Genomic DNA, 144,179 nt, shown 5'->3' with positions numbered 1-144,179 from the left:
GGTGGATTGCACCCAGATTTGAACTGTGGAAGAGGAAAACCACAGTTCTATTTATCTGGCCTTCACCAGAATCTTTTAAGCAGACATACTTGTGTCAGAACAGTAAGCGAGACAGTCAAACTGTTTTTTTTTATGTAAAAAAGGCAAAAAGGTGGATTACACCCAGATTTGAACCATGGAAGAGGAAAGCCACAGTTCTATTTCTCTGACCTACACCAGAATCTTTTAAACAGATATATTTGTGTCTGAACAGTCAGCGAGACAGTCAAACTGTTTTTTTTATGTAAAAAAGGCAAAAAGGTGGATTACACCCAGATTTGAACTGTGGAAGAGGAAAACCACAGTTCTATTTCTCTGACCTACACCTGAATCTTTTAAACAGATAAAGTATATTTGTGTCTGAAAATTCAGCAAAACACTCAAACTGTTTTTTTTTTTATATAAAAAAGCCAACAGGTGGATTACATCCAGATTTGAACCGTGGAAGAGGAAAACCACAGTTCTATTTCTCTGGCCAACACCAGAATCTTTTAAACAGATATAATTGTGTCCAAACAGTCAGCGAGACACTAAAACTGTTATTTTTATGGAAAAAAGGCAAATAAGTGGATAATACAGAGATTTGAACCGTGGAAAAGTAAATCCACAGTTCTATTTCTCTGGCTTTCACCAGACTCTTTTAAACACATATATTTGTGTCTGAACAGTCAGCGAGACGCTCAAACTGTTTTTATTATGTAAAAAAGGCAAAAAGTTTGATTACACCCAAATTTGAACAGTGGAAGAGGAAAACCACAGTTGTATTTATCTGGCCTACACCAGAATCTTTTAAACAGACATATTTGTGTCAGAACAGTCAGCGAGAAACTCAAACTGTTTTTTTTTATGTAAAAAAGGCAAAAAGGTGGATTACACCCACATTTGAACCCTGGAAAAAGAAAACCACAATTCTATTTCTCTGGCCTACACCAGAATCTTTTAAACAGATATATTTGTGTCTGAACAGTCAGCGAGACAGTAAAACTGTTTTTTTTATGTAAAAAAGGCTAAAAGGTGGATTACACCCAGTTTTGAACTGTGGAAGAGGAAAACCACAGTTCTATTTAACTGGCCTACACCAGAATCTTTTAAACAGACATATTTGTGTCTGAAAAGTCAGTGAGACACTCAGACTGTTTTTTTATGTAAAAAAGGCAAAAAGGTGGATTACACCCAGATTTGAACTGTGGAAGAGGAAAACCACAGTTCTATTTATCTGGCCTACACCAGAATCTTTTAAACAGATATATTTGTGTCTGAACAGTCAGCAAGACACTCAAGCTGTTTTTTTTATGTAAAAAAGGCAAAAAGGTGGATTTCACCCAAATTTGAACCCTGGTAAAGGAAAACCACAATTCTATTTCTCTGGCCTACACCAGAATTTTTAAACATATATATTTGTGTCTGAACAGTCAGCGAGACAGTCAAACTGTTTTTTTTTTATGTAAAAAATTCAAAAAGGTGGATTACACCCTGATTTGAACCCTGGAAAAGAAAAACCACAATTCTATGTCTCTGGTCTACACCAGAATCTTTTAAACAGATATATTTGTGTCTGAACAGTTAGCGAGACACTCAAACTGTTTTTTTTATGTAAAAAAGGCAAAAAGGTGGATTACACCCAGATTTGAACTGTGGAAGAGGAAAACCACAGTTCTATTTCTCTGACCTACACCAGAATCTTTAAAACAGATATATTTGTGTCTGAACAGTCAGCGAGACAGTCAAACTGTTTTTTTTTTATGTAAAAAAGGCAAAGAGGTGGATTACACCAAGATTTGAACCGTGGACGAGGAAAACCACAGTTCTATTTCTCTGACCTACTCCAGAATATTATAAACAGATATATTTGTGTCTGAACAGTCAACGAGGCACTCAAGCTGTTTTTTTTATGTAAAAAAGGCAAAAAGGTGGATTACACCCAGATTTGAACTGTGGACGAGGAAAACCACAGTTCTATTTATCTGACCTAAACCAGAATCTTTTAATCAGATATATTTGTGTCTGAACAGTCAGTGAGACACTCAAACTGTTTTTTTTGTGTAAAAAAGGCAAAAAGGTGGATTACACCCAGATTTGAACCCTGGAAAAGGAAAATCACAATTCTATTTCTCTGGCCTACACCAGAATCTTTTAAACAGATATATTTGTGTCTGAACAGTCAGCGAGACAGTCAAACTGTTTTTTTTTTATGTAAAAAAGGAAAAAAGGTGGATTACATCCAGATTTGAACCGTGGACGAGGAAAACCACAGTTCTATTTCTCTGATCTACACCAGAATCTTTTACACAGATATATTTGTGTCTGAACTGTCAGCGAGACAGTCAAACTGTTTTTTTTTTATGTAAAAAAGGCAAAGAGGTGGATTACACCCAGATTAGAACCGTGGACGAGGAAAAGCACAGTTCTATTTCTCTGACCTACACCAGAATATTTTAAATAGATATATTTGTGTCTGAACAGTCAGCGAGACACTCAAACTGTTTTTTTATGTAAAAAAGGCAAAAATTTGGATTACACCCAGATTTGAACTGTGGAAGAGGAAAACCACAGTTCTATTTATCTGGCCTTCACCAGAATCTTTTAAGCAGACATACTTGTGTCTGAACAGTCAGCGAGACAGTCAAACTGTTTTTTTTTTTATGTAAAAAAGGCAAAAAGGTGGATTACACCCAGATTTGAACTGTGGAAGAGGAAAACCACAGTTCTATTTCTCTGACCTACACCTGAATCTTTTAAACAGATAAAGTATATTTGTGTCTGAAAAGTCAGCAAAACACTCAAACTGTTTTTTTTTTATATAAAAAAGCCAACAGGTGGATTACATCCAGATTTGAACCGTGGAAGAGGAAAACCACAGTTCTATTTCTCTGGCCAACACCAGAATCTTTTAAACAGATATATTTGTGTCCAAACAGTCAGCGAGACACTAAAACTGTTATTTTTATGGAAAAAAGGCAAATAAGTGGATAATACAGAGATTTGAACCGTGGAAAAGTAAATCCACAGTTCTATTTCTCTGGCTTTCACCAGACTCTTTTAAACACATATATTTGTGCCTGAACAGTCAGCGAGACGCTCAAACTGTTTTTATTATGTAAAAAAGGCAAAAAGGTTGATTACACCCAGATTTGAACAGTGGAAGAGGAAAACCACAGTTGTATTTATCTGGCCTACACCAGAATCTTTTAAACAGACATATTTGTGTCTGAACAGTCAGCGAGAAACTCAAACTGTTTTTTTTATGTAAAAAAGGCAAAAAGGTGGATTTCACCCAAATTTGAACCCTGGTAAAGGAAAACCACAATTCTATTTCTCTGGCCTACACCAGAATTTTTAAACATATATATTTGTGTCTGAACAGTCAGCGAGACAGTCAAACTGTTTTTTTTTTATGTAAAAAATTCAAAAAGGTGGATTACACCCTGATTTGAACCCTGGAAAAGAAAAACCACAATTCTATGTCTCTGGCCTACACCAGAATCTTTTAAACAGATATATTTGTGTCTGAACAGTTAGCGAGACACTCAAACTGTTTTTTTTATGTAAAAAAGGCAAAAAGGTGGATTACACCCAGATTTGAACTGTGGAAGAGGAAAACCACAGTTCTATTTCTCTGACCTACACCAGAATCTTTTAAACAGATATATTTGTGTCTGAACAATCAGCGAGACAGTCAAACTGTTTTTTTTTTATGTAAAAAAGGCAAAGAGGTGGATTACACCAAGATTTGAACCGTGGACGAGGAAAACCACAGTTCTATTTCTCTGACCTACTCCAGAATATTATAAACAGATATATTTGTGTCTGAACAGTTAGCGAGACACTCAAACTGTTTTTTTATGTAAAAAAGGCAAAAAGGTGGATTACACCCAGATTTGAACTGTGGAAGAGGAAAACCACAGTTCTATTTCTCTGACCTACACCAGAATCTTTTAAACAGATATATTTGTGTCTGAACAGTCATCGAGACAGTCAAACTGTTTTTTTTTATGTAAAAAAGGCAAAAAGGTGGATTACACCCAGATTTAAACTGTGGAAGAGGAAAACCACAGTTCTCTTTCTCTGACCTACACCAGAATCTTTTACACAGATATATTTGTGTCTGAACTGTCAGCGAGACAGTCAAACTGTTTTTTTTTTATGTAAAAAAGGCAAAGAGGTGGATTACACCCAGATTAGAACCGTGGACACGGAAAAGCACAGTTCTATTTATCTGGCCTTCACCAGAATCTTTTAAGCAGACATACTTGTGTCTGAACAGTCAGCGAGACAGTCAAACTGTTTTTTTTTATGTAAAAAAGGCAAAAAGGTGGATCACACCAAGATTTGAACCATGGAAGAGGAAAGCGACAGTTCGATTTCTCTGACCTACACCAGAATCTTTTAAACAGATATATTTGTGTCTGAACAGTCAGCGAGACAGTCAAACTGTTTATTTTATGTAAAAAAGGCAAAAAGGTGGATCACACCAAGATTTGAACCATGGAAGAGGAAAACCACAGTTCTATTTCTCTGACCTACACCTGAATGTTTTAAACAGATAAAGTATATTTGTGTCTGAAAAGTCAGCAAAACACTCAAACTGTTTTTTTTTATATAAAAAAGCCAACAGGTGGATTACATCCAGATTTGAACCGTGGAAGAGGAAAACCACAGTTCTATTTCTCTGGCCAACACCAGAATCTTTTAAACAGATATATTTGTGTCCAAACAGTCAGAAAGACACTCAAACTGTTATTTTTATGGAAAAAAGGCAAATAAGTGGATAATACAGAGATTTGAACCGTGGAAAAGGAAATCCACAGTTCTATTTCTCTGGCTTTCACCAGACTCTTTTAAACACATATATTTGTGTCTGAACAGTCAGCGAGACGCTCAAACTGTTTTTATTATGTAAAAAAGGCAAAAAGGTAGATTACACCCAGATTTGAACAGTGGAAGAGGAAAACCACAGTTCTATTTATCTGGCCTTCATCAGAATCTTTTAAAGAGACATACTTTTGTCTGAACAGTCAGCGAGACAGTCAAACTGTTTTTTTTTATGTGCAAAAGGCAAAAAGGTGGATTACACCCAGATTTGAACTGTGGAAGAGGAAAACCACTGTTGTATTTATCTGGCCTACACCAGAATCGTTTAAACAGATATATTTGTGTCTGAACAGTCATCGAGACACTCAAGCTGTTTTTTTTTATGTAAAAAAGGCAAAAAGGTGGATTACACCCAGATTTGAACCGTAGAAGAGGAAAACCACAGTTCTAGTTCTCTGGCCTACACCAGAATCTTTTAAACAGATATATTTGGTGTGAACAGTCAGCGAAAGAGTAAAACTGTTTTTTTTTTTATGGAAAAAAGGCAAAAAGATGGATTACACCCAGATTTGAACCCTGGTAAAGGAAAACCACAATTCTATTTCTCTGGCCTACACCAGAATCTTTTAAACAGAAATATTTGTGTCTGAACAGTCAGCGAGACAGTCAAACTGTTTTTTTTTTATGTAAAAAGGCAAAAGGGTGGATTACACCCAGATTTGAACTGTGGAAGAGGAAAACCAGAGTTCTATTTCTCTTACCTACACCAGAATATTTTAATCAGATATATTTGTGTCTGAACAGTCAGCGAGACACTCAAACTGTTTTTTTTTAATGTAAAAAAGGCAAAAAGGTTGATTACACCCAGATTTGAACTGTGGACGAGGAAAACCACAGTTCTATTTATCTGGCCTACACCATAATCTTTTAAACAGATATATTTGTGTCTGAACAGTCAGTGAGACACTCAAACTGTTTTTTTTAAGTAAAAAAGGCAAAAAGGTGGATTACACCCAGATTTGAACCCTGGAAAAGGAAAATCACAATTCTATTTCTCTGGCCTCCACCAGAATCTTTTAAACAGATATATTTGTGTCTGAACAGTCAGTGAGACACTCAAACTGTTTTTTATTTATGTAAAAAAGGCAAAAAGGTGGATTACACCCAGATTTGAACCCTGGAAAAGGAAAATCACAATTCTATTTCTCTGGCCTACACCAGAATCTTTTAAACAGATATATTTGTGTCTGAACAGTCAGCAAGACAGTCAAACTGTTTTTTTTTATGTAAAAAAGGCAAAAAGGTTTATTACACCCAGATTTGAACCGTGGACGAGGAAAACCACAGTTCTATATCTCTGACCTACACCAGAATCTTTTAAACAGATATATTTGTGTCTGAACAGTCAGCGAGACACTCAAACTGTTTTTTTTTATGTAAAAAAGGCAAAGAGGTGTATTACACCAAGATTTGAACCGTGGACAAGGAAAACCACAGTTCTATTTCTCTGACCTACTCCAGAATATTATAAACAGATATATTTGTGTCTGAACAGTTAGCGAGACACTCAAACAGTTTTTTTTATGTAAAAAAGGCAAAAAGGTGGATTACACCCAGATTTGAACTGTGGAAGTGGAAAACCACAGTTCTATTTCTCTGAACTACACCAGAAGCCTTTAAACAGATATATTTGTGTCTGAACAGTCAGCGAGACAGTCAAACTGTTTTTTTTTTATGTAAAAAAGGCAAAGAGGTGGATTACACCCAGATTTGAACCGTGGACGAGGAAAACCACAGTTCTATTTCTCTGATCTACACCAGAATATTTTAAACAGATATATTTGTGTCTGAACAGTCAGCGAGACACTCAAACAGTTTTTTTTATGTAAAAAGGCAAAAAAGTGGATTATACCCAGATTTGAACTGTGGAAGAGGAAAACCACAGTTCTATTTATCTGGCCTTCACCAGAATCTTTTAAGCAGACATACTTGTGTCTGAACAGTCAGCGAGACAGTCAAACTGTTTTTTTTTTTATGTAAAAAAGGCAAAAAGGTGGATTACACTCAGGTTTGAACCGTGGAAGAGGAAAACCACAGTTCTATTTCTCTGACCTACACCAGAATCTTTTAAACAGATATATTTGTGTCTGAACAGTCAGCGAGACAGTGAAACTGTTTTTTTTTATGTAAAAAAGGCAAAAAGTTGGATTACACCCAGATTTGAACTGTGGAAGAGGAAAACTACAGTTCTATTTCTCTGACCTACACCAGAATCTTTTAAACAGATAAAGTATATTTGTGTCTGAAAAGTCAGCGAGACACTCAAACTGTTTTTTTATATATAAAAAGGCCAACAGGTGGATTACATCCAGATTTGAATCATGGAAGAGGAAAACCACAGTTCAATTTCTCTGGCCTACACCAGAATCTTTTAAACAGATATATTTGTGTCCAAACAGTCAGCGAGACACTCAAACTGTTATTTTTATGGAAAAAAGGCAAATAAGTGGATAATACAGAGATTTGAACCATGGAAAAGCAAATCCACAGTTCTATTTCTCAGGCTTTCACCAGACTCTTTTAAACAGATATATTTGTGTCTGAACAGTCAGCGAGACACTCAAGCTGTTTTTTTTAATGTAAAAAAGGCAAAAAGGTGGATTACACCCAGATTTGAACCGTAGAAGAGGAAAACCACAGTTCTAGTTCTCTGGCCTACACCAGAATCTTTTAAACAGATATATTTGTGTCTGAACAGTCAGCGAGACAGTCAAACTGTTTTTTTTATGTAAAAAAGGCAAAAAGGTGGATTACACCCAGATTTGAACCCTGGAAAAGGAAAATCACAATTCTATTTCTCTGGCCTACACCAGAATCTTTTAAACAGATATATTTGTGTCTGAACAGTCAGCGAGACAGTCAAACTGTTTTTTTTTTATGTAAAAAAGGAAAAAAGGTGGATTACATCCAGATTTCAACCTTGGACGAGGAAAACCACAGTTCTATTTCTCTGACCTACACCAGAATCTTTTAAACAGATATATTTGTGTCTGAACAGTCAGCGAGACAGTCAAACTGTTTTTTTTTTATGTAAAAAAGGAAAAAAGGTGGATTACATCCAGATTTGAACCGTGGACGAGGAAAACCACAGTTCTATTTCTCTGATCTACACCAGAATCTTTTACACAGATATATTTGTGTCTGAACTGTCAGCGAGACAGTCAAACTGTTTTTTTTTTATGTAAAAAAGGCAAAGAGATGGATTACACACAGATTTGAACCGTGGACGAGGAAAACCACAGTTCAATTTCTCTGGCCTACACCAGAATCTTTTAAACAGATATATTTGTGTCCAAACAGTCAGCGAGACACTCAAACTGTTTTTTTATGTAAAAAAGGCAAAAAGGTGGATTACACCCAGATTTGAACTGTGGAAGAGGAAAACCACAGTTCTATTTATCTGGCCTTCACCAGAATCTTTTAAGCAGACATACTTGTGTCTGAACAGTAAGCGAGAAAGTCAAACTGTTTTTTTTTATGTAAAAAAGGCAAAAAGGTGGACTACACCCAGATTTGAACCATGGAAGAGGAAAGCCACAGTTCTATTTCTCTGACCTACACCAGAATCTTTTAAACAGATATATTTGTGTCTGAACAGTCAGCGAGACAGTCAAACTGTTTTTTTTATGTAAAAAAGGCAAAAAGGTGGATTACACCCAGATTTGAACTGTGGAAGAGGAAAACCACAGTTCTATTTCTCTGACCTACACCTGAATCTTTTAAACAGATAAAGTATATTTGTGTCTGAAAAGTCAGCAAAACACTCAAACTGTTTTTTTTTTATATAAAAAAGCCAACAGGTGGATTACATCCAGATTTGAACCGTGGAAGAGGAAAACCACAGTTCTATTTCTCTGGCCAACACCAGAATCTTTTAAACAGATATATTTGTGTCCAAACAGTCAGCGAGACACTAAAACTGTTATTTTTATGGAAAAAAGGCAAATAAGTGGATAATACAGAGATTTGACCCGTGGAAAAGTAAATCCACAGTTCTATTTCTCTGGCTTTCACCAGACTCTTTTAAACACATATATTTGTGTCTGAACAGTCAGCGAGACGCTCAAACTGTTTTTATTATGTAAAAAAGGCAAAAAGGTTGATTACACCCAGATTTGAACAGTGGAAGAGGAAAACCACAGTTGTATTTATCTGGCCTACACCAGAATCTTTTAAACAGACATATTTGTGTCTGAACACTCAGCGAGAAACTCAAACTGTTTTTTTTATGTAAAAAGGCAAAAAGGTGGATTACACCCACATTTGAACCCTGGAAAAAGAAAACCACAATTCTATTTCTCTGGCCTACACCAGAATCTTTTAAACAGATATATTTGTGTCTGAACAGTCAGCGAGACAGTAAAACTGTTTTTTTTTATGCAAAAAAGGCTAAAAGGTGGATTACACCCAGTTTTGAACTGTGGAAGAGGAAAACCACAGTTCTATTTAACTGGCCTACACCAGAATCTTTTAAACAGACATATTTGTGTCTGAAAAGTCAGTGAGACACTCAGACTGTTTTTTTTATGTAAAAAAGGCAAAAAGGTGGATTACACCCAGATTTGAACTGTGGAAGAGGAAAACCACAGTTCTATTTATCTGGCCTACACCAGAATCTTTTAAACAGATATATTTGTGTCTGAACAGTCAGCGAGACACTCAAGCTGTTTTTTTTATGTAAAAAAGGCAAAAAGGTGGATTTCACCCAAACTTGAACCCTGGTAAAGGAAAACCACAATTCTATTTCACTGGCCTACACCAGAATTTTTAAACATATATATTTGTGTCTGAACAGTCAGTGAGACAGTCAAACTGTTTTTTTTTAATGTAAAAAATTCAAAAAGGTGGATTACACCCTGATTTGAACCCTGGAAAAGAAAAACCACAATTCTATGTCTCTGGCCTACACCAGAATCTTTTAAACAGATATATTTGTGTCTGAACAGTTAGCGAGACACTCAAACTGTTTTTTTTATGTAAAAAAGGCAAAAAGGTGGATTACACCCAGATTTGAACTGTGGAAGAGGAAAACCACAGTTCTATTTCTCTGACCTACACCAGAATCTTTTAAACAGATATATTTGTGTCTGAACAGTCAGCGAGACAGTCAAACTGTTTTTTTTTTATGTAAAAAAGGCAAAGAGGTGGATTACACCAAGATTTGAACCGTGGACGAGGAAAACCACAGTTCTATTTCTCTGACCTACTCCAGAATATTATAAACAGATATATTTGTGTCTGAACAGTTAGCGAGACACTCAAACTGTTTTTTTTATGTAAAAAAGGCAAAAAGGTGGATTACACCCAGATTTGAACTGTGGAAGAGGAAAACCACAGTTCTATTTATCTGGCATTCACCAGAATCTTTTAAACAGACATACTTGTTTCTGAACAGTCAGCGAGACAGTCAAACTGTTTTTTTTTTATGTAAAAAAGGCAAAGAGTTGGATTACACCCAGATTTGAACCGTGGACGAGGAAAACCACAGTTCTATTTCTCTGATCTACACCAGAATATTTTAAACAGATATATTTGTGTCTGAACAGTCAGCGAGACACTCAAACAGGTTTTTTTATGTAAAAAAGGCAAAAAAGTGGATTATACCCAGATTTGAACTGTGGAAGAGGAAAACCACAGTTCTATTTATCTGGCCTTCACCAGAATCTTTTAAGCAGACATACTTGTGTCTGAACAGTCAGCGAGACAGTCAAACTGTTTTTTTTTTTATGCAAAAAAAGGCAAAAAGGTGGATTACACTCAGGTTTGAACCGTGGAAGAGGAAAACCACAGTTCTATTTCTCTGACCTACACCAGAATCTTTTAAACAGATATATTTGTGTCTGAACAGTCAGCGAGACAGTCAAACTGTTTTTTTTTATGTAAAAAAGGCAAAAAGTTGGATTACACCCAGATTTGAACTGTGGAAGAGGAAAACTACAGTTCTATTTCTCTGACCTACACCAGAATCTTTTAAACAGATAAAGTATATTTGTGTCTGAAAAGTCAGCGAGACACTCAAACTGTTTTTTTATATATAAAAAGGCCAACAGGTGGATTACATCCAGATTTGAATCATGGAAGAGGAAAACCACAGTTAAATTTCTCTGGCCTACACCAGAATCTTTTAAACAGATATATTTGTGTCCAAACAGTCAGCGAGACACTCAAACTGTTATTTTTATGGAAAAAAGGCAAATAAGTGGATAATACAGAGATTTGAACCATGGAAAAGCAAATACACAGTTCTATTTCTCAGGCTTTCACCAGACTCTTTTAAACAGATATATTTGTGTCTGAACAGTCAGCGAGACACTCAAGCTGTTTTTTTTCATGTAAAAAAGGCAAAAAGGTGGATTACACCCAGATTTGAACCGTAGAAGAGGAAAACCACAGTTCTAGTTCTCTGGCCTACACCAGAATCTTTTAAACAGATATATTTGTGTCTGAACAGTCAGCGAGACAGTCAAACTGTTTTTTTTCATGTAAAAAAGGCAAAAAGGTGGATTACACCCAGATTTGAACCATGGAAGAGGAAAACCACAGTTCTATTGCTCTGACCTACACCAGAATCTTTCAAACAGATATATTTGTATCTGAACAGTCAGCGAGACAGTCAAACTTTTTTTTTTTTTTTATGTAAAAAAAAAAAAGGTGGATTACATCCAGATTTCAACCGTGGACGATGAAAACCACAGTTCTATTTCTCTGACCTACACCAGAATCTTTTACACAGATATATTTGTGTCTGAACTGTCAGCGACACAGTCAAACTGTTTTTTTTTATGTAAAAAAGGCAAAGAGATGGATTACACCCAGATATGAACCGTGGACGAGGAAAACCACAGTTCAATTTCTCTGGCCTACACCAGAATCTTTTAAACAGATATATTTGTGTCCAAACAGTCAGCGAGACACTCAAGCTGTTTTTTTTTATGTAAAAAAGGCAAAAAGGTGGATTACACCCAGATTTGAACCGTAGAAGAGGAAAACCACAGTTCTAGTTCTCTGGCCTACACCAGAATCTTTTAAACAGATATATTTGTATCTGAACAGTCAGCGAGACAGTCAAACTGTTTTTTTTTTATGTAAAAAAGGCAAAAAGGTGGATTACACCCAGATTTGAACCATGGAAGAGGAAAGCCACAGTTCTATTTCTCTGACCTACACCAGAATCTTTTAAACAGATATATTTGTGTCTGAACAGTCAGCGAGACAGTCAAACTGTTTTTTTTATGTAAAAAAGGCAAAAAGGTGGATTACACCCAGATTTGAACTGTGGAAGAGGAAATCCACAGTTCTATTTCTCTGACCTACACCTGAATCTTTTAAACAGATAAAGTATATTTGTGTCTGAAAAGTCAGCAAAACACTCAAACTGTTTTTTTTTTTATATAAAAAAGCCAACAGGTGGATTACATCCAGATTTGAACTGTGGAAGAGGAAAACCACAGTTCTATTTCTCTGGCCAACACCAGAATCTTTTAAACAGATATATTTGTGTCCAAACAGTCAGCGAGACACTAAAACTGTTATTTTTATGGAAAAAAGGCAAATAAATGGATAATACAGAGATTTGAACCGTGGAAAAGTAAATCCACAGTTCTATTTCTCTGGCTTTCACCAGACTCTTTTAAACACATATATTTGTGTCTGAACAGTCAGCGAGACGCTCAAACTGTTTTTATTATGTAAAAAAGGCAAAAAGTTTGATTACACCCAAATTTGAACAGTGGAAGAGGAAAACCACAGTTGTATTTATCTGGCCTACACCAGAATCTTTTAAACAGACATATTTGTGTCTGAACAGTCAGCGAGAAACTCAAACTGTTTTTTTTTATGTAAAAAAGGCAAAAAGGTGGATTACACCCACATTTGAACCCTGGAAAAAGAAAACCACAATTCTATTTCTCTGGCCTACACCAGAATCTTTTAAACAGATATATTTGTGTCTGAACAGTCAGCGAGACAGTAAAACTGTTTTTTTTATGTAAAAAAGGCTAAAAGGTGGATTACACCCAGTTTTGAACTGTGGAAGAGGAAAACCACAGTTCTATTTAACTGGCCTACACCAGAATCTTTTAAACAGACATATTTGTGTCTGAAAAGTCAGTGAGACACTCAGACTGTTTTTTTATGTAAAAAAGGCAAAAAGGTGGATTACACCCAGATTTGAACTGTGGAAGAGGAAAACCACAGTTCTATTTATCTGGCCTACACCAGAATCTTTTAAACAGATATATTTGTGTCTGAACAGTCAGCAAGACACTCAAGCTGTTTTTTTTATGTAAAAAAGGCAAAAAGGTGGATTTCACCCAAATTTGAACCCTGGTAAAGGAAAACCACAATTCTATTTCTCTGGCCTACACCAGAATTTTTAAACATATATATTTGTGTCTGAACAGTCAGCGAGACAGTCAAACTGTTTTTTTTTAATGTAAAAAATTCAAAAAGGTGGATTACACCCTGATTTGAACCCTGGAAAAGAAAAACCACAATTCTATGTCTCTGGCCTACACCAGAATCTTTTAAACAGATATATTTGTGTCTGAACAGTTAGCGAGACACTCAAACTGTTTTTTTTATGTAAAAAAGGCAAAAAGGTGGATTACACCCAGATTTGAACTGTGGAAGAGGAAAACCACAGTTCTATTTCTCTGACCTACACCAGAATCTTTAAAACAGATATATTTGTGTCTGAACAGTCAGCGAGACAGTCAAACTGTTTTTTTTTTATGTAAAAAAGGCAAAGAGGTGGATTACACCAAGATTTGAACCGTGGACGAGGAAAACCACAGTTCTATTTCTCTGACCTACTCCAGAATATTATAAACAGATATATTTGTGTCTGAACAGTTAGCGAGACACTCAAACTGTTTTTTTTATGTAAAAAAGGCAAAAAGGTGGATTACACCCAGATTTGAACTGTGGAAGTTGAAAACCACAGTTCTATTTATCTGGCCTAAACCAGAATCTTTTAATCAGATATATTTGTGTCTGAACAGTCAGTGAGACACTCAAACTGTTTTTTTTGTGTAAAAAAGGCAAAAAGGTGGATTACACCCAGATTTGAACCCTGGAAAAGGAAAATCACAATTCTATTTCTCTGGCCTACACCAGAATCTTTTAAACAGATATATTTGTGTCTGAACAGTCAGCGAGACAGTCAAACTGTTTTTTTTTTATGTAAAAAAGGAAAAAAGGTGGATTACATCCAGATTTGAACCGTGGACGAGGAAAACCACAGTTCTATTTCTCTGATCTACACCAGAATCTTTTACACAGATATATTTGTGTCTGAACTGTCAGCGAGACAGTCAAACTGTTTTTTTTTTATGTAAAAAAGGCAAAGAGGTGGATTACACCCAGATTAGAACCGTGGACGAGGAAAAGCACAGTTCTATTTCTCTGACCCACACCAGAATATTTTAAATAGATATATTTGTGTCTGAACAGTCAGCGAGACACTCAAACTGTTTTTTTATGTAAAAAAGGCAAAAATTTGGATTACACCCAGATTTGAACTGTGGAAGAGGAAAACCACAGTTCTATTTATCTGGCCTTCACCAGAATCTTTTAAGCAGACATACTTGTGTCTGAACAGTCAGCGAGACAGTCAAACTGTTTTTTTTTATGTAAAAAAGGCAAAAAGGTGGATTACACCAAGATTTGAACCATGGAAGAGGAAAGCCACAGTTCTATTTCTCTGACCTACACCAGAATCTTTTAAACAGATATATTTGTGTCTGAACAGTCAGCGAGACAGTCAAACTGTTTTTTTTATGTAAAAAAGGCAAAAAGGTGGATTACACCCAGATTTGAACTGTGGAAGAGGAAAACCACAGTTCTATTTATCTGGCCTACACCAGAATCTTTTAAACAGATATATTTGTGTCTGAACAGTCAGCGAGACACTCAAGCTGTTTTTTTTATGTAAAAAAGGCAAAAAGGTGGATTTCACCCAAATTTGAACCCTGGTAAAGGAAAACCACAATTCTATTTCTCTGGCCTACACCAGAATTTTTAAACATATATATTTGTGTCTGAACAGTTAGCGAGACACTCAAATTGTTTTTTTTATGTAAAAAAGGCAAAAAGGTGGATTACACCCAGGTTTGAACTGTGGAAGAGGAAAACCACAGTTCTATTTATCTGGCATTCACCAGAATCTTTTAAACAGACATACTTGTGTCGGAACAGTCAGCGAGACAGTCAAACTGTTTTTTTTTTATGTAAAAAAGGCAAAAAGGTGGATTACACCCAGATTTGAACTGTGGAAGAGGAAAACCACAGTTCTATTTCTCTGACCTACACCAGAATCTTTTAAACAGATATATTTGTGTCTGAACAGTCATCGAGACAGTCAAACTGTTTTTTTTTATGTAAAAAAGGCAAAAAGGTGGATTACACCCAGATTTAAACTGTGGAAGAGGAAAACCACAGTTCTCTTTCTCTGACCTATACCAGAATATTTTAAACAGATATATTTGTGTCTGAACAGTCAGCGAGGCACTCAAGCTGTTTTTTTTATGTAAAAAAGGCAAAAAGGTGGATTACACCCAGATTTGAACTGTGGACGAGGAAAACCACAGTTCTATTTATCTGGCCTAAACCAGAATCTTTTAATCAGATATATTTGTGTCTGAACAGTCAGTGAGACACTCAAACTGTTTTTTTTGTGTAAAAAAGGCAAAAAGGTGGATTACACCCAGATTTGAACCCTGGAAAAGGAAAATCACAATTCTATTTCTCTGGCCTACACCAGAATCTTTTAAACAGATATATTTGTGTCTGAACAGTCAGCGAGACAGTCAAACTGTTTTTTTTTTATGTAAAAAAGGTGGATTACATCCAGATTTGAACCGTGGACGAGGAAAACCACAGTTCTATTTCTCTGACCTACACCAGAATCTTTTACACAGATATATTTGTGTCTGAACTGTCAGCGAGACAGTCAAACTGTTTTTTTTTTTATGTAAAAAAGGCAAAGAGGTGGATTACACCCAGATTAGAACCGTGGACGAGGAAAAGCACAGTTCTATTTCTCTGACCTACACCAGAATATTTTAAATAGATATATTTGTGTCTGAACAGTCAGCGAGACACTCAAACTGTTTTTTTTTATGTAAAAAAGGCAAAAAGGTGGATTACACCCAGATTTGAACCATGGAAGAGAAAAGCCACAGTTCTATTTCTCTGACCTACACCAGAATCTTTTAAACAGATATATTTGTGTCTGAACAGTCAGCGAGACAGTCAAACTGTTTTTTTTATGTAAAAAAGGCAAAAAGGTGGATTACACCCAGATTTGAACTGTGGAAGAGGAAAACCACAGTTCTATTTCTCTGGCCAACACCAGAATCTTTTAAACAGATATATTTGTGTCCAAACAGTCAGCGAGACACTAAAACTGTTATTTTTATGGAAAAAAGGCAAATAAGTGGATAATACAGAGATTTGAACCGTGGAAAAGTAAATCCACAGTTCTATTTCTCTGGCTTTCACCAGACTCTTTTAAACACATATATTTGTGCCTGAACAGTCAGCGAGACGCTCAAACTGTTTTTATTATGTAAAAAAGGCAAAAAGGTTGATTACACCAAGATTTGAACCGTGGACGAGGAAAACCACAGTTCTATTTCTCTGACCTACTCCAGAATATTATAAACAGATATATTTGTGTCTGAACAGTTAGCGAGACACTCAAACTGTTTTTTTTATGTAAAAAAGGCAAAAAGGTGGATTACACCCAGATTTGAACTGTGGAAGAGGAAAACCACAGTTCTATTTATCTGGCATTCACCAGAATCTTTTAAACAGACATACTTGTGTCTGAACAGTCAGCGAGACAGTCAAACTGTTTTTTTTTTATGTAAAAAAGGCAAAAAGGTGGATTTCACCCAGATTTGAACTGTGGAAGAGGAAAACCACAGTTCTATTTCTCTGACCTACACCAGAATCTTTTAAACAGATATATTTGTGTCTGAACAGTCATCGAGACAGTCAAACTGTTTTTTTTATGTAAAAAAGGCAAAAAGGTGGATTACACCCAGATTTAAACTGTGGAAGAGGAAAACCACAGTTCTCTTTCTCTGACCTATACCAGAATATTTTAAACAGATATATTTGTGTCTGAACAGTCAGCGAGGTACTCAAGCTGTTTTTTTTATGTAAAAAAGGCAAAAAGGTGGATTACACCCAGATTTGAACTGTGGACGAGGAAAACCACAGTTCTATTTATCTGGCCTAAACCAGAATCTTTTAATCAGATATATTTGTGTCTGAACAGTCAGTGAGACACTCAAACTGTTTTTTTTGTGTAAAAAAGGCAAAAAGGTGGATTACACCCAGATTTGAACCCTGGAAAAGGAAAATCACAATTTTATTTCTCTGGCCTACACCAGAATCTTTTAAACAGATATATTTGTGTCTGAACAGTCAGCGAGACAGTCAAACTGTTTTTTTTTTATGTAAAAAAGGAAAAAAGGTGGATTACATCCAGATTTGAACCGTGGACGAGGAAAACCACAGTTCTATTTCTCTGACCTACACCAGAATCTTTTACACAGATATATTTGTGTCTGAACTGTCAGCGAGACAGTCAAACTGTTTTTTTTTATGTAAAAAAGGCAAAGAGGTGGATTACACCCAGATTAGAACCGTGGACGAGGAAAAGCACAGTTCTATTTCTCTGACCTACAGCAGAATATTTTAAATAGATATATTTGTGTCTGAACAGTCAGCGAGACACTCAAACTGTTTTTTTATGTAAAAAAGGCAAAAAGGTGGATTACACCCAGATTTGAACTGTGGAAGAGGAAAACCACAGTTCTATTTATCTGGCCTTCACCAGAATCTTTTAAGCAGACATACTTGTGTCTGAACAGTCAGCGAGACAGTCAAAGTGTTTTTTTTTATGTAAAAAAGGCAAAAAGGTGGATTACACCCAGATTTGAACCATGGAAGAGGAAAGCCACAGTTCGATTTCTCTGACCTACACCAGAATCTTTTAAACAGATATATTTGTGTCTGAACAGTCAGCGAGACAGTCAAACTGTTTTTTTTATGTAAAAAAGGCAAAAAGGTGGATTACACCCAGATTTGAACCATGGAAGAGGAAAACCACAGTTCTATTTCTCTGACCTACAGCTGAATCTTTTAAACAGATAAAGTATATTTGTGTCTGAAAAGTCAGCAAAACACTCAAACTGTTTTTTTTTATATAAAAAAGCCAACAGGTGGATTACATCCAGATTTGAACCGTGGAAGAGGAAAACCACAGTTCTATTTCTCTGGCCAACACCAGAATCTTTTAAACAGATATATTTGTGTCCAAACAGTCAGCGAGACACTCAAACTGTTATTTTTATGGAAAAAAGGCAAATAAGTGGATAATACAGAGATTTGAACCGTGGAAAAGGAAATCCACAGTTCTATTTCTCTGGCTTTCACCAGACTCTTTTAAACACATATATTTGTGTCTGAACAGTCAGCGAGACGCTCAAACTGTTTTTATTATGTAAAAAAGGCAAAAAGGTAGATTACACCCAGATTTGAACAGTGGAAGAGGAAAACCACAGTTCTATTTATCTGGCCTTCATCAGAATCTTTTAAACAGACATACTTTTGTCTGAACAGTCAGCGAGACAGTCAAACTGTTTTTTTTTATGTGCAAAAGGCAAAAAGGTGGATTACACCCAGATTTGAACTGTGGAAGAGGAAAACCACAGTTCTATTTCCCTGACCTACACCACAATATTTTAAACAGATGTATATGTGTCTGAGGAGTCAGCGAGACACTCAAGCTGTTTTTTTTATGTAAAAAAGGCAAAAAGGTGGATTACACCCAGATTTGAACTGTGGAAGAGGAAAACCACTGTTGTATTTATCTGGCCTACACCAGAATCGTTTAAACAGATATATTTGTGTCTGAACAGTCAGCGAGACACTCAAGCTGTTTTTTTTTATGTAAAAAAGGCAAAAAGGTGGATTACACCCAGATTTGAACCGTAGAAGAGGAAAACCACAGTTCTAGTTCTCTGGCCTACACCAGAATCTTTTAAACAGATATATTTGGTGTGAACAGTTAGCGAGACAGTAAAACTGTTTTTTTTTTTATGCAAAAAAGGCAAAAAGATGGATTACACCCAGATGTGAACCCTGGTAAAGGAAAACCACAATTCTATTTCTCTGGCCTACACCAGAATCTTTTAAACAGAAATATTTGTGTCTGAACAGTCAGCGAGACAGTCAAACTGTTTTTTTTTTATGTAAAAAGGCAAAAGGGTGGATTACACCCAGATTTGAACTGTGGAAGAGGAAAACCAGAGTTCTATTTCTCTGACCTACACCAGAATATTTTAATCAGATATATTTGTGTCTGAACAGTCAGCGAGACACTCAACCTGTTTTTTTTTATGTAAAAAAGGCAAAAAGGTTGATTACACCCAGATTTGAACTGTGGACGAGGAAAACCACAGTTCTATTTATCTGGCCTACACCAGAATCTTTTAAACAGATATATTTGTGTCTGAACAGTCAGTGAGACACTCAAACTGTTTTTTTTAAGTAAAAAAGGCAAAAAGGTGGATTACACCCAGATTTGAACCCTGGAAAAGGAAAATCACAGTTCTATTTCTCTGGCCTCCACCAGAATCTTTTAAACAGATATATTTGTGTCTGAACAGTCAGTGAGACACTCAAACTGTTTTTTTTTTTATGTAAAAAAGGCAAAAAGGTGGATTACACCCAGATTTGAACCCTGGAAAAGGAAAATCACAATTCTATTTCTCTGGCCTACACCAGAATCTTTTAAACAGATATATTTGTGTCTGAACAGTCAGCAAGACAGTCAAACTGTTTTTTTTTATGTAAAAAAGGCAAAGAGGTGTATTACACCCAGATTTGAACCGTGGACAAGGAAAACCACAGTTCTATTTCTCTGACCTACTCCAGAATATTATAAACAGATATATTTGTGTCTGAACAGTTAGCGAGACACTCAAAATGTTTTTTTTATGTAAAAAAGGCAAAAAGGTGGATTACACCCAGATTTGAACTGTGGAAGAGGAAAACCAAAGTTCTATTTCTCTGACCTACACCAGAATCTTTTAAACAGATATATTTGTGTCTGAACAGTCAGCGAGACAGTCAAACTGTTTTTTTTTATGTAAAAAAGGCAAAGAGGTGGATTACACCCAGATTTGAACCGTGGACGAGGAAAACCACAGTTCTATTTCTCTGACCTACTCCAGAATATTATAAACAGATATATTTGTGTCTGAACAGTTAGCGAGACACTCAAACAGTTTTTTTTTATGTAAAAAAGGCAAAAAGGTGGATTACACCCAGATTTGAACTGTGGAAGTGGAAAACCACAGTTCTATTTCTCTGAACTACACCAGAATCCTTTAAACAGATATATTTGTGTCTGAACAGTCAGCGAGACAGTCAAACTGTTTTTTTTTTGTAAAAAAGGCAAAAAGGTGGATTACACCCAGATTTGAACTGTGGAAGCAGAAAACCACAGTTCTATTTCTCTGACCTACACCAGAATCTTTTAAACAGATAAAGTATATTTGTGTCTGAAAAGTCAGCGAGACACTCAAACTGTTTTTTTTATGTAAAAAAAGGCAAAGAGGTGGATTACACCCAGATTTGAACCGTGGACGAGGAAAACCACAGTTCTATTTCTCTGACCTACACCAGAATATTTTAAACAGATATATTTGTGTCTGAACAGTCAGCGAGAAACTCACACTGTTTTTTTTTATGTAAAAAAGGCAAAAAGGTGGATTACACCCAGATTTGAACTGTGGAAGAGGAAAACCACAGTTCTATTTATCTGGCCTTCACCAGAATCTTTTAAACAGACAAACTTTTGTCTGAACAGTCAGCAAGACAGTCAAACTGTTATTTTTTTATGTAAAAAAGGAAAACAGGTGGATTACACCCAGATTTGAACCGTGGAAGAGGAAAACCACAGTTCTATTTCTCTGACCTACACCAGAATCTTTTAAACAGATATATTTGTCTCTGAACAGTCAGCGAGACACTCAAACTGTTTTTTTTATTGTAAAAAAGGCAAAAGGGTGGATTACACCCAGATTTGAACCGTAGATGAGGAAAACCACAGTTCTAGTTCTCTGGCCTACACCAGAATCTTTTAAACAGATTTATTTGTGTGTGAACAGTCAGCGAGACAGTCAAACTGTTTTTTTTTATGTGCAAAAGGCAAAAAGGTGGATTACACCCAGATTTGAACTGTGGAAGAGGAAAACCACAGTTCTATTTCTCTGACCTACACCAGAATATTTTAAACAGATATATTTGTATCTGAACAGTCAGCGAGACACTCAAACTGTTTTTTTTATGTAAAAAAGGCAAAAAGGTGGATTACACCCAGACTTGAACTGTGGACGAGGAAAACCACAGTTCTATTTAACTGGACTACACCAGAATCTTTTAAACAGATATATTTGTGTCTGAACAGTCAGTGAGACACTCAAACTGTTTTTTTTTATGTAAAAAAGGCAAAAAGGTTTATTACACCCAGATTTGAACCGTGGACGAGGAAAACCACAGTTCTATTTCTCTGACCTACACCAGAATCTTTGAAACAGATATATTTGTGTCTGAACAGTCAGCGAGACAGTCAAACTGTTTTTTTTTATGTAAAAAAGGCAAACAGGTGTAATACACCCAGATTTGGACCGTGGACGAGGAAAACCACAGTTCTATTTCTCTGACCTACTCCAGAATATTATAAACAGATATATTTGTGTCTGAACAGTTAACGAGACACTCAAACTGTTTTTTTTATGTAAAAAAGGCAAAAAGGTGGATTACACCCAGACTTGAACTGTGGAAGAGGAAAACCACAGTTCTATTTATCTGGCCTTCACCAGAATCTTTTAAACAGACATACTTGTGTCTGAACAGTCAGTGAGACAGTCAAACTGTTTTTTTTTTATGTAAAAAAGGCAAAAAGGTGGATTACACCCAGATTTGAACTGTGGAAGAGGAAAACCACAGTTCTATTTCTCTGACCTACACCAGAATATTTTAAACAGATATATTTGTGTCTGAACCGTCAGCGAGACAGTCAAACTGTTTTTTTTTTATGTGCAAAAGGCAAAAAGGTGGATGACACCCAGATTTGAACTGTGGAAGAGAAAAACCACAGTTCTATTTCCCTGACCTACACCACAATATTTTAAACAGATGTATTTGTGTCTGAGCAGTCAGCGAGACACTCAAGCTGTTTATTTTGATGTAAAAAAGGCAAAAAGGTGGATTACACCCAGATTTGAACTTGGAAGAGGAAAACCACTGTTGTATTTATCTGGCCTACACCAGAATTGTTTAAACAGATATATTTGTGTCTGAACAGTCAGCGAGACACTCAAGCTGTTTTTTTTTATGTAAAAAAGGCAAAGAGGTGGATTACACCAAGATTTGAACTGTGGACGAGGAAAACCACAGTTCTATTTCTCTGACCTACTCCAGAATATTATAAACAGATATATTTGTGTCTGAACAGTTAGCGAGACACTCAAACTGTTTTTGTTATGTAAAAAAGGCAAAAAGGTGGATTACACCCAGATTTGAACTGTGGAAGAGGAAAACCACAGTTCTATTTATGTGGCCTTCACCAGAATCTTTTAAACAGACATACTTGTGTCTGAACAGTCAGCGAGACAGTCAAACTGTTTTTTTTTATGTAAAAAAGGCAAAAAGGTGGATTACACCCAGATTTGAACTGTGGAAGAGGAAAACCACAGTTCTATTTCTCTGACCTACACCAGAATCTTTTAAACAGATATATTTGTGTCTGAACAGTCAGCGAGACAGTCAAACTGTTTTTTTTTTATGTAAAAAAGGCAAAGAGGTGGATTACACCCAGATTTGAAACGTGGACGAGGAAAACCACAGTTCTATTTCCCTGACCTACTCCAGAATATTATAAACAGATATATTTGTGTTTGAACAGTTGGCGAGACACTCAAACAGTTTTTTTTATGTAAAAAAGGCGGATTACACCCAGATTTGAACTGTGGAAGAGGAAAACCACAGTTCTATTTCTCTGACCTACACCAGAATATTTTAAACAGATATATTTGTGTCTGAACAGTCAGCGAGACAGTCAAACTGTTTTTTTTTTTGTAAAAAAGGCAAAAAGGTGGATTACACCCAGATTTGAACTGTGGAAGAGGAAAACCACAGTTCTATTTCTCTGACCTACACCAGAATCTTTTAAACAGATAAAGTATATTTGTGTCTGAAAAGTCAGCGAGACGCTCAAACTGTTTTTTTTTATGTAAAAAAGTCAAAGAGGTGGATTACACCCAGATTTGAACCGTGGACGAGGAAAACCACAGTTCTATTTCTCTGACCTACACCAGAATATTTTAAACAGATATATTTGTGTCTGAACAGTCAGCGAGAAACTCACACTGTTTTTTTTATGTAAAAAAGGCAAAAAGGTGGATTACACCCAGATTTGAACTGTGGAAGAGGAAAACCACAGTTCTATTTATCTGGAATTCACCAGAATCTTTTAAACAGACAAACTTTTGTCTGAACAGTCAGCGAGACAGTTAAACTGTTATTTTTTTTATGTAAAAAAGGCAAACAGGTGGATTACACCCAGATTTGTACCGTGGAAGAGGAAAACCACAGTTCTATTTCTCTGACCTACACCAGAATCTTTTAAACAGATATATTTGTCTCTGAACAGTCAGCGAGACACTCAAACTGTTTTTTTTATTGCAAAAAAGGCAAAAGGGTGGATTACACCCAGATTTGAACCGTAGAAGAGGAAAACCACAGTTCTAGTTCTCTGGCCTACACCAGAATCTTTTAAACAGATTTATTTGTGTGTGAACAGTCAGCTAGACACTCAAACTGTTTTTTTTATGTAAAAAAGGCAAAAAGGTGGATTACACCCAGATTTGAACCCTGGAAAAGAAAAACCACAATCCTATGTCTCTGGCCTACACCAGAATCTTTTAAACAGATATATTTGTTTCTGAACAGTCAGCGAGACAGTCAAACGGTTTTTTTCATGTGCAAAAGACAAAAAGGTGGATTACACCCAGATTTGAACCGTGGACGAGGAAAACCACAGTTCTATTTCTCTGATCTACACCAGAATCTTTTAAACAGATATATTTGTGTCTGAACAGTCAGCGAGACAGTCAAACTGTTTTTTTTTATGTAAAAAAGGCAAAGAGGTGGATTACACCCAGATTTGAACCGTGGATGAGGAAAACCACAGTTCTATTTCTCAGACCTACTCCAGAATATTATAAACAGATATATTTGTGCCTGAACAGTTAGCGAGACACTCAAACTGTTTTTTTTATGTAAAAAAGGCAAAAAGGTGGATTACACCCAGATTTGAACTGTGGAAGAGGAAAACCACAGTTCTATTTATCTGGCCTTCACCAGAATCTATTAAACAGACATACTTGTGTCTGAACAGTCAGCGAGACAGTCAAACTGTTTTTATTTTATGTAAAAAAGGCAAAAAGGTGGATTACACCCAGATTTGAACTGTGGAAGAGGAAAACCACAGTTCTATTTCTCTCACCTACACCAGAATCTTTTAAACAGATATATTTGTGTCTGAACAGTCAGCCAGACAGTCAAACTGTTTTTTTTTATGTAAAAAAGGCAAAAAAGTGGATTACACCAAGATTTGAACTGTGGAAGAGGAAAACCACAGTTCTATTTCTCTGACCTACACCAGAATCTTTTAAACAGATAAAGTATATTTGTGTCTGAAAAGTCAGCGAGACACTCAAACTGTTTTTTTTTATGTAAAAAAGGCAAAGAGGTGGATTACACCCAGATTTGAACCGTGGACGAGGAAAATCACAGTTCTATTTCTCTGACCTACACCAGAATATTTTAAACAGATATATTTGTGTCTGAACAGTCAGCGAGAAACTCACACTGTTTTTTTTATGTAAAAAAGGCAAAAAGGTGGATTACACCCAGATTTGAACTGTGGAAGAGGAAAACCACAGTTCTATTTATCTGGCCTTCACCAGAATCTTTTAAACAGACATACTTTTGTCTGAACAGTCAGCGAGACAGTCAAACTGTTTTTTTTTATGTGAAAAAGGCAAAAAAGTGGATTACACCCAGATTTGAACTGTGGAAGAGGAAAACCACAGTTATATTTCCCTGACCTACACTACAATATTTTAAACAGATGTATTTGTGTCTGAGCAGTCAGCGAGACACTCAAGCTGTTTTTTTTTATGTAAAAAAGGCAAAAAGGTGGATTACACCCAGATTTGAACCGTAGAAGAGGAAAACCACAGTTCTAGTTCTCTGGCCTACACCAGAATCTTTTAAACAGATATATTTGGTGTGAACAGTCAGCGAGACAGTAAAACTGTTTTTTTTTTTATGGAAAAAAGGCAAAAAGATGGATTACACCCAGATTTGAGCCCTGGTAAAGGAAAACCACAATTCTATTTCTCTGGCCTACACCAGAATCTCTTAAACAGATATATTTGTGTCTGAACAGTCAGCGAGACAGTCAAACTGTTTTTTTTTTATGTAAAAAGGCAAAAGGGTGGATTACACCCAGATTTGAACTGTGGAAGAGGAAAACCACAGTTCTATTTCTCTTACCTACACCAGAATATTTTAAACAGATATATTTGTGTCTGAACAGTCAGCGAGACACTCAAACTGTTTTTTTCAATGTAAAAAAGGCAAAAAGGTTGATTACACCCAGATTTGAACTGTGGACGAGGAAAACCACAGTTCTATTTATCTGGCCTACACCAGAATCTTTTAAACAGATATATTTGTGTCTGAACAGTCAGTGAGACACTCAAACTGTTTTTTTTTAGTAAAAAAGGCAAAAAGGTGGATTACACCCAGATTTGAACCCTGGAAAAGGAAAATCACAATTCTATTTCTCTGGCCTCCACCAGAATCTTTTAAACAGATATATTTGTGTCTGAACAGTCAGTGAGACACTCAAACTGTTTTTTTTTTATGTAAAAAAGGCAAAAAGGTGGATTACACCCAGATTTGAACCCTGGAAAAGGAAAATCACAATTCTATTTCTCTGGCCTACACCAGAATCTTTTAAACAGGTATGTTTGTGTCTGAACAGTCAGCAAGACAGTCAAACTGTTTTTTTTTTATGTAAAAAAGGCAAAAAGGTTTATTACACCCAGATTTGAACCGTGGATGAGGAAAACCACAGTTCTATTTCTCTGACCTACACCAGAATCTTTTAAACAGATATATTTGAGTCTGAACAGTCAGCGAGACACTCAAACTGTTTTTTTTTATGTAAAAAAGGCAAAGAGGTGTATTACACCCAGATTTGAACCGTGGACGAGGAAAACCACAGTTCTATTTGTCTGACCTACTCCAGAATATTATAAACAGATATATTTGTGTCTGAACAGTTAGCGAAACACTCAAACAGTTTTTTTTATGTAAAAAAGGCAAAAAGGTGGATTACACCCTGATTTGAACTGTGGAAGTGGAAAACCACAGTTCTATTTCTCTGAACTACACCAGAATCCTTTAAACAGATATATTTGTGTCTGAACAGTCAGCGAGACAGTCAAACTGTTTTTTTTTTGTAAAAAAGGCAAAAAGGTGGATTACACCCAGATTTGAACTGTGGAAGAGGAAAACCACAGTTCTATTTCTCTGACCTACACCAGAATCTTTTAAACAGATAAAGTATATTTGTGTCTGAAAAGTCAGCGAGACACTCAAACAGGTTTTTTTTTATGTAAAAAAAGGCAAAGAGGTGGATTACACCCAGATTTGAACCGTGGACGAGGAAAACCACAGTTCTATTTCTCTGACCTACACCAGAATATTTTAAACAGATATATTTGTGTCTGAACAGTCAGCGAGAAACTCACACTGTTTTTTTTTATGTAAAAAAGGCAAAAAGGTGGATTACACCCAGATTTGAACTGTGGAAGAGGAAAACCACAGTTCTATTTATCTGGCCTTCACCAGAATCTTTTAAACAGACAAACTTTTGTCTGAACAGTCAGCGAGACAGTCAAACTGTTATTTTTTTATGTAAAAAAGGAAAACAGGTGGATTACACCCAGATTTGAACCGTGGAAGAGGAAAACCACAGTTCTATTTCTCTGACCTACACCAGAATCTTTTAAACAGATATATTTGTCTCTGAACAGTCAGCGAGACACTCAAACTGTTTTTTATATTGTAAAAAAGGCAAAAGGGTGGATTACACCCAGATTTGAACCGTAGAAGAGGAAAACCACAGTTCTAGTTCTCTGGCCTACACCAGAATCTTTTAAACAGATTTATTTGTGTGTGAACAGTCAGCGAGACAGTCAAACTGTTTTTTTTTATGTGCAAAAGGCAAAAAGGTGGATTACACCCAGATTTGAACTGTGGAAGAGGAAAACCACAGTTCTATTTCTCTGACCTACACCAGAATATTTTAAACAGATATATTTGTATCTGAACAGTCAGCGAGACACTCAAACTGTTTTTTTTATGTAAAAAAGGCAAAAAGGTGGATTACACCCAGATTTGAACTGTGGACGAGGAAAACCACAGTTCTATTTAACTGGACAACACCGGAATCTTTTAAACAGATATATTTGTGTCTGAACAGTCAGTCAGACACTCAAACTGTTTTTTTTTATGTAAAAAAGGCAAAAAGGTGGATTACACCCAGATTTGAACTGTGGAAGAGGAAAACCACAGTTCTATTTCTCTGACCTACACCAGAATCTTTTAAACAGATATATTTGTGTCTGAACAGTCAGTCAGACACTCAAACTGTTTTATTTATGTAAAAAAGGCAAAAAGGTTTATTACACCCAGATTTGAACCGTGGACGAGGAAAACCACAGTTCTATTTCTCTGACCTACACCAGAATCTTTTAAACAGATATATTTGTGTCTGAACAGTCAGCGAGACAGTCAAACTGTTTTTTTTTATGTAAAAAAGGCAAAGAGGTGGAATACACCCAGATTTGAACCGTGGACGAGGAAAACCACAGTTCTATTTCTCTGACCTACTCCAGAATATTATAAACAGATATATTTGTGTCTGAACAGTTAACGAGACACTCAAACTGTTTTTTTTATGTAAAAAAGGCAAAAAGGTGGATTACACCCAGATTTGAACTGTGGAAGAGGAAAACCACAGTTCTATTTATCTGGCCTTCACCAGAATCTTTTAAACAGACATACTTGTGTCTGAACAGTCAGCGAGACAGTCAAACTGTTTTTTTTTATGTAAAAAAGGCAAAAAGGTGGATTACACCCAGATTTGAACTGTGGAAGACGAAAACCACAGTTCTATTTCTCTGACCTACACCAGAATCTTTTAAACAGATATATTTGTGTCTGAACAGTCAGCGAGACAGTCAAACTGTTTTTTTTTATGTAAAAAAGGCAAAAAGGTGGATTACACCCAGATTTTAACTGTGGAAGAGGAAAACCACAGTTCTATTTCTCTGACCTACACCAGAATCTTTTAAACAGATAAAGTATATTTGTGTCTGAAAAGTCAGCGAGACGCTCAAACTGTTTTTTTTTATGTAAAAAAGGCAAAGAGGTGGATTACACCCAGATTTGAACCGTGGACGAGGAAAACCACAGTTCTATTTCTCTGACCTACACCAGAATATTTTAAACAGATATATTTGTGTCTGAACAGTCAACGAGAAACTCTCACTGTTCTTTTTATGTAAAAAAGGCAAAAAGGTGGATTACACCCAGATTTGAACTGTGGAAGAGGAAAACCACAGTTCTATTTATCTGGCCTTCACCAGAATCTTTTAAACAGACATACTTTTGTCTGAACCGTCAGTGAGACAGTCAAACTGTTTTTTTTTTATGTGCAAAAGGCAAAAAGGTGGATTACACCCAGATTTGTACTGTGGAAGAGGAAAACCACAGTTCTATTTCCCTGACCTACACCACAATATTTTAAACAGATGTATTTGTGTCTGAGCAGTCAGCGAGACACTCAAGCTGTTTATTTTGATGTAAAAAAGGCAAAAAAGTGGATTACACCCAGATTTGAACTTGGAAGTGGAAAACCACTGTTGTATTTATCTGGCCTACACCAGAATCGTTTAAACAGATATATTTGTGTCTGAACAGTCAGCGAGACACTCAAGCTGTTTTTTTTATGTGAAAAAGGCAAAGAGGTGGATTACACCAAGATTTGAACCGTGGACGAGGAAAACCACAGTTCTATTTCTCTGACCTACTCCAGAATATTGTAAACAGATATATTTGTGTCTGAACAGTTAGCGAGACACTCAAACTGTTTTTTTTATGTAAAAAAGGCAAAAAGGTGGATTACACCCAGATTTGAACTGTGGAAGAGGAAAACCACAGTTCTATTTCTCTGACCTACACCAGAATCTTTTAAACAGATATATTTGTGTCTGAACAGTCAGCGAGACAGTCAAACTGTTTTTTTTTTGTAAAAAAGGCAAAAAGGTGGATTACACCCAGATTTGAACTGTGGAAGAGGAAAACCACAGTTCTATTTCTCTGACCTACACCAGAATCTTTTAAACAGATAAAGTATATTTGTGTCTGAAAAGTCAGCGAGACACTCAAACTGTTTTTTTTTATGTAAAAAAGGCAAAGAGGTGGATTACACCCAGATTTGAACCGTGGACGAGGAAAACCACAGTTCTATTTCTCTGACCTACACCAGAATATTTTAAACAGATATATTTGTGTCTGAACAGTCAGCGAGAAACTCACACTGTTTTTTTTATGTAAAAAAGGCAAAAAGGTGGATTACACCCAGATTTGAACTGTGGAAGAGGAAAACCACAGTTCTATTTATCTGGCCTTCACCAGAATCTTTTAAACAGACAAACTTTTGTCTGAACAGTCAGCTAGACAGTCAAACTGTTATTTTTTTTATGTAAAAAAGGCAAACAGGTGGATTACACCCAGATTTGTACCGTGGAAGAGGAAAACCACAGTTCTAGTTCACTGGCCTACACCAGAATCTTTTAAACAGATTTATTTGTGTGTGAACAGTCAGCTAGACACTCAAACTGTTTTTTTTATGTAAAAAAGGCAAAAAGGTGGATTACACCCAGATTTGAACCCTGGAAAAGAAAAACCACAATTCTATGTCTCTGGCCTACACCAGAATCTTTTAAACAGATATATTTGTTTCTGAACAGTCAGCGAGACAGTCAAACAGTTTTTTTCATGTGCAAAAGGCAAAAAGGTGGATTACACCCAGATTTGAACCGTGGACGAGGAAAACCACAGTTCTATTTCTGTGACCTACACCAGAATCTTTTAAACAGATATATTTGTGTCTGAACAGTCAGCGAGACAGTCAAACTGTTTTTATTTTATGTAAAAAAGGCAAAAAGGTGGATTACACCCAGATTTGAACTGTGGAAGAGGAAAACCACAGTTCTATTTCTCTCACCTACACCAGAATCTTTTAAACAGATATATTTGTGTCTGAACAGTCAGCGAGACACTCAAACTGTTTTTTTTTATGTAAAAAAGGCAAAGAGGTGTATTACACCCAGATTTGAACCGTGGACGAGGAAAACCACAGTTCTATTTGTCTGACCTACTCCAGAATATTATAAACAGATATATTTGTGTCTGAACAGTTAGCGAAACACTCAAACAGTTTTTTTTATGTAAAAAAGGCAAAAAGGTGGATTACACCCTGATTTGAACTGTGGAAGTGGAAAACCACAGTTCTATTTCTCTGAACTACACCAGAATCCTTTAAACAGATATATTTGTGTCTGAACAGTCAGCGAGACAGTCAAACTGTTTTTTTTTTGTAAAAAAGGCAAAAAGGTGGATTACACCCAGATTTGAACTGTGGAAGAGGAAAACCACAGTTCTATTTCTCTGACCTACACCAGAATCTTTTAAACAGATAAAGTATATTTGTGTCTGAAAAGTCAGCGAGACACTCAAACAGGTTTTTTTTTATGTAAAAAAAGGCAAAGAGGTGGATTACACCCAGATTTGAACCGTGGACGAGGAAAACCACAGTTCTATTTCTCTGACCTACACCAGAATATTTTAAACAGATATATTTGTGTCTGAACAGTCAGCGAGAAACTCACACTGTTTTTTTTATGTAAAAAAGGCAAAAAGGTGGATTACACCCAGATTTGAACTGTGGAAGAGGAAAACCACAGTTCTATTTATCTGGCCTTCACCAGAATCTTTTAAACAGACAAACTTTTGTCTGAACAGTCAGCGAGACAGTCAAACTGTTATTTTTTTATGTAAAAAAGGAAAACAGGTGGATTACACCCAGATTTGAACCGTGGAAGAGGAAAACCACAGTTCTATTTCTCTGACCTACACCAGAATCTTTTAAACAGATATATTTGTCTCTGAACAGTCAGCGAGACACTCAAACTGTTTTTTATATTGTAAAAAAGGCAAAAGGGTGGATTACACCCAGATTTGAACCGTAGAAGAGGAAAACCACAGTTCTAGTTCTCTGGCCTTCACCAGAATCTTTTAAACAGACATACTTTTGTCTGAACAGTCAGCGAGACAGTCAAACTGTTTTTTTTTATGTGAAAAAGGCAAAAAAGTGGATTACACCCAGATTTGAACTGTGGAAGAGGAAAACCACAGTTATATTTCCCTGACCTACACTACAATATTTTAAACAGATGTATTTGTGTCTGAGCAGTCAGCGAGACACTCAAGCTGTTTTTTTTTATGTAAAAAAGGCAAAAAGGTGGATTACACCCAGATTTGAACCGTAGAAGAGGAAAACCACAGTTCTAGTTCTCTGGCCTACACCAGAATCTTTTAAACAGATATATTTGGTGTGAACAGTCAGCGAGACAGTAAAACTGTTTTTTTTTTTATGGAAAAAAGGCAAAAAGATGGATTACACCCAGATTTGAGCCCTGGTAAAGGAAAACCACAATTCTATTTCTCTGGCCTACACCAGAATCTCTTAAACAGATATATTTGTGTCTGAACAGTCAGCGAGACAGTCAAACTGTTTTTTTTTTATGTAAAAAGGCAAAAGGGTGGATTACACCCAGATTTGAACTGTGGAAGAGGAAAACCACAGTTCTATTTCTCTTACCTACACCAGAATATTTTAAACAGATATATTTGTGTCTGAACAGTCAGCGAGACACTCAAACTGTTTTTTTCAATGTAAAAAAGGCAAAAAGGTTGATTACACCCAGATTTGAACTGTGGACGAGGAAAACCACAGTTCTATTTATCTGGCCTACACCAGAATCTTTTAAACAGATATATTTGTGTCTGAACAGTCAGTGAGACACTCAAACTGTTTTTTTTTAGTAAAAAAGGCAAAAAGGTGGATTACACCCAGATTTGAACCCTGGAAAAGGAAAATCACAATTCTATTTCTCTGGCCTCCACCAGAATCTTTTAAACAGATATATTTGTGTCTGAACAGTCAGTGAGACACTCAAACTGTTTTTTTTTTATGTAAAAAAGGCAAAAAGGTGGATTACACCCAGATTTGAACCCTGGAAAAGGAAAATCACAATTCTATTTCTCTGGCCTACACCAGAATCTTTTAAACAGGTATGTTTGTGTCTGAACAGTCAGCAAGACAGTCAAACTGTTTTTTTTTTATGTAAAAAAGGCAAAAAGGTTTATTACACCCAGATTTGAACCGTGGATGAGGAAAACCACAGTTCTATTTCTCTGACCTACACCAGAATCTTTTAAACAGATATATTTGTGTCTGAACAGTCAGCGAGACACTCAAACTGTTTTTTTTTATGTAAAAAAGGCAAAGAGGTGTATTACACCCAGATTTGAACCGTGGACGAGGAAAACCACAGTTCTATTTGTCTGACCTACTCCAGAATATTATAAACAGATATATTTGTGTCTGAACAGTTAGCGAAACACTCAAACAGTTTTTTTTATGTAAAAAAGGCAAAAAGGTGGATTACACCCTGATTTGAACTGTGGAAGTGGAAAACCACAGTTCTATTTCTCTGAACTACACCAGAATCCTTTAAACAGATATATTTGTGTCTGAACAGTCAGCGAGACAGTCAAACTGTTTTTTTTTTGTAAAAAAGGCAAAAAGGTGGATTACACCCAGATTTGAACTGTGGAAGAGGAAAACCACAGTTCTATTTCTCTGACCTACACCAGAATCTTTTAAACAGATAAAGTATATTTGTGTCTGAAAAGTCAGCGAGACACTCAAACAGGTTTTTTTTTATGTAAAAAAAGGCAAAGAGGTGGATTACACCCAGATTTGAACCGTGGACGAGGAAAACCACAGTTCTATTTCTCTGACCTACACCAGAATATTTTAAACAGATATATTTGTGTCTGAACAGTCAGCGAGAAACTCACACTGTTTTTTTTTATGTAAAAAAGGCAAAAAGGTGGATTACACCCAGATTTGAACTGTGGAAGAGGAAAACCACAGTTCTATTTATCTGGCCTTCACCAGAATCTTTTAAACAGACAAACTTTTGTCTGAACAGTCAGCGAGACAGTCAAACTGTTATTTTTTTATGTAAAAAAGGAAAACAGGTGGATTACACCCAGATTTGAACCGTGGAAGAGGAAAACCACAGTTCTATTTCTCTGACCTACACCAGAATCTTTTAAACAGATATATTTGTCTCTGAACAGTCAGCGAGACACTCAAACTGTTTTTTATATTGTAAAAAAGGCAAAAGGGTGGATTACACCCAGATTTGAACCGTAGAAGAGGAAAACCACAGTTCTAGTTCTCTGGCCTACACCAGAATCTTTTAAACAGATTTATTTGTGTGTGAACAGTCAGCGAGACAGTCAAACTGTTTTTTTTTATGTGCAAAAGGCAAAAAGGTGGATTACACCCAGATTTGAACTGTGGAAGAGGAAAACCACAGTTCTATTTCTCTGACCTACACCAGAATATTTTAAACAGATATATTTGTATCTGAACAGTCAGCGAGACACTCAAACTGTTTTTTTTATGTAAAAAAGGCAAAAAGGTGGATTACACCCAGATTTGAACTGTGGACGAGGAAAACCACAGTTCTATTTAACTGGACAACACCGGAATCTTTTAAACAGATATATTTGTGTCTGAACAGTCAGTCAGACACTCAAACTGTTTTTTTTTATGTAAAAAAGGCAAAAAGGTGGATTACACCCAGATTTGAACTGTGGAAGAGGAAAACCACAGTTCTATTTCTCTGACCTACACCAGAATCTTTTAAACAGATATATTTGTGTCTGAACAGTCAGTCAGACACTCAAACTGTTTTATTTATGTAAAAAAGGCAAAAAGGTTTATTACACCCAGATTTGAACCGTGGACGAGGAAAACCACAGTTCTATTTCTCTGACCTACACCAGAATCTTTTAAACAGATATATTTGTGTCTGAACAGTCAGCGAGACAGTCAAACTGTTTTTTTTTATGTAAAAAAGGCAAAGAGGTGGAATACACCCAGATTTGAACCGTGGACGAGGAAAACCACAGTTCTATTTCTCTGACCTACTCCAGAATATTATAAACAGATATATTTGTGTCTGAACAGTTAACGAGACACTCAAACTGTTTTTTTTATGTAAAAAAGGCAAAAAGGTGGATTACACCCAGATTTGAACTGTGGAAGAGGAAAACCACAGTTCTATTTATCTGGCCTTCACCAGAATCTTTTAAACAGACATACTTGTGTCTGAACAGTCAGCGAGACAGTCAAACTGTTTTTTTTTATGTAAAAAAGGCAAAAAGGTGGATTACACCCAGATTTGAACTGTGGAAGACGAAAACCACAGTTCTATTTCTCTGACCTACACCAGAATCTTTTAAACAGATATATTTGTGTCTGAACAGTCAGCGAGACAGTCAAACTGTTTTTTTTTATGTAAAAAAGGCAAAAAGGTGGATTACACCCAGATTTTAACTGTGGAAGAGGAAAACCACAGTTCTATTTCTCTGACCTACACCAGAATCTTTTAAACAGATAAAGTATATTTGTGTCTGAAAAGTCAGCGAGACGCTCAAACTGTTTTTTTTTATGTAAAAAAGGCAAAGAGGTGGATTACACCCAGATTTGAACCGTGGACGAGGAAAACCACAGTTCTATTTCTCTGACCTACACCAGAATATTTTAAACAGATATATTTGTGTCTGAACAGTCAACGAGAAACTCTCACTGTTCTTTTTATGTAAAAAAGGCAAAAAGGTGGATTACACCCAGATTTGAACTGTGGAAGAGGAAAACCACAGTTCTATTTATCTGGCCTTCACCAGAATCTTTTAAACAGACATACTTTTGTCTGAACCGTCAGTGAGACAGTCAAACTGTTTTTTTTTTATGTGCAAAAGGCAAAAAGGTGGATTACACCCAGATTTGTACTGTGGAAGAGGAAAACCACAGTTCTATTTCCCTGACCTACACCACAATATTTTAAACAGATGTATTTGTGTCTGAGCAGTCAGCGAGACACTCAAGCTGTTTATTTTGATGTAAAAAAGGCAAAAAAGTGGATTACACCCAGATTTGAACTTGGAAGTGGAAAACCACTGTTGTATTTATCTGGCCTACACCAGAATCGTTTAAACAGATATATTTGTGTCTGAACAGTCAGCGAGACACTCAAGCTGTTTTTTTTATGTGAAAAAGGCAAAGAGGTGGATTACACCAAGATTTGAACCGTGGACGAGGAAAACCACAGTTCTATTTCTCTGACCTACTCCAGAATATTGTAAACAGATATATTTGTGTCTGAACAGTTAGCGAGACACTCAAACTGTTTTTTTTATGTAAAAAAGGCAAAAAGGTGGATTACACCCAGATTTGAACTGTGGAAGAGGAAAACCACAGTTCTATTTCTCTGACCTACACCAGAATCTTTTAAACAGATATATTTGTGTCTGAACAGTCAGCGAGACAGTCAAACTGTTTTTTTTTTGTAAAAAAGGCAAAAAGGTGGATTACACCCAGATTTGAACTGTGGAAGAGGAAAACCACAGTTCTATTTCTCTGACCTACACCAGAATCTTTTAAACAGATAAAGTATATTTGTGTCTGAAAAGTCAGCGAGACACTCAAACTGTTTTTTTTTATGTAAAAAAGGCAAAGAGGTGGATTACACCCAGATTTGAACCGTGGACGAGGAAAACCACAGTTCTATTTCTCTGACCTACACCAGAATATTTTAAACAGATATATTTGTGTCTGAACAGTCAGCGAGAAACTCACACTGTTTTTTTTATGTAAAAAAGGCAAAAAGGTGGATTACACCCAGATTTGAACTGTGGAAGAGGAAAACCACAGTTCTATTTATCTGGCCTTCACCAGAATCTTTTAAACAGACAAACTTTTGTCTGAACAGTCAGCTAGACAGTCAAACTGTTATTTTTTTTATGTAAAAAAGGCAAACAGGTGGATTACACCCAGATTTGTACCGTGGAAGAGGAAAACCACAGTTCTAGTTCACTGGCCTACACCAGAATCTTTTAAACAGATTTATTTGTGTGTGAACAGTCAGCTAGACACTCAAACTGTTTTTTTTATGTAAAAAAGGCAAAAAGGTGGATTACACCCAGATTTGAACCCTGGAAAAGAAAAACCACAATTCTATGTCTCTGGCCTACACCAGAATCTTTTAAACAGATATATTTGTTTCTGAACAGTCAGCGAGACAGTCAAACAGTTTTTTTCATGTGCAAAAGGCAAAAAGGTGGATTACACCCAGATTTGAACCGTGGACGAGGAAAACCACAGTTCTATTTCTGTGACCTACACCAGAATCTTTTAAACAGATATATTTGTGTCTGAACAGTCAGCGAGACAGTCAAACTGTTTTTATTTTATGTAAAAAAGGCAAAAAGGTGGATTACACCCAGATTTGAACTGTGGAAGAGGAAAACCACAGTTCTATTTCTCTCACCTACACCAGAATCTTTTAAACAGATATATTTGTGTCTGAACAGTCAGCGAGACAGTCAAACTGTTTTTTTTTATGTAAAAAAGGCAAAGAGGTGGATTACACCCAGATTTGAACCGTGGACGAGGAAAATCACAGTTCTATTTCTCTGACCTACACCAGAATATTTTAAACAGATATATGTGTGTCTGAACAGTCAGCGAGAAACTCACACTGTTTTTTTTATGTAAAAAAGGCAAAAAGGTGGATTACACCCAGATTTGAACCGTGGAAGAGGAAAACCACAGTTCTATTTATCTGGCCTTCACCAGAATCTTTTAAACAGACATACTTTTGTCTGAACAGTCAGCGAGACAGTCAAACTGTTTTTTTTTATGTGAAAAAGGCAAAAAGGTGGATTACACCCAGATTTGAACTGTAGAAGAGGAAAACCACAGTTCTAGTTCTCTGGCCTACACCAGAATCTTTTAAACAGATATATTTGGTGTGAACAGTCAGCGAGACAGTAAAACTGTTTTTTTTTTTATGGAAAAAAGGCAAAAAGATGGATTACACCCAGATTTGAACCCTGGTAAAGGAAAACCACAATTCTATTTCTCTGGCCTACACCAGAATCTTTTAAACAGATATATTTGTGTCTGAACAGTCAGCGAGACAGTCAAACTGTTTTTTTTTATGTATAAAGGCAAAAGGGTGGATTACACCCAGATTTGAACTGTGGAAAAGGAAAACCACAGTTCTATTTCTCTTACCTACACCAGAATATTTTAAACAGATATATTTGTGTCTGAACAGTCAGCGAGACACTCAAACTGTTTTTTTTAATGTAAAAAAGGCAAAAACGTTGATTACACCCAGATTTGAACTGTGGACGAGGAAAACCACAGTTCTATTTATCTGGCCTACACCAGAATCTTTTAAACAGATATATTTGTTTCTGAACAGTCAGCGAGACAGTCAAACGGTTTTTTTCATGTGCAAAAGGCAAAAAGGTTTATTACACCCAGATTTGAACCGTGGACGAGGAAAACCACAGTTCTATTTCTCTGACCTACACCAGAATCTTTTAAACAGATATATTTGTGTCTGAACAGTCAGCGAGACAGTCAAACTGTTTTTTTTTATGTAAAAAAGGCAAACAGGTGGAATACACCCAGATTTGAACCGTAGACGAGGAAAACCACAGTTCTATTTCTCTGACCTACTCCAGAATATTATAAACAGATATATTTGTGTCTGAACAGTTAACGAGACACTCAAACTGTTTTTTTTATGTAAAAAAGGCAAAAAGGTGGATTACACCCAGATTTGAACTGTGGAAGAGGAAAACCACAGTTCTATTTATCTGGCCTTCACCAGAATCTTTTAAACAGACATACTTGTGTCTGAACAGTCAGCGAGACAGTCAAACTGTTTTTTTTTTATGTAAAAAAGGCAAAAAGGTGGATTACACCCAGATTTGAACTGTGGAAGAGGAAAACCACAGTTCTATTTCTCTGACCTACACCAGAATATTTTAAACAGATATATTTGTGTCTGAACAGTCAGCGAGACTGTCAAACTGTTTTTTTTTATGTAAAAAAGGCAAAAAGGTGGATTACACCCAGATTTTAACAGTGGAAGAGGAAAACCACAGTTCTATTTCTCTGACCTACACCAGAATCTTTTAAACAGATAAAGTATATTTGTGTCTGAAAAGTCAGCTAGACGCTCAAACGGTTTTTTTTTATGTAAAAAAGGCAAAGAGGTGGATTACACCCAGATTTGAACCGTGGACGAGGAAAACCACAGTTCTATTTCTCTGACCTACACCAGAATATTTTAAACAGATATATTTGTGTCTGAACAGTCAACGAGAAACTCACACTGTTCTTTTTATGTAAAAAAGGCAAAAAGGTGGATTACACCCAGATTTGAACTGTGGAAGAGGAAAACCACAGTTCTATTTATCTGGCCTTCACCAGAATCTTTTAAACAGACATACTTTTGTCTGAACCGTCAGCGAGACAGTCAAACTGTTTTTTTTTTATGTGCAAAAGGCAAAAAGGTGGATGACACCCAGATTTGAACTGTGGAAGAGAAAAACCACAGTTCTATTTCCCTGACCTACACCACAATATTTTAAACAGATGTATTTGTGTCTGAGCAGTCAGCGAGACACTCAAGCTGTTTATTTTGATGTAAAAAAGGCAAAAAGGTGGATTACACCCAGATTTGAACTTGGAAGAGGAAAACCACTGTTGTATTTATCTGGCCTACACCAGAATTGTTTAAACAGATATATTTGTGTCTGAACAGTCAGCGAGAAACTCACACTGTTTTTTTTATGTAAAAAAGGCAAAAAGGTGGATTACACCCAGATTTGAACTGTGGAAGAGGAAAACCACAGTTCTATTTATCTGGCCTTCACCAGAATCTTTTAAACAGACAAACTTTTGTCTGAACAGTCAGCGAGACAGTCAAACTGTTATTTTTTTTATGTAAAAAAGGCAAACAGGTGGATTACACCCAGATTTGTACCGTGGAAGAGGAAAACCACAGTTCTATTTCTCTGACCTACACCAGAATCTTTTAAACAGATATATTTGTCTCTGAACAGTCAGCGAGACACTCAAACTGTTTTTTTTATTGCAAAAAAGGCAAAAGGGTGGATTACACCCAGATTTGAACCCTGGAAAAGAAAAACCACAATTCTATGTCTCTGGCCTACACCAGAATCTTTTAAACAGATATATTTGTTTCTGAACAGTCAGCGAGACAGTCAAACGGTTTTTTTCATGTGCAAAAGACAAAAAGGTGGATTACACCCAGATTTGAACCGTGGACGAGGAAAACCACAGTTCTATTTCTCTGACCTACACCAGAATCTTTTAAACAGATATATTTGTGTCTGAACAGTCAGCGAGACAGTCAAACTGTTTTTTTTTATGTAAAAAAGGCAAAGAGGTGGATTACACCCAGATTTGAACCGTGGACGAGGAAAACCACAGTTCTATTTCTCAGACCTACTCCAGAATATTATAAACAGATATATTTGTGCCTGAACAGTTAGCGAGACACTCAAACTGTTTTTTTTATGTAAAAAAGGCAAAAAGGTGGATTACACCCAGATTTGAACTGTGGAAGAGGAAAACCACAGTTCTATTTATCTGGCCTTCACCAGAATCTATTAAACAGACATACTTGTGTCTGAACAGTCAGCGAGACAGTCAAACTGTTTTTATTTTATGTAAAAAAGGCAAAAAGGTGGATTACACCCAGATTTGAACTGTGGAAGAGGAAAACCACAGTTCTATTTCTCTCACCTACACCAGAATCTTTTAAACAGATATATTTGTGTCTGAACAGTCAGAGAGACAGTCAAACTGTTTTTTTTTATGTAAAAAAGGCAAAAAGGTGGATTACACCAAGATTTGAACTGTGGAAGAGGAAAACCACAGATCTATTTCTCTGACCTACACCAGAATCTTTTAAACAGATAAAGTATATTTGTGTCTGAAAAGTCAGCGAGACACTCAAACTGTTTTTTTTTATGTAAAAAAGGCAAAGAGGTGGATTACACCCAGATTTGAACCGTGGACGAGGAAAATCACAGTTCTATTTCTCTGACCTACACCAGAATATTTTAAACAGATATATTTGTGTCTGAACAGTCAGCGAGAAACTCACACTGTTTTTTTTATGTAAAAAAGGCAAAAAGGTGGATTACACCCAGATTTGAACTGTGGAAGAGGAAAACCACAGTTCTATTTATCTGGCCTTCACCAGAATCTTTTAAACAGACATACTTTTGTCTGAACAGTCAGCGAGACAGTCAAACTGTTTTTTTTTATGTGAAAAAGGCAAAAAGGTGGATTACACCCAGATTTGAACTGTGGAAGAGGAAAACCACAGTTATATTTCCCTGACCTACACTACAATATTTTAAACAGATGTATTTGTGTCTGAGCAGTCAGCGAGACACTCAAGCTGTTTTTTTTTATGTAAAAAAGGCAAAAAGGTGGATTACACCCAGATTTGAACCGTAGAAGAGGAAAACCACAGTTCTAGTTCTCTGGCCTACACCAGAATCTTTTAAACAGATATATTTGGTGTGAACAGTCAGCGAGACAGTAAAACTGTTTTTTTTTTTATGGAAAAAAGGCAAAAAGATGGATTACACCCAGATTTGAACCCTGGTAAAGGAAAACCACAATTCTATTTCTCTGGCCTACACCAGAATCTCTTAAACAGATATATTTGTGTCTGAACAGTCAGCGAGACAGTCAAACTGTTTTTTTTTTATGTAAAAAGGCAAAAGGGTGGATTACACCCAGATTTGAACTGTGGAAGAGGAAAACCACAGTTCTATTTCTCTTACCTACACCAGAATATTTTAAACAGATATATTTGTGTCTGAACAGTCAGCGAGACACTCAAACTGTTTTTTTTAATGTAAAAAAGGCAAAAAGGTTGATTACACCCAGATTTGAACTGTGGACGAGGAAAACCACAGTTCTATTTATCTGGCCTACACCAGAATCTTTTAAACAGATATATTTGTGTCTGAACAGTCAGTGAGACACTCAAACTGTTTTTTTTTAGTAAAAAAGGCAAAAAGGTGGATTACACCCAGATTTGAACCCTGGAAAAGGAAAATCACAATTCTATTTCTCTGGCCTACACCAGAATCTTTTAAACAGATATGTTTGTGTCTGAACAGTCAGCAAGACAGTCAAACTGTTTTTTTTTTATGTAAAAAAGGCAAAAAGGTTTATTACACCCAGATTTGAACCGTGGATGAGGAAAACCACAGTTCTATTTCTCTGACCTACACCAGAATCTTTTAAACAGATATATTTGTGTCTGAACAGTCAGCGAGACACTCAAACTGTTTTTTTTTATGTAAAAAAGGCAAAGAGGTGTATTACACCCAGATTTGAACCGTGGACGAGGAAAACCACAGTTCTATTTCTCTGACCTACTCCAGAATATTATAAACAGATATATTTGTGTCTGAACAGTTAGCGAAACACTCAAACAGTTTTTTTTATGTAAAAAAGGCAAAAAGGTGGATTACACCCAGATTTGAACTGTGGAAGTGGAAAACCACAGTTCTATTTCTCTGAACTACACCAGAATCCTTTAAACAGATATATTTGTGTCTGAACAGTCAGCGAGACAGTCAAACTGTTTTTTTTTTGTAAAAAAGGCAAAAAGGTGGATTACACCCAGATTTGAACTGTGGAAGAGGAAAACCACAGTTCTATTTCTCTGACCTACACCAGAATCTTTTAAACAGATAAAGTATATTTGTGTCTGAAAAGTCAGCGAGACACTCAAACTGTTTTTTTTTATGTAAAAAAAGGCAAAGAGGTGGATTACACCCAGATTTGAACCGTGGACGAGGAAAACCACAGTTCTATTTCTCTGACCTACACCAGAATATTTTAAACAGATATATTTGTGTCTGAACAGTCAGCGAGAAACTCACACTGTTTTTTTTTATGTAAAAAAGGCAAAAAGGTGGATTACACCCAGATTTGAACTGTGGAAGAGGAAAACCACAGTTCTATTTATCTGGCCTTCACCAGAATCTTTTAAACAGACAAACTTTTGTCTGAACAGTCAGCGAGACAGTCAAACTGTTATTTTTTTATGTAAAAAAGGAAAACAGGTGGATTACACCCAGATTTGAACCGTGGAAGAGGAAAACCACAGTTCTATTTCTCTGACCTACACCAGAATCTTTTAAACAGATATATTTGTCTCTGAACAGTCAGCGAGACACTCAAACTGTTTTTTTTATTGTAAAAAAGGCAAAAGGGTGGATTACACCCAGATTTGAACCGTAGAAGAGGAAAACCACAGTTCTAGTTCTCTGGCCTACACCAGAATCTTTTAAACAGATATATTTGTGTCTGAACAGTCAGCGAGACAGTCAAACTGTTTTTTTTTATGTAAAAAAGGCAAAGAGGTGGCTTACACCCATATTTGAACCGTGGACGAGGAAAACCACAGTTCTATTTCTCTGACCTACACCAGAATATTTTAAACAGATATATTTGTATCTGAACAGTCAGCGAGACACTCAAACTGTTTTTTTTATGTAAAAAAGGTAAAAAGGTGGATTACACCCAGATTTGAACTGTGGACGAGGAAAACCACAGTTCTATTTAACTGGACAACACCAGAATCTTTTAAACAGATATATTTGTGTCTGAACAGTCAGTCAGACACTCAAACTGTTTTTTTTTATGTAAAAAAGGCAAAAAGGTTTATTACACCCAGATTTGGACCGTGGACGAGGAAAACCACAGTTCTATTTCTCTGACCTACACCAGAATCTTTTAAACAGATATATTTGTGTCTGAACAGTCAGCGAGACAGTCAAACTGTTTTTTTTTATGTAAAAAAGGCAAAGAGGTGGAATACACCCAGATTTGAACCGTGGACGAGGAAAACCACAGTTCTATTTCTCTGACCTACTCCAGAATATTATAAACAGATATATTTGTGTCTGAACAGTTAACGAGACACTCAAATTTTTTTTTTTATGTAAAAAAGGCAAAAAGGTGGATTACACCCAGATTTGAACTGTGGAAGAGGAAAACCACAGTTCTATTTATCAGGCCTTCACCAGAATCTTTTAAACAGACATACTTGTGTCTGAACAGTCAGCGAGACAGTCAAACTGTTTTTTTTTTATGTAAAAAAGGCAAAAAGGTGGATTACACCCAGATTTGAACTGTGGAAGAGGAAAACCACAGTTCTATTTCTCTGACCTACACCAGAATCTTTTAAACAGATATATTTGTGTCTGAACAGTCAGCGAGACAGTCAAACTGTTTTTTTTTATGTAAAAAAGGCAAAAAGGTGGATTACACCCAGATTTTAACTGTGGAAGAGGAAAACCACTGTTGTATTTATCTGGCCTACACCAGAATCGTTTAAACAGATATATTTGTGTCTGAACAGTCAGCGAGACACTCAAGCTGTTTTTTTTATGTAAAAAAGGCAAAGAGGTGGATTACACCAAGATTTGAACCGTGGACGAGGAAAACCACAGTTCTATTTCTCTGACCTACTCCAGAATATTATAAACAGATATATTTGTGTCTGAACAGTTAGCGAGACACTCAAACTGTTTTTTTTATGTAAAAAAGGCAAAAAGGTGGATTACACCCAGATTTGAACTGTGGAAGAGGAAAACCACAGTTCTATTTATGTGGCCTTCACCAGAATCTTTTAAACAGACATACTTGTGTCTGAACAGTCAGCGAGACAGTCAAACTGTTTTTTTTTTATGTAAAAAAGGCAAAAAGGTGGATTACACCCAGATTTGAACTGTGGAAGAGGAAAACCACAGTTCTATTTCTCTGACCTACACCAGATTCTTTTAAACAGATATATTTGTGTCTGAACAGTCAGCGAGACAGTCAAACTGTTTTTTTTTATGTAAAAAAGGCAAAGAGGTGGATTACACCCAGATTTGAACCGTGGACGAGGAAAACCACAGTTCTATTTCTCTGACCTACTCCAGAATCTTTTAAACAGATATATTTGTTTCTGAACAGTCAGCGAGACAGTCAAACGGTTTTTTTCATGTGCAAAAGGCAAAAAGGTGGATTACACCCAGATTTGAACCGTGGACGAGGAAAACCACAGTTCTATTTCTCTGACCTACACCAGAATCTTTTAAACAGATATATTTGTGTCTGAACAGTCAGCGAGACAGTCAAACTGTTTTTATTTTATGTAAAAAAGGCAAAAAGGTGGATTACACCCAGATTTGAACCGTGGACGAGGAAAACCACAGTTCTATTTCTCTGACCTACACCAGAATATTTTAAACAGATATATTTGTGTCTGAACAGTCAGCGAGAAACTCACACTGTTTTTTTTTATGTAAAAAAGGCAAAAAGGTGGATTACACCCAGATTTGAACTGTGGAAGAGGAAAACCACAGTTCTATTTATCTGGCCTTCACCAGAATCTTTTAAACAGACAAACTTTTGTCTGAACAGTCAGCGAGACAGTCAAACTGTTATTTTTTTATGTAAAAAAGGAAAACAGGTGGATTACACCCAGATTTGAACCGTGGAAGAGGAAAACCACAGTTCTATTTCTCTGACCTACACCAGAATCTTTTAAACAGATATATTTGTCTCTGAACAGTCAGCGAGACACTCAAACTGTTTTTTTTATTGTAAAAAAGGCAAAAGGGTGGATTACACCCAGATTTGAACCGTAGAAGAGGAAAACCACAGTTCTAGTTCTCTGGCCTATACCAGAATCTTTTAAACAGATTTATTTGTGTGTGAACAGTCAGCGAGACAGTCAAACTGTTTTTTTTTATGTGCAAAAGGCAAAAAGGTGGATTACACCCAGATTTGAACTGTGGAAGAGGAAAACCACAGTTCTATTTCTCTGACCTACACCAGAATCTTTTAAACAGATATATTTGTGTCTGAACAGTCAACGAGAAACTCACACTGTTCATTTTATGTAAAAAAGGCAAAAAGGTGGATTACACCCAGATTTGAACTGTGGAAGAGGAAAACCACAGTTCTATTTATCTGGCCTTCACCAGAATCTTTTAAACAGACATACTTTTGTCTGAACCGTCAGTGAGACAGTCAAACTGTTTTTTTTTTATGTGCAAAAGGCAAAAAGGTGGATTACACCCAGATTTGAACTGTGGAGGAGGAAAACCACAGTTCTATTTCCCTGACCTACACCACAATATTTTAAACAGATGTATTTGTGTCTGAGCAGTCAGCGAGACACTCAAGCTGTTTATTTTGACGTAAAAAAGGCAAAAAAGTGGATTACACCCAGATTTGAACTTGGAAGAGGAAAACCACTGTTGTATTTATCTGGCCTACACCAGAATCGTTTAAACAGATATATTTGTGTCTGAACAGTCAGCGAGACACTCAAGCTGTTTTTTTTATGTAAAAAAGGCAAAGAGGTGGATTACACCAAGATTTGAACCGTGGACGAGGAAAACCACAGTTCTATTTCTCTGACCTACTCCAGAATATTATAAACAGATATATTTGTGTCTGAACAGTTAGCGAGACACTCAAACTGTTTTTTTTATGTAAAAAAGGCAAAAAGGTGGATTACACCCAGATTTGAACTGTGGAAGAGGAAAACCACAGTTCTATTTATGTGGCCTTCACCAGAATCTTTTAAACAGACATACTTGTGTCTGAACAGTCAGCGAGACAGTCAAACTGTTTTTTTTTTATGTAAAAAAGGCAAAAAGGTGGATTACACCCAGATTTGAACTGTGGAAGAGGAAAACCACAGTTCTATTTCTCTGACCTACACCAGATTCTTTTAAACAGATATATTTGTGTCTGAACAGTCAGCGAGACAGTCAAACTGTTTTTTTTTATGTAAAAAAGGCAAAGAGGTGGATTACACCCAGATTTGAACCGTGGACGAGGAAAACCACAGTTCTATTTCTCTGACCTACTCCAGAATCTTTTAAACAGATATATTTGTTTCTGAACAGTCAGCGAGATAGTCAAACGGTTTTTTTCATGTGCAAAAGGCAAAAAGGTGGATTACACCCAGATTTGAACCGTGGACGAGGAAAACCACAGTTCTATTTCTCTGACCTACACCAGAATCTTTTAAACAGATATATTTGTGTCTGAACAGTCAGCGAGACAGTCAAACTGTTTTTATTTTATGTAAAAAAGGCAAAAAGGTGGATTACACCCAGATTTGAACCGTGGACGAGGAAAACCACAGTTCTATTTCTCTGACCTACACCAGAATATTTTAAACAGATATATTTGTGTCTGAACAGTCAGCGAGAAACTCACACTGTTTTTTTTTATGTAAAAAAGGCAAAAAGGTGGATTACACCCAGATTTGAACTGTGGAAGAGGAAAACCACAGTTCTATTTATCTGGCCTTCACCAGAATCTTTTAAACAGACAAACTTTTGTCTGAACAGTCAGCGAGACAGTCAAACTGTTATTTTTTTATGTAAAAAAGGAAAACAGGTGGATTACACCCAGATTTGAACCGTGGAAGAGGAAAACCACAGTTCTATTTCTCTGACCTACACCAGAATCTTTTAAACAGATATATTTGTCTCTGAACAGTCAGCGAGACACTCAAACTGTTTTTTTTATTGTAAAAAAGGCAAAAGGGTGGATTACACCCAGATTTGAACCGTAGAAGAGGAAAACCACAGTTCTAGTTCTCTGGCCTACACCAGAATCTTTTAAACAGATTTATTTGTGTGTGAACAGTCAGCGAGACAGTCAAACTGTTTTTTTTTATGTGCAAAAGGCAAAAAGGTGGATTACACCCAGATTTGAACTGTGGAAGAGGAAAACCACAGTTCTATTTCTCTGACCTACACCAGAATCTTTTAAACAGATATATTTGTGTCTGAACAGTCAGCGAGACAGTCAAACTGTTTTTTTTTATGTAAAAAAGGCAAAGAGGTGGATTACACCCAGATTTGAACCGTGGACGAGGAAAACCACAGTTCTATTTCTCTGACCTACACCAGAATATTTTAAACAGATATATTTGTATCTGAACAGTCAGCGAGACACTCAAACTGTTTTTTTTATGTAAAAAAGGCAAAAAGGTGGATTACACCCAGATTTGAACTGTGGACGAGGAAAACCACAGTTCTATTTAACTGGACAACACCAGAATCTTTTAAACAGATATATTTGTGTCTGAACAGTCAGTCAGACACTCAAACTGTTTTTTTTTATGTAAAAAAGGCAAAAAGGTTTATTACACCCAGATTTGAACCGTGGACGAGGAAAACCACAGTTCTATTTCTCTGACCTACACCAGAATCTTTTAAACAGATATATTTGTGTCTGAACAGTCAGCGAGACAGTCAAACTGTTTTTTTTTATGTAAAAAAGGCAAAGAGGTGGAATACACCCAGATTTGAACCGTGGACGAGGAAAACCACAGTTCTATTTCTCTGACCTACTCCAGAATATTATAAACAGATATATTTGTGTCTGAACAGTTAACGAGACACTCAAATTTTTTTTTTTATGTAAAAAAGGCAAAAAGGTGGATTACACCCAGATTTGAACTGTGGAAGAGGAAAACCACAGTTCTATTTATCTGGCCTTCACCAGAATCTTTTAAACAGACATACTTGTGTCTGAACAGTCAGCGAGACAGTCAAACTGTTTTTTTTTTATGTAAAAAAGGCAAAAAGGTGGATTACACCCAGATTTGAACTGTGGAAGAGGAAAACCACAGTTCTATTTCTCTGACCTACACCAGAATCTTTTAAACAGATAAAGTATATTTGTGTCTGAAAAGTCAGCGAGACGCTCAAACTGTTTTTTTTTATGTAAAAAAGGCAAAGAGGTGGATTACACTCAGATTTGAACCGTGGACGAGGAAAACCACAGTTCTATTTCTCTGACCTACACCAGAATATTTTAAACAGATATATTTGTGTCTGAACAGTCAACGAGAAACTCACACTGTTCTTTTTATGTAAAAAAGGCAAAAAGGTGGATTACACCCAGATTTGAACTGTGGAAGAGGAAAACCACAGTTCTATTTATCTGGCCTTCACCAGAATCTTTTAAACAGACATACTTTTGTCTGAACCGTCAGTGAGACAGTCAAACTGTTTTTTTTTTATGTGCAAAAGGCAAAAAGGTGGATTACACCCAGATTTGAACTGTGGAGGAGGAAAACCACAGTTCTATTTCCCTGACCTACACCACAATATTTTAAACAGATGTATTTGTGTCTGAGCAGTCAGCGAGACACTCAAGCTGTTTATTTTGATGTAAAAAAGGCAAAAAAGTGGATTACACCCAGATTTGAACTTGGAAGAGGAAAACCACTGTTGTATTTATCTGGCCTACACCAGAATCGTTTAAACAGATATATTTGTGTCTGAACAGTCAGCGAGACACTCAAGCTGTTTTTTTTATGTAAAAAAGGCAAAGAGGTGGATTACACCAAGATTTGAACCGTGGACGAGGAAAACCACAGTTCTATTTCTCTGACCTACTCCAGAATATTATAAACAGATATATTTGTGTCTGAACAGTTAGCGAGACACTCAAACTGTTTTTTTTATGTAAAAAAGGCAAAAAGGTGGATTACACCCAGATTTGAACTGTGGAAGAGGAAAACCACAGTTCTATTTATGTGGCCTTCACCAGAATCTTTTAAACAGACATACTTGTGTCTGAACAGTCAGCGAGACAGTCAAACTGTTTTTTTTTTATGTAAAAAAGGCAAAAAGGTGGATTACACCCAGATTTGAACTGTGGAAGAGGAAAACCACAGTTCTATTTCTCTGACCTACACCAGAATCTTTTAAACAGATATATTTGTGTCTGAACAGTCAGCGAGACAGTCAAACTGTTTTTTTTTATGTAAAAAAGGCAAAGAGGTGGATTACACCCAGATTTGAACCGTGGACGAGGAAAACCACAGTTCTATTTCTCTGACCTACTCCAGAATCTTTTAAACAGATATATTTGTTTCTGAACAGTCAGCGAGACAGTCAAATGGTTTTTTTCATGTGCAAAAGGCAAAAAGGTGGATTACACCCAGATTTGAACCGTGGACGAGGAAAACCACAGTTCTATTTCTCTGACCTACACCAGAATCTTTTAAACAGATATATTTGTGTCTGAACAGTCAGCGAGACAGTCAAACTGTTTTTATTTTATGTAAAAAAGGCAAAAAGGTGGATTACACCCAGATTTGAACTGTGGAAGAGGAAAACCACAGTTCTATTTCTCTCACCTACACCAGAATCTTTTAAACAGATATATTTGTGTCTGAACAGTCAGCGAGACAGTCAAACTGTTTTTTTTTATGTAAAAAAGGCAAAAAGGTGGATTATACCAAGATTTGAACTGTGGAAGAGGAAAACCACAGTTCTATTTCTCTGACCTACACCAGAATCTTTTAAACAGATATATTTGTGTCTGAACAGTCAGTGAGACACTCAAACTGTTTTTTTTTTATGTAAAAAAGGCAAAAAGGTGGATTACACCCAGATTTGAACCCTGGAAAAGGAAAATCACAATTCTATTTCTCTGGCGTACACCAGAATCTTTTAAACAGATATGTTTGTGTCTGAACAGTCAGCAAGACAGTCAAACTGTTTTTTTTTATGTAAAAAAGGCAAAAAGGTTTATTACACCCAGATTTGAACCGTGGACGAGGAAAACCACAGTTCTATTTCTCTGACCTACACCAGAATCTTTTAAACAGATATATTTGTGTCTGAACAGTCAGCGAGACACTCAAACTGTTTTTTTTTATGTAAAAAAGGCAAAGAGGTGTATTACACCCAGATTTGAACCGTGGACAAGGAAAACCACAGTTCTATTTCACTGACCTACTCCAGAATATTATAAACAGATATATTTGTGTCTGAACAGTTAGCGAGACACTCAAAATGTTTTTTTTATGTAAAAAAAGCAAAAATGTGGATTACACCCAGATTTGAACTGTGGAAGAAGAAAACCACAGTTCTATTTCTCTGACCTACACCAGAATCTTTTAAACAGATATATTTGTGTCTGAAAAGTCAGCGAGACAGTCAAACTGTTTTTTTTTTATGTAAAAAAGGCAAAGAGGTGGATTACACCCAGATTTGAACCGTGGACGAGGAAAACCACAGTTCTATTTCTCTGAACTACACCAGAATCCTTTAAACAGATATATTTGTGTCTGAACAGTCAGCGAGACAGTCAAACTGTTTTTTTTTTTGTAAAAAATGCAAAAAGGTGGATTACACCCAGATTTGAACTGTGGAAGTGGAAAACCACAGTTCTATTTCTCTGAACTACACCAGAATCCTTTAAACAGATATATTTGTGTCTGAACAGTCAGCGAGACAGTCAAACTGTTTTTTTTTTTGTAAAAAATGCAAAAAGGTGGATTACACCCAGATTTGAACTGTGGAAGAGGAAAACCACAGTTCTATTTCTCTGACCTACACCAGAATCTTTTAAACAGATAAAGTATATTTGTGTCTTAAAAGTCAGCGAGACACTCAAACTGTTTTTTTTTTATGTAAAAAAGGCAAAGAGGTGGATTACACCCAGATTTGAACCGTGGACGAGGAAAACCACAGTTCTATTTCTCTGACCTACACCAGAATATTTTAAACAGATATATTTGTGTCTGAACAGTCAGCGAGAAACTCACACTGTTTTTTTTTACGCAAGAAAGGCAAAAAGGTGGATTACACCCAGATTTGAACTGTGGAAGAGGAAAACCACAGTTCTATTTATCTGGCCTTCACCAGAATCTTTTAAACAGACAAACTTTTGTCTGAACAGTCAGCGAGACAGTCAAACTGTTATTTTTTTTATGTAAAAAAGGAAAACAGGTGGATTACACCCAGATTTGAACCGTGGAAGAGGAAAACCACAGTTCTATTTCTCTGACCTACACCAGAATCTTTTAAACAGATATATTTGTCTCTGAACAGTCAGCGAGACACTCAAACTGTTTTTTTTATTGTAAAAAAGGCAAAAGGGTGGATTACACCCAGATTTGAACCGTAGAAGAGGAAAACCACAGTTCTAGTTCTCTGGCCTACACCAGAATCTTTTAAACAGATTTATTTGTGTGTGAACAGTCAGCGAGACAGTCAAACTGTTTTTTTTTATGTGCAAAAGGCAAAAAGGTGGATTACACCCAGATTTGAACTGTGGAAGAGGAAAACCACAGTTCTATTTCTCTGACCTACACCAGACTATTTTAAACAGATATATTTGTATCTGAACAGTCAGCGAGACACTCAAACTGTTTTTTTTATGTAAAAAAGGCAAAAATTTGGATTACACCCAGATTTGAACTGTGGACGAGGAAAACCACAGTTCTATTTAACTGGACTACACCAGAATCTTTTAAACAGATATATTTGTGTCTGAACAGTCAGTGAGACACTCAAACTGTTTTTTTTAAGTAAAAAAGGCAAAAAGGTGGATTGCACCCAGATTTGAACCGTAGAAGAGGAAAACCACAGTTCTAGTTCTCTGGCCTTCACCAGAATCTTTTAAACAGACATACTTTTGTCTGAACAGTCAGCGAGACAGTCAAACTGTTTTTTTTTATGTGAAAAAGGCAAAAAGGTGGATTACACCCAGATTTGAACTGTGGAAGAGGAAAACCACAGTTATATTTCCCTGACCTACACTACAATATTTTAAACAGATGTATTTGTGTCTGAGCAGTCAGCGAGACACTCAAGCTGTTTTTTTTTATGTAAAAAAGGCAAAAAGGTGGATTACACCCAGATTTGAACCGTAGAAGAGGAAAACCACAGTTCTAGTTCTCTGGCCTACACCAGAATCTTTTAAACAGATATATTTGGTGTGAACAGTCAGCGAGACAGTAAAACTGTTTTTTTTTATGGAAAAAAGGCAAAAAGATGGATTACACCCAGATTTGAACCCTGGTAAAGGAAAACCACAATTCTATTTCTCTGGCCTACACCAGAATCTTTTAAACAGATATATTTGTGTCTGAACAGTCAGCGAGACAGTCAAACTGTTTTTTTTTTATGTAAAAAGGCAAAAGGGTGGATTACACCCAGATTTGAACTGTGGAAGAGGAAAACCACAGTTCTATTTCTCTTACCTACACCAGAATATTTTAAACAGATATATTTGTGTCTGAACAGTCTGCGAGACACTCAAACTGTTTTTTTTTATGTAAAAAAGGCAAAAAGGTTGATTACACCCAGATTTGAACTGTGGGCGAGGAAAACCACAGTTCTATTTATCTGGCCTACACTAGAATCTTTTAAACAGATATATTTGTGTCTGAACAGTCAGTGAGACACTCAAACTGTTTTTTTTTTAGTAAAAAAGGCAAAAAGGTGGATTACACCCAGATTTGAACCCTGGAAAAGGAAAATCACAATTCTATTTCTCTGGCCAACACCAGAATCTTTTAAACAGATATGTTTGTGTCTGAACAGTCAGCAAGACAGTCAAACTGTTTTTTTTTTTTATGTAAAAAAGGCAAAAAGGTTTATTACACCCAGATTTGAACCGTGGATGAGGAAAACCACAGTTCTATTTCTCTGACCTACACCAGAATCTTTTAAACAGATATATTTGTGTCTGAACAGTCATCGAGACACTCAAACTGTTTTTTTTTATGTAAAAAAGGCAAAGAGGTGTATTACACCCAGATTTGAACCGTGGACAAGGAAAACCACAGTTCTATTTCACTGACCTACTCCAGAATATTATAAACATATATATTTGTGTCTGAACAGTTAGCGAGACACTCAAAATGTTTTTTTTATGTAAAAAAAGCAAAAAGGTGGATTACACCCAGATTTGAACTGTGGAAGAGGAAAACCACAGTTCTATTTCTCTGACCTACACCAGAATCTTTTAAACAGATATATTTGTGTCTGAACAGTCAGCGAGACAGTCAAACTGTTTTTTTTTTATGTAAAAAAGGCAAAGAGGTGGATTACACCCAGATTTGAACCGTGGACGAGGAAAACCACAGTTCTATTTCTCTGACCTACTCCAGAATATTATAAACAGATATATTTGTGTCTGAACAGTTAGCAGGACACTCAAACTGTTTTTTTTATGTAAAAAAGGCAAAAAGGTGGATTACACCCAGATTTGAACTGTGGAAGAGGAAAACCACAGTTCTATTTCTCTGACCTACACCAGAATCTTTTAAACAGATATATTTGTGTCTGAACAGTCAGCGAGACAGTCAAACTGTTTTTTTTTTATGTAAAAAAGGCAAAGAGGTGGATTACACCCAGATTTGAACCGTGGACGAGGAAAACCACAGTTCTATTTCTCTGACCTACTCCAGAATATTATAAACAGATATATTTGTGTCTGAACAGTTAGCGAGACACTCAAACAGTTTTTTTTAAGTAAAAAAGGCAAAAAGTGGATTACACCCAGATTTGAACTGTGGAAGTGGAAAACCACAGTTCTATTTAACTGGACTACACCAGAATCTTTTAAACAGATATATTTGTGTCTGAACAGTCAGTGAGACACTCAAACTGTTTTTTTTAAGTAAAAAAGGCAAAAAGGTGGATTGCACCCAGATTTGAACCGTAGAAGAGGAAAACCACAGTTCTAGTTCTCTGGCCTACACCAGAATCTTTTAAACAGATATATTTGGTGTGAACAGTCAGCGAGACAGTAAAACTGTTTTTTTTTTTATGGAAAAAAGGCAAAAAGATGGATTACACCCAGATTTGAACCCTGGTAAAGGAAAACCACAATTCTATTTCTCTGGCCTACACCAGAATCTTTTAAACAGATATATTTGTGTCTGAACAGTCAGCGAGACAGTCAAACTGTTTTTTTTTTTATGTAAAAAGGCAAAAGGGTGGATTACACCCAGATTTGAACTGTGGAAGAGGAAAACCACAGTTCTATTTCTCTTACCTACACCAGAATATTTTAAACAGATATATTTGTGTCTGAACAGTCAGCGAGACACTCAAACTGTTTTTTTTAATGTAAAAAAGGCAAAAAGGTTGATTACACCCAGATTTGAACTGTGGACGAGGAAAACCACAGTTCTATTTATCTGGCCTACACCAGAATCTTTTAAACAGATATATTTGTGTCTGAACAGTCAGTGAGACACTCAAACTGTTTTTTTTTAGTAAAAAAGGCAAAAAGGTGGATTACACCCAGATTTGAACCCTGGAAAAGGAAAATCACAATTCTATTTCTCTGGCCTCCACCAGAATCTTTTAAACAGATATATTTGTGTCTGAACAGTCAGTGAGACACTCAAACTGTTTTTTTTTTATGTAAAAAAGGCAAAAAGGTGGATTACACCCAGATTTGAACCCTGGAAAAGGAAAATCACAATTCTATTTCTTTGGCCTACACCAGAATCTTTTAAACAGATATGTTTGTGTCTGAACAGTCAGCAAGACAGTCAAACTGTTTTTTTTTTATGTAAAAAAGGCAAAAAGGTTTATTACACCCAGATTTGAACCGTGGATGAGGAAAACCACAGTTCTATTTCTCTGACCTACACCAGAATCTTTTAAACAGATATATTTGTGTCTGACCAGTCAGCGAGACACTCAAACTGTTTTTTTTTATGTAAAAAAGGCAAAGAGGTGTATTACACCCAGATTTGAACCGTGGACAAGGAAAACCACAGTTCTATTTCACTGACCTACTCCAGAATATTATAAACAGATATATTTGTGTCTGAACAGTTAGCGAGACACTCAAAATGTTTTTTTTATGTAAAAAAAGCAAAAAGGTGGATTACACCCAGATTTGAACTGTGGAAGAGGAAAACCACAGTTCTATTTCTCTGACCTACACCAGAATCTTTTAAACAGATATATTTGTGTCTGAACAGTCAGCGAGACAGTCAAACTGTTTTTTTTGTTATGTAAAAAAGGCAAAGAGGTGGATTACACCCAGATTTGAACCGTGGACGAGGAAAACCACAGTTCTATTTCTCTGACCTACTCCAGAATATTATAAACAGATATATTTGTGTCTGAACAGTTAGCGAGACACTCAAACAGTTTTTTTTATGTAAAAAAGGCAAAAAGGTGGATTACACCCAGATTTGAACTGTGGAAGTGGAAAACCACAGTTCTATTTCTCTGAACTACACCAGAATCCTTTAAACAATTATATTTGTGTCTGAAGAGTCAGCGAGACACTCAAACTGTTTTTTTTATTGTAAAAAAGGCAAAAGGGTGGATTACACCCAGATTTGAACCGTAGAAGAGGAAAACCACAGTTCTAGTTCTCTGGCCTACACCAGAATCTTTTAAACCTATTTATTTGTGTGTGAACAGTCAGCGAGACAGTCAAACTGTTTTTTTTTATGTGCAAAAGGCAAAAAGGTGGATTACACCCAGATTTGAACCGTGGAAGAGGAAAACCACAGTTCTATTTCTCTGACCTACACCAGGATATTTTAAACAGATATATTTGTATCTGAACAGTCAGCGAGACACTCAAACTGTTTTTTTTATGTAAAAAAGGCAAAAAGGTGGATTACACCCAGATTTGAACTGTGGACGAGGAAAACCACAGTTCTATTTAACTGGACTACACCAGAATCTTTTAAACAGATATATTTGTGTCTGAACAGTCAGTGAGACACTCAAACTGTTTTTTTTAAGTAAAAAAGGCAAAAAGGTGGATTGCACCCAGATTTGAACCCTGGAAAAGGAAAACCACAATTCTATTTCTCTGGCCTACACCAGAATCTTTTAAACAGATATATTTGTGTCTGAACAGTCAGCGAGACAGTCAAACTGTTTTTTTTTTATGTAAAAAGGCAAAAGGGTGGATTACACCCAGATTTGAACTGTGGAAGAGGAAAACCACAGTTCTATTTCTCTTACCTACACCAGAATATTTTAAACAGATATATTTGTGTCTGAACAGTCTGCGAGACACTCAAACTGTTTTTTTTTATGTAAAAAAGGCAAAAAGGTTGATTACATCCAGATTTGAACTGTGGACGAGGAAAACCACAGTTCTATTTATCTGGCCTACACTAGAATCTTTTAAACAGATATATTTGTGTCTGAACAGTCAGTGAGACACTCAAACTGTTTTTTTTTAGTAAAAAAGGCAAAAAGGTGGATTACACCCAGATTTGAACCCTGGAAAAGGAAAATCACAATTCTATTTCTCTGGCCTCCACCAGAATCTTTTAAACAGATATATTTGTGTCTGAACAGTCAGTGAGACACTCAAACTGTTTTTTTTTTATGTAAAAAAGGCAAAAAGGTGGATTACACCCAGATTTGAACCCTGGAAAAGGAAAATCACAATTCTATTTCTCTGGCCAACACCAGAATCTTTTAAACAGATATGTTTGTGTCTGAACAGTCAGCAAGACAGTCAAACTGTTTTTTTTTTTTTAAAAAAAGGCAAAGAGGTGTATTACACCCAGATTTGAACCGTGGACAAGGAAAACCACAGTTATATTTAACTGACCTACTCCAGAATATTATAAACATATATATTTGTGTCTGAACAGTTAGCGAGACACTCAAAATGTTTTTTTTATGTAAAAAAAGCAAAAAGGTGGATTACACCCAGATTTGAACTGTGGAAGAGGAAAACCAAAGTTCTATTTCTCTGACCTACACCAGAATCTTTTAAACAGATATATTTGTGTCTGAACAGTCAGCGAGACAGTCAAACTGTTTTTTTTTTATGTAAAAAAGGCAAAGAGGTGGATTACACCCAGATTTGAACCGTGGACGAGGAAAACCACAGTTCTATTTCTCTGACCTACTCCAGAATATTATAAACAGATATATTTGTGTCTGAACAGTTAGCAGGACACTCAAACAGTTTTTTTTATGTAAAAAAGGCAAAAAGTGGATTACACCCAGATTTGAACTGTGGAAGTGGAAAACCACAGTTCTATTTCTCTGAACTACACCAGAATCCTTTAAACAGATATATTTGTGTTTGAACAGTCAGCGAGACAGTCAAACTGTTTTTTTTTTGTAAAAAATGCAAAAAGGTGGATTACACCCAGATTTGAACTGTGGAAGAGGAAAACCACAGTTCTATTTCTCTGACCTACACCAGAATCTTTTAAACAGATAAAGTATATTTGTGTCTGAAAAGTCAGCGAGACACTCAAACTGTTTTTTTTTATGTAAAAAAGGCAAAGAGGTGGATTACACCCAGATTTGAACCGTGGACGAGGAAAACCACAGTTCTATTTCTCTGACCTACACCAGAATATTTTAAACAGATATATTTGTGTCTGAACAGTCAGCGAGAAACTCACACTGTTTTTTTTTACGTAAGAAAGGCAAAAAGGTGGATTACACCCAGATTTGAACTGTGGAAGAGGAAAACCACAGTTCTATTTATCTGGCCTTCACCAGAATCTTTTAAACAGACAAACTTTTGTCTGAACAGTCAGTGAGACAGTCAAACTGTTATTTTTTTTATGTAAAAAAGGAAAACAGGTGGATTACACCCAGATTTGAACCGTGGAAGAGGAAAAACACAGTTTTATTTCTCTGACCTACACCAGAATCTTTTAAACAGATATATTTGTCTCTGAACAGTCAGCGAGACACTCAAACTGTTTTTTTTATTGTAAAAAAGGCAAAAGGGTGGATTACACCCAGATTTGAACCGTGGATGAGGAAAACCACAGTTATATTTCTCTGACCTACACCAGAATCTTTTAAACAGATATATTTGTGTCTGAACAGTCATCGAGACACTCAAACTGTTTTTTTTTATGTAAAAAAGGCAAAGAGGTGTATTACACCCAGATTTGAACCGTGGACAAGGAAAACCACAGTTCTATTTCACTGACCTACTCCAGAATATTATAAACATATATATTTGTGTCTGAACAGTTAGCGAGACACTCAAAATGTTTTTTTTATGTAAAAAAAGCAAAAAGGTGGATTACACCCAGATTTGAACTGTGGAAGAGGAAAACCACAGTTCTATTTCTCTGACCTACACCAGAATCTTTTAAACAGATATATTTGTGTCTGAACAGTCAGCGAGACAGTCAAACTGTTTTTTTTGATATAAAAAAGGCAAAGAGGTGGATTACACCAAGATTTGAACCGTGGACGAGGAAAACCACAGTTCTATTTCTCTGACCTACTCCAGAATATTATAAACAGATATATTTGTGTCTGAACAGTTAGCGAGACACTCAAACAGTTTTTTTTATGTAAAAAAGGCAAAAAGTGGATTACACCCAGATTTGAACTGTGGAAGTGGAAAACCACAGTTCTATTTCTCTGAACTACACCAGAATCCTTTAAACAGATATATTTGTATCTGAACAGTCAGCGAGACACTCAAACTGTTTTTTTTAAGTAAAAAAGGCAAAAAGGTGGATTACACCCAGATTTGAACTGTGGACGAGGAAAACCACAGTTCTATTTAACTGGACTACACCAGAATCTTTTAAACAGATATATTTGTGTCTGAACAGTCAGTGAGACACTCAAACTGTTTTTTTTAAGTAAAAAAGGCAAAAAGGTGGATTGCACCCAGATTTGAACCGTAGAAGAGGAAAACCACAGTTCTAGTTCTCTGGCCTACACCATAATCTTTTAAACAGATATATTTGGTGTGAACAGTCAGCGAGACAGTAAAACTGTTTTTTTTTTTATGGAAAAAAGGCAAAAAGATGGATTACACCCAGATTTGAACTGTGGACGAGGAAAACCACAGTTCTATTTAACTGGACTACACCAGAATCTTTTAAACAGATATATTTGTGTCTGAACAGTCAGTGAGACACTCAAACTGTTTTTTTTAAGTAAAAAAGGCAAAAAGGTGGATTGCACCCAGATTTGAACCGTAGAAGAGGAAAACCACAGTTCTAGTTCTCTGGCCTACACCAGAATCTTTTAAACAGATATATTTGTGTCTGAACAGTCAGCGAGACAGTCAAACTGTTTTTTTTTTATGTAAAAAGGCAAAAGGGTGGATTACACCCAGATTTGAACTGTGGAAGAGGAAAACCACAGTTCTATTTCTCTTACCTACACCAGAATATTTTAAACAGATATATTTGTGTCTGAACAGTCAGCGAGACACTCAAACTGTTTTTTTTAATGTAAAAAAGGCAAAAAGGTTGATTACACCCAGATTTGAACTGTGGACGAGGAAAACCACAGTTCTATTTATCTGGCCTACACCAGAATCTTTTAAACAGATATATTTGTGTCTGAACAGTCAGTGAGACACTCAAACTGTTTTTTTTTAGTAAAAAAGGCAAAAAGGTGGATTACACCCAGATTTGAACCCTGGAAAAGGAAAATCACAATTCTATTTCTCTGGCCTCCACCAGAATCTTTTAAACAGATATATTTGTGTCTGAACAGTCAGTGAGACACTCAAACTGTTTTTTTTTTATGTAAAAAAGGCAAAAAGGTGGATTACACCCAGATTTGAACCCTGGAAAAGGAAAATCACAATTCTATTTCTCTGGCCTACACCAGAATCTTTTAAACAGATATGTTTGTGTCTGAACAGTCAGCAAGACAGTCAAACTGTTTTTTTTTTATGTAAAAAAGGCAAAAAGGTTTATTACACCCAGATTTGAACCGTGGATGAGGAAAACCACAGTTCTATTTCTCTGACCTACACCAGAATCTTTTAAACAGATATATTTGTGTCTGAACAGTCAGCGAGACACTCAAACTGTTTTTTTTTATGTAAAAAAGGCAAAGAGGTGTATTACACCCAGATTTGAACCGTGGACAAGGAAAACCACAGTTCTATTTCACTGACCTACTCCAGAATATTATAAACAGATATATTTGTGTCTGAACAGTTAGCGAGACACTCAAACAGTTTTTTTTATGTAAAAAAGGCAAAAAGGTGGATTACACCCAGATTTGAACTGTGGAAGTGGAAAACCACAGTTCTATTTCTCTGAACTACACCAGAATCCTTTAAACAGATATATTTGTGTCTGAACAGTCAGCGAGACAGTCAAACTGTTTTTTTTTTTGTAAAAAATGCAAAAAGGTGGATTACACCCAGATTTGAACTGTGGAAGAGGAAAACCACAGTTCTATTTCTCTGACCTACACCAGAATCTTTTAAACAGATAAAGTATACTTGTGTCTGAAAAGTCAGCGAGACACTCAAACTGTTTTTTTTTATGTAAAAAAGGCAAAGAGGTGGATTACACCCAGATTTGAACCGTGGACGAGGAAAACCACAGTTCTATTTCTCTGACCTACACCAGAATATTTTAAACAGATATATTTGTGTCTGAACAGTCAGCGAGAAACTCACACTGTTTTTTTTTACGTAAGAAAGGCAAAAAGGTGGATTACACCTAGATTTGAACTGTGGAAGAGGAAAACCACAGTTCTATTTATCTGGCCTTCACCAGAATCTTTTAAACAGACAAACTTTTGTCTGAACAGTCAGCGAGACAGTCAAACTGTTATTTTTTTTATGTAAAAAAGGAAAACAGGTGGATTACACCCAGGTTTGAACCGTGGAAGAGGAAAACCACAGTTCTATTTCTCTGACCTACACCAGAATCTTTTAAACAGATATATTTGTCTCTGAAGAGTCAGCGAGACACTCAAACTGTTTTTTTTATTGTAAAAAAGGCAAAAGGGTGGATTACACCCAGATTTGAACCGTAGAAGAGGAAAACCACAGTTCTAGTTCTCTGGCCTACACCAGAATCTTTTAAACCTATTTATTTGTGTGTGAACAGTCAGCGAGACAGTCAAACTGTTTTTTTTTATGTGCAAAAGGCAAAAAGGTGGATTACACCCAGATTTGAACCGTGGAAGAGGAAAACCACAGTTCTATTTCTCTGACCTACACCAGGATATTTTAAACAGATATATTTGTATCTGAACAGTCAGCGAGACACTCAAACTGTTTTTTTTATGTAAAAAAGGCAAAAAGGTGGATTACACCCAGATTTGAACTGTGGACGAGGAAAACCACAGTTCTATTTAACTGGACTACACCAGAATCTTTTAAACAGATATATTTGTGTCTGAACAGTCAGTGAGACACTCAAACTGTTTTTTTTAAGTAAAAAAGGCAAAAAGGTGGATTGCACCCAGATTTGAACCCTGGAAAAGGAAAATCACAATTCTATTTCTCTGGCCGCCACCAGAATCTTTTAAACAGATATATTTGTGTCTGAACAGTCAGTGAGACACTCAAACTGTTTTTTTTTTATGTAAAAAAGGCAAAAAGGTGGATTACACCCAGATTTGAACCCTGGAAAAGGAAAATCACAATTCTATTTCTCTGGCCTACACCAGAATCTTTTAAACAGATATATTTGTGTCTGAAAAGTCAGCGAGACACTCAAACTGTTTTTTTTTATGTAAAAAAGGCAAAGAGGTGGATTACACCCAGATTGGAACTGTGGAAGAGGAAAACCACAGTTCTATTTATCTGGCCTTCACCAGAATCTTTTAAACAGATAAAGGATATTTGTGTCTGAAAAGTCAGCGAGACACTCAAACTGTTTTTTTTTATGTAAAAAAGGCAAAAAGGTGGATTACACCCAGATTTGAACCGTGGACGAGGAAAACCACAGTTCTATTTCTCTGACCTACACGAGAATATTTTAAACAAATATATTTGTGTCTGAACAGTCAACGAGAAACTCACACTGTTCTTTTTATGTAAAAAAGGCAAAAAGGTGGATTACACCCAGATTTGAACTGTGGAAGAGGAAAACCACAGTTCTATTTATCTGGCCTTCACCAGAATCTTTTAAACAGACATACTTTTGTCTGAACCGTCAGCGAGACAGTCAAACTGTTTTTTTTTATGTGCAAAAGGCAAAAAGGTGGATTACACCCAGATTTGAACTGTGGAAGAGGAAAACCACAGTTCTATTTCCCTGACCTACACCACAATATTTTAAACAGATGTATTTGTGTCTGAGCAGTCAGCGAGACACTCAAGCTGTTTATTTTGATGTAAAAAAGGCAAAAAGGTGGATTACACCCAGATTTTAACTTGGAAGAGGAAAACCACTGTTGTATTTATCTGGCCTACACCAGAATCGTTTAAACAGATATATTTGTGTCTGAACAGTCAGCGAGACACTCAAGCTGTTTTTTTTTATGTAAAAAAGGCAAAAAGGTGGATTACACCCAGATTTGAACCGTAGAAGAGGAAAACCACAGTTCTAGTTCTCTGGCCTACACCAGAATCTTTTAAACAGATATATTTGTGAGTGATCAGTCAGCGAGACAGTAAAACTGTTTTTTTTTTTATGGAAAAAAGGCAAAAAGGTGGATTACACCCAGATTTGAACCCTCGCAAAGGAAAACCACAATTCTATTTCTCTGGCCTACACCAGAATCTTTCAAACAGATATATTTGTGTCTGAACAGTCAGCGAGACAGTCAAACTGTTTTTTTTTATGTAAAAAGGCAAAAGGGTGGATTACACCCAGATTTGAACTGTGGAAGAGGAAAACCACAGTTCTATTTCTCTTACCTACACCAGAATATTTTAAACAGATATATTTGTGTCTGAACAGTCAGCGAGACACTCAAACTGTTTTTTTTATGTAAAAAAGGCAAAAAGGTTGATTACACCCAGATTTGAACTGTGGACGAGGAAAACCACAGTTCTATTTATCTGGCCTACACCAGAATCTTTTAAACAGATATTTTTGTGTCTGAACAGTCAGTGAGACACTCAAACTGTTTTTTTTAAGTAAAAAAAGCAAAATGGTGGATTACACCCAGATTTGAACCCTGGAAAAGGAAAATCACAATTCTATTTCTCTGGCCTACACCAGAATCTTTTAAACAGATATATTTGTGTCTGAACAGTCAGCAAGACAGTCAAAGTGTTTTTTTTTATGTAAAAAAGGCAAAAAGGTTTATTACACCCAGATTTGAACCGTGGACGAGGAAAACCACAGTTCTATTTCTCTGACCTACACCAGAATCTTTTAAACAGATATATTTGTGTCTGAACAGTTAGTGAGACACTCAAACTGTTTTTTTTATGTAAAAAAGGCAAAAAGGTGGATTACACCCAGATTTGAACTGTGGAAGAGGAAAACCACAATTCTATTTATCTGGCCTTCACCAGAATCTTTTAAACAGACATACTTGTGTCTTAACAGTCAGCGAGACAGTTAAACTGTTTTTTTTTTATGTAAAAAAGGCAAAAAGGTGGATTACACCCAGATTTGAACTGTGGAAGAGGAAAACCACAGTTCTAATTCTCTGACCTACACCAGAATCTTTTAAACAGATATATTTGTGTCTGAACAGTCAGCGAGACAGTCAAACTGTTTTTTTTTATGTAAAAAAGGCAAAAAGGTGGATTACAGCCAGATATGAACTGTGGAAGAGGAAAACCACAGTTCTATTTCTCTGACCTACACCAGAATCTTTTAAACAGATAAAGTATATTTGTTTTTGAAAAGTCAGCGAGACACTCAAACTGTTTTTTTTTATGTAAAAAAGGCAAAGAGGTGGATTACACCCAGATTTGAACCGTGGACGAGGAAAACCACAGTTCTATTTCTCTGACCTACACCAGAATATTTCAAACAGATATATTTGTGTCTGAACAGTCAACGAGAAACTCACCCTGTTCTTTTTATGTAAAAAAGGCAAAAAGGTGGATTACACAAAGATTTGAACTGTGGAAGAGGAAAACCACAGTTCTATTTCTCTGGCCTTCACCAGAATCTTTTAAACAGACATACTTTTGTCTGAACCGTCAGCGAGACAGTCAAACTGTTTTTTTTTATGTGCAAAAGGCAAAAAGGTGGATTACACCCAGATTTGAACTGTGGAAGAGGAAAACAACAGTTCTATTTCCCTGACCTACACCACAATATTTTAAACAGATGTATTTGTGTCTGAGCAGTCAGCGAGACACTCAAGCTGTTTATTTTGATGTAAAATGGCAAAAAGGTGGATTACACCCAGATTTGAACTTGGAAGAGGAAAACCACTGTTGTATTTATCTGGCCTACACCAGAATCGTTTAAACAGATATATTTGTGTCTGAACAGTCAGCGAGACACTCAAGCTGTTTTTTTTTATGTAAAAAAGGCAAAAAGGTGGATTACACCCAGATTTGAACCGTAGAAGAGGAAAACCACAGTTCTAGTTCTCTGGCCTTCACCAGAATTTTTTAAACAGATATATTTGTGTGTGATCAGTCAGCGAGACAGTAAAACTGTTTTTTTTTTTATGGAAAAAAGGCAAAAAGGTGGATTACACCCAGATTTGAACCCTGGTAAAGGAAAACCGCAATTCTATTTCTCTGGCCTCCACCAGAATCTTTTAAACAGATATATTTGTGTCTGAACAGTCAGTGAGACACTCAAACTGTTTTTTTTTATGTAAAAAAAGGCAAAAAGGTGGATTACACCCAGATTTGAACCCTGGAAAAGGAAAATCACAATTCTATTTCTCTGGCCTACACCAGAATCTTTTAAACAGATATATTTGTGTCTGAACAGTCAGCGAGACAGTCAAACTGTTTTTTATTATGTAAAAAATGCAAAGAGGTGTATTACACCCAGATTTGAACCGTGGATGAGGAAAACCACAGTTCTATTTCTTTGACCTACTCCAGAATATTATAAACAGATATATTTGTGTCTGAACAGTTAGCAAGACACTCAAACTGTTTTTTTTATGTAAAAAAGGCAAAAAGGTGGATTACACCCAGATTTGAACTGTGGAAGAGGAAAACCACAGTTCTATTTATCTGGCCTTCACCATTATCTTTTAAACAGACATGCTTGTGTCTGAACAGTCAGAGAGACAGTCAAACTGTTTTTTTTTAATGTAAAAAAGGCAAAAAGGTGGATTACACCCAGATTTGAACTGTGGAAGAGGAAAACCACAGTTCTATTTCTCTGACCTACACCAGAATCTTTTAAACAGATAAAGTATATTTGTGTCTGAAAAGTCAGCGAGACACTCAAACTGTTTTTTTTTATGTAAAAAAGGCAAAGAGGTGGATTACATCCAGATTTGAACCGTGGAAGAGGAAAACCACAGTTCTATTTCTCTGACCTACACCAGAATCTTTTAAACAGATATATTTGTGTCTGAACAGTCAGCGAGACACTCAAACTGTTTTTTTTAATGTAAAAAAGGCAAAAGGGTGGATTACACCCAGATTTGAACCGTAGAAGAGGAAAACCACAGTTCTAGTTCTCTGGCCTACACCAGAATCTTTTAAACAGATTTATTTGTGTGTGAACAATCAGCTAGACACTCAAACTGTTTTTTTTATGTAAAAAAGGAAAAAAGGTGGATTACACCCAGATTTGAACCCTGGAAAAGAAAATCCACAATTCTATGTCTCAGGCCTACACCAGAATCTTTTAAACAGATATATTTGTGTCTGAACAGTCAGCGAGACAGTCAAACTTTTTTTTTTATGTGCAAAATGCAAAAAGGTGGATAACACCCAGATTTGAACTGTGGAAGAAGAAAACCACAGTTCTATTTCCCTGACCTACACCACAATATTTTAAACAGATATATTTGTGTCTGAGCAGTCAGCGAGACACTCAAGCTGTTTTTTTTTATGTAAAAAAGGCAAAAAGGTGGATTACACCCAGATTTGAACTGTGGAAGAGGAAAACCACAGTTCTATTTCTCTGACCTACACCAGAATCTTTTAAACAGATATATTTGTGTCTGAACAGTCAACGAGACAGTCAAACTGTTTTTTTTTATGAGCAAAAGGCAAAAAGGTGGATTACACCCAGATTTGAACTGTGGAAGAGGAAAACCACAGTTCTATTTCTCTGACCTACACCAGAATCTTTTAAACAGATAAAGTATATTTGTGTCTGAAAAGTCAGCGAGACACTCAAACTGTTTTTAATTATGTAAAAAAGGCAAAGAGGTGGATTACACCCAGATTTGAACCGTGGACGAGGAAAACCACAGTTCTATTTCTCTGACCTACACCAGAATATTTTAAACAGATATATTTGTGTCTGAACAGTCAGCGAGAAACTAACACTGTTTTTTTATGTAAAAAAGGCAAAAAGGTGGATTAAACACAGATTTGAACTGTGGAAGAGGAAAACCACAGTTCTATTTATCTGGCCTTCACAAGAATCTTTTAAACAGACATACTTTTGTCTGAACAGTCAGAGAGACAGTCAAACTGTTATTTTTTTTATGTAAAAAAGGCAAACAGGTGGATTACACCCAGATTTGAACCGTGGAAGAGGAAAACCACAGTTCTATTTCTCTGACCTACACCATAATCTTTTAAACAGATATATTTGTGTCTGAACAGTCAGCGAGACACTCAAACTGTTTTTTTTAATGTAAAAAAGGCAAAAGGGTGGATTACACCCAGATTTGAACTGTAGAAGAGGAAAACCACAGTTCTAGTTCTCAGGCCTACACCAGAATCTTTTATACAGATTTATTTGTGTGTGAACAGTCAGCTAGACACTCAAACTGTTTTTTTTTATGTAAAAAAGGAAAAAAGGTGGATTACACCCAGATTTGAACCCTGGAAAAGAAAAACCACAATTGTATGTCTCTGGCCTACACCAGAATCTTTTAAACAGATATATTTGTGTCTGAACAGTCAGCGAGACAGTCAAACTGTTATTTTTTATGAGCAAAAGGCAAAAAGGTGGATTACACCCAGATTTGAACTGTGGAAGAGGAAAACCACAGTTCTATTTCCATGACCTACAACACAATATTTTAAACAGATATATTTGTGTCTGAGCAGTCAGCGAGACACTCAAGCTGTTTTTTTTATGTACAAAAGGCAAAAAGGTGGATTACACCCAGATTTGAACTGTGGAAGAGGAAAACCACAGTTCTATTTATCTGGCCTTCACCAGAATATTTTAAACAGACATACTTGTGTCTGAACAGTCAGCGAGACAGTCAAACTGGGTTTTTTTTATGTAAAAAAGGCAAAAAGGTGGATTACACCCAGATTTGAACTGTGGAAGAGGAAAACCACAGTTCTATTTCTCTGACCTACACCAGAATCTTTTAAACAGATATATTTGTGTCTGAACAGTCAGCGAGAAACTAACACTGTTTTTTATGTAAAAAAGGCAAAAAGGTGGATTAAACCCAGATTTGAACTGTGGAAGAGGAAAACCACAGTTCTATTTATCTGGCCTTCACCAGAATATTTAAACAGACATACTTTTGTCTGAACAGTCAGCGAGACAGTCAAACTGTTATTTTTTTTATGTAAAAAAGGCAAACAGGTGGATTACACCCAGATTTGAACCGTGGAAGAGGAAAACCACAGTTCTATTTCTCTGACCTACACCATAATCTTTTAAACAGATATATTTGTGTCTGAACAGTCAGCGAGACACTCAAACTGTTTTTTTAAATGTAAAAAGGGCAAAAGGGTGGATTACACCCAGATTTGAACTGTAGAAGAGGAAAACCACAGTTCTATTTATCTAGAATTCACCAGAATCTTTTAAGCAGACATACTTGTGTCTGAACAGTTAGCGAGACAGTAAAACTGTTTTTTTTTTATGTAAAAAAATCAAAAAGGTGGATTAGACCCAGAATTGAACCATGGAAGCGTAAAGCCACAGCTCTATTTCTCTGACCTACACCAGAATTTTTTAAACAGATATATTTGTGTCTGAACAGTCAGCGAGACAGTCAAACTGTTTTTTTTTATGTAAAAAAGGCAAAAAGGTGGATTACACCCAGATTTGTACTGTGGAAGAGGAAAACCACAGTTCTATTTCTCTGAACTACACCAGAATCTTTTAAACAGATAAAGTATATTTGTGTCTGAAAAGTCAGCGAGACACTCAAACTGTTTTTTGTTATATAAAAAAGCTAACAGGTGGATTACATCCAGATTTGAACCGTGGAAGAGGAAAACCACAGTTCTATTTCTCTAGCCAACACCAGAATCTTTTAAACAGATATATTTGTGTCCAAACAGTCAGCGAGGCACTCAAACTGTTATTTTTATGGAAAAAAGGCAAATAAGTGGATAATACAGAGATTTTAACCGTGGAAAAGGAAATCCACAGTTATATTTCTCTGGCTTTCACCAGACTCTTTTAAACACATATATTTGTGTCTGAACAGTCAGCGAGATGCTCAAACTGTTTTTATTATGTAAAAAAGGCAAAAAGGTGGATTACACCCAGATTTGAACTGTGGAAGAGGAAAACCACAGTTCTATTTATCTGGCCTACACCAGAATCTTTTAAACAGATATATTTGTGTCTGAACAGTCAGCGAGACACTCAAGCTGTTTTTTTTATGTAAAAAAGTCAAAAAGGTGGATTTCACCCAAATTTGAACCCGGGTAAAGGAAAACCACAATTCTATTTCTCTGGCCTACACCAGAATCTTTTAAACATATATATTTGTGTCTGAACAGTCAGCGAGACAGTCAAACTGTTTTTTTTTTTATGTTAAAAATTCAAAAAGGTGGATTACACCCTGATTTGAACCCTGGAAAAGAAAAACCACAATTCTATGTCTCTGGCCTACACCAGAATCTTTTAAACAGATATATTTGTGTCTGAACAGTCAGCGAGACAGTCAAACTGTTTTTTTTTTATGCAAAAAAGGCAAAAAGGTGGATTACACCCAGATTTGAACCATGGAAGCGGAAAGCCACAGTTCTATTTCTCTGACCTACACCAGAATCTTTTAAACAGATATATTTGTGTCTGAACAGTCAGCGAGACAGTCAAACTGTTTTTTTTTTTTTATGTAAAAAAGGCAAAAAGGTGGATTACACCCAGATTTGAACTGTGGAAGAGGAAAACCACAGTTGTATTTAGCTGGCCTACACCAGAATCTTTTAAACAGATATATTTGTGTCTGAACATTCAGCGAGACACTCAAGCTGTTTTTTTTATGTAAAAAAGGCAAAAAGGTGGATTTCACCCAAATTTGAACGCTGATAAAGGAAAAACACAATTCTATTTCTCTGGCCTACACCAGAATCTTTTAAACATATATATTTGTGTCTGAACAGTCAGCGAGACAGTCAAACTGTTTTTTTTTTTATGTTAAAAATTCAAAAAGGTGGATTACACCCTGATTTGAACCCTGGAAAAGAAAAACCACAATTCTATGTCTCTGGCCTACACCAGAATCTTTTAAACAGATATATTTGTGTCTGAACAGTCAGCGAGACAGTCAAACTGTTTTTTTTTTATGCAAAAAAGGCAAAAAGGTGGATTACACCCAGATTTGAACCATGGAAGCGGAAAGCCACAGTTCTATTTCTCTGACCTACACCAGAATCTTTTAAACAGATATATTTGTGTCTGAACAGTCAGCGAGACAGTCAAACTGTTTTTTTTATGTAAAAAAGGCAAAAAGGTGGAGTACACCCAGATTTGAACTGTGGAAGAGGAAAACAACTGTTGTATTTATCTGGCCTACACCAGAATCGTTATAACAGATATATTTGTGTCCAAACAGTCAGCGAGACACTCAAGCTGTTTTTCTTTATGTAAAAAAGGCAAAAAGGTGGATTACACCCACGATTTGAACCGTAGAAGAGGAAAACCACAGTTCTAGGTCTATGGCCTACACCAGAATCTTTTAAACAGATATATTTGTGTCTGAACAGTCAGCGAGACGGTCAAACTGTTTTTTTTATGCAAAAAAGGCAAAAAGGTGGATTACACCCACGATTTGAACCGTAGAAGAGGAAAACCACAGTTCTAGGTCTCTGGCCTACACCAGAATCTTTTAAACAGATATATTTGTGTCTGAAAAGTCAGCGAGACACTCAAACTGTTTTTTGTTATATAAAAAAGCCAACAGGTGGATTACATCCAGATTTGAACCGTGGAAGAGGAAAACCACAGTTCTATTTCTCTAGCCAACACCAGAATCTTTTAAACAGATATATTTGTGTCCAAACAGTCAGCGAGGCACTCAAACTGTTATGTTTATGGAAAAAAGGCAAATAAGTGGATAATACAGAGATTTTAAAAGTGGAAAAGGAAATCCACAGTTATATTTCTCTGGCTTTCACCAGACTCTTTTAAACACATATATTTGTGACTGAACAGTCAGCGAGATGCTCAAACTGTTTTTATTATGTAAAAAAGGCAAAAAGGTGGATTACACCCAGATTTGAACTGTGGAAGAGGAAAGACACAGTTCTATTTATCTGGCCTACACCAGAATCTTTTAAACAGATATATTTGTGTCTGAACAGTCAGCGAGACACTCAAGCTGTTTTTTTTATGTAAAAAAGGCAAAAAGGTGGATTTCACCCAAATTTGAACCCGGGTAAAGGAAAACCACAATTCTATTTCTCTGGCCTACACCAGAATCTTTTAAACATATATATTTGTGTCTGAACAGTCAGCGAGACAGTCAAACTGTTTTTTTTTTTATGTAAAAAATTCAAAAAGGTGGATTACACCCTGATTTGAACCCTGGAAAAGAAAAACCACAATTCTATGTCTCTGGCCTACACCAGAATCTTTTAAACAGATATATTTGTGTCTGAACAGTCAGCGAGACAGTTAAACTGTTTTTTTTTATGCAAAAAAGGCAAAAAGGTGGATTACACCCAGATTTGAACCATGGAAGCGGAAAGCCACAGTTCTATTTCTCTGACCTACACCAGAATCTTTTAAACAGATATATTTGTGTCTGAACAGTCAGCGAGACAGTCAAACTGTTTTTTTTTTTTTATGTAAAAAAGGCAAAAAGGTGGATTACACCCAGATTTGAACTGTGGAAGAGGAAAACCACAGTGGTATTTAGCTGGCCTACACCAGAATCTTTTAAACAGATATATTTGTGTCTGAACATTCAGCGAGACACTCAAGCTGTTTTTTTTATGTAAAAAAGGCAAAAAGGTGGATTTCACCCAAATTTGAACCCTGATAAAGGAAAACCACAATTCTATTTCTCTGGCCTACACCAGAATGTTTTAAACATATATATTTGTGTCTGAACAGTCAGCGAGACAGTCAAACTGTTTTTTTTTTTATGTTAAAAATTCAAAAAGGTGGATTACACCCTGATTTGAACCCTGGAAAAGAAAAACCACAATTCTATGTCTCTGGCCTACACCAGAATCTTTTAAACAGATATATTTGTGTCTGAACAGTCAGCGAGACAGTCAAACTGTTTTTTTTTTATGCAAAAAAGGCAAAAAGGTGGATTACACCCAGATTTGAACCATGGAAGCGGAAAGCCACAGTTCTATTTCTCTGACCTACACCAGAATCTTTTAAACAGATATATTTGTGTCTGAACAGTCAGCGAGACAGTTAAACTGTTTTTTTTTTTTTATGTAAAAAAGGCAAAAAGGTGGATTACACCCAGATTTGAACTGTGGAAGAGGAAAACCACAGTGGTATTTAGCTGGCCTACACCAGAATCTTTTAAACAGATATATTTGTGTCTGAACATTCAGCGAGACACTCAAGCTGTTTTTTTTATGTAAAAAAGGCAAAAAGGTGGATTTCACCCAAATTTGAACCCTGATAAAGGAAAACCACAATTCTATTTCTCTGGCCTACACCAGAATGTTTTAAACATATATATTTGTGTCTGAACAGTCAGCGAGACAGTCAAACTGTTTTTTTTTTTATGTTAAAAATTCAAAAAGGTGGATTACACCCTGATTTGAACCCTGGAAAAGAAAAACCACAATTCTATGTCTCTGACCTACACCAGAATCTTTTAAACAGATATATTTGTGTCTGAACAGTCAGCGAGACAGTCAAACTGTTTTTTTTTTATGCAAAAAAGGCAAAAAGGTGGATTACACCCAGATTTGAACCATGGAAGCGGAAAGCCACAGTTCTATTTCTCTGACCTACACCAGAATCTTTTAAACAGATATATTTGTGTCTGAACAGTCAGCGAGACAGTCAAACTGTTTTTTTTATGTAAAAAAGGCAAAAAGGTGGAGTACACCCAGATTTGAACTGTGGAAGAGGAAAACCACTGTTGTATTTATCTGGCCTACACCAGAATCGTTATAACAGATATATTTGTGTCTGAACAGTCAGCGAGACACTCAAGCTGTTTTTCTTTATGTAAAAAAGGCAAAAAGGTGGATTACACCCACGATTTGAACCGTAGAAGAGGAAAACCACAGTTCTAGGTCTATGGCCTACACCAGAATCTTTTAAACAGATATATTTGTGTCTGAACAGTCAGCGAGACGGTCAAACTGTTTTTTTATGCAAAAAAGGCAAAAAGGTGGATTACACCCACGATTTGAACCGTAGAAGAGGAAAACCACAGTTCTAGGTCTCTGGCCTACACCAGAATCTTTTAAACAGATATATTTGTGTCTGAAAAGTCAGCGAGACACTCAAACTGTTTTTTGTTATATAAAAAAGCCAACAGGTGGATTACATCCAGATTTGAACCGTGGAAGAGGAAAACCACAGTTCTATTTCTCTAGCCAACACCAGAATCTTTTAAACAGATATATTTGTGTCCAAACAGTCAGCGAGGCACTCAAACTGTTATGTTTATGGAAAAAAGGCAAATAAGTGGATAATACAGAGATTTTAAAAGTGGAAAAGGAAATCCACAGTTATATTTCTCTGGCTTTCACCAGACTCTTTTAAACACATATATTTGTGACTGAACAGTCAGCGAGATGCTCAAACTGTTTTTATTATGTAAAAAAGGCAAAAAGGTGGATTACACCCAGATTTGAACTGTGGAAGAGGAAAGCCACAGTTCTATTTATCTGGCCTACACCAGAATCTTTTAAACAGATATATTTGTGTCTGAACAGTCAGCGAGACACTCAAGCTGTTTTTTTTATGTAAAAAAGGCAAAAAGGTGGATTTCACCCAAATTTGAACCCGGGTAAAGGAAAACCACAATTCTATTTCTCTGGCCTACACCAGAATCTTTTAAACATATATATTTGTGTCTGAACAGTCAGCCAGACAGTCAAACTGTTTTTTTTTTTATGTAAAAAATTCAAAAAGGTGGATTACACCCTGATTTGAACCCTGGAAAAGAAAAACCACAATTCTATGTCTCTGGCCTACACCAGAATCTTTTAAACAGATATATTTGTGTCTGAACAGTCAGCGAGACAGTTAAACTGTTTTTTTTTATGCAAAAAAGGCAAAAAGGTGGATTACACCCAGATTTGAACCATGGAAGCGGAAAGCCACAGTTCTATTTCTCTGACCTACACCAGAATCTTTTAAACAGATATATTTGTGTCTGAACAGTCAGCGAGACAGTCAAACTGTTTTTTTTTTTTTATGTAAAAAAGGCAAAAAGGTGGATTACACCCAGATTTGAACTGTGGAAGAGGAAAACCACAGTTGTATTTAGCTGGCCTACACCAGAATCTTTTAAACAGATATATTTGTGTCTGAACAGTCAGTGAGACAGTCAAAATGTTTTTTTTTATGAGCAAAAGGTAAAAAGGTGGATTACACCCAGATTTGAACTGTGGAAGAGGAAAACCACAGTTCTATTTCTCTGACCTACACCAGAATCTTTTAAACAGATAAAGTATATTTGTGTCTAAAAAGTCAGCGAGACACTCAAACTGTTTTTTTTATGTAAAAAAGGCAAAGAGGTGGATTACACCCAGATTTGAACCTTGGAAGAGGAAAGCCACAGTTCTATTTCTCTGACCTACACCAGAATCTTTTAAACAGATATATTTGTGTCTGAACAGTCAGCGAGACAGTCAAACTGTTTTTTTTTATGTAAAAAAGGCAAAAAGGTTTATTACACCCAGCTTTGAACCGTGGACGAGGAAAACCACAGTTCTATTTCTCTGACCTACACCAGAATCTTTTAAACAGATATATTTGTGTCTGAACAGTCAGCGAGACAGTCAAACTGTTTTTTTTTTATGTAAAAAAGGCAACGAGGTGGATTACACCCAGATTTGAACCGTGGACGAGGAAAACCACAGTTCTATTTCTCTGACCTACTCCAGAATATTATAAACAGATATATTTGTGTCTGAACAGATAGAGAGACACTCAAACTGTTTTTTTTATGTAAAAAAGGCAAAAAGGTGGATTACACCTAGATTTGAACTGTGGAAGAGGAAAACAACAGTTCTATTTATCTGGCCTTCACCAGAATCTTTTAAACAGACATACTTGTGTCTGAACAGTCAGCGAGACAGTCAAACTGTTTTTTTTTATGTAAAAAAGGCAAAGAGGTGGATTACACCCAGATTTGAACCGTGGACGAGGAAAACCACAGTTCTATTTCTCTGACCTACTCCAGAATATTATAAACAGATATATTTGTGTCTGAACAGTTAGCAAGACACTCAAACTGTTTTTTTTATGTAAAAAAGGCAAAAAGGTGGATTACACCCAGATTTGAACTGTGGAAGAGGAAAACCACAGTTCTATTTATCTGGCCTTCACCAGAATATTTTAAACAGACATACTTGTGTCTGAACAGTCAGCGAGACAGTCAAACTGGATTTTTTTTATGTAAAAAAGGCAAAAAGGTGGATTACACCCAGATTTGAACTGTGGAAGAGGAAAACCACAGTTCTATTTCTCTGACCTACACCAGAATCTTTTAAACAGATATATTTGTTTCTGAACAGTCAGCGAGACAGTCAAACTGTTTTTTTTTATGAGCAAAAGGCAAAAAGGTGGATTACACCCAGATTTGAACTGTGGAAGAGGAAAACCACAGTTCTATTTCTCTGACCTACACCAGAATCTTTTAAACAGATAAAGTATATTTGTGTCTAAAAAGTCAGCGAGACACTCAAACTGTTTTTTTTATGTAAAAAAGGCAAAGAGGTGGATTACACCCAGATTTGAACCTTGGAAGAGGAAAGCCACAGTTCTATTTCTCTGACCTACACCAGAATCTTTTAAACAGATATATTTGTGTCTGAACAGTCAGCGAGACAGTCAAACTGTTTTTTTTTATGTAAAAAAGGCAAAAAGGTTTAAAACACCCAGCTTTGAACCGTGGACGAGGAAAACCACAGTTCTATTTCTCTGACCTACACCAGAATCTTTTAAACAGATATATTTGTGTCTGAACAGTCAGCGAGACAGTCAAACTTTTTTTTTTTTATGTAAATAAGGCAAAGAGGTGGATTACACCCAGATTTGAACTGTGGAAGAGGAAAATCACAGTTCTATTTATCTGGCCTTCACCAGAATCTTTTAAACAGACATACTTGTGTCTGAACAGTCAGCGAGACAGTCAAACTGTTTTTTTTTATGTAAAAAAGGCAAAGAGGTGGATTACACCCAGATTTGAACCGTGGACGAGGAAAACCACAGTTCTATTTCTCTGACCTACTCCAGAATATTATAAACAGATATATTTGTGTCTGAACAGTTAGCAAGACACTCAAACTGTTTTTTTTATGTAAAAAAGGCAAAAGGTGGATTACACCTAGATTTGAACTGTGGAAGAGGAAAACCACAGTTCTATTTCTCTGACCTACACCAGAATCTTTTAAACAGATAAAGTATATTTGTGTCTGAAAAGTCAGCGAGACACTCAAACTGTTTTTTTTTATGTAAAAAAGGCAAAGAGGTAGATTACACCCAGATTTGAACTGTGGACGAGGAAAACCACAGTTCTATTTCTCTGACCTACACCAGAATATTTTAAACAGATATATTTGTGTCTGAACAGTCAGCGAGAAACTAACACTGTTTTTTATGTAAAAAAGGCAAAAAGGTGGATTAAACCCAGATTTGAACTGTGGAAGAGGAAAACCACAGTTCTATTTATCTGGCCTTCACCAGAATCTTTTAAACAGACATACTTTTGTCAGAACAGTCAGCGAGAAAGTCAAACTGTTATTTTTTTTATGTAAAAAAGGCAAACAGGTGGATTACACCCAGATTTGAACCGTGGAAGAGGAAAACCACAGTTCTATTTCTCTGACCTAAACCATAATCTTTTAAACAGATATATTTGTGTCTGAACAGTCAGCGAGACACTCAATCTGCTTTTTTAAATGTAAAAAGGGCAAAAGTGTGGATTACACCCAGATTTGAACTGTAGAAGAGGAAAACCACAGTTCTAGTTCTCAGGCCTACACCAGAATCTTTTAAACAGATTTATTTGTGTGTGAACAGTCAGCTAGACACTCAAACTGTTTTCTTTATGGAAAAAAGGAAAAAAGGTGGATTCCACCCAGATTTCAACCCTGGAAAAGAAAAACCACAATTGTATGTCTCTGGCCTACACCAGAATCTTTAAACAGATATATTTGTGTCTGAACAGTCAGCGAGACAGTCAAACTGTTTTTTTTTTATGAGCAAAAGGCAAAAAGGTGGATTACACCCAGATTTGAACTGTGGAAGAGGAAAACAACAGTTCTATTTCCATGACCTACACCACAATATTTTCAACAGACATATTTGTGTCTGAGCAGTCAGCGAGACACTCAAGCTGTTTTTTTTTATGTACAAAAGGCAAAAAGGTGGATTACACCCAGATTTGAACCGTAGAAGAGGAAAACCACAGTTCTAGCTCTCTGGCCTACACCAGAATCTTTTAAACAGATATATTTGTGTGTGAACAGTCAGCGAGACAGTGAAACTGTTTTTTTTTTATGGAAAAAAGGAAAAAAGGTGGATTACACCCAGATTTGAACCCTGGTAAAGGAAAACCACAATTCTATTTCTCTGGCCTACACCAGAATCTTTTAAACAGATATATTTGTGTCTGAACAGTCAGCGAGACAGTCAAACAGTTTTTTTTTTATGTAAAAAGGCAAAAGGGTGGATTACACCCAGATTTGAATTGTGGAAGAGGAAAACCACAGTTCTATTTCTCTTACCTACACCAGAATATTTTAAACAGATATATTTGTGTCTGAACAGTCAGCGAGACACTCAAACTGTTTTTTTATGTAAAAAAGGCAAAAAGGTGGATTACACCCAGATTTGAACTGTGGACGAGGAAACCCACAGTTCTATTTATGTGGCCTACACCAGAATCTTTTAAACAGATATATTTGTGTCTGAACAGTCATTGAGACACTCAAACTGTTTTTTTTATGTAAAAAAGGCAAAAAGGTGGATTACACCCAGATTTGAACCCTGGAAAAGGAAAATCACAATTCTATTTCTCTGGCCTACACCAGAATCTTTTAAACAGATATATTTGTGTCTGAACAGTCAGCAAGACAGTCAAACTGTTTTTTTTTTATGTAAAAAAGGCAAAAAGGTGGATTACACCCAGATTTGAAATGTGGAAGAGGAAAACCACAGTTCTATTTATCTGGCCTTCACCAGAATCTTTTAAACAGACATACTTGTGTCTGAACAGTCAGCGAGACAGTCAAACTGTTTTTTTTTATGTAAAAAAGGCAAAGAGGTGGATTACACCCAGATTTGAACCGTGGACGAGGAAAACCACAGTTCTATTTCTCTGACCTACTCCAGAATATTATAAACAGATATATTTGTGTCTGAACAGTTAGCAAGACACTCAAACTGTTTTTTTTATGTAAAAAAGGCAAAAAGGTGGATTACACCCAGATTTGAACTGTGGAAGAGGAAAACCACAGTTCTATTTATCTGGCCTTCACCAGAATATTTTAAACAGACATACTTGTGTCTGAACAGTCAGCGAGACAGTCAAACTGGATTTTTTTTATGTAAAAAAGGCAAAAAGGTGGATTACACGCAGATTTGAACTGTGGAAGAGGAAAACCACAGTTCTATTTCTCTGAACTACACCAGAATCTTTTAAACAGATATATTTGTGTCTGAACAGTCAGCGAGACAGTAAAACTGTTTTTTTTTATGAGCAAAAGGCAAAAAGGTGGATTACACCCAGATTTGAACTGTGGAAGAGGAAAACCACAGTTCTATTTCTCTGACCTACACCAGAATCTTTTAAACAGATAAAGTATATTTGTGTCTGAAAAGTCAGCGAGACACTCAAACTGTTTTTTTTTATGTAAAAAAGGCAAAGAGGTGGATTACACCCAGATTTGAACCGTGGACGAGGAAAACCACAGTTCTATTTCTCTGACCTACACCAGAATATTTTAAACAGATATATTTGTGTCTGAACAGTCAGCGAGAAACTAACACTGTTTTTTTATGTAAAAAAGGCAAAAAGGTGGATTAAACACAGATTTGAACTGTGGAAGAGGAAAACCACAGTTCTATTTATCTGGCCTTCACCAGAATCTTTTAAACAGACATACTTTTGTCTGAACAGTCAGCGAGACAGGCAAACTGTTATTTTTTTTATGTAAAAAAGGCAAACAGGTGGTTTACACCCAGATTTGAACCGTGGAAGAGGAAAACCACAGTTCTATTTCTCTGACCTACACCATAATCTTTTAAACAGATATATTTGTGTCTGAACAGTCAGCGAGACACTCAAACTGTTTTTTTTAATGTAAAAAAGGCAAAAGGGTGGATTACACCCAGATTTGAACTGTAGAAGTGGAAAACCACAGTTCTAGTTCTCAGGACTACACCAGAATCTTTTAAACAGATTTATTTGTGTGTGAACAGTCAGCTAGACACTCAAACTGTTTTTTTTATGTAAAAAAGGAAAAAAGGTGGATTACACCCAGATTTGAAACCTGGAAAAGAAAAACCACAATTGTATGTCTCTGGCCTACACCAGAATCTTTTAAACAGATATATTTGTGTCTGAACAGTCAGCGAGACAGTCAAACTGTTATTTTTTATGAGCAAAAGGCAAAAAGGTGGATTACACCCAGATTTGAACTGTGGAAGAGGAAAACCACAGTTCTATTTCCATGACCTTCAACACAATATTTTAAACAGATATATTTGTGTCTGAGCAGTCAGCGAGACACTCAAGCTGTTTTTTTTTATGTACAAAAGGCAAAAAGGTGGATTACACCCAGATTTGAACTGTGGAAGAGGAAAACCACAGTTCTATTTATCTGGCCTTCACCAGAATATTTTAAACAGACATACTTGTGTCTGAACAGTCAGCGAGACAGTCAAACTGGGTTTTTTTTATGTAAAAAAGGCAAAAAGGTGGATTACACCCAGATTTGAACTGTGGAAGAGGAAAACCACAGTTCTATTTCTCTGACCTACACCAGAATCTTTTAAACAGATATATTTGTGTCTGAACAGTCAGCAAGACAGTCAAACAGTTTTTTTTTATGTAAAAAAGGCAAAAGGTGGATTACACCTAGATTTGAACTGTGGAAGAGGAAAACCACAGTTCTATTTCTCTGACCTACACCAGAATCTTTTAAACAGATAAAGTATATTTGTGTCTGAAAAGTCAGCGAGACACTCAAACTGTTTTTTTTTATGTAAAAAAGGCAAAGAGGTGGATTACACCCAGATTTGAACTGTGGACGAGGAAAACCACAGTTCTATTTCTCTGACCTACACCAGAATATTTTAAACAGATATATTTGTGTCTGAACAGTCAGCGAGAAACTAACACTGTTTTTTATGTAAAAAAGGCAAAAAGGTGGATTAAACCCAGATTTGAACAGTGGAAGAGGAAAACCACAGTTCTATTTATCTGGCCTTCACCAGAATCTTTTAAACAGACATACTTTTGTCTGAACAGTCAGCGAGACAGTCAAACTGTTATTTTTTTTATGTAAAAAAGGCAAACAGGTGGATTACACCCAGATTTGAACCGTGGAAGAGGAAAACCACAGTTCTATTTCTCTGACCTAAACCATAATCTTTTAAACAGATATATTTGTGTCTGAACAGTCAGCGATACACTCAAACTGTTTTTTTAAATGTAAAAAGGGCAAAAGTGTGGATTACACCCAGATTTGAACTGTAGAAGAGGAAAACCACAGTTCTAGTTCTCAGGCCTACACCAGAATCTTTTAAACAGATTTATTTGTGTGTGAACAGTCAGCTAGACACTCAAACTGTTTTCTTTATGGAAAAAAGGAAAAAAGGTGGATTCCACCCAGATTTGAACCCTGGAAAAGAAAAAACACAATTGTATGTCTCTGGCCTACACCAGAATCTTTTAAACAGATATATTTGCGTCTGAGCAGTCAGCGAGACACTCAAGCTATTTTTTTTTATGTACAAAAGGCAAAAAGGTGGATTACACCCAGATTTGAACCGTAGAAGAGGAAAACCACAGTTCTAGCTCTCTGGCCTACACCAGAATCTTTTAAACAGATATATTTGTGTGTGAACAGTCAGCGAGACAGTGAAACTGTTTTTTTTTTATGGAAAAAAGGAAAAAAGGTGGATTACACCCAGATTTGAACCCTGGTAAAGGAAAACCACAATTCTATTTCTCTGGCCTACACCAGAATCTTTTAAACAGATATATTTGTGTCTGAACAGTCAGCGAGACAGTCAAACAGTTTTTTTTTTATGTAAAAAGGCAAAAGGGTGGATAACACCCAGATTTGAATTGTGGAAGAGGAAAACCACAGTTCTATTTCTCTTACCTACACCAGAATATTTTAAACAGATATATTTGTGTCTGAACAGTCAGCGAGACACTCAAACTGTTTTTTTATGTAAAAAAGGCAAAAAGGTGGATTACACCCAGATTTGAACTGTGGACGAGGAAAACCACAGTTCTATTTATGTGGCCTACACCAGAATCTTTTAAACAGATATATTTGTGTCTGAACAGTCATTGAGACACTCAAACTGTTTTTTTTATGTAAAAAAGGCAAAAAGGTGGATTACACCGAGATTTGAACCCTGGAAAAGGAAAATCACAATTCTATTTCTCTGGCCTACACCAGAATCTTTTAAACAGATATATTTGTGTCTGAACAGTCAGCAAGACAGTCAAACTGTTTTTTTTTATGTAAAAAAGGCAAAAAGGTGGATTACACCCAGATTTGAAATGTGGAAGAGGAAAACCACAGTTCTATTTATCTGGCCTTCACCAGAATCTTTTAAACAGACATACTTGTGTCTGAACAGTCAGCGAGACAGTCAAACTGTTTTTTTTTATGTAAAAAAGGCAAAAAGGTGGATTACACCCAGATTTGAACTGTGGAAGAGGAAAACCACAGTTCTATTTCTCTGACCTACACCAGAATCTTTTAAACAGATAAAGTATATTTGTGTCTGAAAAGTCAGCGAGACAGTCAAACTGTTTTTTTTATATAAAAAAGGCAAACAGGAGGATTACATCCAGATTTGAACTGTGGAAGAGGAAAACCACAGTTCTATTTCTCTGGCCTACACCAGAATCTTTTAAACAGATATATTTGTGTCCAAACAGTCAGCGAGACACTCAAACTGCTATTTTTATGGAAAAAAGGCAAATAAGTGGATAATACAGAGATTTGAACCGTGGAAAAGGAAATCCACAGTTCTATTTCTCCGGCTTTCACCAGACTCTTTTAAACACATATATTTGTGTCTGAACACTCACAGGCACACTCAATTTTTTTTTTTGGGGGGGGGGGTACCAAAAGGTGAATAAGATGGGTATTTGTACAGTCTGACTGAGGGAAAAAAAAAAGAGGATTTAGATGAAAAAAAATATTTTTTCTGGCCCCTGGGATCTAGGGCTAAGTCTAGCAATTTGAGCAGCAGCAGAACATAGGACTGTAATGCAGTGTTTGTTGGTATAATCACTGTGTCTCCTATACAGCCTGCCTGCCTGCCTGATATCTGAGATGGATATTAGGACTGTTCGTTTGATTTTGCAGGTTTTAGAGACCCTACACTACCTATTTCACAGTATAAATCTGTCCCTAGCTCTGCAACACTCTCCCTACACTGTCTGATCCAGAGCGACTGTGTCCAAGATGACAGCGCCCGGTTTTAAATTCTCGAGATGATGCTGTGCGGTCAGCCAATCACTGTGATTCCTACAACCAACAGGGCAGCGGCATTACAGTGACTGGCTGGCAATCCCTGCATGTTCATTGGCTCTGTAAAGAGCGCCAAACATGCAGGGCGGAGACCCGAGCTCCTGCCCGAGTAACCTGAAAATGCTCGGTGCTTGCCAAACATCCCGAGTTGTGAGATGCTCGGGCGATTACCGAGCAGTGTCGAGCATGCTCGCTCAAAACTAGTCATGACAAAATCCGGGTCACCAGACAACAGGAAGATTCTTTGGTCATGCGCAGTACATAACCAAACTATCTTCTCCCTGTGCAGCACTGACAGCCTGTATAGCACAGGGATGGTGCTGCATTCCTGTGCTATACCGGTGTTCAGAATTAAAAAAAGGTGAAAGTCCTAGAGTGGACACAGAACAAAAGTCCAAAAAGTGTTAAAAAATGTAAAAAAGAAATAAAAAAAATTGTAAAAATATTAAAAAAATATAAAAAAAATAATCCACCAAAAATAAAAATATAATGTGCCCATTTCAATTTTTTTCACAAATAAACGCAAGTGGTATCTTAGAAATGTTTCCACTATCATGAAGTACAATATGTCACGAAAAAACAATATCAGAATCAGCGGAATCCACTGAAGCGTTCCAGAGTAATTACCTCATAAAGTGATAGTGGTCAGAATTGTAAAAATTGGCCCGGTCATTAACTTGCAAACCACCCTCGGGGGTAAAGGGGTTAAAGACACATAGAGCTGGGCTACAGTAATGACATGTTCCCATTAGAAAGGAATGGATCTCCCATACTGTTTGCCTATGCAGTGAATGCAACAGCTGCCAAAAATTTGGAGAAACTCCAATGTCCCTTGCAAGAGACGTAGAGGTCGGAGGGCCTCCTGAAAACAATGTTCCCATTTTTAGGAAGTGAGTCTCCCATACTCCAAAGCCCCTTGCAAAAGACGTAGATATGGTGATATGGTAGATATTGTGGTGATATGGTACTGGAGGATGAGGATGAGGAGAAGGAGGAGGACAAGAGCAAATAGACAAAATCAGGAAGCTTATACCCATGTCTGGGTGTGAAGACAGAGGTGCATGCGAAAAGAGTTAGACCTCCCAAAAAAAGACACTGTATTTGAGTTTATGCTACTTTGTTATCTTTCGATGGTGTTGAGAAGTCTGGCCCAATCCAGCCCTTGTTCATTTTTTTATAAGAGTCAGCCTGTCAGCAATTTCAGTTGACTAGCGGATGCACCTTTCATTCCACAAGCGGCACTAAAATCCCACTCTGACAAGATGCTAGTGCAGTGCAGGCCAGACCTCAAAGGAATGCCACGTGTCCAGCTTGGATACCTTATAATTGTAAGGCACAGAGGAATCATGAAGGATGTTGGTATGGTCGGCAAGGTACTCCCCCAGCATTTTTCTAAACTTTTCCCTCTTTGGGAGAGTACCCCACGCTTCAGGTCCTGTGAGATGGGAGGGTCTGAGAAATCTGTCCCAGAACTTTGACAGTGTTTCCCTGCCTCTGCTGAATTGCATTGGTGTCTATCTCACCTGTACTCCTTGGTTGTCCAATGAACTTTGACCTCTGCCACCAGCGTTTTCAGATGGGAATTTTTTTAATAATTCTGCAACAGGGGCATTCTGGTACTGCCCCACTTTATTAGGCCTGTCTGACAAGGGAAAAAGAGACAAAGTTCTCCTTGTAGCGTGGGTATAGAAGTGTCACCAACCAGTAATGACACCCAAAATGTCACCCAAAATTTGGAAAACTTGAGGGTCACAGGAAAGGCAGCGTAACATAAACTCAGCCATGTGTGCCAGACTGCAAAGAGGCAAGACTTCCGTATCCTCACCAAGAGGACGATGGACCATGCTCTTCCTCCTTCTCCCTGTCCCCAGGCCATCCACGCTGAAAAGACCATATGACAGTTGTGCAGGGAGTACCGTCTATAGCGAAGGAAACAAGCTCCTGTTCATCCTCCTCCTATTCCTCCTCCTTCTTTTCCTCATTGTCACCCAATCCACATTGGGATTAGATGAGGCTAGGCTGTGTGTAATCACCCAGTATGTTTCCATGCTCCATCTCATCGTGCTCTGCCTGCAATGCATCCTCTTTAATTGTGAGAAGAGAGCGTTTCAGAAGACAGAGAAGCTGGATGGTGATGCTAATTGTGGCGTCATCACTGCTCACCATCTAGGTGGACTTCTCAAATTTTTGAGTGTGGTAAATATGTCTGACATCCATGTCCTCTCCTGAGGTCTTATGTGTGGAGTCTGACCTGAATACAGACGGCTGTGTTGATGCTGGCAGTCAACAATTGACCTCTTCTGCTCACAAATCCTTCCCAACATTTGCAATGTAGAGTTCCAACATGTGGGGACATCACACACCAGTCAGTGAGCTGGAAGCTGCAAACGCTGCTGAAGCACGGCAAGTGCAGTGGAAGCTGTTGCTGACATTCAAAAATGGGCACACACGCGGTGTACTTTGACAAGCAGATGTGACAGATCTGGGTAGGTTTTGAGAAACCGCTGAACCCTGAGGTTATGCACATGGGCCAGGTATAGTGCGTGTGTATGCTCGCCTCACCTCAAAGCCGCCACCAGTTTCCGGCCATTGCTATACATGACCATGCCTGGTGGTAGATTCAGCGATGTCAGCCACAGAATCTGCCTGCTCTTCCAGAGCTATCCATAACTCTTCAGCGGTGTGCTGTTTGTCACCTAAGCATATCAGCTTCAGCAGAGCCTGTTGCCGCTTGGCCGAGGCATTGCTTCAGTGCTTCCAGCTTCTGACTGATGTGCTAATTTTGGAGATGGGCACTGAAGAGGAGGAGGAGGTATAGAATGTGGGGGCAACCCTGATTGACCCAGAGCCAACAATTCTCGGCGTCGGGAGGACGTGTTCTGTCCCAAGGTCCGACTGGGTCCTGGCTTCCACTATATTAATCCAGTGTGCTGTCAGCGAGATGTACCGTCCCTGCCCACAAGCACTTGTCCATTTGTTCATGGTTAGGTGGACTTCACCAGTAATTGCATTGTTGAGAGCATGGCTAATGTAATGGCAAATTTAGTAGTGTGATCTGTGGGGTGTTGGGTGCATATTTGCTCTTGCGTTCCAAGGACTGGGGTATGGACAACTAAACGATGCGCTGGGACAAGGAAGTGGACATGCTTGGTGATGGTGCTAGTTGAGAGTGTGCACCGACATGTGCAGAGTGGAAGGCATCTTTGAATGCACCATGGACAGGGGATTGGCGTGCACGCAAAACAGTGAAAGAAGCAGTGGTGTCACCCAGAGACACTGTTTCTGGACCCTGGAGTTCAGCCCACTTAGTAGAGTCCTTTGCTGCCATGTGTGTGATCATGCTGGTGGTGGTTAGGCTACTAGTTTTGTTACCCCTGCTGATGTTGGCCTGGCAGGTGGTGCAAATGGCCTTTTTGGGGTGATCTGCAGAGTCTTTAAAAAACAACCAGACTCGGGAAGGCCTAACAGTTGTACTGGCAACTTCTTTCGCATTTGTGTTACGGGGAATGCTTTCCTACCTTGTGTCTGCGGCTACCACACTGCTTCTTCCTGCCTGTTGTGGTGCTACACTTCCCTCCCCCTGTGTGCTGCTGTCCTTGCTCTGCTTGTTCCCCTGCCAGGTTGGGTCAGTTACTACACTGCTCAAAAAAATAAAGGGAACACTAAAACAACAGAATATAACTCCAAGTAAATCAAACTTCTGTGAAATCAAACTGTCCACTTACAATCAATTGACAATCAATTTCATTTGCTGTTTTGCAAATGGAATAGACAATAGATGGAAATTATTGGCAATTATCAAGACACACTCAATAAAGGAGTGGTTCTGCAGGTGGGGACCACAGACCACATCTCAGTACCAATGCTTTCTTGCTGACGTTTTGGTCACTTTTGAATGTTGGTTGTGCTTTCACACTCATGGAAGCATGAGATGGACTATACATCCCACATAAGTTGCTCAGGTAGTGCAGCTCATCCAGGATGGCACATCAATGCTAACTGTGGCAAAAAGTTTGCTGTGTCTGCCAGCGTAGTGTCTAGAGGCTGGAGCGCTACCAGGAGACAGGCCAGTACACCAGAAGACGTGGAGGGGGCCGTAGAAGGGCAACAACCCAGCAGCAGGACCGCTACCTCTGCCTTTGTGCATGGAGGAACAGGAGGAGCCCTGCCAGAGCCCTGCAAAATAACCTCCAGCAGGCCACAAATGTGCATGTGTCTGCACAAACAGTTAGAAACCGACTCCATGAGGGTGGTATTAGGGCCCGATGTCCACAGATTGGGGTTGTGCCCAACACCGTGCAGGACGCTTGGCATTTGCCACAGAACACCAAGATTGGCAAAGTCACCAATGGCACCCTGTGCTCTTCACAGATGAAAGCAAGTTCACACTGAGCACATGTGACAGACGTGACAGAGTCTGGAGGCGCCATGGAGAGCGATCTGCTGCCTCCAACATCCTTCAGCATGACCTGTTTGGCAGTTGGTCAGTAATGGTGTGGGGTGGCATTTCTTTGGAGGGCCGCACAGCCATGTGCTTGCCAGAGGTAGCCTGACTGCCATTAGCTACCGAGATGAGATCCTTTGACGCCTTGTGAGACCACATGCTGGTGCGGTTGGCCCTGGGTTCCTCCTAATGCAGGACAATGCCCGACCTCTTGTGGCTGGAGTGTGTCAGCAGTTCCTGCAAGATGAAGGCATTGAAGCTATGGACTGGCCCGCCCATTCCCCAGACCTGAATCCGATTGAGCACATCTGGGACATCATGTCTCACTCCATCCACCAACGTCACATTGCATCACAGACTGTCCAGGAGTTGGCGGATTCTTTAGTTCAGGTCTGGGAGGAGATCCCACAGGAGACCACCTGCAACCTCATCAGGAGCATGCCCAGGCATTGTAGGGAGGTCATACAGGCACGTGGAGGCCGCACACAATACTGAGCCTCATTTTGACTTGCTTTAAGGACATTACATCAAAGTTGGATCAGCCTGTAGTGTGTTTTTCCACTTTAATTTTGGGAGTGACTCCAAATCCAGGCCTCCATTGGTTAATAAATTTGATTTCCATTGATAATTTTTGTGTGATTTTGTTGTCAGCACATTCAACTTTGTACAGAACAAAGTATTCAATGAGAATATTTCATTCATTCAGATCCAGGATGTTTTATTTGAGTGTTCCATTTATTTTTTTGAGCAGTGTATATCATCCACCACCTCGTCTTCCACTTCTACTCCCTGGTCCACCTCCTGACTTTCTAGCAATTGTGTCTCATCATCATTACCATCCACCTCTTGCGACAGTAGTTGCACTTTCCCATCGTTACCTTCATGTGGCCGTGGCTGCTCAAATATTTGGGCATCGCTACACACATTCTCCTCTTGACTCACTTGAAGCTGACCGGGCGAGAGGCCTGAATCTGCAAATGGAAAAGTGAACAGTTCTTCTGAGTGTCCAAGTGTGGGATCAGTTGTCTCTGGGCACTTAGCATGGTGGAAGGAAGGAGAATCAGGGTGAGGAATATGCCGTCCAGACTCACGGCAACTGAGACTTGACCGTGTGGAAGAGAGGGTGGTAGTGGTGGTGGCAAAGTGACTGGAAGCATTATCTACTATCCAATCAACAACCTTTTGACATTGCTCTGGGTTCAATAATGGTGTGCTGTGGTCCCCTAGCAATTAGAACAGGAAGGTCGGGCGACAAGATGTGGGTGTTTCTTGTGGCACATTTCAGCTTGCCCACGGCCTCAGCCTCTGCATGCATCATCACCTTCACGTCCACTTCCCCGTCCCTTGCCATGCACCTTTCCCATTTTAAATGAAGGACAATATTTAAAATGTTTACTAGAAATGGCTGATTTTGGAACGCATTTATATGTGATACATCTGACAGAGAACAACGTTTAAATTAGCAGGCCCTAATATTATTCTTCACAGAGACCTAGTGTGAATAGCTTGACCGACAAACTGCAACAAAATGGAAGGCAGAAATGTCTGATTTTGGAACATTGTTATATGTGATATGTTTGACAGAGAACCACAGTTTTAAATAGCAGGTCTGTAATTTACTAATATTATTCTACACAGAGACCTAGTGTGAATAGCTTGACCGACACAGTACAATGAAATGGAAGGCATAAATGGCTGCTTTTGTAACACTGTTATATGTGTTATATCTGAAAGAGAACCATAGTTTTAAATAGCAGGCCTGTAATTTACTAATATTATTCTTCACAGAGACCTAGTGTGAATAGCTTGACCGACACAGTACAACGAAATGGAAGGCATAAATGGCTGCTTTTGTAACACTGTTATATGTGTTATATCTGAAAGAGAACCATAGTTTTAAATAGCAGGCCTGTAATTTACTAATATTATTCTTCACAGAGACCTAGTGTGAATAGCTTGACCGACACAGTACAACGAAATGGAAGGCATAAATGGCTGCTTTTGTAACACTGTTATATGTGTTATATCTGAAAGAGAACCATAGTTTTAAATAGCAGGCCTGTAATTTACTAATATTATTCTTCACAGAGACCTAGTGTGAATAGCTTGACCGACACACTGCACCAGAATGGAAAAGGATGCCATTATTTTCCAGGTTCAGTTCAAATTTCTTAATTTTTATCGCTGAAATATGGAACAGATCGGGCTGTATTCTGCAAGCAAATGGAGCAGAAAAATGGTGTACTCTGGATTGCTTTTTAAGCAAATAACCACGATTAAGATCTATGCCTACAAATTTTTGTCACAGCAGGATCAATCAGAATTTGAACATGCAATGGACCCTCATGTCCTGTATCATGCACTGCAGTCTGTCATATAACCTGCGTGCCTTGGTTTTCAAGCAAATAACCAGGATTAAGATGAAAAAAAATTTCCTGGGGCTATGTCTAAAAATATCTGTAAGAATAGCAGCAGCAGGATCCTTTTGCACTATATGCACTGGAGTCTGCCACATACACTGCCTGCCTGCCTAACTCCTGCTATCACCTTCACCACTGAAAATATGCACCTGGATTAGTCCTCAGAAGGACTTTTAGTTCAGATGGATATATAGATATATGTTGTGAAATACCTATACTAACTCTGAACAAGCAAATCTCTCCCTGACTCAGCAGCAGCTCTCCCTACTCTGCCTGATTCCGGAGTAAACTGTGACGAGCATAGCAGCCTTATATAGCAGCCTTATATAGACCTGATGACGCTGTGCAGCAAGCCAATCACTGTAATGCCCACAACCAACATGGGTACGGCATTACAGTGCGTGGCAAGCAATCCCTGCATGATCATTCCCTCTCTAAAGAGCGCCAAACATGTGGGGCGGGGACCAAGTTCCCGCCCGAGCAACTCGGATATACTCGCCGTGTTTGTCGATCACCGTGATGCTTGGGCGAGTACCGAACAGTGGCGAGCAAGTTCGCTCATCACTAGTAAAAAGAAATGCAAGGAGTTAGGCACACAGATTTCAAATGTGACAATAACCCACAGTATAGTGGTAATATGTATGTTTTATACATATATATAAGATTTATCTTTTTTTAAATAATATGTATGTTACGTTTCTTGGTAGTAACACACATGGAAAGGAAATGAGACAAAAGCCAGCAGTACAGCAGTATTCCTGTAGAATGTAGGACTGTTAAATTGGTTTAGTAAAACACTTATGCAAAAATTTGTCCTTTTATTAATGATAGGATGAAGATAAAAAAAATATTGGACCTTTACTAAAATCGACTTGACAAGAGTACCTAGATGAATTGACATCCTGAAAACAAGCACCTGCAAAAGGCCACTATATTTGGGTGGTGTGTTTGAAATGTGCCCCATAGCCCCCCAAAAATAATAAAACATGCACGATTTGTCAGGTAGACAGCTGCATTTAAATTTCTGTGGAGATTTTTTTTTTATCTGTTAAAAAGAAAATCACCTTTTCTAAAAAGAATTGCAAAAAATTCTAGCACTTATGGTTTCTCAGTCTACAAGCCAAAACGCACAATTTTTCTTACAGAAGAGGCTTGATTGAGTATTTTTCTTCAGGAAAAAAAGGAATAAGAGAAAATTGTTTTATTAAGGTGCTGTACTGAGTATATCACAGATCACACTGACTCTGCAGTTCCTGAACCTCTCTATCACTTAATTCTATGTATTATTATTCACAGACTGAGACTACTATTCACATTTTCTATGTTCTTCAGAATGGCAGTAGTACAACACACTATGATGTAAGCCTTTATGTCCATTCCTATTTTATGTGCAAATTTTCTTCATAAACAAAAATGAGGATGTAACATCCCCACAAGTAGTAGCTCAAACCAGGATGCAGAGGCTCTCAAGTCAGAGTAAATCATTGTATTGACTCAATGTAAACCAAAACCAGGAGTGGGTGAAAAATGAAGTAGTGGTGATGTGTTTCTATTATATTTTTCCTCAGATTGTTCCACTCCTGGTTTTGGCTTACAAATACTGAGGTAAAAAATTGTCCAAATACTCAACGTGTGCACGTGGCATAAGGGTTCAGATCTGTTTTGTGCTTAAATGGGTTATCCACTGCTAGGACAACCCCTTCTTGATCTAAATGTTTGGCGCCAATAAAATAAAAAAGCTTATACTCACCTCCTGTGATAGCGCCTTTCTGGCGGCATCAGCACTCGTGTTCCTGGACCTCTCATGCGGTTGTTATGATACGTGACCCTGGCGCCCAATCAGCGCTGGCGTTACTGTCTCCGCTTTCGTAAAAATCGAACATCAAGAGGAAGTGAGACAGCAGCCGCAGCCCTGACTTCCTCATGATGTTCAATTTGTCCAAAGGAGGGGCCAGTGAACCAGCGCTGATTGGGCGCCAGGCTCATGTGTCATAACAACCATACGGACGCCACAGGAACACAAGTACCAACATCGCTGAATCGGGGCCAAGGGTGAGGTATGAGAAGGGGTTGCCCAAATAGTGGTTAACTTCTTTAAGGATCAGCTAAGTGTGTTTGTAAATTTTTTTCAACAATCAGTGTGGTTTTCAGAACCCAGACAACCAATTAACACTGCTAATCGATGGTTAGTTTTCCTTTAAATAAAAGCACTTTTGATACCATCTGTAAATCCTGTTCTAGTAAAAGTTGATTGACACACCTCAGAAAAAAAAAATCTAAATATAAACACTACCTTAAGATGCCATGTAAGATTAAGCTCTATTTTGCTCCATACATGGATGAATGGTGTAACGTAATATTACTAATACAGTAAATGAAAGGCATACGCTAAACTGCATGATATTAGGGCAATAAATTATTTCAAATATACATTTTTTAAAAACCCTAACTATAAAATCATGACAGCCTTGCTTGTTTGTATTCTATAACACGGCTCAGAAAATTGTGGAGAGAAGCCAAGTGTTATTTCAGAGTATACTGTAGCCTTAGAAAGTGACAAGCACAGATTCAAGTTTAAAATGGAAGTAGTGCTTTAGTATTACTGCTTACTCTGCCAGAATGATTTAGAAATCCATTTCAGACTGCTGTGGATGTAGTCTTATTGTACTCCTACTCAACAATGATAATCCAGTCTGTAATGTTTCTTAATTATCTGGGATGTTATCATCTTCTGAAGCTGTTCTATAAATCAACTTTGTGGTCATTTCCTTGAACAAAGAAAAAAGAGCTGAGAAATTGAAAACTGAGAGCATGTGATATCAGAAGCCTGCATTTAAAGCTACAAACTTTGTGTGACTTATATTGAGTATAGTTTATAACGGCTTATGAATATTTAAAAAAATAAATAAATAAAATTTCATTTATTCTAATTCCTTTCTGATATTGGATGTCCTGCTACATCTAAGGTCGGGTCCCTTTATTTGATGCAAGCTCAAATATTGAACTTGCATCATTGTAGGCAGACCCTTGCTGTGTTATACAGCTGGAATCTTCCCCTAACAGCAGCAGATAGAATCAAGCTCCTCCAGCTGCTGTGAACCTCTTAAATGTTGTTGTCAATCTTTGACAGTGGCATTTAGGCCTCATTCATTTGTCGGTGTATTTTATGTACCCTAGAAAAATGGCATGTGACACCAGTGTTTTAGATTTGTGGTTCATCAGTGTTTTGTCAGTGTGTCAGGTTTTACTATTAGAATTTTCATCAGTGTTTTTCACATATGAATAAATAAATTAATTAGAAAGCTTCTCCTATCTTTTGCATTGGTAATCATGGACACCATATGAAAATCACACCTGAAACAAGATAAAAAGATAACAATTTTTGCATTGTGCGTGTGTGCCACAACAAGCACAGAGAACAGAAAGAGGAGAAGATGGTTGTCTGAGGACTTGTGAACCAAAATTGTTGAAGAATATCAATAATTTCAAGGTTACAAGTAGAGATGAGCGGTGTTCGACTAGAACTGTTCGCCAATCTCAAACTTGAGCTGTTTTGGGCGGTGTTCGAGTTGTTCGACGAACCCAAACGATTTGCAAAAAATTCGGCTGTTCGAGGTTATGTTCGATAACTGTTCGTGCACCAAAAGCGTGTCCTGCATGTCTGGCGCTATTTAGAGCACCAATCATGCAGGGATTGTCTGCCACTCACTGTAATGCCACAGCCATGGTGGTTGTGGCATTACAGTGATTGCCCAAATCGATGGGAACAGTGCCAACAGTGAAACATGAAAAGCCGGCAATTCAGCAGCGGCATACACCTGTACCCGACAATTTAGAACCGAAAGAATAGAGCTTCACACATAGATTAGATAGATATAAACATGTCAGCCACATATATACGAAGTACAGTGAAAGTGCTGCTTACTGTACTTGTCATTTAGCGTAAAGGATTTATCAAAAAAAATAATAGTGTTTTCATGCACCCTCTCTTTAAAAAAGCCGGCCGGCAATTCAGCAGCGGTACCCGACAATTTATAACAGACAGAATAGAGCTTCACACATAGATTAGATAGATAGAAACATGTCAGTCACATATATATGAAGTACAGTGATAGTGTTGGTTACTGTACTTGTCATTTAGTATTAAAATAAAGGATTTATTATTAAAAAAATTGGCGTGGGGTTCCCCTTAATTTTAGGCTCTAGCGGAGGTTAAGCAGACGGCTGGGGCAGATGTTTGAAGCCTGGGAAGGGGGTAATACCCACGGAGCTTCCCAGGCTACTAATATCAGCCCCCAGCTGAATACATAGCCTTTACTAGCTATTAAAATGGGGGACCCCCCAAAAAAAATGACGAGGGGTCCCCCCTAATTTAATAGCTAGCAAAGGCTAGGCAGACAGCTGGGGGCTGATATTAATAGCCCAGGAAGGGAGCCATGAATATTGGCCCCCTCCCAGGCTAGAAACACCAGCCGTCAGCCGCCCCAGAAATGGCGCATTCATAGGATGCGCCAATTCTGGCACTTAGCCTCGCTCTTCCACGCTGCCCTGGTGCGGTGGCAGGGGGTAATAGGGTTGGGGTTGATGTCAGCTTATAATGCCAGCTGACATCAAGCCCAGGTTAGTAATGGAGAGGCGTCTATAAGACACCCCCATTACTAACCCCATAGTCAAAGTTAAAAAAAACACAAACACCCAGAATAAAGTCCTTTAATTGAAATAAAGACACAATCCTTTATTGTTCTAAATTAAACCATACTTACCGTCACGCCCATTCCAGCTGAAGCCAACGATCTCCTGCAATAAAAGAAAAATAATAAAGCAACCTCATCCTTACCTTTCCATGGTTCCCACGACAGCTTCAGCTCTGCTACATCGAGATGACAGGCTGGACCGCAGCAGAACGCTGCCATCCAGCCTCTCATCCCGCAGACACTGAGAAGCGCAGGCTTGCTTGCGCTGCTCAGCGTCTCTCTGTGACGACATCCAGATGAGCCGAGTTCATGTCCAATGAACTCGGCTCACCTCATGCACGTCACTGACAGCGTGGGAAAATTCTCACGCTGAAGCGGTGAGTGCAGGAGAATTCTCCCACGCTGTCAGTGACGTGCATAAGGTGAGCTCATGTCCAATGAACTCAGCTCACCTCCTGCACGTCACTGACAGCATGGGAGAATTCTCCTGCACTCAGCGCTTCAGCGTGAGAATTCTCCCACGCTGAAGCGCTGAGTGCAGGAGAATTTTCCCACGCTGTCAGTGACGTGCATAAGGTGAGCTCATGTCCAATGAACTCAGCTCACCTCCTGCACGTCACTGACAGCGTGGGAGAATTCTCCTGCACTCAGCGCTTCAGTGTAAGAATTCTCCCACGCTGAAGTGCTGAGTGCAGGAGAATTTTCCCACGCTGTCAGTGACGTGCATGAGGTGAGCCGAGTTCATTGGACATTAACTCGGCTCATCTGGATGCCCTCACAGAGAGACACTGTGGAGCACAAGCAAGCCTGCGCTTCTCAGTGTCTGCGGGATGACAGGCTGGATGGCAGCGTTCTGCTGCGGTCCAGCCTGTCATCTCGATGTAGCAGAGCTGAAGCTGTCATGGGAACCATGGAAAGGTAAGGATGATGTTGCTTTATTATTTTTCTTTTATTTCAGGAGATCGTTGGCTTCAGCTGGAATGGGCGTGATGGTAAGTATGGTTTAATTTAGAACAATAAAGAATTGTGTGTTTATTTCAATTAAAGGACTTTTTTCTGGGTGTTGTGTTTTTTTTAAATACTTTACTAGAAATTCATGGTGGTCATGTCTAATATTGGCGTGACCCCATGAATTTCGGGCTTAGGGCCAGCTGATAATGCCAAGCTGGCCCTAACCCCTTTATTACCCAGTGAGCCACCGCATCAGGGCCCTGGATGAGTTGGGTACAGCGCCAGAAGATGGCGCTTCTATGAACGCGCCATTTTCCGGGGTGGCTGCGGACTGCAATTTGCAGCGGGGGTGGCCCAGAAAGCTTGGGCCTCCCTGCGCTGCGGATTCCAGCCCCCAGCTGCCTAGTTGTACCTGGCTGGACACAAAAACAGGGCGAAGCCCCACGTCAATTTTCTTTAAATTATTTCATGAAATAATTAAGAAAAAAAGGGCTTCCCTATATTGTTGTGTCCGGCCAGGTACAAATAGGCAGCTGGTGGTTGGGGGCAGCCCGTTCCTGCCTGCTGTACCTGGCTGGACACAAATATAGTGCGAAGCCCCACGTCAATTTTTTTTAAATTATTTCATGAATTTCCTGAAATAATTTAAAAAAATTGAAGTGGGGCTTCGCACTATATTTGTGTCCAGCCAGGTACAGCAGGCAGGAACGGGCTGCCCCCATCCACCAGCTGCCTATTTGTACCTGGCCGGACACAACAATATAGGGAAGCCCTTTTTTTCTTAATTATTTCATGAATTTCATGAAATAATTAAAAAAAATTGAAGTGGGGCTTCGCACTATATTTGTGTCCAGCCAGGTACAGCAGGCAGGAACGGGCTGCCCCCAACCACCAGCTGCCTATTTGTACCTGGCCGGACACAACAATATAGGGAAGGCCTTTTTTTCTTAATTATTTCATGAATTTCATGAAATAATTAAAAAAAATTGAAGTGGGGCTTCGCACTATATTTGTGTCCAGCCAGGTACAGCAGGCAGGAACGGGCTGCCCCCAACCACCAGCTGCCTATTTGTACCTGGCCGGACACAACAATATAGGGAAGGCCTTTTTTTCTTAATTATTTCATGAATTTCATGAAATAATTAAAAAAAAAGTACGTGGGTCTTCGCCCTATTTTTGTGTCCAGCCAGGTACAACTAGGCAGCTGGGGGCTGGAATCTGCAGCGCAGGGAGGCCAAGGCTTTCTGGGCCCCCCCCGCTACAAATTGCAGTCCGCAGCCACCCCGGAAAATGGCGCGTTCATAGAAGCGCCATCTTCTGGCGCTGTACCCAACTCATCCAGGGCCCTGGTGCGGTGGCTCACTGGGTAATAAAGGGGTTAGGGCCAGCTTGGTATTATCAGCTGGCCCCAAGATCAAAATTCATGGGGTCACGCCAGTATTAGACATGACCGCCATGAATTTCTAGTAAAGTATTTAAAAAAAACACAACACCCAGAATAAAGTCCTTTAATTGAAATAAAGCCACAATTCTTTATTGTTCTAAATTAAACCATACTTACCATCACACCCATTCCAGCTGAAGCCAACGATCTCCTGCAATAAAAGAAAAATAATAAACCAACCTCATCCTTACCTTTCCATGGTTCCCACGACAGCTTCAGCTCTGCTACATCGAGATGACTGGCTGGACCGCAGCAGAACGCTGCCATCCAGTCTGTCATCCCGCAGACACTGAGAAGCGCAGGCATGCTTGCGCTCCTCACTGTCTCGCTGTGACGGCATCCAGATGAGCCGATGTCATGTCCAATGAACTCGGCTCACCTCATGCACGTCACTGACAGCGTGGGAAAATTCTCACGCTGAAGTGCTGAGTGCAGGAGAATTCTCCCACGCTGTCAGTGATGTGCATGAGGTGAGCTCATGTCCAATGAACTCAGCTCACCTCCTGCACGTCACTGACAGCGTGGGAAAATTCTCCTGCAATCAGCGCTTCAGCGTGAGAATTTTCCCACGCTGTCAGTGACGTGCATGAGGTGAGCCGAGTTCATTGGACATGAACTCGGCTCCTCTGGATGTCGTCACAGAGAGACGTTGAGCAGCGCAAGCAAGCCTGCGCTTCTCAGTGTCTGCGGGATGACAGACTGGATGGCAGCGTTCTGCTGCGGTCCAGCCTGTCATCTCGATGTAGCAGAGCTGAAGCTGTCGTGGGAACCATGGAAAGGTAAGGATGAGGTTGCTTTATTATTTTTCTTTTATTGCAGGAGATCGTTGGCTTCAGCTGGAATGGGCGTGATGGTAAGTATGGTTTAATTTAGAACAATAAAGGATTGTGTCTTTATTTCAATTAAAGGACTTTATTCTGGGTGTTTGTGTTTTTTTTAACTTTGACTATGGGGTTAGTAATGGGGGTGTCTTATAGACGCCTCTCCATTACTAACCTGGGCTTGATGTCAGCTGGCATTATAAGCTGACATCAACCCCAACCCTATTACCCCCTGCCACCGCACCAGGGCAGCGTGGAAGAGCGAGGCTAAGTGCCAGAATTGGCGCATCCTATGAATGCGCCATTTCTGGGGCGGCTGACGGCTGGTGTTTCTAGCCTGGGAGGGGGCCAATATTCATGGCTCCCTTCCTGGGCTATTAATATCAGCCCCCAGCTGTCTGCCTAGCCTTTGCTAGCTATTAAATTAGGGGGGACCCCACGTCATTTTTTTGGGGGGTCCCCCATTTTAATAGCTAGTAAAGGCTATGTATTCAGCTGGGGGCTGATATTAGTAGCCTGGGAAGCTCCGTGGGTATTACCCCCTTCCCAGGCTTCAAACATCTGCCCCAGCCGTCTGCTTAACCTCCGCTAGAGCCTAAAATTAAGGGGAACCCCACGCCAATTTTTTTAATAATAAATCCTTTATTTTAATACTAAATGACAAGTACAGTAACCAACACTATCACTGTACTTCATATATATGTGACTGACATGTTTCTATCTATCTAATCTATGTGTGATGCTCTATCTTTCTGTTCTAAATTGTCGGGTACCGCTGCTGAATTGCCGGCCAGCTTTTTTAAAGAGACAGTGCATGAAAACACTATTATTTTTTTAAATAAATCCTTTACACTAAATGACAAGTACAGTAAGCAACACTATCACTGTACTTCATATATATGTGACTGACATGTTTCTATCTATCTAATCTATGTGTGAAGCTCTATTCTTTCTGTTCTAAATTGTCGGGTACAGATGCTGAATTGCCGGCCGGCTTTTTTAAAGAGACGGTGCATGAAAACACTAATATTTTTTTTAATAAATCCTTTACACTAAATGACAAGTGCAGTAACCAACACTGTCACTGTGCTTCTTATATGTGTGACTGACATGTTTCTATCTATCTAATCTATGTGTGATGCTCTATTCCTTCTTGTCTAAATTGTCGGGTACCGGTGTATGCCACTGCTGAATTTGCCGGCCGGCTTTTTTAAAGAGAGTGTCTTCTGAGCAGTTTGTCAGCTTTTGGACACCTTTGCAGGTGTTTTCTATGTGTTTCTATGTGTTTTTGTTTGCCTGCCATTGGTTTTAACGGTGTTCGACGGTGTTCTAAGGTGTTAGACGAACAGTTCCTCGAACATCCCGGTGTTCGACGAACCGAACCGAACCCGAACACTACGGGGGTGGCTCAACACTAGTTACAAGTTCATCTCCAGAGATCTGGATATTCTTTTGTCCGCGGTGCACAACACAATCAAGAAGTTTACAACCCTTGGTACTGTAACTGATCTCCCTGGATGTGGACGGAGGAGAAAAATTGATGAAAGGTTGCAATGCAAAATTGTCCGGATTAGTGATGAGCGAGCACTAAAATGCTCGGGTACTTGTTGTTCGAGTCAAGCAAATTTAAATGCTCAAGTGCTCGGTCCGAGTAACGAGCCCCATGAAAGTCTATCGGAAACTCGAAAACATACAAAAACGAAACCAAAATGGATTTTATGTTACGGAACATCCTTTCCAGAGTAATGACTAGTATATAAGGCAAAATAAATATACAAAATCAAAAACGCTCCTCCACACTTAGGCCTATGTTCACACGTAGCGTTTTTGATACATTTTTGCACTTTTGAATTGCTTTCAACCTTGACAAATGCATTCACCGGGAAATGTAATTTTAACATTTTACAACCTTATCTGGCCATGTGGTGTGTGACACATCATCACTCCCGTCTCCAAGATTTCTCGCGTGCTGCGCCAATTCTCTGGAATGCACTACCCAGGACAGTTCGATTAATTCCCAATACCCACAGTTTCAAGCGAACCCTAAAAACACATTTCTTTAGACTGGCGTATCACCTAAACACACTCTGTCCATCCCAGCTTTCCCCCATATTAAAATCTTCTTCAACTTCGGGTTCAAACCAACCATGCACATAAAAGCCTCTGTCAGGACTGCACACATACTGGCTGGCGACCAGTCCATGTATTATTATTTATCCTATTCAGTATATCAAGGCTGCATTATACAATATATGTACTTTTTACCTTTTGTGTCTCCCCCACTTCCTCATAGAGTGTAAGCTCGCGAGCAGGGCCCTCACTCCGTTCGATATGAGATATGCTTATTCTGTATTGTCTGTATATGCCCCCCTTAAAATTGTAAAGTGCTGCGGAATATGTTGGCGCTATAAAAATAAACTATTATTATTATTATTATTATCAGACACATCCTGTTTCATTTATGATGGAGGGACTCTGAAATTCACTAAGCCTATTTTTATAGGGCCATCAGGCGGCCTTTACTATTCATAAAGGGCCAGCAGTTGGCCCTCGCTTTTGTTAGAGAGCCATCAGCCGGCTATGCTTTGTTGTTCCCATTATTAACGAGTGGGTCTCCTATACTATTATTGTGTATGCAGTGACTGCAAAAGTTGCCAAAAATTTGGAAGCACTCCAATGCCCCTTGGAAGAGACATAGAGGTCAAAGAGCCTCCTAAAAACAATGTTCCCATTATTAGGAAGTGGGTCTCCCATAGTGTTTGCCTATGCAGTGAATGCAAAAGCTGACAAAAATTTGGAGGCACTCCAATGCCTCTTGGAAGAGATGTAGAGATCGGAGAGCCTCCTAAAAACAATGTTCCAATTAATAGGAAGTGGGTCTCCCATAGTGTTTGATTATGCAGTAAATGCAAAAGCTGACAAAAATTTGGAGCCACTCCAATGCCCCTTGCAAGAAACATAGAGGAGGTGATATGGTAGATATGGTGTTGAATGATATGGTAAAGGAGGATGAGGAGAAGGAGGGGGACAAGAGCAAATAGATAAAATCAGGATCAGGAAGCATATACCCATGTCTGCGTGTGAAGACAGAGGTGCATGGGAATAGAATTAGACCTCCCAAAAAAAGACATTATTTTTGATTTTAGGTTATGCTGCTATCATTCGGTGGTGTTGAGAAATTTGGCCCAATCCAGCTCTTGGTCATTTTTATAAGAGTCAGCCTGTCAGCATTTTCAGTTGACAGGCGGATGCGCCTATCGGTTATAATTGCACCGGCGGGACTAAAAACCCACTCTGACAAAATGCTAGCAGCAGGGCAGGCCAGGACATAAAAGGCATAGAGAGCCAGTTAATTCCACGTGTCCCAATCATTATAAGGCACAGAGGAATCACGGAGGACATTGGTACTGTCAATAAGGTACTCCCTCACCATCTTCCCAAACTTTGCACTCCTTGTGAGAGTACCCCGCAACTCAGGGCCTGTAAGATGGGATGGTCTGAGATAACTGTCCCAGAACTCTGACAGTGTTCCCCTGCCTCTGCTAGATTGGAGTAGTGTCTCTCTCACCTGTAATCCTTGGTTGTCCAATGAACTGTGACCTCTGCCGCCAGCTTTTTCAGATGGGAATTTTTTTAATAATTCCGCAACAAAGGCATTCTGGTACTGCCCCATTTTAGTGGACCTGTCCACCTCGGGAATAAGAGATAGAAAGTTCTCCTTGTAGCATGAGTCTAGAAGTGTCATCAACCAGTAATGACTGTCACTCAAAATTTGGAGAACGCGAGGGTCACGGGAAAGGCAGCGTAACATAAACACAGCTATGCGTGCCAGACTGCTAACAGGCAAGACTTCCGTGTCCTCACCAAGAGGAAGACTGACCATGCTCTCCACCTCCTCTTTCTCCTCCTCCTCCCTGTCATCAGGCCATCCACGCTGTACAGACGGTATGACAGTTGTGCAGGTAGTACCGTCTATAGCACATGAAACTAGCTCCTCCTCCTCCTCTTCCTCATTGTCACCCAGTCCATGTTGGGATGAGATGAGGCTGGACTGTGAATAATCACCCTGTATAGTTCCTTGCTTCATCTCATCGTGCTCCGCCTGCAATGCATCCTCTTTGATTGTGAGCAGAGAGCGTTTCAGAAGACAGAGAAGAGGGATGGTGACACTAATTATGGCGTCATCGCCGCTCACCATCTTGGTGGAGTCCTAAAAATTTTGGAGGATGGTACATATGTCTGACATTCATGTCCACTCCTGAGGTCTTATGTTTGGAGTCTGAACTGAATATTGACGGCCTTGTTGATCCTAGTACTCAACAACTGCCCTCTTCTGCTCACAAATCCTTCCTAATATCTGCAATGTAGAGTTCCAATGCGTGGGGACATCACACACCAGTCGGTGAGCCGGAAGCCTCAAACGCTGCTGGCAAGGGCGGCGGAAGCTGGAGGTGACTTTCTAAAATGGACACATAGGCGGCATACTTTGACAAGCAGATCCGGCAGCTTTGGGTAAGTTTTGAGAAACCACTGAACCACAAGGTTAAGCACATGGGCCAGGCATGGTACATGAGTGAGCTTGCCTTGCCTCAGAGCCACCGCCAGGTTCCGGCCATTATCACACACGACCATGCCTGGCTGTAGGTTCAGTGGTGTCAGCCACAGATCTGCCTGGTCTTTCAGAGCTGTCCACAACTCTTCAGCTCTGTTTGGTTTGTCACCTAAGCATATTAGCTTCAGCACAGCCTGTTGCCGCTTGGCCGAGGCAGTGCTGCAGTGCTTCCAGCTTGCCACTGATGAAGTAATTTCGTAGATGGATGCAGAAGAGCAGGAGGAGGAGTAGGTGCAGGAGCTGTAGAATATGGGAGCAACCCTAATTGACCCAGGGCCCACAATCCTCGACTTTGGGAGGACATGTTCCATCCAAAGGTCCGACTGGTTCCCGGCTTCCACTATGTTAATCCAGTGTGCCATCAGTGAGATGTACCGTCCCTGTCAACAAGAACTTTTCCACTTATCCGTGGTTAGGTGGACTTTCCCAGTAACTGCACTGTTGAGGGCATGGCTAATGTTGTGGGACAGGTGCTCGTGTAATGCGGGGACAGCACACCAGGAGAAATAGTGGCAGCTGGGGACCAAGTACCGAGGGACAAGTCTAAAAGTTAACATTTCGACTGCAAGCAGTCACGAATGTGGGAATTTAGTAGTGTGGCCTGCGGGGCGTTGGCTTTGCATTTGCGCTTGCGTTCCAAGGACCGGGGTATGGACAACTGAACGCTGCGCAGGGACAAGGACGTGGACGTGCTTGCTGGTGGTGCTAGTTGAAAGTGTGCAACGACAGGTGCAGGGCAGGAGGCATCTTCGCATGCGCCATGGACAGAGGATTGGCTTGCATGCACAACAGCGGAAGAAGCAGTGGTGCCACCCGCAGACACTGTTCCTTGACCCTGGGATTCAGCCCACTAAGTAGGGTGAATTGCTGTCATGTGCCTAATCATGATGGTGGAGGTCAGGCTGATAGTTTTGCTACCCTTGATGATGCTGGCCTAGCAGGTAGTGCAAATGGCCTTTTTGGGGTTATCGGCCACCACACTGCTTCTTCCTACCTGTTGTGGTGCTACAACTCCCTCCCCTGTGTGCTGCTGTCCTCGCTCTGTATATCCCCCTGTCAGGTTTGGCCATTTACTATATCATCCCCCACCTCGTCTTGCAGTTCCACATCCCGGTCCACCTCCTGACTTTCTGGCAATTGTGTCTCATCATCGTCCACCTCTTTTGACAGTTTCCCACCATCGCCTTCGTGTGACCGTGGCTGCTCAAATATTTGGGCATCGCTACATGCGATCGCCTCTAGCCCCGCTTCAAGTGGAGATGCCCGAATCTATAAATGGAAAAGTGAACAGCTCTTCTGAGTGTCCAAGTGTGGGATCAGTTGTCTCCAGGAACTCGGCATTGTGTGAGGAAGGAGGATCAGGGTGAGGAATATGCAGTCCAGACTCACGGCTACTGAAACTTGACCATGTGGAAGACAGGGTGGTGGTGGTGGCTAAGTGACAAGAAGCATTATCTGCTATGCAACCAGTAACCTTTTCACACTGCTCTGTGTTCAATAGTGGTGTCCTGCGGTCTCCTAGGAATTTTGACAGGAAGTTCGAGCGAGAAGATGTGGGTGTTTGTTGTGGCACAATGTCAGCAAGCCCACGGCTTTGGCCTCGTCCTCTGCATGCACCATCATCACCATCATGTCCACTTCCCAGTTCCTTGCCATGCGCATTGCCCATTTTAAATGGGGGACAATATTTTCCACGTTCACTACAAATGGCTGGATTATGACGAAAACCACAGTTTTAAGTAGCTGGCCTGTAGGTTACTATTTTTCACAGGGACCTCGTGTCAATAACTTCACTGACACACTGCAACAAAATTTAAATAGAGGGCAGAAATGTCTGAATTTGGAGCTCACTTACATGTGATACGTGTGATGGAAAACAACAGTTTTAAATAGCTGGCCTGTACGTTACTATTTTTCACAGCAACCCCGCGTCAATTACTTCACTGACACACTGCAACAAAATTTAAATTTAAATGGAGGCCAGAAATGGCTGAATTTGGAGCTCACTTATATGTGATATGTGTGATGGGAAACCACAGTTTTAACCCTTTTACATCTTGGGATGTATTAGTACGCACCAGGCTGTCACCCCCTGTTCAGCGCGGGCTCCGGTGCTGAGCCCACACTGAACCGGGCACGTCAGCTGACTAACATGTTAAATGTCGCTGTCAATCTCTGACAGCGGCATTTAACATCGCCGTGCCGGAAGCGCGTCACTTACCCCACCCATTGGTGACCCCGTCACGTGATCGTGGGTCACCGATGCGTGGGCATGACAACCCTGGGTCTGCAACAGACCCCAGTGGTTGTTATGTGTTGATTGCTATGAGCGCCACCTAGTGGTCGGCGCTCATAGCACAGGACCATTTCTGCTACATAGAGGTGATCTGCTCATCACCTCTCTGTAGCTGATGTGATCAGACAAGTGCTGCTTCTAGTCTCCTATGGAGACTATAGAAGCAAGCAAACAGTGAAAAAAAAAAAAGTTTTTAAAAATATAATTTTTTTTTTAAAAATATAGAAGTTTAAATCATCCCCCTTTCGCCCCATTCAAAATAAAATTATAATAAAAACAACCCACATACACATATTTTGTATCGCCGCATTCAGAATCGCCTGATCTATCAATATAATAAAATAATTAATCCAATCGGTAAACGGCGTAACGAGAAAAAAATTCTAAACGCCAGAATTACATTTTTTGGTCGCCTCAACATTGCAATAAAATGCAATAACGGGTGATCATGGTATCAATAAAAACTTCAGCTCGGCGCACAAAAAATAAGCCCCCACCCGGCCCCAGATCCTGAAAAATGGAGACGCTACGGGTCTTGGAAATTGGCATCATTTTTTTTTATTTTTTTGGGCAAACTTTGGAATTTTTTTCACCACTTAAATTAAAAAGAACCTATACATGTTTGGTATCTACAAACTCGTAATGACCTTTAAAATAAGAATAGCAAGTCAGTTTTAGCATTCAGTGGACGTGGTAAAAAAATTAAAAAAACATCTGTTGTATTGCACTTTTTTTGCAATTTCACCCCACTTGGAGTTTTTTTCACGTTTTTCCGTACATGATATGGTAAAACCAGTAATGGCGTTCAAAAATACTACTCGTCCCGCAAAAAATAAGCCCTAACACGGCCATATTGACCAAAAAATAAAAACGCTATGGCTCTGGGAACAAGGGGAGCAAAAAACAAAAATGCAAAAACGGAAAATCCCAGGGTTGGGAAGGGGTTAAATAGCTGGCCAGTAGGTTACTATTTTTAACAGCGACCTCCTGTCAATAACTTCGCTGACACACTGCAACAAAATTTCAATGGAGGCCAGAAATAGCAAAATTTTCAGCGCACTTTTATGTGATCCGTGTGATGGACAAACCACAGTTTTAAACAGCTGGCCTTTCTTCCTGAAAATGATTGCAATCACAAATTCTTTGGTATTATTATCTTCATTTAATTTGTTTTCAATGAAAAAAACACAAAAAGAATTGTCCTATAGCCAAATTGGATATAATTCCACACCAAACCTAAAACAGAGGTGGACAAAAGTATTGGCACCATTTGAAAAATCATGTGATGCTTCTCTAATTCGTGTAATTAACAGCACCTGTAACTTACCTGTGGCACCTAACAGGTGTTGGCAATAATTAAATCTCACTTGCAGCCAGTTAACATGGATTAAAGTTGACTCAACCTCTGTCCTGTGTCCTTGTGTGTACCACATTGAGCATGGAAAAAAGAAAGAAGACCAAATAACTGTCTGAGGACTTGAGAAACCAAATTGTGAGGAAGCATGAGCAATCTCAAGGCTACAAGTCCATCTCCAAAGACCTGAATGTTCCTGTGTCTTCCGCGTGCAGTGTCATCAAGAAGTTTAAAGCCCATGGCACTGTGGCTAACCTCCCTAGATATGGACGGAAAAGAAAAATTGATGAGAGATTTCAACGCAAGATTGTGCGGATGGTGGATAAAGAACCTCGATTAACATCCAAACAAGTTCAAGCTGCCCTGCAGGCCGAGGGTACAACAGTGTCAACCCATACTATCCATCGGCATCTGAATGAAAAGGGACTGTATGGTATTATAGCAAGGAAGACCACACTTCTTACCCAGAGACATAAAAAAGCCAGGCTGGAGTTTGCCAAAACTTACCTGAGAAAGCCTAAAATGTTTTGGAAGAATGTTCTCTGGTCAGATGAGACAAAAGTAGAGCTTCTTGGGAAAAAGCATCAACATAGAATGTACAGGAAAAAAACGAGGCATTCAAAGAAAAGAACATGGTCCCTAGTGTCAAACATGGCGGAGGTTCCCTGATGTTTTGGGGTTGCTTTGCTGCCTCTGGCACTGGACTGCTTGACCGTGTGCATGGCATTATGAAGTCTGAAGACTGCCAACAAATTTTGCAGCATAATGTAGGGCCCAGTGTGAGAAAGCTGGGTCTCCCTCAGAGGTCATGGGTCTTCCAGCAGGACAATGACCCAAAACACACTTCCAAAAGCACTATAAAATGATTTTAGAGAAAGCACTGGAGACTTCTAAGGTGGCCAGCAATGAGTCCAGACCTGAATCCCGTAGAACACCTGTGGAGAGATCTCAAAATGGCAGTTTGGAGAAGGCACCCTTCAAATATCAGGGACCTGGAGCAGTTTGCCAAAGAAGAATGGTCTACAAATCCAGCAGAGCATTGTAAGAAACTCATTGATGGTTACCGGAAGCGGTTTTTCGCAGTTATTTTGGCTAAAGGTTGTGCAACCAAGTATTAGGCTGAGGGTGCCAATACTTTTGTCCGGCCCTTTTTTGGAGTTTTGTGTGAAATGATCAATGATTTGATTTTTGCTTCATTCTCTTTTGTGTTTTTTCCTTGCAAGCAAATTAAAAGAAGAGAATAATACCAAACAATTTGTGATTGCAATCATTTTCAGGAAGAAACTGAGTACTATGTGACAGAATTGCAGGGGTGCCAATACTTTTTGCCAGCACTGTATATTCTGCAGTGCCAACAAGCAAATGGAGCAGAAAAAAGGTTTTGTCTGGATTGTTTTTTAAGCAAATAATCAGTATTAAGCTAAAAAAAAAATTATTCCTGGCCCCTGACACCTATTTCTATAAATATCTGTAAAAGCACCAGCAGACAGAACTGGAATGGACCCTCTTGCTATATGCACTGCAGTCTGCCACATACACTGCCTGCCTGCCTAGCACTGATATCTATGAAGCTGGATTAATCCTCAGAAAGACTGTTAGTTAAGATGGACATGTGAATAATATATGGTTGTATACCTACACTAACTAAGAAACAATCAAATCTCTCCCTAGCTCAGCAGCACCTCTCCCTACACTGCCTGATTCCTGAGTAGACTGTGACGGGAATGGCGGCGCCAGGCCTGATATAGACCTGATGAAGCCAATCACTGTAATGCCACAACCAACATGGCTGCAGAATTACAGTGTGTGGCAGACAATCCCTGCATGTTCATTGGCTCTATAAAGAGCGCCAAACATGCAGGGAGGGGACCCGAGTTCCCGCTGAACAACCCCGGAAATACTTGGCGAGCATCGAGCATCTTGAGCAGTGAGATGCTCGGGCGAGCACCGAGCAGTAGCGAGCATGCTCGCTCATCACTTGTAATGACATGTTCCCATTAGAAATAAGAGGGTCTGTTATACAGTTATAGGGTATACAGTCCAACGGCTGCCAAAATTTAGGAAAAACCCCACTAACAATTTAAAGACAGATGGAGCTGGGCCACAGTAACGAGTACGACATGTTTCCATTAGAAACTAGTGGGTCTGCTATACAGTTATAGAGTATGCAGTGAGTCCAACGGCTGCCAAAATTTAGGAAAAACCCCACTAACAATTTAAAGACACATTGAGCAGGGCCACAGTATTGACATGTTCCCATTAGAAAGGAGAGGGACTGCTGTACAGTTATAGGGTATGCAGTTAGTCCAACGGCTGCCAAAATTTAGGAAAAACCCCACTAACAATTTAAAGACACATAGAACTGGGCCAAAGTAACAACATGTTCCCATTAGAAAGGAGAGAGACTGCTATGCATTTATATGGTATGCAGTGAGTCCAATAGCTCCCAAAATTTAGGAAAAATCCCACTAACAATTTAAAGACACATAGAGCTGGGCCACAGTAATGAGTACGACATGTTCCCATTAGAAAGGAGAGGGTCTGCTATTCAGTTATAGGGTATGCAGTGAGTCCAACGGCTGCCAAAATTAAGAAAAAAGCCAACCAACAATTTAAAGACACATAGAGCTGGGCCACAGTAATGAGTACGACATGTTCCCATTAGAAAGGAGCGGGTCTGCTATACAGTTATAGGGTATGCAGTGAATCCAATGGCTGCCAAAATTAAGGAAAAACGTAAGATCTGGAGTTTTGGAGGAAGGATTAACCTCATGTAGGAACTATTCTACTGCTGATGGTGATGGAGGGGAGATAATGGCTATTTATTCTCCGCTATGAGGTAAGTTTGTCATAGATTACAAATTAAGTTTGATAAAAATACTCGTGGTGGTGTCAGCTGGCATTTGTATATTCTGTTTAGTCGGATATCATTGCACTGCACCTAATTCCAGGATGGATAGTTTGGAAGCAGCGGGCTGACCCCACAGATATTGTAAGACCTTATTACCTATGGGTTTGGCATATGTGCCACTCACTAAGGCTGGATTCACACGTCCGTATATTTCCGGTACCTGAAAAACCGGTACCAAAGATATCTGTGTCCCATGTGTCTGCCTGTGTGCCGCATCAAGATCACACATACCATCGCTTGGGAATCAGCGCTACAGTTAGTGCTGTTCCCAAGCGCCGGGTGCTGAACGCTACCCCATCTTGGTTCCCTGCAGGCGCCGTGATCAGCACCAGCAGGAGCAATGATGAGGGTAGTAGTAGTAGTCTGCTTCCGCACGTCCACCTGTAAAAATAAGAATAAAATAAAAATCCATATAGTCACCTAAGTGTACTCCATGCAACCGATCAGCAGAGGAGCCGAGGAGAATGAGCTGCTGCAGTGAGCAGGCACCGGATCTCTGCTGAGCTCAGGAGCGGTGTCCTGTCACTCACTGAGCACAGCACCAGGGACGCTCGCTACAGCAGCTCATTCTCCGTGACTCCTCTGCTGATTGGTCGCATGGACTACAGCGGGGGACATTTAGGTGAGTATATGGATTTTTTATTTTATTCTTATTTTTACAGGTGGACACTGTAAGAGCAGACTACTACTATCCTCATCATTGTCCTTGCTGGCGCTGATAGCAGCACCGACAGGGAACCATGATAAGGGCAGCATTCAGCACCCGGTGCTTGGGAAAAGCAATAACTGTAGTGCTGATTCCCAGGTGCAGGCACGTGTCATACTGATGCCACACACATGTCATCCATGTGTGTTTAGCATGAGATACTTTTGGGTACCGTGCATCCACAAAAAAACGGACATGTCAGCGTGTGTAGCACGCAGACACACGGTCCGTGGAAACATACTGACGTGCACAGACCCATACACATGTGAAAGAGCCCTAAGTATAAGTCCCACTTGCTTACAGTGGGTACGGAAAGTATTCAAACCTCTTTAAATTTTTCACTCTTTGTTTCATTGTAGCCATTTGGTAAATTCTAAAAAGTTCATTTTTTTCTCATTAAAGTACACTCTGCACCCCATCTGGACTGAAAACCCCCCAGAAATGTATACATTTTTGCAAATTTATTAAAAAAGAAAAACTGAAATAGCACATGGTCATAAGTATTCAGACCCTTTGCTCAGTTACTCTTATTTAAGTCACATGCTGTCCATTTCCTTGTGATCCTCCTTGAGATGGTTCTACTCCTTCATTGGAGTCCAGCTGTGTTTAATTAAACTGATAGGACTTGATTTGGAAAGGCACACACCTGTCTATATAAGACCCCACAGCTCACAGTGCATGTCAGACCAAATGAGAATTATGAGCTCAAAGGAACTGCCCAATGAGTTCAGAGACAGAATTGTGGCAAGGCACAGATCTGGCCAAGGTTACAAAATAATTTCTGCATTACTCAAGGTTCCTAAGAGCACAGTGGCCTCCATAATCCTTAAATGAAAGAAGTTTGAGACCACCCGAAGTCTTCCTAGACCTGGCCGTCCAGCCAAGCTGAGCAATCGTGGGAGAAATGCCTTGGTGAGAGAGGTAAAGAAAAATCCCTAGATCACTGTGGCTGAGCACCAGAGATGCAGTAGGGAGATGGGAGAAAATTCCACAAAGTCAGCTAACACTGCAGCCCTCCACCAGTTGGGCCTTTATGGCAGAGTGGCCCGACGGAAGCCATTCCTCAGTGCAAGACATATGAAAGCCTAGAGTTTGCCCAAAAACATATGAAGGACTCCCAGACTATGAGAAATAAGATTCTCTTGTCTGATGAGACAAAGATAGAACTTTTTGGTGATAATTCTAAGCGGTATGTGTGGAGAAAGCCAGGCACTGCTCATCACCTGCCCAATACAATCCCAACAGTGAAACATGGTGGTGGCAGCATCATGCTATGGAGGTGTTTTTCAGCTGCAGGGACAAAATGACTGGTTGCAATTGAAGTAAACATGAATGTGGTCAAGTACAGAGATATCCTGGATGAAAACCTCTTCCAGAGTGCTATGGACCTCAGATGTGGCCGAAGGTTCACCTTCCAAAAAGACAATAACCCTAAGAACACAGCTAAAATAACAAAGGAGTGGCTTCAGAGCAACTCTGTGACCATTCTTGACTGGCCCAGCCAGAGCCCTGACATAAACCCAATGAGCATCTCTGGAGAGACCTGAAAATGGCTGTCCACCAACGTTCACCATCCAACCTGACGGAACTGGAGAGGATCGGCAAGGAAAAATGGCAGAGGATCCCCAAATCCAGGTGTGAAAAACTTGTTGCACCATTCCCAAGGAGAAACATGGCTGTACTAGCTCAAAAGGGTGCATCTACTCAATACTGAGCAAGGGGTCTGAATACTTATGACCATATGATATTTCAGTTTTTGTTTTTTAATAAATTTGCACAAATTTCTACATTTCTGTTTTTTTCAGTCAAGATGGGGTGCAGAGTGTACTTTAATGAGAAAAAAATGAACTTTTTAGAACTCACCAAATGGCAGCAATGAAACAAAGAGTGAAAAATTTAAAAGGGTCTGAATACTTTCCATACCCACTGTATTTTCCCATAATGTTTTGATGTGTTTGTTGAATTTATTTGTACAGCTTGATCAGATGCAATTAGTCTTTCAGACTTTTTTCTTTATTCAGATTTGTAACATGTAATCCTACCTTTCAAGTAAAGTATGTTTGTAGGAGTTGTTTTAAATAAAAAGTACACTACAGATTATCTTTTACAGCCCCAGTATGTTAGCCAGTATTGCATATTAATGGGACAACTCAAGTTATAAATACTGTATTTATTTAGAAAGATAATATTAATAGAGGCATAATCAAACATAACCCATGGACAAGAGTGGGATTGTTTCTAGAAAAAAATAGCAGACACACTGCCCCTTTAGCAGTTTTTCATGTTTTCACTTCACTGATAAGCAACTTAGTAGCATGTAAACTATTTGGTTATGTTCAAATAACTAATGTTGTATGAAACACTTTTTGGTTGTTATTTGTTTTGAATTATTCAGAGAAACATTCCAGTAAAAATCGCACTTCAAAATGAGTCATCTACAAAAAAGTATATTGCTTTTTTTTGGTGTCTGATATACAGTACTGACTGAACCAAGAAGCAAGCTGTATATGTAAGAATGTATAATTGCTCAATATTGTGTAAAAAGGTTTTAAAGGGTTTATCCACTGCTTTTACATTGATGCCCTATCCGTCATCAGCATCTTGTCTCAGGTGATGTTTTACAGTGACAGCCTGAGACTACTGTCCCACGATGAGCTTTTTGAATGTTTTTGACGCTGAGATTTTTTGCTGCTTCAAAAACGCAGCATCTTACAGTTCCACAAAAGTGAAGGAGATTGATAGAAATCTCATGCCCACTGTGCTTTTTTTAATTCAGCATAAACTGACGTGAGGTGCGTGTTTCAAATCCACAATATGACAATTTCTGATGCACGTACATTTACTTTTCTGTGGGAATTTTCCCCATTGACTTGCATTAGATGCAGAATATGCACAGATAAAAATTAAACACACATGCATTTTTCGAACATTTTCAGGGCAGAAACGTATAAAAAATTCAAGTAACCAACACCTAAGTATATCAATAAAGTTTTGTCAATGCCAAATACCAGGAAGTATCAAAAACAAAACATTATTTTGAGCTTGACACACCAAAAAGAGATAGAAAACATGCAATAAAAATGCATATTAAAAAAACACACACAAAAACATAATGAAAAACCACAAGTGAGCAAATATAAATAATAGTTGCAGACATTCTGCAGCATCAAAAACTAACCAAAAGCTCATTGTGGGAATGTAGCATTACAATCTGTCCTACCAACTGCACAACTCCCAGGCTTTTTTCATATGCATTGTAGCACAGCCCAACACTCAGTCCACCTTCCTCCAATAGCATAATAGTTGCCTGAATCGAAGAGTGATTTGTTCCCTGAGCACTGCTCATGAAATGAACGCTGCTGAGCGCTTCTGCTGGTGAAAGGGGCACTGTTGTTGAGCACTGCTGGTGAGCGGAGCACTGCTGGTGAGAGAAGCACTGCTGGTGAGAGGAGCACTGCTGTTGAGCACTGCTGGTGAGAGGAGCACTGCTGCTGAGCACTGCTGGTGAGAGGAGCACTGCTGTTGAGCACTGCTGGTGAGAGGAGCGCTGCTGCTGAGCACTGCTGGTGAGAGAAGCATGGCTGTTAAGCACTGTTGTTGAGAGGAGCACTGCTGCTGAGCACTTATGGTGAGAGGAGCACTGCTGCTGAGCACTGCTCGTGAGAGGACCACTGCTGCTGAGCACTGCTGGTGAGAGGAGCACTGCTGCTGAGCACTGCTGGTGGGAGGAGAACTGCTGCTGAGCACTGCTGGTGAGAGGAGCACTGCTGCTGAGCACTGCTGGTGAGAGGAACACTGCTGCTGAGCACTGCTGGTGGGAGAAGAACTGCTGCTGAGCACTGCTGGTGAGAGGAGTACTGCTTCTGAGCACTACTGTTGAGAGGAGAGGAAGCATGGAATTTCATACATGTTAGGATACCAATATGACCAAATTTTACATATTGAACTGGACACACGATGTAATAGTGACTGTAGAGCATAATAAAACTTTTTATTTTAATTTTGCCTTACACAGATATTAGCAATAGTGATGAGAGAGCACTAAAATGCTCGGGTGCTCAATGCTCGGGTCGAGCACATTGGAATACTCAGGTGCATTTTTCAGGCGACTCCCCCCGGCGGACTGCAGAGGGCCGAAAAATTGCCCAAATCTATGGGAACAGTGTTTAAATGACATGGGAACAGCATAGGGAAGACCCCTGGAAGCATTTCTGACTTCCAGGTCACTTCTGGCAACAACGTTGTCAGAGGTATTACGCCACTTTTACGGACTCACAATAAAACATATCAAAACTAAACCAAAATGGAATTTCCTGGGAAATATGTTAAGGAGCATCCTTTCCAGAGTAATGACTTGTATGTAAAGCAAAATAAATAGCCAAAATCAAAAATGCTCCTCCACACCTTGGGCTATGTTCACACGTAGCGTTTTTGATGCGTTTTTTTCACTTTTGCGTTGCTTTCAACCGTGACAAATGCATTCACGGGGAAATGTCATTGTAACATTTTACAACCTTATCTGGCCATTTGGTGTATGAGATATCATCAGACACATCGTGTTTAATTTATGAAGGAGGTAAACTGAGAGTCACACAGCCTATTTTTATAGAGCCATCAGGCGGCCTTTACTATTCTTAAAGGGCCAGCAGTCGGCTCTCACTATTCTTAGAGAGCCATCAGCCGGCTATGTTTTGCTGTTCCCATTACTAAAGAGTGGGTCTCCTATACTGTTATTGCATATGCAGTGAGCGGCAGGGCTGCCCAAAATTTGGAGGCCCCCCAATATCACTTTGAAAATTTGGATGCACCCCAATAACCCTTTGAAGAGACTTAGAGAAGGGCCTCCTGAAAACAATATTCCCATTATTAGGAAGTAGGTCTCCCATTGTGTTTGCCTATGCAGTGAATCCAAACGTTGCAAAAAATTTGGAGGCACTCCAGTGCCCCTTGGAAGAGAAGTAGCGGGACTCATAAAAAAATATTCCCATTATTAGAAAGTTCGTCTCCCGTAGTGTTGGCCTATGCCGTGAATGCAAGGGCTGCCATAAATTGGGAGGCACTCCAATGCCCCTTGGAAGAGACGTGGAGGAGGGCCTCATAAAAAATGTTCCCATTAGAAAGGAGCAGGCCTCCTATACTTGTAATGCCTATGCAGTAAGTGTCTGGGCTGACAAACATTTATCCGGGGGGAATATATATGAACATACTGTATAAAAAAAATTTTTTACGGGCATCATAAACAACCTTTAAAAAATTATGTGGGTGTTGCATCACGAACCACGGTCATCCTGATGATATGGTGGTGTAGGATGAGGAGAAGGAGGAGGACAAGAGCAAACAGCCAAAATCAGGAAGCGTGTACCCATGTCTGGGTGTGAAAATGTGCATGGGAATACATCTGCCAAGAAAAGACACTGGATTTGAGTTTATTATACGCTGCTATCATTCGGTGGTGTTGAGAAGTCTGGCCCAATCCAGCCCTTGTTCATTTTTATAAGAGACAGGCTGTCAGCATTTTCAGTTGACAGGCGGATGCGCTTATCAGTTACACTTCCACCAGCGGCACTAAAAACCCGCTCTGATAAAACGCTGGTGGCAGGGTAGGCCAGGACCTCCAAGGCATAGAGAGCCAGTTCATTCCACGTATCCAGCTTAGATACCCAATAATTATAAGGCACAGAGGAATCACGGAGGATGTTCGTACGGTCAGTAAGGTACTCCCTCAGCATCTTCCCAAACTTTGCACTCCTTATGATAGTACCCCGCGCCTCAGGGCCTGTGTGATAGGAGAATATGAGAAAACTCTCCCAGAACTTTGACAGTGTTCCCCTGCCTCTGCTGGATTAAAGATGTGTCTCTCTCGCCTGTACTTCTTGGTTGTCCAACGAAGTGTGCCCTCTACCGCCAGCATTTTCAGATGGGAATTTTTTTAATAGTTTGGCAACAAGGGCCTTCTGGTACAGCCCTATGTTTGTAGACCTGTCCACCTCAGGAAAAAGAGCTATAAAGTTCTCCTTGTAGTGTGTATCTCAAAGTGTCACCAACCAGTATTGACTGTCACCCAAAATTTTAAGAACGCGAGGGTCATGGGAAAGGCAGGTGCAGGGCAGTAGGCATCTTCGCATGCACCATTGACAGAGGATTGGCTTGCATGCATGATATCGGAAGAAGCAATGGTGCCACCCGCAGACACTATTCCTGGACCCTGGGATTCGGCCCACAAAGTCGGGTGCTTTGCTGCCATGTGCCTGATCATGCTGGTGGTGATCAGGCTGGTTGTTTTGCCACTCCTGCTGATGCTGGCCTGGCAGGTGGTGCAAATGGCCTTTTTGGGGTTATCAGCAGAGTCTTTAAAAAACAACAAGACTCGGGAAGACCTAATAGTTGTACTTGTAACTTCCTTCGTGTTGGTGCTAGGGGGAAGGTTTTCCTTCCTTCTGTCTGCGGCCGCCACACTGCTTCTTCCTGCATGTTGGGGTGCTCTGCCTCCCTCCCCCTGCGTGCTGCTCTCCTCACTCTGCATGTCCTGCTGCCAGGTTAGGTCAGTCACTATATCATCCACCACCTCGTCTTCCACTTCCGCACCCTGGTCTTCCTCCTGACTTTCTGACAATTGTGTCTCATCATCGTCCACCTCTTGTGACGCCTTCGTGTGACCGTGGCTGCTCAAATATTTGGGCATCGCTACATGCGATCTCCTCTAGCCCCGCTTCAAGTGGAGATGCCCGAATCTATAAATGGAAAAGTGAACAGCTCTTCTTAGTGTCCAAGTGTGGGATCAGTTGTCTCCAGGAACTCGGCATTGTGTGAGGAAGGAGGATCAGGGTGAGGAATATGCGGTCCAAACTCACGGCTACTGAAACTTGACCATGTGGAAGACAGGGTGGTGGTGGTGGCTAAGTGACAAGAAGCATTATCTGCTATGCAACCAGAAACATTTTCACACTGCTCTGTGTTCAATAGTGGTGTCCTGCGGTCTCCTAGGAATTTTGACAGGAAGTTCGAGCGAGAAGATGTGGGTGTTTGTTGTGGCACAATGTCAGCAAGCCCACGGCTTTGGCCTCGTCCTCTGCATGCACCATCATCACCATCATGTCCACTTCCCAGTTCCTTGCCATGCGCATTGCCCATTTTAAATGGGGGACAATATTTTCCACGTTCACTACAAATGGCTGGATTTGAAACGCAGTGATACTTATGACCGAAAACCACAGTTTTAAGTAGCTGGCCTGTAGGTTACTATTTTTCACAGGGACCTCGTGTCAATAACTTCACTGACACACTGCAACAAAATTTAAATAGAGGGCAGAAATGTCTGAATTTGGAGCTCACTTACATGTGATACGTGTGATGGAAAACAACAGTTTTAAATAGCTGGCCTGTACGTTACTATTTTTCACAGCAACCTCGCGTCAATTACTTCACTGACACACTGCAACAAAATTTAAATGGAGGCCACAAATGGCTGAATTTGGAGCTCACTTATATGTGATATGTGTGATGGGAAACTACAGTTTTAACCCCTTTACATCTTGGGATGTATTAGTACGCACCAGGCTGTCACCCCCTGTTCAGCGCGGGCTCCGGTGCTGAGCCCACACTGAACCGGGCACGTCAGCTGACTAACATGTTAAATGTCGCTGTCAATCTCTGACAGCGGCATTTAACATCGCCGTGCCGGAAGCGCTTCACTTACCCCACCCATTGGTGACCCCGTCACGTGATCGCGGGTCACCGATGCGTGGGCATGACAACCCTGGGTCTGCAACAGACCCCAGTGGTTGTTATGTGTTGATTGCTATGAGCGCCACCTAGTGGTCGGCGCTCATAGCACAGGACCATTTCTGCTACATAGAGGTGATCTGCTCATCACCTCTCTGTAGCTGAGGCGATCAGACAAGTGCTGCTTCTAGTCTCCTATGGAGACTATAGAAGCATGCAAACAGTGAAAAAAAAAAGTTTTTAAAAATATAATTTTTTTTTTAAAAATATAGAAGTTTAAATCATCCCCCTTTCGCCCCATTCAAAATAAAATTATAAAAAAAACAACCCACATACACATATTTTGTATCGCCGCATTCAGAATCACCTGATCTATCAATATAATAAAATAATTAATCCAATCGGTAAACGGCGTAACGAGAAAAAAATTCTAAACGCTAGAATTACATTTTTTGGTCGCCTCAACATTGCAATAAAATGCAATAACGGGTGATCATGGTATCAATAAAAACTTCAGCTCGGCGCACAAAAAATAAGCCCCCACCTGGCCCCATATCCTGAAAAATGGAGACGCTACGGGTCTTGGAAATTGGCATCATTTTTTTTTATTTTTTTGTGCAAACTTTGGAATTTTTTTCACCACTTAAATTAAAAAGAACCTATACATGTTTGGTATCTACAAACTCGTAATGACCTTTAAAATAAGAATAGCAAGTCAGTTTTAGCATTCAGTGGACGTGGTAAAAGAATTAAAAAAACATCTGTTGTATTGCACTTTTTTTGCAATTTCACCCCACTTGGAGTTTTTTTCCCGTTTTCCCGTACATGATATGGTAAAACCAGTAATGGCGTTCAAAAATACTACTCGTCCTGCAAAAAATAAGCCCTAACACGGCCATATTGACAAAAAATAAAAATGCTATTGCTCTGGGAACAAGGGGAGCAAAAAACAAAAATGCAAAAGCGGAAAATCCCAGGGTTGGGAAGGGGTTAAATAGCTGGCCAGTAGGTTACTATTTTTAACAGCGACCTCCTGTCAATAACTTCGCTGACACACTGCAACAAAATTTCAATGGAGGCCAGAAATGGCAAAATTTTCAGCGCACTTTTATGTGATCCGTGTGATGGACAAACCACAGTTTTAAACAGCTGGCCTGTAGGTAACTATTTTAACAGCGACCTCGTGTCAATAACTTCGCTGACACACTGCAGCAAAATTTCAATGGAGGCCAGAAAAGGCAGAATTTTTAGCACACTTATATGTGATCCGTGTGATGGACAAACCACTTTTAAATAGATGGATTTTAGCATCCTTTTTTATGTAAAGGACCTAGCTACAATGCTGGCCAAAAGTATTGGCACACCTGCAATTCTGTCAGATAATACTCAATTTCTTCCTGAAAATGATTGCAATCACAAATTCTTTGGTATTATTATCTTAATTTAATTTGTTTTCAATGAAAAAAACACAAAAAGAATTGTCCTATAGCCAAATTGGATATAATTCCACACCAAACCTAAAACAGAGGTGGACAAAAGTATTGGCACCGTTTGAAAAATCATGTGATGCTTCTCTAATTCGTGTAATTAACAGCACCTGTAACTTACCTGTGGCACCTAACAGGTGTTGGCAATAATTAAATCTCACTTGCAGCCAGTTAACATGGATTAAAGTTGACTCAACCTCTGTCCTGTGTCCTTGTGTGTACCACATTGAGCATGGAAAAAAGAAAGAAGACCAAATAACTGTCTGAGGACTTGAGAAACCAAATTGTGAGGAAGCATGAGCAATCTCAAGGCTACAAGTCCATCTCCAAAGACCTGAATGTTCCTGTGTCTTCCGTGCGCAGTGTCATCAAGAAGTTTAAAGCCCATGGCACTGTGGCTAACCTCCCTAGATGTGGACGGAAAAGAAAAATTGATGAGAGATTTCAACGCAAGATTGTGCGGATGGTGGATAAAGAACCTCGATTAACATCCAAACAAGTTCAAGCTGCCCTGCAGGCCGAGGGTACAACAGTGTCAACCCATACTATCCGTCGGCATCTGAATGAAAAGGGACTGTATGGTAGGATAGCAAGGAAGACCACACTTCTTACCCAGAGACATAAAAAAGCCAGGCTGGAGTTTGCCAAAACTTACCTGAGAAAGCCTAAAACGTTTTGGAAGAATGTTCTCTGGTCAGATGAGACAAAAGTAGAGCTTTTTGGGAAAAAGCATCAACATAGAGTGTACAGGAAAAAAAAGAGGCATTCAAAGAAAAGAACATGGTCCCTAGTGTCAAACATGGCGGAGGTTCCCTGATGTTTTGGGGTTGCTTTGCTGCCTCTGGCACTGGACTGCTTGACCGTGTGCATGGCATTATGAAGTCTGAAGACTGCCAACAAATTTTGCAGCATAATGTAGGGCCCAGTGTGAGAAAGCTGGGTCTCCCTCAGAGGTCATGGGTCTTCCAGCAGGACAATGACCCAAAACACACTTCCAAAAGCACTATAAAATGATTTTAGAGAAAGCACTGGAGACTTCTAAGGTGGCCAGCAATGAGTCCAGACCTGAATCCCGTAGAACACCTGTGGAGAGATATCAAAATGGCAGTTTGGAGAAGGCACCCTTCAAATATCAGGGACCTGGAGCAGTTTGCCAAAGAAGAATGGTCTACAAATCCAGCAGAGCATTGTAAGAAACTCATTGATGGTTACCGGAAGCGGTTTTTCGCAGTTATTTTGGCTAAAGGTTGTGCAACCAAGTATTAGGCTGAGGGTGCCAATACTTTTGTCCGGCCCTTTTTTGGAGTTTTGTGTGAAATGATCAATGATTTGATTTTTGCTTCATTCTCTTTTGTGTTTTTTCCTTGCAAGCAAATTAAAAGAAGAGAATAATACCAAACAATTTGTGATTGCAATCATTTTCAGGAAGAAACTGAGTATTATGTGACAGAATTGCAGGGGTGCCAATACTTTTGGCCAGCACTGTATATTCTGCAGTGCCAACAAGCAAATGGAGCAGAAAAAAGGTTTTGTCTGGATTGTTTTTTAAGCAAATAATCAGTATTAAGCTAAAAAAAAAATTATTCCTGGCCCCTGACACCTATTTCTATAAATATCTGTGTAGCATACCTGGCGGCGTCCTTGCATGGTGGTCCATCTCCCACTGTGCAAGAGCGCGCACTTGATCTCCAGTCCAGAATGTCTCTCTGGCTTCCCTCCTTGCTGTCTGTTTGTCTGTTTTGGCTGCATAGGGCGACGCCCGCTGAACTTCCTGTTTCTTGTACCTGCTGCAGACATGCCCCTATTGCACCTTCAGCCTATTGCTGTCCATCTTTGGGTATTTATACCACCTTCTTCCTCAAGATGGCGCCTGAGCATTGTGTCCTGTCAGTCGGCTTTTTGTCTCTGACATGCCAGGTCCTATCCTGTTTTCCTGCCTGTTTTCCAGTTCTGTGTCTGAACTGTGGTCTGTTCTTGTGAACACGCTTCTTGCCTGTTCTTTCGCCTTCTGGGGCCGTATTCCTAGATCTGCCTGTCTATGTCTTGCGGTATCTGTTCCCGTCTGAACAGAGTTCTGTTTGTGTCTCTGCCTTGCGGTATCTGTTCCCGTCTGAACAGAGTCCTGTTTGTGCTCCTGTCTGAACTGAGTCCTGTCTATTTCTCCTGTCTTGCAGTATCAGTTCCCGTGTCTGAACTGAGTCCTGTCTATGTCTCCTGCCTTGCGGTATCAGTTCCCGTGTCTGAACTGAGTCCTGTCTGTGTACTCTTGCCTGCTGCCTTTCCTGGAGGCTGTATTTCCAGGCCTGTCTGAACACGCTCCTAGCCTGTTCCTCCCACCTTCTAGGGGCCGATTACCTAGATCCGTTCCTGTATCTTGTCTGTCCTGTCTGAACACGCTCCTTGCCTGTTCGTCCCGCCTCTCTGGGGGCCGTATTCCCAGACCCGCTCCTGTATCCCGCTGCAGTGTCGGTCTCTTCCGTACACTCAGTTCCAGTCTGAACTCTCTCCTATCCTTTACCTGTTTTGCCTCTATGTCCGTTCCTTTCCTTTTTCTGCAGAGTCTGTACTCGTACCTAACTCCTGCTTGTTGTCTCTGTACTCCCGTTTGTGAGTTTGTGGTCCACTTGCTACTTCACTGCAAATACCCTGCGGGTATCTGGCTCTGCCTTTCCCTTCCTGTCTGTTCCGTGTGAACAGAGCCCTGTCCGTCCTGCTCTGACTCCTTGCTCACTGCTCCGGCAGCCTTGCTCCGCTCTGACCCTTTTGCTCACTGCTCCGGCAGCCTTGCTCCGCTCTGACCCTTTTGCTCACTGCTCCGGCAGCCTTGCTCCGCTCTGACCCTTTTGCTCACTGCTCCGGCAGTCCTGTCCTGCCCTGCTTCTGCCCGCTGCTCCGGCAGTCCTGTCCTGCCCTGCTTCTGCCCGCTGCTCCGGCAGTCCTGTCCTGCCCTGCTTCTGCCCGCTGCTCCGGCAGTCCTGTCCTGCCCTGCTTCTGCCCGCTGCTCCGGCAGTCCTGTCCTGCCCTGCTTCTGCCCGCTGCTCCGGCAGTCCTGTCCTGCCCTGCTTCTGCCCGCTGCTCCGGCAGTCCTGTCCTGCCCTGCTTCTGCCCGCTGCTCCGGCAGTCCTGTCCTGCCCTGCTTCTGCCCGCTACTCCGGCAGTCCTGTCCTGCCCTGCTTCTGCCCGCTGCTCCGGCAGTCCTGTCCTGCCCTGCTTCTGCCCGCTGCTCCGGCAGTCCTGTCCTGCCCTGCTTGTGCTCGCTGCTCCTGCAGCCCCGTCCTGCTCTGTTCTTGCCCACCGCTTCGGGCGTTCCCTCTGCTGTGGTTGTCTACCGCATCTGCGGTTCTGTGACCCAGTCTGTACTGGGTCTTAACCTTTCTGTGCTCCAGCCCGTCCTTTCGGCCAGTACCTCCCTGCCTGCATACTCGCCTGTATCCACCCATCTGCATACCTGCCGTGTTTGCTTACATCCACCAGTCTGTGCCAGCCTAACCTGCCTGTTCCAGTAATCCCAGTGTGGGTCAACCCCCGTGTCCGGAGTTTGACCTGGAGTAGCACCTGGTCCCTCTGCCCGGTTTCTCCCTGGTGCACTGGCGTCGTATGCCGTCGTGCCACCTTGGTCGGATCGGCCAGATACTTAGTCACGCCCCTCCAGGCACTCTCCGGTCCATGGTCCAGTGGAACCACAACACCCGCACACGCCAGTCAGTCCGGGCGTGTGCATTACAGCATGCTCAGGCCATGGTTCCCGTTGAGCCCCACGGCCTTCGCTCTCTGAGAAGTTTTCCAGCGAATACATGCATTAAAATAAATAATTTTTTTTTTCTTAGCTGAGTTCCAGGCGAATTACGCACCCGTCCAGATGGATCTATCTGCTCTCGTTCCTGCGGATCCGCCACGTTACTATGGGGATCCAAGACAAAGTCGTGCATTTGTGGAGCAATGCATGCTACACTTCAAGTTCTACCCTCTATGTTTTCCCACCGATCGGGTTAAGGTGGCATTCATTATGTCTTACCTGGCGGGTGATGCCTTGGAATGGATCAACCCCCTATATGAAACACAGGATCCAATCCTCCTGGACCTAATGGCCTTCCTGGTGGCCTTTCTAATGGTCTTCGATGATCCTAACCCGGAGGCTCCTGCTGAAGCTTCACCTCCCAATATCCCGGAGCAGCCCCCATGGGTAATGTTTGTGGGTAGCGCAATAGTCCTCCAGCCCAATGAGACTACTGCCCACCCAGAATCCTCACAGGGTGACTACGCTTTCCGGAATACTTCTCCCAACCTCAAGAGGCAGTCCAGACGTGCTAGACGTAGAGGCAAGCCGTCACGCCAGGGTCTGTCCTCCCTGAGACCTCCTGACCCCAACCTTGAAGTCCCTACTGAAGCTTCATCTCCCTGTATCCCGGAGAAGCCCCAACGGGTAATGTGCGTGGGTAGTGCTCCGGTTCTCCTGCCTGAAGAGACTTCTGCCCATCCAGACTCCACACAGGAGAACTTCCTGCACCCGGCATCAGATGCTTCACCCACTTTAACCGGTGTGCATGTCCAAGGATGCTCCAAAGCTGTGGTTACCTCTGAGTCTGTGCACCTCTACTACCTGGCGGAGGACCCCCTGTTGCCTCCTGAATCCTCCGGGATACCACTCGATGACAAATGGAGAGAGACTTCTCTACACTCGGTACTCGATACTTTGTCCGCTTCGTCCTGTGAGCCTGACAATCGGTACCCCAAAGTGGTAGTTACCCCCGAGTCTCTACACCCGTCCGACCAGGCGGAGGACCTCCAGTTGTCTCCAGAACCCTTCGGGGTGCTACCTGGTAGCGAAAGGACAGAGACTCCCCTATACTCTGTACCTGATACCTCGCTCGCTTCGTCCAGTGAGTCCAACCTAGTGTACTCCGAAGCAGAGGTTACTTCCGAGTCTCTACACCCCTCCGACCAGGCGGAGGACCTCCAGTTGTCTCCAGAACCCTTCGGGGTGCTACCTGGTAGCGAAAGGACAGAGACTCTCCTTTACTCTGTACCTGATACCTCGCTCGCTTCGTCCAGTGAGTCCAACCTAGTGTACTCCGAAGCAGAGGTTACTCCCGAGTCTCTACACCCCTCCGACCAGGCGGAGGACCTCCAGTTGTCTCCAGAACCCTTCGGGGTGCCACCTGGTGGTGAATGGACAGAGACTTTCCTATATCCTGGATCTGATACCTCGCTTGCTTCGTCCAGTGAGTCCGACCTTGTGTACTCTGAAGCAGAGGTTACCCTTGAGTCTCTACACCCCTCTGACCAGGCGGAGGACCTCCAGTTGTCTCCAGAACCCTTCGGGGTGCCACCTGGTGGTGAATGGACAGAGACTTTCCTATACTCGGTACCCGATACCTCGCCTGCTTCCTCCAGTGAGTCCGACCTAGTGTACTCTGAAGCAGATGTTTTCTCTGAGCCTCTGCACTCTTCTGACCCGGCGGAGGACCTCCAGTTGTTTCCTGAATTCTCCGGGGTACCACCAGATAACAAAGAGACAGTGACTTTTCCTCATTATGTACCTGATAACCCGTCTATTTCTTCCTGTGAGCTTGACAAGATGTACCTCGAAGCAGAGATTACCCCCAAGTCTCTGTCCCCCTCCAACCCGGTGAAGGACTTCCAGTTGTCTCCTGTACCCTCTGGGGTGCCACCTGAAAATATGTGGAGAGAGACTTCCTTGTGTGCTGTTCCTGGTACTCCACCCATTTCGTCTGTTGCTAAGGATGGCTGGATAGGAGGTAGCATCCTAGCTAACCAGATGAGATCAATTTTTCCTGTGGACAGTGGAAGTGATCTCCTTGAAGTGAACGACTGGTCCTCGAATTCCCTGCGGAAGATTCTGGCAGGCCTGAAGAAGAGGGGGCGTAAGGGGGGGAGGTACTGTAACATACCTGGCGGCGTCCTTGCATGGTGGTCCATCTCCCACTGTGCAAGAGCGCGCACTTGATCTCCAGTCCAGAATGTCTCTCTGGCTTCCCTCCTTGCTGTCTGTTTGTCTGTTTTGGCTGCATAGGGCGACGCCCGCTGAACTTCCTGTTTCTTGTACCTGCTGCAGACACGCCCCTGTTGCACCTTCAGCCTATTGCTGTCCATCTTTGGGTATTTATACCACCTTCTTCCTCAAGATGGCGCCTGAGCATTGTGTCCTGTCAGTCGGCTTTTTGTCTCTGACATGCCAGGTCCTATCCTGTTTTCCTGCCTGTTTTCCAGTTCTGTGTCTGAACTGTGGTCTGTTCTTGTGAACACGCTTCTTGCCTGTTCTTTCGCCTTCTAGGGGCCGTATTCCTAGATCTGCCTGTCTGTGCCTTGCGGTATCTGTTCCCGTCTGAACAGAGTCCTGTTTGTGTCTCTGCCTTGCGGTATCTGTTCCCGTCTGAACAGAGTCCTGTTTGTGTTCCTGTCTGAACTGAGTCCTGTCTATTTCTCCTGTCTTGCAGTATCAGTTCCCGTGTCTGAACTGAGTCCTGTCTATGTCTCCTGCCTTGCGGTATCAGTTCCCATGTCTGAACTGAGTCCTGTCTGTGTACTCTTGCCTGCTGCCTTTCCTGGAGGCTGTATTTCCAGGCCTGTCTGAACACGCTCCTAGCCTGTTCCTCCCGCCTTCTAGGGGCCGATTACCTAGATCCGTTCATGTATCTTGTCTGTCCTGTCTGAACACGCTCCTTGCCTGTTCGTCCCGCCTCTCTGGGGGCCGTATTCCCAGACCCGCTCCTGTATCCCGCTGCAGTGTCGGTCTCTTCCGTACACGCAGTTCCAGTCTGAACTCTCTCCTATCCTTTACCTGTTTTGCCTCTATGTCCGTTCCTTTCCTTTTTCTGCAGTGTCTGTACTCGTACCTAACTCCTGCTTGTTGTCTCTGTACTCCCGTTTTTGAGTTTGTGGTCCACTTGCTACTTCACTGCAAATACCCTGTGGGTATCTGGCTCTGCCTTTCCCTTCCTGTCTGTTCCGTGTGAACAGAGCCCTGTCCGTCCTGCTCTGACTCCTTGCTCACTGCTCCGGCAGCCTTGCTCCGCTCTGACCCTTTTGCTCACTGCTCCGGCAGCCTTGCTCCGCTCTGACCCTTTTGCTCACTGCTCCGGCAGCCTTGCTCCGCTCTGACCCTTTTGCTCACTGCTCCGGCAGTCCTGTCCTGCCCTGCTTCTGCCCGCTGCTCCGGCAGTCCTGTCCTGCCCTGCTTCTGCCCGCTGCTCCGGCAGTCCTGCCCTGGCCTGCTTCTGTCCACTGCTCCGGCAGTCCTGTCCTGTCCTGCTTCTGCCCGCTGCTCCGGCAGTCCTGTCCTGCCCTTCTTCTGCCCGCTGCTCCGGCAGTCCTGTCCTGCCCTGCTTCTGCCCGCTGCTCCGGCAGTCCTGTCCTGCCCTGCTTCTGCCCGCTGCTCCGGCAGTCCTGTCCTGCCCTGCTTCTGCCCGCTGCTCCGGCAGTCCTGCCCTGCCCTGCTTCTGCCCGCTGCTCCGGCAGTCCTGTCCTGCCCTGCTTGTGCTCGCTGCTCCTGCAGCCCCGTCCTGCTCTGTTCTTGCCCACCGCTTCGGGCGTTCCCTCTGCTGTGGTTGTCTACCGCATCTGCGGTTCTGTGACCCAGTCTGTACTGGGTCTTAACCTTTCTGTGCTCCAGCCCGTCCTTTCGGCCAGTACCTCTCTGCCTGCATACTCGCCTGTATCCACCCATCTGCATACCTGCCGTGTTTGCTTACATCCACCAGTCTGTGCCAGCCTAACCTGCCTGTTCCAGTAATCCCAGTGTGGGTCAACCCCCGTGTCCGGAGTTTGACCTGGAGTAGCACCTGGTCCCTCTGCCCGGTTTCTCCCTGGTGCACTGGCGTCGTATGCCGTCGTGCCACCTTGGTCGGATCGGCCAGATACTTAGTCACGCCCCTCCAGGCACTCTCCGGTCCATGGTCCAGTGGAACCACAACACCCGCACACGCCAGTCAGTCCGGGCGTGTGCATTACAATCTGTAAAAGCACCAGCAGACAGAACTGGAATGGACCCGCTTGCTATATGCACTGCAGTCTGCCACATACACTGCCTGCCTGCCTAGCACTGATATCTATGAAGCTGGATTAATCCTCAGAAAGACTGTTAGTTAAGATGGATATGTGAATAATATATGGTTGTATACCTACACTAACTAAGAAACAATCAAATCTCTCCCTAGCTCAGCAGCACCTCTCCCTACACTGCCTGATTCCTGAGTAGACTGTGACGGGAATGGCGGCGCCAGGCCTGATATAGACCTGATGAAGCCAATCACTGTAATGCCACAACCAACATGGCTGCAGAATTACAGTGTGTGGCAGACAATCCCTGCAAGTTCATTGGCTCTATATAGAGCGCCAAACATGCAGGGAGGGGACCCGAGTTCCCGCTGAACAACCCCGGAAATACATGGCGAGCATCGAGCATCTTGAGCAGTGAGATGCTCGGGCGAGCACCGAGCAGTAGCGAGCATGCTCGCTCATCACTTGTAATGACATGTTCCCATTAGAAATAAGAGGGTCTGTTATACAGTTATAGGGTATACAGTCCAACGGCTGCCAAAATTTAGGAAAAACCCCACTAACAATTTAAAGACAGATGGAGCTGGGCCACAGTTACGAGTACGACATGTTTACATTAGAAACTAGTGGGTCTGCTATACAGTTATAGAGTATGCAGTGAGTCCAACGGCTGCCAAAATTTAGGAAAAACCCCACTAACAATTTAAAGACACATTGAGCAGGGCCACAGTATTGACATGTTCCCATTAGAAAGGAGAGGGACTGCTGTACAGTTATAGGGTATGCAGTTAGTCCAACGGCTGCCAAAATTTAGGAAAAACCCCACTAACAATTTAAAGACACATAGAACTGGGCCAAAGTAACAACATGTTCCCATTAGAAAGGAGAGAGACTGCTATGCAGTTATATGGTATGCAGTGAGTCCAATGGCTCCCAAAATTTAGGAAAAATCCCACTAACAATTTAAAGATACATAGAGCTGGGCCACAGTAATGAGTACGACATGTTCCCATTAGAAAGGAGAGGGTCTGCTATTCAGTTATAGGGTATTGTCACGGGTGTGTCGCCACGAAGATCGTCACGATTACACAGCCTGACTTCTCGCAGCTGACTTTTTGGTGCTTTGCGTTTTTCGGCAGTGAGGGAGTTAATTCTCTCTCTCTCTGTGCTAGACGAGGTCCAGCCTCGCCCAGCTGCAATCAATGCTGCTGTAGTGAGACTCCTTCAAATGCCTGCTGGTCTGTTAGGGAAGTGTCGGTGAAAGCATTTCATGCAGACTAACAGAGCGGATCGTGGTATTTGGAGTTTCAGAGATAAGTGTATTCGGAGAGTTTTTTCCCTTCCTCGCTTTATCATTTATCTCCTTTCCCGTTGGTGTTCCCTCTGTTGTAGTTGTGTAGTTTTTGTATGCAAGGTGGTTTTGGTTTTTCCCTTGTACTGTCTCGTTCGTCTAAGTACAGTGTGTGGGCATATTATTACTTGTCCCCTTTTGTTGTGATCGGGGTCCTTCTCAGGACTAGATTACTTAGGTGCAGGGATCCTCAGGAGGTAGGGGTTATGCTGGCGGCCTGGACCTCTGTACCTTTAACAGTACCTCCAGGTTGAGGGATTAGTCAGGGCCCCAGCTTAGGGTCAGCTTAGGCCCCCTACCTCCAGTATACAGAGACAGCGTGACATTTTCACCGACCACTTAGTTTTTCTCCAGCTACCATGGATCCAGTAGCCGGTCTAGCTCGGCAGTTGCAGAGTTTGTCCATGGAGCTGGCGGACGTTAGGTCCAAGGTTTTGTATCCTCAGGAGCAAGCCGGACCAGAACCTAAAGTAGCTCTCCCTGACAGGTTCACTGGGGGGCGGGACAAGTTTTTTGTTTTCCGGGAGGCATGCAAGTTGTACTTTCGGCTGCGGCCTCGGTCATCGGGGAGTGAAGAACAAAGGGTGGGAATTGTCATCTCGCTCCTACAAGGGGACCCACAATCTTGGGCGTTCTCTCTTCCCCCGGGCTCCCCGGCTCTCCAGTCAGTGGATAGGTTTTTCGCTGCTCTGGGACTCGTATATGATGACCCAGATCGGATCTCCCTTGCTGAGTCTAAGTTACGTAGGATTCAGCAGGGAGATCGTCCGGCGGAGGAATTCTGTTCGGAGTTCCGTAGGTGGGCCACGGACACGCAGTGGAATGACCCGGCTCTTAGGAGCCAGTTTTGTCAAGGTTTATCCGACAAATTACAGGATGTGTTGGCACAGTATGACTCTCCCGCGTCACTGGAAGCCGCTATGGCCCTTGCTATTCGCGTTGACAGACGGCTTCGGGAGAGGTGCGGGATAACTCTACCCCCTGTGATGACTCCACCTCCTACAAGGTCCCCTCATATGGTGGTTCCCCTGGTCAGTCCAGAGGAGCCTATGCAATTAGGAGGGACATAATTTCGGGGGAGGGGACCGGTGGTGCGCCATAAGACAGGAAGGTGTTTCTTCTGCGGGAGAAAGGGACATTTTATTGGGGGGTGTCCATCCCGTCCCTTGCAGAGTGTAGAGTCGTCGGAAAACTGTTGATCCCAGGTTGTGTGGTGGACGGCAATCTGGGAGTAGGTATTTCGTCCCTAGGTTCGTCTCAGTTTCTCGTACCGGCGGAGGTGGTGGTGGGTACGAGACCTGAGAGGATATCTGTTCTTCTGGATAGTGGGGCCGGGGCTAATCTGGTTGATGCTCGGTTTGCCCGGGTTCAAGGTATGCGATTGAGTGAGTTGGCTAAACCCATCCCCATATTCTCGATCGATGCCAGGCCTCTCGGTCAGGGAAGTTTTTTGCAAGCTGTGCATGACGTAAAACTTCAAGTGGGGGCGATACATAAAGAACTGTTGTCTTGCTACGTGTTGGAGGGTCTTCCCACTCCTATAGTGTTGGGCCTTCCTTGGTTAACTAAGCATAACCCGGTTATTAATTGGCAAACCAGAGAGATAAGCCAATGGAGTAAATTCTGTAATAAAAACTGCATGAACACGGTCATCGGTGCGGTTACTCCTTGGGTCTTACCTCCATTTCTGGCGGACTTTGAGGATGTATTCTCGGAGAAAGGGTGTCAGGAACTACCTCCTCATCGCGAGTATGACTGTTCTGTAAAACTGCTCCCTGAGGCCAAGTTACCTAAAGCTAGGTTGTATAACCTTTCTGGTCCTGAGAGGCAGGCCATGAAGGATTATATTTCAGAAAGTCTGGCTAAGGGGCATATTAGACCTTCATCTTCACCGGTGGCTGCGGGGTTCTTCTTTGTTAAGAAGAAAGATGGAGGCCTACGCCCTTGCCTGGATTTCCGTGAACTTAATCGGATTACGGTCCGAGATCCGTATCCGCTCCTACTTATTCCCGATCTCTTTAATCAGATCGTGGGCGCCAAATGGTTCTCTAAGTTGGATCTCAGGGGGGCGTACAATCTGATTACGATGAAGGAGGGGGATGAGTGGAAGACGGCGTTTAACACACCGGAGGGGCATTATGAGAACCTTGTCATGCCATTCGGTCTGACTAATGCCCCGGCGGTGTTCCAACACTTTGTTAATGACATTTTTCGCCGCCTGGTGGGACAGTTTGTTGTCATATATCTGGATGATATCTTAATTTACTCGCCGGATCTGGTGTCTCATCAGGAGCACGTTAGGCAGGTGTTACAGATCTTGCGGGATAATAAACTGTATACCAAATGGGAAAAGTGTGTGTTCGCCGTACAGGAACTCCAGTTTTTAGGCTTCCTGGTTTCAGCGTCCGGTTTTCGTATGGACCCTGGGAAAGTGCGGGCAGTTCTTGAGTGGGATCGGCCAGAGAATCTTAAGGCACTACAACGTTTCCTGGGGTTTGCTAATTATTACCGGAAGTTCATTCGTAATTTCTCGTCCATGGTTAAGCCTCTCACAGACATGACTAAAAAGGGGACGGATTTTTCTAGGTGGTCTGACAAGGCTTGTCAAGCATTCTCCTCCTTGAAAAAATGTTTTGCCTCGGCACCCATACTCATTCAACCTGATGCGTCACAGCCATTCATTGTAGAGGTAGACGCTTCCGAGGTAGGGGTGGGAGCAGTATTGTCACAAGGTTCGTCCCCTGGTAAGTGGCATCCGTGCGCCTTTTTCTCTAAAAAATTGTCGTCCGCCGAGAGGAATTACGATGTCGGCAATAGGGAACTCTTGGCCATTAAGTTAGCTTTTGAGGAGTGGCGCCATTTTTTGGAGGGGGCAGTCCATCCGGTCACCGTCATCACCGATCACAAGAACCTGCTATATCTGGAGTCCGCGAAACGTCTGAATCCCAGACAAGCTAGGTGGTCATTGTTTTTTACCAGGTTTAATTTTGTCGTTACATATCGTCCTGGGTCAAAAAATGTAAAGGCGGATGCCTTATCTCGTAGTTTCCCTGGGGCCGGGAATACGGACGACCCGATTCCTATCCTTCAGGAGGGGGTGGTGGTTTCGGCAGTATGCTCTGAGCTGGAGGAGGAGGTATTGGAGGCTCAGGGGGACGCCCCTGTTGGACCTCCGGGGAGACTGTTTGTTCCAGATCAGTTGCGACAAAATGTGATCGAGGCACACCATATCTCAGTTTTTGCAGGACACCCGGGGAGTAAAGCAACTGTGGATCTCCTCTCGCGTCGGTTTTGGTGGCCTAACTTACATAAGGAGGTGGTAACTTTTGTCGTGTCCTGTGGGGTTTGTGCGCGCTCTAAGACCTCACATACCCGTCCGTCTGGGGCCCTCTTACCTTTGAAGATCCCGGAGCGTCCTTGGACTCATCTGTCTATGGACTTTATTACGGACCGCCCTCCGTCTTCGGGTAAAACAGTCATACTCGTTGTAGTGGACAGGTTCAGCAAGACGGCACATTTTATCGCTCTTCCTGCTCTCCCTAATGCTAAAACTCTTGCGCAGGTGTTCATTGGGGAGATTGTGAGGCTTCACGGGGTACCCTCCGAGGTGGTGTCTGATCGGGGGTCTCAGTTTGTGTCCAAGTTCTGGAAGGCGTTTTGTGCACGGCGGGGGATGCATTTGTCGTTCTCATCGGCTTTTCATCCTCAGACCAATGGTCAGACGGAACGAATGAACCAGAGCTTGGAGACATATCTCCGGTGTTTTGTGTCAGAGAACCAGGAGGACTGGGCTTCTTTCTTACCTCTGGCAGAGTTTGCTCTTAATAATAGGCGGAGCGAGTCCACTGGTAAGTCCCCGTTTTTTGGGGCATATGGTTTTCACCCCCAGTTTTGTACTTTCAGTAGGGGGGGCTCTTCGGGGGTTCCTGAGGAGGAACGATTTTCCTCATCACTCGCTTCAGTATGGAGAGGGGTGCTGAAGAATCTGAGTACTATGGGGAACCGATACAAACGTATGGCTGATAGGAGGAGAGTGTCTGGTCCGGACCTAAGTGTGAACGATCGGGTATGGTTGTCTACCAGGAATATAAAACTTAAGGTTCCCTCCTGGAAACTGGGTCCCAGGTTCATCGGGCCGTACAGAATCAGTTCTATAATTAATCCGGTGGCATTCCGTCTTGACCTCCCCCCTACATTTAAAATTCACAACGTTTTCCACAGATCGTTGCTTAAGAGGTATGTGGCGCCGGTGGTACCGTCACCTTTACCTCCCCCTCCAGTGGTGGTCAATGGTAACTTGGAGTTCCAGGTATCGAGGGTCATCGATTCACGCTTTAATCGCCGGTCCCTTCAGTACCTGGTTCATTGGAAAGGGTATGGTCCTGAGGAGAGGATGTGGGTTCCTGCGTCGGATATTAACGCAGACCAATTAGTTCGGGCCTTCCACACGACTCACCCGGATAAACCTGGCACTGAGGGTCCGGAGGCCCCTCGTAGAAGGGGGGGTACTGTCACGGGTGTGTCGCCACGAAGATCGTCACGATTACACAGCCTGACTTCTCGCAGCTGACTTTTTGGTGCTTTGTGTTTTTCGGCAGTGAGGGAGTTAATTCTCTCTCTCTCTGTGCTAGACGAGGTCCAGCCTCGCCCAGCTGCAATCAATGCTGCTGTAGTGAGACTCCTTCAAATGCCTGCTGGTCTGTTAGGGAAGTGTCGGTGAAAGCATTTCATGCAGACTAACAGAGCGGATCGTGGTATTTGGAGTTTCAGAGATAAGTGTATTCGGAGAGTCTTTTCCCTTCCTCGCTTTATCATTTATCTCCTTTCCCGTTGGTGTTCCCTCTGTTGTAGTTGTGTAGTTTTTGTATGCAAGGTGGTTTTGGTTTTTCCCTTGTACTGTCTCGTTCATCTAAGTACTGTGTGTGGGCATATTATTACTTGTCCCCTTTTGTTGTGATCGGGGTCCTTCTCAGGACTAGATTACTTAGGTGCAGGGATCCTCAGGAGGTAGGGGTTATGCTGGCGGCCTGGACCTCTGTACCTTTAACAGTACCTCCAGGTTGAGGGATTAGTCAGGGCCCCAGCTTAGGGTCAGCTTAGGCCCCCTACCTCCAGTATACAGAGACAGCGTGACAGGTATGCAGTGAGTCCAACGGCTGCCAAAATTAAGAAAAAAGCCAACCAACAATTTAAAGACACATAGAGCTGGGCCACAGTAATGAGTACGACATGTTCCCATTAGAAAGGAGCGGGTCTGCTATACAGTTATATGGTATGCAGTGAATCCAATGGCTGCCAAAATTAAGGAAAAACGTAAGATCTGGAGTTTTGGAGGAAGGATTAACCTCATGTAGGAACTATTCTACTGCTGATGGTGATGGAGGGGAGATAATGGCTATTTATTCTCCGCTATGAGGTAAGTTTGTCATAGATTACAAATTAAGTTTGATAAAAATACTCGTGGTGGTGTCAGCTGGCATTTGTATATTCTGTTTAGTCGGATATCATTGCACTGCACCTAATTCCAGGATGGATAGTTTGGAAGCAGCGGGCTGACCCCACAGATATTGTAAGACCTTATTACCTATGGGTTTGGCATATGTGCCACTCACTAAGGCTGGATTCACACGTCCGTATATTTCCGGTACCTGAAAAACCGGTACCAAAGATATCTGTGTCCCATGTGTCTGCCTGTGTGCCGCATCAAGATCACACATACCATCGCTTGGGAATCAGCGCTACAGTTAGTGCTGTTCCCAAGCGCCGGGTGCTGAACGCTAGCCTCATCTTGGTTCCCTGCAGGCGCCGTGATCTTCACCAGCAGGAGCAATGATGAGGGTAGTAGTAGTAGTCTGCTTCCGCACGTCCACCTGTAAAAATAAGAATAAAATAAAAATCCATATAGTCACCTAAGTGTACTCCATGCAACCGATCAGCAGAGGAGCCGAGGAGAATGAGCTGCTGCAGTGAGCAGGCACCGGATCTCTGCTGAGCTCAGGAGCGGTGTCCTGTCACTCACTGAGCACAGCGCCAGGGACGCTCGCTACAGCAGCTCATTCTCCGTGACTCCTCTGCTGATTGGTCGCATGGACTACAGCGGGGGACATTTAGGTGAGTATATGGATTTTTTATTTTATTCTTATTTTTACAGGTGGACACTGTAAGAGCAGACTACCACTATCCTCATCATTGTCCTTGCTGGCGCTGATAGCAGCACCGACAGGGAACCATGATAAGGGCAGCATTCAGCACCCGGTGCTTGGGAAAAGCAATAACTGTAGTGCTGATTCCCAGGTGCAGGCACGTGTCATACTGATGCCACACACATGTCATCCATGTGTGTTTAGCATGAGATACTTTTGGGTACCGTGCATCCACAAAAAAACGGACATGTCAGCGTGTGTAGCACGCAGACACACGGTCCGTGGAAACATACTGACGTGCACAGACCCATACACATGTGAAAGAGCCCTAAGTATAAGGCCCACTTGCTTACAGTGGGTACGGAAAGTATTCAAACCCCTTTAAATTTTTCACTCTTTGTTTCATTGCAGCCATTTGGTAAATTCTAAAAAGTTCATTTTTTTCTCATTAAAGTACACTCTGCACCCCATCTGGACTGAAAACCCCCCAGAAATGTATACATTTTTGCAAATTTATTAAAAAAGAAAAACTGAAATAGCACATGGTCATAAGTATTCAGACCCTTTGCTCAGTCACTCTTATTTAAGTCACATGCTGTCCATTTCCTTGTGATCCTCCTTGAGATGGTTCTACTCCTTCATTGGAGTCCAGCTGTGTTTAATTAAACTGATAGGACTTGATTTGGAAAGGCACACACCTGTCTATATAAGACCTCACAGCTCACAGTGCATGTCAGACCAAATGAGAATCATGAGCTCAAAGGAACTGCCCAATGAGTTCAGAGACAGAATTGTGGCAAGGCACAGATCTGGCCAAGGTTACAAAATAATTTCTGCATTACTCGAGGTTCCTAAGAGCACAGTGGCCTCCATAATCCTTAAATGAAAGAAGTTTGAGACCACCCGAAGTCTTCCTAGACCTGGCCATCCAGCCAAGCTGAGCAATCGTGGGAGAAATGTCTTGGTGAGAGAGGTAAAGAAGAATCCCAAGATCACTGTGGCTGAGCACCAGAGATGCAGTAGGGAGATGGGAGAAAATTCCACAAAGTCAGCTAACACTGCAGCCCTCCACCAGTTGGGCCTTTATGGCAGAGTGGCCCGACGGAAGCCATTCCTCAGTGCAAGACATATGAAAGCCTAGAGTTTGCCCAAAAACATATGAAGGACTCCCAGACTATGAGAAATAAGATTCTCTTGTCTGATGAGACAAAGATAGAACTTTTTGGTGATAATTCTAAGCGGTATGTGTGGAGAAAGCCAGGCACTGCTCATCACCTGCCCAATACAATCCCAACAGTGAAACATGGTGGTGACAGCATCATGCTATGGAGGTGTTTTTCAGCTGCAGGGACAAAATGACTGGTTGCAATTGAAGGAAACATGAATGTGGTCAAGTACAGAGATATCCTGGATGAAAACCTCTTCCAGAGTGCTCTGGACCTCAGATGTGGCCGAAGGTTCACCTTCCAAAAAGACAATAACCCTAAGAACACAGCTAAAATAACAAAGGAGTGGCTTCAGAGCAACTCTGTGACCATTCTTGACTGGCCCAGCCAGAGCCCTGACCTAAACCCAATGAGCATCTCTGGAAAGACCTGAAAATGGCTGTCCACCAACGTTCACCATCCAACCTGACGGAACTGGAGAGGATCTGCAAGGAAAAATGGCAGAGGATCCCCAAATCCAGGTGTGAAAAACTTGTTGCACCATTCCCAAGGAGAAACATGGCTGTACTAGCTCAAAAGGGTGCATCTACTCAATACTGAGCAAGGGGTCTGAATACTTATGACCATATGATATTTCAGTTTTTGTTTTTTAATAAATTTGCACAAATTTCTACATTTCTGTTTTTTTCAGTCAAGATGGGGTGCAGAGTGTACTTTAATGAGAAAAAAATGAACTTTTTAGAACACACCAAATGGCAGCAATGAAACAAAGAGTGAAAAATTTAAAGGGGTCTGAATACTTTCCATACCCACTGTATTTGTCCATAATGTTTTGATGTGTTTGTTGAATTTATTTGTACAGCTTGATCAGATGCAATTAGTCTTTCAGACTTTTTTCTTTATTTAGATTTGTAACATGTAATCCTACCTTTCAAGTAAAGTATGTTTGTAGGAGTTGTTTTAAATAAAAAGTACACTACAGATTATCTTTTACAGCCCCAGTATGTTAGCCAGTATTGCATATTAATGGGACAACTCAAGTTACAAATACTGTATTTATTTAGAAAGATAATATTAATAGAGGCATAATCAAACATAACCCATGGACAAGAGTGGGATTATTTCTAGAAAAAAATAGCAGACATACTGCCCCTTTAGCAGTTTTTCATGTTTTCACTTCACTGATAAGCAACTTAGTAGCATGTAAACTATTTGGTTATGTTCAAATAACTAATGTTGTATGAAACACTTTTTGGTTGTTATTTGTTTTGAATTATTCAGAGAAACATTCCAGTAAAAATCGCACTTCAAAATGAGTCATCTACAAAAAAGTATATTGCTTTTTTTTGGTGTCTGACAAACAGTACTGACTGAACCAAGAAGCAAGCTGTATATGTAAGAATGTATAATTGCTCAATATTGTGTAAAAAGGTTTCAAAGGGTTTGTCCACTGCTTTTACATTGATGCCCTATCCGTCATCAGCATCTTGTCTCAGGTGATGTTTTACAGTGACAGCCTGAGACTACTGTCCCACGATGAGCTTTTTGAATGTTTTTGACGCTGAGATTTTTTGCTGCTTCAAAAACGCAGCATCTTACAGTTCCACAAAAGTGAAGGAGATTGATAGAAATCTCATGTCCACTGTGCTTTTTTTAATTCAGCATAAACTGACGTGAGGTGCGTGTTTCAAATCCACAATATGACAATTTCTGATGCATGTACATTGACTTTTCTGTGGGAATTTTCCCCATTGACTTGCATTAGATGCAGAATATCCACAGATAAAAATTAAACACACATGCATTTTTCGAACATTTTCAGGGCAGAAACGTATAAAAAATTCATGTAACCAACACCTAACTATATCAATAAAGTTTTGTCAATGCCAAATACCAGGAAGTATCAAAAACAAAACAGATTTATTTTGAGCTTGACACACCAAAAAGAGATAGAAAACATGCAATAAAAATGCATATTAAAAAAACACACACAAAAACATAATGAAAAACCACAAGTGAGCTAATATAAATAATAGGTGCAGACATTCTGCAGCATCAAAAACTAACCAAAAGCTCATTGTGGGAATGTAGCATTACAATGTGTCCTACCAACTGCACAACTCCCAGGTTTTTTTCATATGCATTGTAGCACAGCCCAACACTCAGTCCACCTTCCTCCAATAGCATAATAGTTGCCTGAATCGAAGAGTGATTTGTTCCCTGAGCACTGCTCATGAAATGAACGCTGCTGAGCGCTTCTGCTGGTGAAAGGGGCACTGTTGTTGAGCACTGCTGGTGAGCAGAGCACTGCTGGTGAGAGAAGCACTGCTGGTGAGAGGAGCACTGCTGTTGAGCACTGCTGGTGAGAGGAGCACTGCTGCTGAGCACTGCTGGTGAGAGGAGCACTGCTGTTGAGCACTGCTGGTGAGAGGGGCACTGCTATTGAGCACTGCTAGTGAAATGAGCACTGCTGATGAGAGAAGCACTGCTGTTGAGCACTGCTGGTGAGAGGATCGCTGCTGCTGAGCACTGCTGGTGAGAGAAGCATGGCTGTTAAGCACTGTTGGTGAGAGGAGCACTGCTGCTGAGCACTTATGGTGAGAGGAGCACTGCTGCTGAGCACTGCTCGTGAGAGGACCACTGCTGCTGAGCACTGCTGGTGAGAGGAGCACTGCTGCTGAGCACTGCTGGTGGGAGGAGAACTGCTGCTGAGCACTGCTGGTGAGAGGAGCACTGCTGCTGAGCACTGCTGGTGAGAGGAACACTGCTGCTGAGCACTGCTGGTGGGAGAAGAACTGCTGCTGAGCACTGCTGGTGAGAGGAGTACTGCTTCTGAGCACTACTGTTGAGAGGAGAGGAAGCATGGAATTTCATACATGTTAAGATACCAATATGACCAAATTTTACATATTGAACTGGACACACGATGTAATAGTGACTATAGAGCATAATAAAACTTTTAATTTTAATTTTGCCTTACGCAGATATTAGCAATAGTGATGAGAGAGCACTAAAATGCTCGGGTGCTCAATGCTCGGGTCGAGCACATTGGAATACTCAGGTGCATTTTTCAGGCGACTCCCCCCGGCGGACTGCAGAGGGCCTAAAAATTGCCCAAATCTATGGGAACAGTGTTTAAATGACATGGGAACAGCATAGGGAAGACCCCTGGAAGCATTTCTGACTTCCAGGTCACTTCTGGCAACAACGTTGTCAGAGGTATTACGCCACTTTTACGGACTCACAATAAAACATATCAAAACTAAACCAAAATGGAATTTCCTGGGAAATATGTTAAGGAGCATCCTTTCCAGAGTAATGACTTGTATATAAAGCAAAATAAATAGCCAAAATCAAAAATGCTCCTCCACACCTTGGGCTATGTTCACACGTAGCGTTTTTGATGCGTTTTTTCACTTTTGCGTTGCTTTCAACCGTGACAAATGCATTCACGGGGAAATGTCATTGTAACATTTTACAACCTTATCTGGCCATTTGGTGTATGAGATATCATCAGACACATCGTGTTTAATTTATGAAGGAGGTAAACTGAGAGTCACACAGCCTATTTTTATAGAGCCATCAGGCGGCCTTTACTATTCTTAAAGGGCCAGCAGTCGGCCCTCACTATTCTTAGAGAGCCATCAGCCGGCTATGCTTTGCTGTTCCCATTACTAAAGAGTGGGTCTCCTATACTGTTATTGCATATGCAGTGAGCGGCAGGGCTGCCCAAAATTTGGAGGCCCCCCAATATCACTTTGAAAATTTGGATGCACCCCAATAACCCTTTGAAGAGACTTAGAGAAGGGCCTCCTGAAAACAATATTCCCATTATTAGGAAGTAGGTCTCCTATTGTGTTTGCCTATGCAGTGAATGCAAACGTTGCAAAAAATTTGGAGGCACTCCAGTGCCCCTTGGAAGAGACGTAGAGGGCCTCATAAAAAAATATTCCCATTATTAGAAAGTGGGTCTCCCGTAGTGTTGGCCTATGCCGTGAATGCAAGGGCTGCCATAAATTGGGAGGCACTCCAATGCCCCTTGGAAGAGACGTGGAGGAGGGCCTCATAAAAAATGTTCCCATTAGAAAGGAGCGGGCCTCCTATACTTGAAATGCCTATGCAGTAAGTGTCTGGGCTGACAAACATTTATCCGGCGGGAATATATATGAACATACTGTATAAAAAAATTTTTTACGGGCATCATAAACAACCTTTAAAAAATTATGTGGGTGTTGCATCACGAACCACGGTCATCCTGATGATATGGTGGTGTAGGATGAGGAGAAGGAGGAGGACAAGAGCAAACAGCCAAAATCAGGAAGCGTGTACCCATGTCTGGGTGTGAAAAGGTGCACGGGAATACACCTGCCAAGAAAAGACACTGGATTTGAGTTTATTATACGCTGCTATCATTCGGTGGTGTTGAGAAGTCTGGCCCAATCCAGCCCTTGTTCATTTTTATAAGAGACAGGCTGTCAGCATTTTCAGTTGACAGGCGGATGCGCTTATCAGTTATACTTCCACCAGCGGCACTAAAAACCCGCTCTGATAAAACGCTGGTGGCGGGGTAGGCCAGGACCTCCAAGGCATACAGAGCCAGTTCATTCCACGTATCCAGCTTAGATACCCAATAATTATAAGGCACAGAGGAATCACGGAGGATGTTCGTACGGTCAGTAAGGTACTCCCTCAGCATCTTCCCAAACTTTGCACTCCTTATGATAGTACCCCGCGCCTCAGGGCCTGTGTGATAGGAGAATATGAGAAAACTCTCCCAGAACTTTGACAGTGTTCCCCTGCCTCTGCTGGATTAAAGATGTGTCTCTCTCGCCTGTACTTCTTGGTTGTCCAACGAAGTGTGCCCTCTACCGCCAGCATTTTCAGATGGGAATTTTTTTAATAGTTTGGCAACAAGGGCCTTCTGGTACAGCCCTATGTTTGTAGACGTGTCCACCTCAGGAAAAAGAGCTATAAAGTTCTCCTTGTAGTGTGTATCTCAAAGTGTCACCAACCAGTATTGACTGTCACCCAAAATTTTAAGAACGCGAGGGTCATGGGAAAGGCAGGTGCAGGGCAGTAGGCATCTTCGCATGCACCATTGACAGAGGATTGGCTTGCATGCATGATATCGGAAGAAACAATGGTGTCACCCGCAGACACTATTCCTGGACCCTGGGATTCGGCCCACAAAGTCGGGTGCTTTGCTGCCATGTGCCTGATCATGCTGGTGGTGATCAGGCTGGTTGTTTTGCCACTCCTGCTGATGCTGGCCTGGCAGGTGGTGCAAATGGCCTTTTTGGGGTTATCAGCAGAGTCTTTAAAAAACAACAAGACTCGGGAAGACCTAATAGTTGTACTTGTAACTTCCTTCGTGTTGGTGCTAGGGGGAACGTTTTCCTTCCTTCTGTCTGCGGCCGCCACACTGCTTCTTCCTGCATGTTGGGGTGCTCTGCCTCCCTCGCCCTGCGTGCTGCTCTCCTCACTCTGCATGTCCTCCTGCCAGGTTAGGTCAGTCACTATATCATCCACCACCTCGTCTTCCACTTCCGCACCCTGGTCCTCCTCCTGACTTTCTGACAATTGTGTCTCATCATCGTCCACCTCTTGTGACACTTTCCCACCATCGCCTTCGTGTGGCCTTGGCTGCTCAAATATTTGGGCATCGCTACATGCGATCTCATCTTGCCCTGCTTCATGTGGACAGGGCGAGAGGCCGAATCTATAAATGGAAAAGTGAACAGCTCTCCAGAGTGTCCAAGTGTGGGATCAGTTGTCTTCGGGGACTCGGCATGGTGGGAAGAAGGAGAATCAGGGTGAGGAATATGCGGTCCAGACTCACGGCTACTGAGACTTGACCGTGTGGAAGACAGGGTGGTGGTGGTGGATAAGTGACTGGAAGCATTATCTGCTACCCAACCAACAACCTTTTGACACTGCTCTGGGTTTAATAGTGGTGTGCTGCAGTCCCCTAGGAATTGGGACAGGAAGGTCGGACGAGAAGATGTGGGTGTTTGTTGTGGCACAATTTCAGCTTGCCCACAGCCTTTTCCTCAGCCTCTGCATGCACCATCACCATCATGTGCAGTTCCCCGTCCCTTGTCTCGTGCCTTGCCCATTTTAAATGGAGGACAGTATCTTCCACGCTCACTACAAATTATTGAGTTTGGAGCGAACTTATATGTGATCCGTGTTACGGAGAAAATAGAGTTTGAAATACCTGGCCTGTAGGTGGCTAGTTTGAACAGCAAACTGGTGTGAATTGCTTCACTGACACACTGAAAATTTTTTTTAATGCAGGCCAGAAATGGCAGTATTTTCTGACAACGTATATGTGATCCGTGTGACGGAGAAAGCAGAGTTTTAAATACCTGGCCTGTAGGTAACTAGTTTGAACAGCAAACTGGTGTGAATTGCTTCACTGACACACTGAAAGAAATTTTTAGTGGAGGCCAGAAATGGCAGTATTTTCTGACAACGTACATGTGATCCGTGTGACAGAGAAAACACAGTCTTAAATAGCTGGATTTCTAGGGCTGTAATATGGAAACCTGGCTGTATTCTGCAGTGCCAACAAGCAAATGGCGCAGAAAAACTGTGTTCTCTGGATTGCTTTTTAAGCAAATAATGAGGATTAAGATCCAAAAAAATGTATTCCTGGCCTTTGAGACTTGGGCCTTTGTATATAAACATCTAAAAGCAGCAAAAGGCAGATTTGGAATGGAGCCTCTTGTGCTATATGCACTGCAGTCTGCTATATACACTGCCTGCCTATATACCCTGCCTGCCTGATATCTCTGCAGATGGATTAGTCCTCAGAAGGACTGTTTGTTAAGATGAATATGTGTAATGTACGGTTTTTCTCCCTACACTATGTAATGCACAAGCAAATCTCTCCCTGATGCAGCAGCACCTCTCCCTACTCCGCCTGATTCCGGAGTGACTGTGGAGAGCACAGCAGCGCCAGGTCTGATATAGACCTGATGGTGCTGTGTGGCCAGCCAATCACTGTAATGCCACACCATGGCTGCGGCATTACAATGAGTGGCAGGCAATCCCTGCATGTTGATTGGCGCTCTAAAGAGCAACAAACATACGGAGAGGGGATCCGAGCATCTCGCAAGTACTCGGTGAGCTCCGACCATCTCGAATACTGAGATGCACAGGCGAGTACCGAGTACTTGCGAGTATGCTCACTGATCACTAATTAGCAATCAAAGTATTTGCCACTTAATGAGTTATTTTTAGTTAAGTCCATGTGGGTGTTATTAGATACTTTTCACTGGGTGTAGTCTGCTCCCTGCATGAATTGCTATCCGATAACACTCGCATGGACGTAACAAAAGTTAACTCATTAGGTGCCAGTACTTTGGTTGTTAACATCTCCACAACAGATACTGTATTTTCTGAGGATGTAGGCTTGCGCAAATCCTTCCATCTCTTCATATACTAATAGACAGACTCAATCTTGATAATGTTGAGATCAGGGCTCTGTGGTAGTCATATAATCACTTCTAGGGCTACTTAATCTTCATAAGGCTAGGCACAGACGACCGTGTATTCTCTGTTCTAAGGGAATAGTGTGTATTATGCAAATCACACTCTGATCAAACTCTGATCTGAGTTTAATTTGAGTGTGAGCATAATGTGATCTGATTCTGTTGGATAAGAAGATGGAGAAAACAATTTGTCCATTTTCTCCATTCTGTTATCCAAGTGCAGTCTCATGGTTTCCATGGAATATCGGATCAAACTCAGGCATTCAGAGATTTTTTTTTCCTCGGACCGGCTAGGAAAAAATCTGACATGTGTACTGCCCCAAAGCATAACATTAGTTCAGGTGTGATCTGATGTTTTGTTGTATTTCACGTGGACCAAAAATATGCATGTGCATGAGCCCTTACTCTGCACATAGTTCTTATTGTAATTGCCTGTTTGTATGGGGGCCTCCTGTTGCAGAATATACAGTGGGTGCGGAAAGTATTCAGACCCCTTTAAATGTTTCACTCTTTGTTTCATTGCAGCCATTTGGTTAATTCTAAAAAGTTCATTTTTTTCTCATTAAAGTACACTCTGCACCCCATCTTGACTGAAAAAAAACAGAAATGTAGAAATTTTTGCAAATTTATTAAAAAAGCAAAACTGAAATATCACATGGTCATTAGTATTCAGACCCTTGCTCAGACACGCATATTTAAGTCACAAGCTGTCCATTTCCTTGTGATCCTCCTTGAGATGGTTCTACTTCTTCATTGGAGTCCAGCTGTGTTTAATTAAACTGATAGGACTTGATTTGGAAAGGCATACACCTATATATAAAAGACCTCACAGCTCACAGTGCATGTCAGAACAAATGAGAATAATGAGCTCAAAGGAACTGACCAATGAGCTCAGAGACAGAATTGTGGCAAGGTTATAAGAGAATTTCTGCATTACTCAAGGTTCCTAAGAGCACAGTGGCCTCCATAATCCTTAAATGGAAGAAGTTTGGGACCACCAGAAATCTTCCTAGACGCCTCATTGATCGTATTGCATCCTTGAGAAAACCATTAATCCTGATCAAATCCACAACTACATCTGCTTAAATACAGCCCCAAACTTGCAAGAAACCTCCAATATGTAGCAAGCTTCAATATTACCTTCAGACGTTGATTACTGTACCACTCTCCAGGTCTTGGGCAAACAAGCTGCCTTCTATTGCTGCCAAAAATGATACATTTTTACTAATCAGTCTAGAGCACTTGCTGCCATTTTTCTGCATGAGAGTATTTATGTTTTCATGCATAGCTGAGTTTCTTGGCCTCGTTTCCATGATGAAAATAAAGCTTTTTGGCTAAAATTCTTCCACCAAGACCTCTTCTTTACAGACTTCTATGAACAGGAGATTGTTGCAGCTGGGTCCCATTGGTTGCTGCCAGATCTGAAATTATGGAACTGCTGAACATAGTTCAATTTTGAAGGATTTTTAAGATAATTTGTCTTTATTTTTCTGCACTTAATTTCCTTGGCCAATCACTGCATATATGGTCCTCAAAGTTGCCGATTTCTTGGTGTCTTCAATGCAGTGAAATACAGACAGATACTTTTCCATCAAACAGTTCCATCAGGGAGGCATCTAACTGACTCCAAATTGATTGAATTTATTGATTTGATTTAGATTTCTATTTTGTTCATTAGCTTTGTATTTTGTTAATTGATAATAATAAATTATTAACTCTTCAATTTTTGAAAGCAAAGTTACTTTGCAGTGTTTTCCCCACACCTGCCTAAAACCTTTGCACAGTATTGTATATATACATTTTTGGCAGCCCTGTCACATTTCTTTTACTTGATCCCTTAATAACCATAATGTACATTTTCATCATTGATTGATAAGGAACATATGAAGTGGGCTCACGAGCTTAGCCTACTTCATACAAGCCAGGAGCCACATGTGTTAAGTAGCTGGCATCTGAATGTATAACTGCCAAAATATGCTCCAATCGCTGTTGTATAACTAATTAATTGCCGTTGTTAGTTTCTGACAGTGGCATATAAAT

This window comes from Phyllobates terribilis, unplaced genomic scaffold (genome assembly GCF_046119375.1).
Source record: "Phyllobates terribilis strain yellow unplaced genomic scaffold, ASM4611937v1 Scaffold_3__8_contigs__length_932513732, whole genome shotgun sequence".
NCBI classification, from domain to species: domain Eukaryota; kingdom Metazoa; phylum Chordata; class Amphibia; order Anura; family Dendrobatidae; genus Phyllobates; species Phyllobates terribilis.
Note: the sequence above shows the minus strand (reverse complement) of the source record.